Source organism: Euleptes europaea, chromosome 14 (assembly GCF_029931775.1).
Source record: "Euleptes europaea isolate rEulEur1 chromosome 14, rEulEur1.hap1, whole genome shotgun sequence".
Lineage (NCBI taxonomy): Eukaryota > Metazoa > Chordata > Lepidosauria > Squamata > Sphaerodactylidae > Euleptes > Euleptes europaea.
The window spans coordinates 30,037,401-30,169,155 of record NC_079325.1 but is presented as its reverse complement, the minus strand read 5'-3'; the positions used below and the strand labels follow the sequence as shown (position 1 = coordinate 30,169,155).

Here is a 131,755-nt window from a genome sequence, read left to right as displayed (position 1 = left end):
AAAAAGACAATGAAGAATATGTGAGAGAATGGGAGGCATGGATAGCATATTGTGAAAACGAATTAAATATGGGAAATGTTAAAGGCTACGACTTAATCTAATTCAATTGATTAATGTTGAGAAGATGAAGTATTTAATAATTAAAGTATATAAGATGATAATATGTAGCTTATTGAAATGATATAATGAACTATAATGAATTAGAAAGCCAATACAGAGGGGATTATATGGATATTAATTTGATAGAGGAGGGGAGAGGGGAAGACAGAAAAAGTCAATACTGATTAGGCTGATTAGTTTGAAATTATTTTATTTTATGTAACTCTGAAGATGACAATATTGGAATTGTATGTGACTTAATAAGAAAATAAAAAAATTATATATATATTAAAAAAAAGAGCCCGGTTTCTGTCAAAAACACTTTTTTTAGTGTAGCACTTTTTTCAGTGTAGCACTGTTTCTGTTGCCTCAAATACGTCCTGGAAGAGCCCATCACAAGTCCATGCAGTTAATTGCATCTGATGTAATATATGTTGAAAGTAAAGATATTGCATGCATTAATACATAATTTATTTACATAATTTTAATAATACTGATAAAGTGCTTGTCACATCAAACTGCCTTGTACTGAGGCCATTGAGCTAAACGGCGGTATTGTCTATTGTGTCTGGCAGCAGCTCTCGGGACTCAGGTAGAGACCTTTCACACAACCTACCACGTGACCCTGTTAACCGGAGATGCTGGGAATTGAACTAGGGACATTCTAAATGCAAAGAAAGTACACTACCGGTGAGCCATGGTGCTCCAGAGAAGGAAGGCTTTGTGCTGCTTGGCTGAAAACTAGAAGGCACAAACAGGTTGACTTCTTACTGAACGTTTGGGTACCTGCACATTTCCCTTTTATCTACTTGAATAACAGGGCTATTCCTTTCTCAAATGCATGTATATTTCCTGCCAACTTGGGTTCAAGACAAGCATATCAAGTCATTGTGAAACAGCGATTTACTAATATTTTTCTTCATTTTCATTTTTTCATTTTCATTTTTCCCGACATAACAACAGTCACAATAAAATGTATGTAGCACTTCACATACCACTTTGTTAAGACATTTGAAGGTAGAAGTAGGTATCAGGAAACATGGTTTGGATTGGTTTATATTGTTCCTTACAGATCAGACTCAAAGGGTGCTGAAGACAAATTGTCTTCAATTTGTGGGATTTGTCATATTGGGTCTCACAAGCCTCAGTCCTATCCCCCAGGCTATTTAATCTATATGTAAAGCCCTTAGGAGAAACCATCGGTGGTCCTGGAGTAGGATGTCATCAATATGCTGACAATACCCAGTTCTGTATCTCTCTACCAGAATCACCTGGTAACATGCTATCCAAATCACCACTGCATGACTGCTGTTGTTAAGTGGCTAAAAATGAAGAAGAAGAGTTGGTTTTTATATGCCGACTTTCTCTACCACTAAGGAAGACTCAAACTGGCTTACAACCACCTTCCCTTCCCCTCTCCACAACAGACACCCTGTGAGGTAGGTGAGGCTGAAAGAGTGTGACTAGCCCAAGGTCACCCAGCTGGCTTCATGTGTAGGAGTGGGAAACAAATCCAGTTCACCAGATTAGCCTCCACCGCTCATGTGGAGGAGTGGGGAAACAAACCCGGTTCTCCAGATCAGAGTGCACCGCTCTTAACCACTACACCAGACTGGCTCTCGTGAATAAATTGTAACTGAATCCCAAAAAGATTAAGGTAATACTGGTTGAGAAGACTGAGGTCTTCAAGGACAATGGGCTTCCCACTTTTGGTGGGGTCCAGCAGACTCTTGCTGACTTGGGCAAGAGATTTGTATTGGACCTAGTGTCACTGCTAGAGAAACAAGTTTATGCAGCTTGGGTGGGGGGGGATTCTTTCATCCATATTCATTTCGCCCACAAGATGGCTCCCAACCTTCACCTGGTCAATCTGGCCATGTGGATCCATGCCACAGTAACCTCGAGACTAGACTATTGTAATGCAGTCTACATGGGTCTGCCCTTGAAGTCAACTCAGAGGCTCCAATTGGTACAGAATGCCACAGCCCAGATGCTATCAAGAGCTAGATGGAATATGTAAATTACATTCATTCTGCAGTCACTCCTTGGGTTACCTATCAATCATCAGGTTCAATTCAAGTTACTTGTTATCGCCTATAAAGCCCTTCAAGACCTTGGCCTCATATATACACGATTGCCTCTTTTGCTATGTATGCTCTGACGTGAAAGCTTTGTTCTTCTGATCAAAGGCTTCTGAAGCTGCCACCCTGCAAATGAGTGAGAACAATCTCTGTCTGTACACGTGCATTCCCTAATGTGGCACCAACTTGTGGAACAGCCTGCCTGAGGAGGCCAGGAAGGCTCCTACACTTCTGTCATTTAGGGATGCCAGCTTCCAGGTGGGACCTGGGAATCGCCTGGAATTACAGCTCATCTCCAAACTACAGAGATCAGTTCCCCTAGAGAAAATGGATGCTTGGTAGGGTGGACTCTATGGCATTATACCCAACTGATGTCCCTGTCTTCCCCAGGCTCCATCCCCAAATCTCCAGGAGTTTCCCAAGTTGGATCTGGCAACCCTACCCCCCCCCCCGCATCCCTCGCTGGGGGGACCTGGCAACCTTATTGACTGTATAAAACAGGGCTGGAGTATAGCAGAATGGCTCAGAAAGGTGCTTTTATAAAGGGAACAAGATTGTAGTCTATGCCACTAATATGGCATGCATTATGTATTTGTTGAGTACATTGTGCATGTGTTCTAATTCTGTCATTCCAATTCTCCGCATTGATTGGCATCTCATGTCTGATACTTTTTTGCGGTTTCTAATTTTCGTTATCCTAGTCCTAATGCACAGTTCGTTAGATATGCTATCATGCTATTTGCTTGCATTGTTTTATATTATTTTTTAAAATATATTTTATTAACATTTTTCTTGAAAAGAAACCAAACAAAGAAATACACTTACATTCACACAGTTTTAACTCCTTCAGGGAGTATATTTCACATTACATCTTATACATCTTGTGCACCTTATACATTAATTCTATTATTTGCTTAATAAATTCATTTTGCGCTATGTACCTTACATCTTACAGATCTTATACATCTTATACATTATTCCAATATACTACTGTTTACTTAATAAATTCATTTTATGCTATATACTCAATTTTTATAAACTGGTCTTTATATATGTTATCTCTGTTTATTCATTGATTTATATTCTTTAATCCACATTGAGTCTCAATGAGAAAGGCAAGCTATAAATAAAGTAAATAAAATAATCTTTACAACAGCCCTCAATGGTAGGCCAGTTTTTATTATCCATGTATTGTAGTTGGACTGAGACCGACCTAGGGCCACCTACTACGTTCAGAGTAAGAGTTGAACCCAGGTCTTCCTGGGTTTTTGGGCTCAGTCTTTGGGCATGTTAAACTCTTCAGTCCACTGAGCTGTAAAGAACCCTGGAAAGTAGACAAGCTAAGAAGCAGTTGACTTGAGCAGGTACATTCAAAGAGTTCCAGCAGGTTGACAATTGACACTATGGCTCCCATACCCACTCCCACGATTTTGAGTTCTCATATGACAGCCTCCACACAGAAGCCACTGGAACTATTTCTGCATTTGGCACTCATAACATGTGTGAGCTCAGAGGTGTGACCTGCATGGATTGCATGGAGATTTTCTAGGCCAGTGGGCCAAATTCATGGCTTATTGATGAGGTCACTGAGGTTGAAACTGGTTTCTCCGTTAACAGGGTGGACAGGGTGAATATTCAGGACACAGGTTATCTGATAACAACATGTGACAGCAGCATCAGAGTTACAATGGTCTTACTGCTGTGGTGTGCCAACACATTGACTGTGGTTATCTGACAATGCAGTGATAAAAATTACGCTTGTTTCATATGTTCATTGCAGGGCAGGTGCATGAAGCAGAAAATCTCTCCATCTTTCACTCATACATGGGTGCCCACATACACAGAGAGAGAGAATCCCCAGATAATGCAAAGAACAATCCACTAGGATGTTCTCATGTGCAAGTCCCATCAAGAAAAGAGGACTGGCACAATAATGCAGCTATGCCCTTTATACTCCTCCTGTTAATTTCAAGGTGTTTGTGGATTGAATCTCTGCTGTCCTAAATGGCACCCATCTATCAACTAGGGCGTCCCATCTGATCAAATGCCTAATTTATTGTGAACTTGGACTGTCCTTGCTGTGAATCCTATGGGCTTGTGGCATGCTTGGGGGAAGCTAGTATCCATGACAAAAGGAATGGAAACATTTCTTAAGGACTGTAGATGTTACTTCATTAGGTCTTAATTGTGAGGAAATGGCTCTATCCAAGCATCTGTCAGGGCTGAAGAAGTTGACACCCCCCCTCCCCAGCTCAAAGGAAGGGGCAGATGTGTGTGTCCATGTAAAGAAACAGCGCTTGGATATTGGAAGGGACAGGCAGGGAAGCAGACAGACACTGCTGTGAGAAGTTGGTGGAAGTATCTTGGGGCAGCAGGATCTCTCTCTCTCTGATCTGATATGGGTAGTGGATGTGCTGCCTTATAAGAGTGCCTATTTGCTTCCACCTGTGTTCTGCTTGTATATTTGTAAATAAAGCAAATACTGCAAAAACAAACAAACAAAGTATAACTCCCTGGTGCTCTGTCCTCCAACACGAACCAATCCAAGCAAGTGTTTTCCCCTGGGATATCTCACTCCTTAGAGAAGTGGAGAACATGTAACAATGTTTTAAGAGAGAAAACGATGTTTGTGACTCTGTTTTGTTTAAAATGGATACTTTACATGCTGCTCCAATGTTAGCCTTCATTCTCTTTGCAGCTACAGCCACAGTTTTCTAAGGTGGGTTCTCTTTTTCTACTGTTACTTCAAATATGTCTCATAGGATTCCATTGTGATTAAGTGGTTTCATTGAACAGAAGTGGCACTTGCAAAAACCAACAACAATGAAATTATGTTTAACACTCCATTAATGGTGGCTGGAAAGGCAACATCAGTCAGTCTGGCCCAGACTCAGCAGTTTTGGCTTGGATCCAATGATCTATTTAGGCTCAACACAAAGGCTGCTGGCAAAACAGTTATCCAAGAACAATAAGGCATGTAGGTTAGCTAACCAATTAAAAAACACTAGTAATGTTGAAAATTCAGCTTGATGATGCCCAAGCTGCGGCTCAATTTCTGATTAAACAAAACAAAAAAGCAAGCCATGAGCTACAAAAGCTGTGAACAATCAATTCATGTATTCTTCCACTTCCTACATGTAAGGGGATAAAGAAGCTCTTAGAGATACAATTCCTGAAAGTCCATATAAGCCTTAATACAGAGAGCCATCAAAGGTAGCCCCATTCATGTAAATAAAACTGCTTAGAGAATTCGCCCCAATTAATTTGCCCCTTGATAAATTCAGTTTTCATTATTAATGTGGATTTTGCCATCTTTGGTGACTCCTGTAGGACCTTTAGATAAGATGTCTAATAATCACCGGGTGAAAGAATTATCCCTTAGTAAAGACCCCCCAAAAAATCAAGACAGAATATGGGAAGGCAGAGGTAGAGGTTTTTACAAGAAAAGTTCATTTGGAGCAGGACACCTGAGTTCAAATATAAAATGTATGGAATTCTACCATCTGGACTATGCTTATGGCAGATAGCATTTCCTATCTCATGATCAGGTCCAACAGAGAAACGGTTCAGTTAGTTAAACAAGTTAAACATTTAGATTCATGTTTAGGAGAATCAGGCAGAACCACGGGCCAGGACTGACACACGCACACATACACATTTCCAGAGGCTCTTCCTTGGCATTTTTACCTTCAAAAGGATTTCATATAAGTGTTTACAGGCAAAGTTCATCCTTTCCAACTTTATTAAAATTTAATTAAAAGGAGCAGGCAATGGGAACAGGGACCCCAAGCAATAGGAAACCTTGTAATATTGAAAAGGGCTCAGGCACCAGCTTTGGCATGTTCAGAACCCTCCTTTCCTTTTGGAATTGGTGTCTTCTCAAATTACTATGGATACCACCTGTAGCACAGTGCACTAATAGTAATAGTAATAGCCTATGCATCTAAGCAGAGTTTCTAAACCCATTGAAGTCAATGGGCTTAGCAGGGTGCAGCTCTGTTTAGGATTACACTGTACACTGCTGGATGGGACTGACAAGGGTTTAACTTTAGCCCCTATGTGTGGGAATGCTTGTCTTTAGTCTGGAGTCTGAGTCACTGAGCATTTATCATTGCTGGACAAAAAGTCATTGAGCAAACAAACTACCGCACTTATCTCTGATACATTGCCTCTCATAAAACTCAAGATGATCAAATATCCAGCTCTTGAATGGCTTGGAGGATGCCAGCTCTACTAATTAGGGTTGGGCAGTGGAAATCTGTTCATGTCATGAGACGACAAGAGTCACTGGAAAAGACAGTAATGCTAGGAAAAGTGGAGGGCAGCAGGAAAAGAGGAAGACCCAACAAGAAATGGATTGACTCAATAAAGGAAACCACAGCCTTCAATGTGCAAGATCTGAGCAAGGCTGTCAAAGACAGGACATTTTGGAGGACTTTCATTCATAGGGTCGCCATGAGTCGGAAGCAACTTGACGGCACTTAACACACACACAGTGGAATTCTAACAAGGAAATACTGACAGTGCCAACACCAGGGCATAATGGCTTGATTCCTCCTGCCTCACCATGACAGTTTTAGCTCTCTTTTGGTGCAGCTGATTAGATATTTCCAGGTGCCACCTTCTGTGTGCCACCTTCAAGCTGGACCTTCTGACAGCTCCTGGCATTGGTGTTAGTGTTGTCATATAAGTATGCTATTTCACCGTTTGTGAAATACAGCCCTTTGGCCCTGGAAGCAAAATCTGAAATATTGTCGAAGGCTTTCATGGTAAGAGCTCATCGGTTCTTGTACGTTATCCGGGCTGTGTGACCATGGTCTTGGTAAGACCACGTCAGGAAAGAAAATACCAAGACCACGGTCACACAGCCCGGATAACCTACAAGAAGCGAAAATCTGAAATAGTTGACAATTCTGTTTGGGGGGGAGAGGCAGGATGGGTTGCCAAAGGGCTCCGTATTGCTACCATCAGGTCCAGAAGAGGGACCCATAGCACACACCCATAGCAGTAGTTATGTAGCCTGAATCCCAATAATTTGGTTAACACAATGAGAACAGTGAACTCTAGCTCTAGTCCTTAAAGCAGATGTGAATTTTTCAGGCATCCTTCTTTACCTCAAAAATAGACAGAACTCTGTCAGGGAAATAGAGGGCAAATATGCAATAGTGAATCCAAAGCTAAAAAGCCTGGCATGGTTTGCATTCTGGAAAATGCAACGGCAATCCGAAGCACATTTGAAGAGCCTTCTGGGATTACAGAGATAGACAAGGAAAATTAAGTGGAATGGAATATGCAAAATTCAGTCAAGTTGGACTCTTCACACCAGGCCAGGCTTGTAATGTCTCAGGGTTTGGTCCCGAGAGACTCAGGATTTAGGCTTATTCTCAAGGCTAGTAGCCAGTTCAGATCTGAGAGAATGTGTGTTTTATTTTAACACAGCTCCATAAATAGATGTCATTACACAAGTTGCAAGATCCAGATTTAAATAATTGTTGAAGCAGAATGTGGAATATCTTTGTGCATTTTTTCCTTTTTTAGCACAGAGTACCAACCAGCTTTGCCTTTACCCCAATGGCATAAGAGGGTGCTTTAGCTGTAAGGCCATGGCACAAATTTCCATTTGTTCTTCACCAGCTGAAGTGGGCTCATGGGAACTGTCTGCCATGCTGCTCGATTACTGTTTAAATAGTTTTCCAGTATTCTTCGGAACCATTAAAGAATCAAGATGTTCCACCAACATTGGCACTATTTCAGGCATGGGACAGTTAAGTCCTCTGGGGTGCATTCTAGGTAACAATTTCCAAAGCTTTTTGAAATCTTGGACAGTGATAAAAGGCACTATATAAATGCAAGATATTTATAGACCTCTTAGCATTACTCCCCAGGCGAGGTGCCAGATGGACTGTGCTGGTTTTCTTTGTTGGCATAACACAGGCCAACCAAGCAATGCTTTCCAAAAGACTGCTACTCTTGTTGTAATGTGTGTGGCAAAATCCAAGAAAAAGCAATGAAAAGTTACGTCCAGTTTGGAAACCAAGGCTGTAAATACCAAATCACCAGTCTGTTATGAGGAATCTATTTAACTCACTGGTTGTACACTCATTTCTTTTTCCCAGGGAAGCCCGGCAATGAACATTTTGTTCCAAATGGGGTGGAGGCTGATTTTGTGAAGAGAATTCTCAGCATTTTCATTGGACTATAATTCTCAGTACCCTGGAAGCCAGAATAGTTAAACTGCTACAATATCAAGAGGATTCTCTAGTGCAAATGGGACAGAAAACCAGAGCAAAACTAACCTGGATTTCATTGAATTGCTACCGTTTAATGTGTCCACCTCTTGTGCTTCTAACAAGAGCCTGACACACAGCTGAAGCAGGAGAATGAAGCTTTCCCAGTTTATTTCCATGCTAGGAAAATTTTCATCAGCACCTGTACATCTGGAAACTCTCCTCCCCTGGACCCGTTTAAAAAAATGTGTGAAACATGTAATGATTTTTTCACAGGGCCTAATTACGTTGGGAGAAAGTGTATGCAACGTTTTGAATTACACAGATCTCTGCACCAAAGAACATTAATTATCCGCTGAAAGGTTTTGTTCAACGTGAAGGTTTTCAGGACCTAATTCAGTTCTGGATTTAAATGGGGTAGGACCTCCACTCCTTGATATGATGTGGCTGGCATATAGCTGGCAGTTAGGATGACTTTGTGCAAATTAGGATGGTACCTTTAGTGATTTGTGCAGTTTTGCCAGTGCAGTTTGTCATGCAGGGATAAGAAAAGAAACATCTACTAAAATTATCTCCTCTATACAACTGCTACAGGTGCAGGAATTCTGTCTTCCATTACTCTGCCCCCATAATACCTGTTCAATGTGCAATAAATTGTTGCAAATATAAGGTTCTCCTGCTCCTTTTCCACAAAGGAAAAATGTTCTTGGGAAATTGCCCTGCACTCTGAGGGAAAGAGTGCGCACAGGACAATATATAGCAGTATACAATACATATAATAAGATATATTGTGGCATACAAGCCACATAGGTCTACAAACATAGCAGTGTGATGTCCCAGGATGTTTACAAGCGAACATTCTCATGGCTGAAGGTGCGTGTTGAAAATTGTGCTCATGCTGTGAACAAAACTGCCCCTCCTTCTAGTGTTGTTGGTTTATATGTTTTTAATTGAATCATTTTATAATTTTAACTGTATTTTTAATTGTTTAGATGTTTTCAAGTTTTGTATGTTCACTTCCTTGCAGACCCTGATAGGATAGAAAGGTGCCATAAAATGTTTTATATACAAATAAATAAAAAGCAGAAAATAAGGCTGGCTATGGTGGAAACCTCATAGAAAGCTTTGGGACTTGACAAGCTGAGCGCTAAAGGTGGTCTGGGGGAGCCAGGGTTTGAGAGGTAGAAGGGTGAATATTAGGCAGCCATGAGGGGAGGGGCTGTGGCTCAGTGGTAGAGCATCTGCTTGGCATGCAGAAGGTCCCAGGTTCAATCCCCAGTATCTCCAGTTAAAGGGACTAGGCAAGTAGGTGATGTGAAAGACCTCTCTGCCTGAGACCCCGGAGAGCCGCTGCTGGTCTGAGCAGACAATACTGACTTTGATGGACCAAGGGTCTGATTCAGTATAAGGCAGCTTTATGTGTTCATGAGGCAGGGGGTAAAGGAAAAGATCCCAGACAATGGAATGTCATGTGGGCTTTTGGGAAAACCTCACCACACTCACTATTAATGTCCTGTTGGCAGAAAAATATCTATAGTGGTGAGGAGGGCCAAGTTTCAGATAATGATTCCAACTAGGGTTACCGACCTCCAGGTGGCAGCTGGAGATCTCCTGCTATTACAACTGATCTCCAGCCGATAGAGATCAGTTCACCTGGAGAAAATGGCCACTTTGGCAATTGGACTCTATGGCACTGAAGTCCCTCCCTTCCTCAAACCCTGCCCTCCTCAGGCTCCACCCCAAAAACCTCCCATTGGTGGCGAAGAGAGACCTGGCAACCCTAATTCCAACATAACCTGTCACATCTTTGACTGCAGATCTCTAGCAGTTATTTGCTTATTTAAATACGTAGCCAAATACTCATAGTTAATAACAATTAATTTTTAAAAACAAAATCAGCCAAAAGTTGAAACTTCTGCAATCAGTACTTTTATTAACAGTATTGAAAAACACCTTTGATCGACGCTGTGTTCTCAGGTCAGAGGGCTCTTTTTGGAAGTTTCCTTGTCAATGCGGACACTATTAATAGTTTCTACATTGGTTGCTACTGACCAAGCACTTAATGGGGATCGAACCTGTTGTTTTTCTGCTCCTTCCTGCCATTATTGTGTTTACTTAAGAAAACAACCACCCTAAATCTACTGAATAATTAAAGCTAAAGTGGCGGCGGGGGGGGGGGGAGGGAGCAGCAACTGCTTCAGATCAAGGTTATAGAGCTCTTGGAGGTTTGTGCCCGGAGAAGATCCTTTAGGATCTCCAGATGGGTCTAGAAGGCCAGCAGGACAGTGGGGAGTCAGGGGGTGGCTTGGGAGAAGCAACAGTAGGGAAGGCTTCTCACAGCCCCACAAGCTAGGGTTGCCAACTCCAAGTTGGGAAATTCTTGGAGATTTGAGGGTGGAGCCTGGGGAGGGACCTCAGCAGGATATAATGCCATAGAGACCACTGTCCAAAGCATCCATTTTCTCCAGGGGAACAGATTTCTGTTGTTTGGAGTTCAGCTGGACTTCCTCCAGGCCCCACCAAGAGGTTGGCAGACCTGCTGGCACGGCATATGCCATTATTTTAAGCTTGACATGCACACATGCACATGTGCACACACCCCTTGGCAGCTACGTGCCAAGCAGACCACCACCAGGTGAAGCGAAGCCTTCCCTCTCTGTTGGACGCTCATGGGGGAAGAACTCCACCTACCAAATTTATTCTCATCACTCTGCTTTTAAAGACAGGTTGTAATTCACCATCTAGGGTGAGTGGAAAAAATGAAAAAGAGAGCCCAACTCCTGCAGCACTGAAATCCAATTCTTTGCGTGCTTACTCAGAAATTGCAATTAGCTCCCTAGTAAATTTAGAGGCCCAGTGAGTCTTAACATTTTAATAGGTGGAGCTTGTCAGGCAGAGGTAAAAAAAAGCTGCCCCTGCTGTCTACAGACTCCCCACTACGGGTCACCATCCCACCGTTTTATTTATTTATCAAATCTCTATTGTGCTTCTCCACTCAGGCAAGAAGCTCAATGGCTAAAAATAAAACCACACACACAAAAGATAAAATCACAATTGATCACAAAACGAACAGCAAAAACTGAAATGAAATCTCCCTCCCATGCACGGAAATAGGCAGCAACTAGCATGCCTCTGAGCAGGTACAGAGCACATTTCCTCCATAAACCAGAAACGTTGGGGGGCAGTGCACCTCTCCTATCATAAGAACATAAGAAAGGCCATGCTGGATCAGACCCAGGCCCATCAAGTCCAGCAGTCTGTTCACACAGTGGCCAACCAGGTGCCTCTAGCAAGCCCACAAACAAGACAACTGAGCAGCAGCATTCTGCCTGGGTTCCACAGCATCTAAGATAATAGGCATGCTCCTCTGATCCTGGAGAGAATAGGTATGCATCACGACTAGTATCCATTTTGACTAGTAGCCATGGATAGCCCTCTCCTCCATGAACATGTCCACTCCCCTCTTTAAGCCTTCCAAACTGGCAGTCATCCCCACATCCTGGGGCAGGGAGTTTCACAATTTAACTAGGCATTGTGTGAAGAAATACTTCCTTCTATCTATTTGGAATCTCTCACCCTCCAGCTTCAGCAGAAGACCGTGCGTATTAGCATTAGGAGAGAGGGAGGAAAAGCCTCTCCCTGTCCACTGCCTCCATGTGTGTGTGTGTTAAGTGCCGTCAAGTCGCTTCCGACTCATGGCAACCCTGTGAATCAATGTCTTATCTTTGACAGCCTTGCTCAGATCTTGCAAATTGAGGGCCATGGCTTCCTTTATTGAGTCCATCCATCTCTTGTTGGGTCTTCCTCTTTTCCTTCTGCCCTCCACTTTTCCTAGCATGAGTGTCTTTTCCAGTGACTCTTGTCTTTTCATAATGTGACCAAAGTAGGACAGCCTCAGTTTAGTCCTTTTCACTTCTAGGGTCAGTTCAGGCTTGATTTGATCTCGAACCCAATGGTTTGGGTTTTTTTGGCCGTCCACTGCCTCCATACCATGCATCATTTTACAGCCGAGGCGAACCAGGCGGTTGCCTAGGGCACAGACCTCAGAGGGGTGCAGAACTGGCCCGAAGGGCACAGTTTTTAAACAAATTAGTTTCTCGAAAAAAATGCAATTGACAATTTATATATTTTTTATTTTAAGATAAGTACCACAACAAGATGGCCCAGGCTAGCCTGATCTTGTCAGATCTCAGAAGCTAAGCAGAGTCAGCCCTGGTTAGTATTTGGATGGGAGACCACCAAGGAAGGCCAGAGTTGCTGTGCAGAGGAAGGCACTGGCAAACCACCTCTGGTAGTCTCTTGCCATGAAAACCCCAAAAGGGGTCGCCATAAGTCGGTTGCGACTTGACAGCACTGTACACACACCACAGTGCTATGGAACAGAATTAATTATCACATCTTATAAAACGTGTTGTGCTTTTAATTCATTATAACATCTTTTAAAACGTGTTGTGGAGAGCCAGCGTGCTGGAGCGGTTAAGAGCGGCGGACTCTGATCTGGAGAACCAGGTTTGATATTCCACTCCTCCACATGAAGCCAGCAGGGTGACCTTGGGCTAGTCACAGCTCTCTCGGCCCCACCCACCTCACGGGGTGTCTGTTGAGGGGAAGGGAAGGTGGTTGTAAGCTGGTTTGACCCTGCGTTAAGTGGCAGAGAAAGTCGGCACAGAAAAACCAACTCTTCTTCTCCGTCTTGTTCTTTATTTTTTTCTTTTAAAATTTTTATTAATTTTCATAAAAAAAGAAAAAACATGACAAATTATAAATCACATAAACAAATAACTACAAAGTAAAAACAAAAATACAAAAAGAGCACTTATTACAGTTTTACATCTTCTACAGTAATATTATAAAGCAAACAGTGCCCATACCCACCACCCACCTTAAGTGTATATCCTACCACCACTAGACTTCCAGAGAAGTATTCTGCCAGTATTTGAAATTACCTTAAACTATCATTATATAAACTACATCACCATTTATCTATAATTCATTAACTATACCTGTAAAATTCATTTTCGCCAGTTCATCCCAAAATGTGATGGCCTTCTTTATTTTCTTCTACAAGACATGTTTTTCAAAATTGGTTAGCAATGGGGGGGGGGGGGGACGGACACAAGTGGTCCGCCTCGATCATGTCTCCCCTGAACCGCCTCCTGTCCGAGCTCAACAGCCCTGAGCGCTTTCACCGCCCCCAACGGGGCAGCTGCTCCGATCCCCTGGCGCTTTCTTCTTTTTTTCCCCCTTTTCTTTTTTTTAAATAAACGTTTATTAAATTTTCAATAAAAAAAGAAAGAAAGACATAACAAATTATAAATCACACAAACAATTAACTAAAAATGAAAAAACCCCAAAGAGCACATGATTACAGTCTTACATCTTCTATCTTCAGCGAGATAAGGTTAAGACCGAGCGCGCTTTCCAGCCGGGCCCCGGGCTCGAACCTGCGCCTCCGCGGCCGCCTCCGGATTCCAACGCGCCGACGTCACTCGCCCCGGCGCCTCCTTAACAGCGCCCCCGCCCTCGGCCCAAGCAGGGACCTCCTCGGGCCGGCCGGGGAGGGGGGCGTGCCGTATGCAAAAGAGGCGAGCCCGTGACGTGCGCGCCCCTCCCCTCCCTCCCTCCCTCCCTCCCCCCCCCGCGAGCGAGCGAGCGAGCGCCTGCGAGCAAAGTTAGCTTGCGGAGCGGCGGCCCGGGCGAGTCTAACATGGCGCTGAGCTGGAGCGGCCGCCTTTGCGGCGGGGGCGAGGCTGGGCGAGCGCCGCTGCTCCGCTGGGCTCCGCTGCTGCTCCTGGGGAGCCTCCTGGCGCCGGGCGCCGCCGGGCCCCCGCCCCCGCCCTGCAGCGGCCCCTTGATCCTGGGCATGAGGCTGGAGAACGCCAGCCCGGCGCTGCCGGACATCCCCGAGCTCGGCATTATCCGGGTGCTGGAGGGCAGCAGCATCTACCTGCGCCTCTACGGCATGGGCATGCACGCCCGCGTCTCCGAGCTGGTCTCCTTCTCCGAGGTGCTGCCCAACGCCAGCTTCGCCTGGGCCAATGCCACCTGCCCGGAGAAGACCCAGGACCTGGAGGTGGAGCCGGGCGTGCTCGACGTCCGGAACACCTCCGCCGTGGTCTCCGTGAAGGTCCAGAAGCTGCGCAAGGGGGAGCATTCCAAGGTCTACGTGCTGTGCGCCCAGAGCGCTCCCGGGCAGCCCCGGGTGCGCCTGGAGGGCAACGATGCGCTCATCCGAGTGTTCGAGGAGGCGCCGCGGCTGCTGCCTCTCTGGCTCCAGATTTGCCTCATCTGCCTCCTCCTGGCCCTTTCGGGCATGTTCAGTGGCCTCAACCTAGGCCTCATGGCCCTGGACCCCATGGAGCTGCGCATCGTGCAGAACTGCGGCACGGAGACGGAGAAGCGCTATGCCCGCAAGATCGAGCCCATCCGCCGGAAGGGCAACTACTTGCTCTGCTCCCTCCTCCTGGGCAACGTGTTGGTCAACACCACCCTCACCATCCTGCTGGATGACCTCATTGGCTCTGGCCTGGGGGCCGTCATTGCGTCCACCTCGGGCATCGTCATCTTTGGGGAGATTGTCCCGCAGGCCATGTGTTCCCGTCACGGTTTAGCGGTGGGCGCCAACACTATCGTTCTCACCAAGTTCTTCATGCTGTTGACTTTCCCCATCTCCTTTCCTATCAGCAAGATGTTGGACTGGGTGCTGGGCCAGGAGATTGGCACCGTGTACAACCGGGAGAAGCTGGTAGAGATGCTGAAGATAACAGAGCCTTACAACGACCTGGTGAAGGAGGAGCTCAATATGATTCAGGGGGCTTTGGAGCTCAGGACTAAGACGGTAGAGGACGTCATGACCCCACTCCATGACTGTTTCATGATCAACAGTGACGCCATATTGGATTTCAATATGATGTCAGAGATCATGGGGAGTGGCTACACCCGCATCCCTGTCTATGAGGAGGAACGGTCCAACATTGTGGATATACTTTACGTGAAAGATCTGGCTTTTGTAGATCCTGATGACTGTACAACCCTCAAAACAATCACAAAGTTTTACAATCACCCGGTCCATTTTGTCTTCCATGATACCAAACTGGATGCCATGTTGGAAGAATTCAAAAAGGGTAAGGAGATGTGAATTCCCCATTGAATGTTCATCTGTTAGGACCAGGTTGGCATATTCTTTGAACCATTTCATGCATTTGATGGCGGCAAACTTGGGCTTGTCGCTCCTTGTATACCCAGCGGAGAGTTGCATCCAGTTTTAGCTTTCTGATGTGTGTGCTTATATAACATGCGTGTTTACAAACACATTTCTCTCATTCACACAATACAAAGTAACATGTAAAATAGCCATCAGCATAAGCATGCTTGCTTGTTTCTTGGAGTCGATTATGCAACACAGTCCTGTGTAGATTTACGTAGAAGTAAAGCCCATTGTGTTCAATTGGTCTTTACTTAGCAAGCGTGCTTGGGGTTGCAGTCTTATTTAAAGAAAAAATAGCCATGATGTCTGATTTGTACAAACCTTTTGATTTGGCCACCCATGTTGATGTTTATGTCAGCCTGCTATGAATTGGGGACATATCCCTGATTCACACAATCAAGCAATTCATGCTGATAATAAACCAAGGTGGCAAAAAATAATAATAACAAATCCCAAGATTTTCCATGGAGAGTTTCAGGACTGCTTGATGTACAACAGTTTCCTTATAGGAAAAGAAGCTAGCAAGGATGAATAGGATGAAAGTGAGAACTGAAATCCTTCCAGGATGAGATCCTTCCGGTCTTGGTCCAGATTAGCTGGATGAAGGGCCAGGAATGTATCGCTCCAGCATTAGACCATAATAACTGAGATGAGAATCTGGAGCGATGAAGCCTCAGGAACTGCTTTGTGAAAAGGAGAGGCATTTTAAACGCACACAATTTTGGGAGTTTATAAGGAGGGCAGCTACGGGGTTGGCCTTGAGCAGTCCTGCAGAGTGGTGCTAGTGTGACGTCTATGATTTCCCCCTAACACACCCTTACTGTGCTTCAGTTAGGCTGTTGATGCACAGGTTTCTCTGCCACAGAGAGAGTTCCAAGAAATTCTGGAGGACATCCCAAAGAGACTACAAGGGATGATGAAAGAAACTCTGCCAAGTGCCAAAATGCTTTAAAGTTGGTCTACTACTGTCTGTCTCTTACACTGGATTCTGTCTGTCTGTTGTGTACCTGCAGTGTGGCGTTCTGATTCTGAACAGACCCCAGAATCTCCTCCAGGGAAACTTTCGCTTAACGCTACAAGGTGGCAAGGCCGAAATGTCAGGAACTTTGGGGGGTGGTTATTTCCAACAGCAGCTTTAAAAAGAAACACATTGCAAGTGTGTTTTCCACTTTTAACAGCATAGAGCCTTCTTCCTGTATTTGCAGTCTAAACCTTGCTTCATGGGATGCATGCTGGAAAGCAAGCACTAATTTAGGAACAAAAGTGAAACTGCAGTCTGTATTTTGGTGGTTTCTCTCCCCCCCCCCCTTCTTATAACCCACTGGAAGGAAGTGCTGATACTTTTCTGTATCAGGTATGTGAGTGAAAAGCACGCTTAGCCAGGGCTTCAGAACTTATACTAAGCTGCTTTCGTGCAATTAAATAATAGAAAGTTTTAAATCTGTTGCTGTTGCCGTTGTAACATTTCTAATTTGACAATAATGCTTTAGCCAAGGCATGTAAACTCTCTCTCTCCTGGGCGCAGGAAGAATCAATCCTTGTAATTCTCATGATTTGCCAGGTCAGGGTTGGGAAATATCTGGATATTTGGGGGGTGGAGCCTGAGAAGGGTGGGGTTTGGGAAGGGAAGGGTCTTCAGTGGGGTATAATGTTGTACACTCCACCTTCCAAAGCAGGCATTTTATCCAGGTGAATTGATCTCTGTTGCTTGGAGATCAGTTGTAATAGTGGGAGATCTCCAGCCACCACCTGGAGGTTGTCAACCCTACATTGGAATAATGAAAACTGGGAGCTCAAGTTCCCATCCAAAGAGGAGTCTGCCTGCAGTGACTCTGCATGCTTCATCACACTGGCTTAGCTTCCTTGAAGTGGGGGGGGGGTAGATCATTCTGCCTTGTCTGCTTCAGGTATGAGTGGATCATTCAGTCACTCCCATTGCAGACATAAAGCAAAGTTACCTGCCCACAGAGGAGGCTTTGTACCTCTGCATGAGTCACTGCTCTAGATTTTTTTTTCCAGTCAGGAGGAATGTCATGGGCAGTGATACACTGGAAGGGGTCTTATTCTGAAAGCAAAGCTTGTTGAGTATGCAAATGAATTATACCATTAATTTTAATTCAGAAAAAAGTGCCACTGACAGAAGTTAGAGGCTGCTGCCTTTAACTTTCTCATTGGGATATCCAGGTGCTGGGAGAGCTTGCCAGTTTGCTGACCATGATGTTTGTTTTCCTGGGAATATGTTCATCTAAGCTAAAGATTTATTCATGAGAACATTTCACTTAGAGGCCTGATATGACCCTTGGACTTTACACGTATAGGCGATGTCATGGAGGTTCCATCGCATGGTCTATACATGCAGCAAAATGTGGTAGTAGAAACCCAAGGTGGTAGAATAGACTGTACCATGTCAGATTGTAGTGAGATGTTGGCATTTGAATACTCTGCCCCCCCCCCCGCTCAAAACTCCCTCCAAGCTTAAAAAGAGCACCTCAAAGATATAAAGCTCCATACTATCCTGCTACCTGCTGGACTAGGTGTTTATTTGAAAGGAGTCCTTTATGTAGAAGGAGCAGTAACAAAAGGCTCCTTCCACTTGTAATGAGAAAGGTTACAATCCATTGTATTCCCTTAGAAATCTACCCCTTTCTTGGAATCTGGGTCACACATGGCAAAAAACAAACAAAAAGCAAGAAAAAAGTTTGTTTTTATGCCCCACTTTTCTCTACCTTTAAGGAGTCTCAAAGTGGCTTACAATCTCCGTGCCTTCCCCTCCCCACAACAGACACCCTGTGAGGTAGGTGGGGCTGAGAGAGTTCAGAGAGAACTGCGACTAGCCCAAGGTCACCCAGCAGGCTTCATGTGGAGGAGTGGGGAATCAAACCTGGTTCTCCAGGTTAGAGTCCGCCGCTCTTAACCACTACACCATGCTCCCACTTTCTGTTCCTTTGCATCAAAAAAGCCACCGAGCAAGTAGAAGAACTAGCCCAGCAAGAGAAAGGTTCTACCCTTTAGCTTTCTCTTGCTAGGGGATTTTTAACGTAAGGCGATTCTCCACCTGAGGATCTGAAATGATGCAGGCCACTCCACCGCCTTGATATTCTACCACCTCATTCCCACCTCCTCCTCTGTTATGTAGGGCAGTGACTAGAGCAGTGATGGCGAACCTTTTAGAGACCGAGTGCCCAAACTGCAACCAAAACCCACTTATTTATCGCAAAGTGCCAACACAGCAATTTAACCGCAAAGCCCGCGCTGTGGCCCGAGCACTCTGCTCCCCTCCAGCTATGCCATGCTGTGAGCTATGCTCCCCTCCAACCTAGCTCCTCTGCAACCCCACCACGGGAATCACCTTCGCCTCAGACTCAACAGGTTGCTGTCCGCACCGCACCCTCACGCCGCATGTGAGCCGTCCTGCCGCATGTGACGGGGGGGGGAGGAAGCACTCCCCTTGGGCTGCTGGGCAGAGGGGCGGGTGATGTGAGAAATGCCCTCAGGCGTGCGTGGAGAGGAGGAGGGAAGCAGCCCGGCCCCGCGTCCCTCGGGCTTTCTAGTAACGAACTCAGGCGAACTCTGTGCTGGGGCGACGGCGCATGTGTCCACAGAGAGGGCTCTGAGTGCCCGCTCTGGCACGCATGCCACAGGTTCGCCACCACTGGACTAGAGTGTCAGACTAGGATCTGGGAGACCTGAGTTCAAATCCCAAGCTGTAGTGATGCTCCTTGGGTGGCGTAGGGCTTGTCATGCTCTTTCAGCCTTACCTACCTCATGTGTGTGTGTGTAAAGTGCCGTCAAGTCGCAGCCGACTTATGGCGATCCCTTTTGGGGGTTTTCATGGCAAGACACTAACAGAGGTGGTTTGCCAGTGCCTTCCTCTGCACAGCAACCCTGCTATTCCTTGGTGGTCTCCCATCCAAATACTAACCAGGGCTGACCCTGCTTAGCTTCTGAGACCTGACGAGATCAGGCTAGCCTGGGCCATCCAGGTCAGGGTACCTACCTCATAGGGTAGTTATAAAGATAGAAATGGGGGGAGAACCATATAAGTCCCCCTGAGCTCCTTGGGGGAAGGGTAGTGGATAAAAGCGCACTAGATAGATAAAAAGCTACTCTCCTGCTACATGTGTAGAACAGGCATTAGTCAGGGGTGGGCATTATTATATTCTCAGAGGCTGCTGTATCCTCCTGGGACCAGAAGTTCATTCTGCTGCACAGATGTCTCATTCGCAGATGGGGAAGCTCTATAATGAAATCGCTGTGCTTTGTTACTCTAGAGTGCCATCAATCCACTCAGCACATTACAGAGTAACACAAGATGGAGGGAGGGCACCCTCCCCTAAGGAGCCTGGAGTTTAAAATGTTGACACTGGAGGGTATGCGGGGAGAGGAGGGGGCTACAGGGAAGAAAAGGTTGGGCAAATGTATAACTGCAGATTCAGGGTTTGGCATCATTTGGGGAAGAGGACTTAGTGGCTGAAGCCAAATGTTCTGTTATTTATTTACTTCATTTATATCCCGCCTTTCTCCCCAATGAGGGCCCAACATGGCTTACGTTGTTCACCTCTCCTCTGTTTTATCCTTACAACAACCCTGTGAGGTAGATTAGGCTGAGAGAGAGTGACTGGCCCGAGGTCGCCCAGCAAGCTTCCATGACGGGGATTCGAATCTGAGTTTCCCATATCCTAGTCCAACACTTTAACCTCTATACTACACTGGCTCTTTGCCGGAAAGGATTTTGAGGTGGGGATTTGAAGGCCAAGAGGGACAAGCGACTCGCTGAGGGAGAGCAGAGATCTCAGGACCTTGGGTAAAATCAATTTAGGAAGATGTGGTCAGCTTGTGAAGGGCTCCGGTATGTGGGGGGGAGGGCGCTGAGAGTGGGGAGGGTCACAATACTGAGCAAGTGTGATCAGCATAGTTGGGATATTACATACTAAACTCAAAGAGAAAGCTGCTGTGGAATATCTACCTCTCTTAGAAGATTTGAAAACCAATTTATTTTCCTTCTGAGTGAAACCAGGGGCACAGTTCCTACTGTATTTTGCTTGAAACAGCCTTGAAGAGAGGGGGTGGCTTCTGGCTTGTGGACCACCCCTCTGGCCACCCGCGGTGCAGGTTATACTGATGTAGAAAGGCATCTGCTGTAATTCTAGGCTGTCCTGGGGTGGGAAGGGAGGGGTGAGGGAATCTGTGCTAAATTGCCTGTGCTAGCTGCCCTGAGGCGAGGAGAAAGTAATTCGGCTCCATAGACAAATATTTTGGTGCTAAAAAAAAACATCAAATAAGGGAGGCATTTCTTTCAACACTGCTGAAAATATTGGTGGAAACACTTCATCATTTTGGCTCACCTCAAACTACACTATTTCCTCTATTATCTACTTTCTTCTATCTCTTCCCTTGATTAGCATATAGGGTGGCAAGCAGTCAAGGGTCCCATTATGGAGGGGGTGTTTATCCTGAATGTGATGTCATATCCTGGACTGTTTCCATGTTAGGAGTGTGCTATTTATTTATTCATGTATTTATATCTCTCTTTTCTCTCCCCAGTAGGGACCCAAAGTGGCTCACGCTAAAGAAAGAGAAAATATAATTGAAATCAACAAGAGAAAAGGGGAAGGGATGCTTCTGAGTACAGAGCAAGTCTTCCTTTCTCTCCTGGCTGATCTTCCTGCCAGCGGAAGGCTACTATCCAGAGGCTCACAGCTGAAGGACAAGAGCCCTTGGGCTCTTGGTCCAAGGGTACGTGTCTCTGGGAGCCCCCAGGCCCTCGATACCTGTAGAGCAGGAGGAGAGCAACATCACCTAGATATTCTCTACTGCTACCTAGCAAGCTCTTCCCCAGCTCCTCTCCTGCCAAGAGGGGTCTTCTGAAGACATGGTGGGGGAAGGGCAGTCCCAGTTCCCTCCTCTTTACCTTCCTACTGTCTTCACCTTCCCTATTTCCCTCCTTCACTGCAACAGCCTTGTGCCTGGGCCACCTGGCCACTGCCAGTTTTCATGCCCCATTTGGGGTTGCAAGCTCAGATGTTCCCTGAACACTACTGGTTTACTTATTGCAACATCTATTCATAGATCGGAGGAGGTTCACCCTCAAATTAGCCTTTGTTTTCCAAAAGTCAGAAAGGTTTTTTTTGGGGGTGGGGGCAAAACCTAAGGAGTTCCCCTGGGTTCACAGGGCCTGACGTCACTATCATGGCTGGCCCCATTGTGTGGGTTTGGCTATCTGCACTGGGGCCAGCCCATTACTATTATGTATAGCATTAGTAGATCTTGTTTTTGAAACCTCATAAGATTGTAGATGCCCTCAATCTGTGAAAAGGTATAGGAAACTAATCCTCCATGCTTCCTGGAGGTGTCTGTAACCGGTAAGAGGGGTATTGTATTGTTACTGTATTGTGTTGCTTGGTAGGGAAGCCTCTGGTACTGTTTGGCTGGGTTATGGTGGCAGGACGGCATGTTCAGTTGATCAGATGCAGCCTTGAAGCATGTAAAGGAGATAATGCAAGAGAGGAGAACTAATAAACCATATGCAAAGTGCTTTTCCTTCACCAGGGAACAGCCGTAATAACTTCTCTCCCCAGTGTTTGCCGTTGACAGGAATGGATCCTGGGCTAGAGCACAGCTTCCCTGCAGGCCTGAGCGCTGCTCTCCAGCAGCTTTGCGTCTGTCTCTCTCCCTTAGCATCGACCCCTCTGCCTTTCTAGGAGCGTCAGGGTGGAACAACTGGAATCCTTCCTTCAGGGCTAGTTGCTTAGGAATAAATATATTTGCTTTGAGTGGCAGGCTTGCGTGCACATCTGTCTGGGGAGGGCTCCTTGTTACTGCTCTGACTGCCACAGCTCTTGATTTCAGTTGACTTAGAAGGGTGTAACTCTGCTTAGGGTTGCAGTTAGAGGCACAGGTACCGGAGGGCAGGGCCGCTCGCCCTACTTTGGAGAAGAGGAAATGCAGTCTCGTGATGGCCTGCCGCTTTCCCTCAGCTGCTGTGGGGCACAAAGAAAGAAGCTGTATTAATTGTAGTCTCCAGTGTGGATATGGATCATTTGCTCTCCACCAGAGGCCTGAGGAGGGGGGGTGGATTTTTCCACTGTCTTGAGTTACTGGATTGTGCAATCTTGAATTAGGTGAGGCGGACTGGCAGCCGCTCCAAATACATTCCTTTTTTCAGCAGTTAAGATTTTGCTTCCCTCCAATCCACTATAAGGATTCCCAATCAGGATAATCCAAAGGGCTTCTGATAAATGATTCTCTACAGCAGCCCTGTAAGGTACACCAATAAGATTTTCTCCCCCCCCCCCATATTGCAAATCGGGTGCTGAGAGAAGAAGAAAAGTGCGGCCAAAAGAAATCCCACGCTAAAGAAGAAGAGGAGTTGGTTTTATGTGCCAACTTTCTCTACCGCTTAAGGAAGAATCAAACCAGCTTACAATCACCTTCCCTTCCCCTCCCCACAACAGACATCCTGTGAGCTAGGTGGGGCTGAGAGAGCTGTAAGAGAACTGTGATTAGCCCAAGGTCACCCAGCTGGCTTCATGTATAGGAGTGGGGAAACCAACCCAATTCACCAGATTAGTGTCCTCTGCTCATGTGGAGGAGTGGGGAATCAAACCCAGTTTTCCAGATTAGAGTCCACCGCTCCAAACCACCTCTCTTAACCACTACACCACTCTGGCTTATCAAGGCTATCTATTGAGTTTGTAGGCAGGTTCGATCCAGGTCCTGCTCCTAGCTACTGTGCAACACCAGCTCTCAATCCGTTACAGAATTTGGGGCTCCTGTGGCTAGTAATTCCAGTTCTCCTATCGGCGAGCCTCTCCCCACCCAGCCCGGAGGGCACAGGACTGCTTCCGGAGGAAGTGTGATGGGGCAATCTGTTGCCACTGCCACAGTCTGGCATGAGACTTGGTTGCTCACTCTCTTCCTCCTTCCAACACCCTCTTATTGATAGGCCCAGGGCAAGGAGAGTGAAACGGAGCCCTACGTGGGTGTCAGCTGGCAGAGGTTAGGGAAAGGAGCCACTCAAGTCCTGCCTTCCATGTCAGTGCCTTGATTCCAGCAGGCTCCTTGTCCTCCTGGGCGGCCCTATACAGCCAGCCTTTCTGCCTGGTCAGTGTAACCCCTTCTCCTTCCTCCCATTTCCCCAGGGAGTCTGATGTGCGAATGTTCCTCTGGGCATCGATGCCAGCAATGTGCTGGCACCTTGCAGAGGATTCTGGTTGTGCACCTTGCATGTCATGCGACACGAAGCAGATGAATGGCTTGGGTGGGCTCCGTTCTCAGTATGGCATGGCAGCGCTGAAGTGTTGCCCTGGGAAGGGATCACACCCTTGCCACAAACACAGGATCCTTGTCAATGCTGCAGACTGACAGGTCCAAGGAAAGGTTGAAGGAGCTGGGTATGTTTAGCCTGAAGAGGAGAAGACTGAGAAGGGGTTATGATAACCATCTTCAAGTACTGGAAAGGCTGTCATATAGAGGATGGTGCCAAGTTGTTTTCTGTTGCCCCAGAAGGTCGGACCAGAACCAACGGGTTGAAATTAAACCAAAAGAGTTTACGGTGAAACATTAGGAAGAATTTTCTAACAGAGCGGTTCCTCAGTGGAACAGGCTTCCTCAGGAGGTGGTGAGCACTCCTTCCCTGGAGGTTTTTAAGCAGAGGCTAGATGGCCATCTGTCAGCAATGCTGATTCTATGAACTTAGGCAGTTCATGAGAGGGAGGGCATCGTGGCCATTTTCTGGGCCCTGGGGGTGTGTGGGGGAGGTAGTTGTGAATTTCCTGCATTGTGCAGGGGGTTGGACTAGATGACCCTGGTGGTCCCTTCCATGATTCTATGACACGAAGTGTCTCTCAGGTCTAGTCATTGAGGGTCAGGAGCACTGGGTCCAAGGCAATCTGCGTCCAAGGCATGTTGCCCTCTGGATCAGCCCATGCAGTCATTCATTTTGGCAAGCTACATGCACAAAGGGGGTGACACTGTTGAGGTGTGGGCACCAGGGGGGAAACATGCACAAAGGAGTCAATAACACAGCATGGGGCCCTGCAAGCCAGTGGCTCTCAAACTGTGGGTCAGGAGTCAGGACCCAAAAGTGGGTTGCAAGGCCAGGAGGGCGGAGCAGGAACTGGGTAAGCCGGGGAGAGGACACAGTGGGAGGCTTGATGGCAAATTGGGGGTTGCCTGTGCAGGAGGTGTGGCATGACCATGAAATACAGCCAGTTCCCTGGTAATTCTGTACTTTTATAAGTATTACACTTGAGAAATAATGTAAACCTGGTCAGTATTTACTGCTATGAAATTCCTGTTTTACGCTGGCATGAGGGAAAGTAGAGTGGAGCTGGGTCAGCAAGGGGCTCCTTGTGGGTCCCATTTCCAACAGTTTGAGAAACCACTGCTGCAAGGAAAGCCGCTTGTGGTGCGCTGTGGCAAGAATGTTAGATTGGGACCTGGGGAGGGGGGCTGGGTTCGAATTCCTACTGAGCCGTGAGAACTTACAGGTGACACTGGGTTATCTTTAAGCCTGAGACAGACAAATACCTTTTCCCCCCTCCGAGCATTCAAGGAGATTTGAAAGTGATTACACTTCCAGCGTACACTTCTGGTTTTTCCCCCGCTGTCTCCTCAGGTCAAAGAGGTTTTATAGGCTTTGTAAAGAGTGCAAACAAGCCTGTTTGACCAACATGAAATATGAGATGAATGTACACACCACAAGTAACAATGATTCTTTCAAAAAAACCACCTTCCTCTTCTCTGGGAAAAATCTTTTGTTTTCCAGTCTAACCCACCTTAGAGAGTCAGTGTGAGGATTAAATGGGAAATCCTACATAAATTTCCCCGATTTTCTTGGAGATGCACCTGTAATGTCAGTGGGTTGCATGTACAGCTTGTGGGAGTGTTTGAAGCACTTTACATATATTATCACCTTGTAATTTGTACAGGGGCCATTGAAGGTAGGCCAATATTGTTTTCTTTACATTGGGGGCGGGAGAAAAGTGAGAATGGCTTGCTGAAGACCAGGAAAAACTTAAACCCACAGTTTCCTGATCTATAGCTCAGTCTTTTAGCTGCTACTCTGCACCGGCTCTGTCTTGAGAGCCACCATAGTGCAGTGGTTAAGAGTGGTGGACTCTAATCTGGTGAACCGGGATGGTTTCCCCACTCCTACACATAAAGCCAGCTGGGGGACCTTGGGCTAGTCTCAGTTCTCTTTGAACTCTCGCAGTCCCACCTTCCTCACAAGGTGTCTGTTGTGGGGAGAGAAAGGGAAGGAGATTGTAAACTGGTTTGAGACTCTTTAAAAGGTAGAGAAAGTCAGCATGTAAATACCAACTCTTCTTCTTCTCAAGTGTGATGTAAAATCAATGGAGAAACTTTAGCAGATGCTATGGGGCTGCCTCCCACTGTAGACACAATACTTGTCCTCATTCCCCCCCATTATAATTTTGAGAAGTAACCAAAATCTTCATTTAATTTCTGAGTCTTGAAATATTGTAAGCCTGCCTAGAGTCCAGAGTTTGGGAGCAGTGATCTTTCTAGGATATTGGTTCTCCTGCTTCTCTGCCGCTAAAGAAATAGGAAAACCAAAATGCTCAGTGGAGAAGTTTTCCAAAGGAATTAGTGGATAAACCGCAGATTTAGTCAATCCAGCCCCGAGCAGAGATAATCAGCAGTGGCTATTTAAAGAGAAAGACACAACATTCAAAACACTCTTAAAATGACACAGGAGAAGACTCATCGCTGATCTGATGTACTTTCTTTTTTGTTTACAGAAGTGTGAAGAGAGGTTTTACCGTTTTGGTACTGTAGCTCTCCATGGCATGTACCATACTTAAAAACACCCAGTTGCTCAGGCTTGCAAACAGTGACTAGGTTGTTCACCTGCAATGCATAATGGTTGACTCCGGGTAACTAGGCAAAGAAGTTTTGCACAAGTTGGTCCATGTGGGTAGGAAAGGCTTATAACCATTTTTGTGGGCTCCTTATTTTTGTAGGCGTTATCTGCAAGGCAGCAGTTGCTGCTGTGTCCTTTTCTGTCTGAGCAGCAGTACGCTTGGGACTTCATGCAGCTGGAGAATCTGCTCTCCCTTTTCAACCTGAAGGTGTGTTATCTCAAGGGAAAGGTCATATATACCTGCAGAGAAATGGGTAGCTCTGCAAGTTATGTCAGTATCCTGCTCTGCAGAGTATGGGTGGTATTGGGGTATGGGCAGCATCTAGTGGATTGTGGGAGCAGCCTGGCACCATCTGGAGTTTACTAGCTTTGCACAGGACCCCATGTTAGAGCGGTTCCTCAGTGGAACAGACTTCCTCGAGAGGTGGTAAGTGCTCCTTCCCTGGAGGTTTTTAAACAGAGGCTAGATGGCCATCTGTCAGCAATTCTGATTCTATGACCTTGGGCAGTTCATGGGAGGGAGGGCACCTTGGCCATCTTCTGGGCATAGAGTAGTGGGGTGTGTGGGGGGAGGTAGTTTTGAGTTTCCTGCATTGTGCAGGGGGTGGGACTAGATGACCCTGGTGGTCCCTTCCAACTCTATGATTCTATGTTGTCCTGGCTGGACCACTAAAGCACCAAACCGGATGGAGACCCAGCATGGTGCCTCCCTTTCCTGTTGGATCAGCATAGCACAGAGCATGAACTGTGCCATTACACTGGAGAAGGCTCAGGCTCTTTGGTATCTGGATTCTGGGAGGCTTTTCTTTGCCCTGAAAAGCAGCAGTTGTGTTTCTGACTGCCGGGGGCAAAGGGCCTTCCTTGGCTGCCTCACTCTCGATTTGTGGCTCTTGCTAACCTTTTCAAAAGCATGCTGTGACAGGCTGGTTTTGCTTCAGTCAAAGCAGGTGTCCCTTACAGATGAGTTTAACTTCTGCTTTCCTGCTGAGTTGGAAATGTGATACTTTGAAACAGAACTCCCCCAAGGGAGGTTTTTAGGATCCTAACAACACTGGGGAGTGTGTGTGTGTGTGTGTGTGTGTTTTAGGTCTGTGTCACACAAAGACAGATGAGATGATGAACCCCAGGTGGGGGTGGAAGGGTCATATGCTAGACACTTAAGAAATTAGGAAGAGGCTGTTGGGTCATATGATCCCTTCTGCTCTGTCTTTTCCCTGGTTGGTTCCCTGCAGTCGAGCATTGCATCAGCACTGGGGTTGCTAACCAGCTTCAAACCTCTGGTTTCTACCGTTGATTCAGAAGGAAGCCTGGTTAACTGTGATCACTGTTACCTCCATGCTAATGAGACCCAGTATTGTGTAGTGGTTAGAGTGTTCCGAGTAGGATCTGGGAGACCTAGTTGTGAATCCTCGTTAAGCCACAGAAACTTGCTGGGTGACCTTGAGCTCTCAGCCGAATGGACCTCACGACATTGTTATGGAGGTGGGAAGAATTATGTAAGCCTCTCTGTATCCCCGTTCAGGAGAAATGGGAAGTATAAATACCTAGATGAATGAAAATGTAATGCTTAATCATGATTAAGGCTGGCGAGAGGAATTTGAAACCAGAGAAGAAAGTGGCTGGGAAAGGAAGTGCGTGTGATCTTGCTCCCTGGTTTGCACATGGGAGGGGAGGGGCTGTGTCTCAGTGGGAGAGCATCTGCTTGGCATGCAGAAGGTCCCAGGTTCAACCCCTGGCTTCTCCAGTTAAAGCAGTGGTTCCCAACCTTTTTTTGACCAGGGACCACTAGGACTTTTTTGTTCGGTGCAGGGACCCCAAGGTTCAAAATAAAAATTCTGAGAATTTGAAAATAAACTTTAATCATAACTGTTAAACATTAAACTTAGAATAATATTTGAATATATATTTTTATAATAGAGAACTTTTAATTGAAAATATGAATTTATTATGGGTTTATAATTTTGTTTCGCGGACCTTAATTTAGTTATCGCGGACCCCTGGGGGTCCATGGACCCCTGGTTGGGAACCAGTGAGTTAAAGGGACCAGTCAAGTAGGTGATGGGAAAGACCCCTGCCTGAGACCCTGGAGAGCTGCTGCCAGTCTGAGTAGACAGTACTGACTTTGATGGACCACGGGTCTGATTCAGTATAAGGCAGCTTCATGTGTTCAAATTAGAAGGGAGAAAGAGTGAGAGACTGAGAGAAGTAGGGGAAGAGGGGAGGAAGCAAAACGGGGGAGAATTGGGATTGCTGTTTCCATGAGTTTCTTGTGGGTCCCCACTTGTAAATCTTGAAAAGGCAGGGGAAAAACGAACCTCAGAGATGGACCATGGGTCTGATTCAGTATAAGACATGCATTCATGTGTTCATATGGTTAAGAGATTCTCTGCATTACATCTGCATGAATCCAAAGTGATCCCTCTGGACGTGGTTGCCTGAGCCACTGTGGCAGCAGAGTGGAGTCTGCTGAGTTGCCATCACTCAGCCCAGTAAAGGTCATCAAGCGCAAGTTAAGGGAGCACTTGTTGTCTCAGTCTTCTCAAGTGTGTCCAAGTGTCAGTTCTTGTTCTTGTTCGCTTGGCAGAAAATCAGCAGCAACAGCAGCCCATGCAAAAAAAAGAAGTGACTTGGCACTTCCTAGTTTTTTGTAACTTTGCAAAATCGCTGCCCACCCTCTAGGCCACTTGGGCTGATTTGCGCAGGAAAACAGAAAAAAGCCATGCAGTATCTTCCAACCCAAATGACACAGAACAGTGCGTCAGCTTTGGAGTTTTCTGTAACTCTGAGTCAGGCTGGATGTTAAAGGGGAGGGGAGATGATTCAGGCCCTTATTTTAATGTTTCTTGGTTACATTTTGTGCAGAATGCCAGGCAATCTTGCAGTGTGCTTCCCAATACTAAAATACTATTCCAAATAGTGTTTTCTGGAGATAAAGGCCTGTTGTGCTGGAGGGGTGTACTGGGTGGCAGTCTCTTTGTGTACAGAGAGCCAGTGGGGTTACCCGCACTTTGTATTCCCAGCGATGTATTAAGAGTTTGAAAATGTTGTAAAAAACATCACTTTAAAAGGGTTTTTGGATACCATGGCTTATAAATGGTTGGAAGACGTCTTCACAGCTAAAGGGGCCAAACAAAGTGCGAACAGTATTTTTTATAATGTTTTCAAACTCTTAATACATTGCTGGGAATACAAGTGCGGTTACAGCCAGTGTTGTGTAGTGGTTAAGTGCGGTGGACTCTAATCTGGAGAACCGGGTTTGATTCCCCACTCCTCCACCTGAAGCTTGCTGGATGACCTTGGCCCAGTCACAGTTTTCCCATGACTCTCTCAGCCCCACCCACCTCACAAGGTGTCTATTAAGGGGAGAGGAATGGAATGTGACTGTAAGCGGCTTTGAAACTCCTTAAGGTACAGAAAAGCGGGGTATAGAAACCTGCCCAAAAAAAAGGTACACCATGCAGCTTTTGAGGGTGATGTTGGTGGAGGTTTGGACAGCCCTCTGCTGGGTGGTGGGACAGGTTTTGCTTCCACTGTACTTTCTTCCCAAAGAGCAGTGATTTATTTTTCCCAGTCGAGTAACAGGTAGCCATGCACTTGTATGGAGGGAATGGGTACAGATGGAGACATCACAGGGATGTGGGATGAGCCCAGCCCCGAAAGCATCACCTTGCCTTGTGGTAGCACTGCATCTGACAACGTGGGGGGAAAGTGTTTCTTGAATTATGACCATGGGTTAGCAATGGATCAGGAATCCAGACATGTAGATATCCCAGACCTGATTCCAGACTATGGTACTGCTGCTGTTGAAGGACATATAGGGTGGGCACTCATTGCTTCTTCTCTAGATGTCCATCTGTCAGCAATGCTGATTCTATGACCTTAGGCAGACCATGAGAGGGAGGGCACCTTGGCCATCTTCTGGGCATGAAGTATGGGTCACTGGGGGTGTGGGGGGGTGTCAGGCTACTATCTCGGTTTCGTTATTGCCTCTGTCTCTGTGCTGTATTGTCTGCCCCCCAAGGTCGCATGCCTAAGCCTAAGCCTGGGAACTCAGCTCCTGGGAAACTGTATTCCTGCGTGTAATCTCCCGCCTTTCCTGCCTTATAATATCTCCCAGCTAGTGAGCCTTTCATAGCTGTCATTTTATTCGTTTGCACTGTATGCCTAATTGACCAGTAAAAGCCATCTGTTTGGACTCTATATGACTTTGTGGTGTTTTCTGGTTCTGTGGGCCAAGGGCTGACATTATGACAGCTTTCCCTCTTCGGATGAGGAAAATCCTTGGATTTCTCCTGCCTTAAACCTGGAATCTCCCCTCGACTTGTCAAAAAACGGCTCCGGTCTGTGGTGAATGGAGCATCTCCACAGACCTCTCAGGATCTTCCTATCAAACCGAATGCTCCTACCAAAATCAAAGAAGTGGACTCCACCGTCTACGTGGATGCAGTTTTACAACAACTTAACGGAGGTCCACAAATCCCCGTCAAAGCACTAATTGACTCCGGTTGCTGTCGCACTCTCATAAGCGAAGCCACGTTTGCTGCACTCAGAGCCGACTCAGAGGCTTTACCCGCCCCCGTCCAATTTGCTCAAATGGACGGGAGCCAATTCCAGGGGGGTCCAGTTGATCACCGCACCATAGGGGTAGCAATGGGAATTGGTTCCCACTGGGAACAAATAGACTTCACTATAGCCCCTATCCGATTTGAAGTGGTCTTGGGAATTAACTGGATTAAAGGACATAGTCCCAGTATTGATTGGGAAACAAACACTATCTCCTTCGCTAGTCCCACCTGCGACCAGCATCGGCAAAACTTTGCTCTGCGATTTCCGCCCGTTCCAGCATTAACCTCTACTGCCCCAGCACCACCGGCTCTACCCGCTGTATACCGGGACTTTGAAGATGTCTTCGACCTTAGGGAATGTGATGCCTTACCCCCCCACCGGGCCTCAGACTGTGCGATTGAAGTAGTGAAAGACTGCACATTAACCAAAAGTAAGATTTACCCTATGAGTGCTTCCGAGCGCACTGTCCTCCGGGACTTTTTGGACAAAAACCTCGCCAGAGGGTTCATTCGCCCTTCGAATGCCCCAAACTCGGCCCCCGCGTTTTTCGTCCGGAAAAAAGAGGGCGACCTTCGCCTGTGCATTGACTTCAGAAAGCTCAATGCGGTTACCCAGACCAATGCCTATCCTATCCCATTAATATCGGATATTTTGGGACAATTACAGGAAGGCCGTGTGTTCTCTAAATTAGACTTGGTGGAAGCCTACTACCGAGTCCGTATCCGCGAAGGGGATGAGCACCTCACTGCCTTCTCTAGCTGTTTCGGAATGTATGAATTCCTTGTAATGCCATTCGGATTGAAAGGGGCCCCGGGGGTCTTCATGCAACTCATCAATGAAATTCTACATGATCTTCTATATCGTGGGGTGGTGGTCTACTTAGATGACATACTCATTTATTCAAAAACTATGGACGAGCATGTGACTCTGGTCAGAGAAGTTCTACAACGCCTGCGTAACCATCAACTTTTCGCTAAACTAGCTAAGTGTGAATTTCACCAAAGCAAACTCACGTTTTTGGGATACATCATCTCCCACCAAGGTCTTCGCATGGACCCCGCCAAAGTCCAAGCCGTCCTCGATTGGACTCCCCCCACCAACCGTAAGCAAGTACAGCAATTTTTGGGATTTGCAAACTTCTATCGGGGATTCATCCCTAACTTCGCCCAAGTGGCTTTACCCATTACGGACCTGCTGAAAACTAAAGGAAAAGTAAGCTCGGCTGCCTTGCCTTCCGCGAAAATCCTATGGACTGAGCAATGCCAAGCCGCCTTTCTGGCCCTCAAACGCCTCTTCACTTCGGAGCCGGTGCTACGGCACCCAGACCCAAATCAAATGTTCATTGTGCAAGTCGATGCTTCCGATGTAGCCATGGGAGGGGCTCTCCTCCAGCAAGGACCGGACGGTCTTCTTCACCCTTGCGCTTACTTTTCAAAAAAATTTGCGCACTCTCAATTAAACTGGCCCATCTGGGAGAAAGAGGCCTCTGCAGTTCACCACGCACTGACTCTATGGCGGCAATTCTTGGAAGGGTCTAAAGTCCCCTTTGAAGTTTGGACCGACCACAAAAATCTAGCTGCCCTCACGGGGTCCCATAAACTATCGGCGAAACAACAACGGTGGGCGGAATTCTTTGCTCAGTTCCGTTTCACCCTGAAGCACGTCCCTGGGAAACAGAACGTTCTCGCGGATGCCCTCTCCCGTTTACCACAATATCCGGTGAAACTCGAAAGACCCACCAACTCTCTGTTCACCCCTATGCAACGTGGGGCCCTACCTATGCTGGCTGTGCAAACCCGATCCCAGCACACCTTCCCTGACTCGCAAGCTCCGTCAATCCAACCGGCTGCCCAGCCGCCACCGCAACAGACCGGAGTTCCCGCCCCTCCTACCCCTCCGACCGCTCAGCCGCCTGCAGTCTGCGCGCCGCCGCACGTAAGCACTAACCCTATAACTGTTTCTCAGATCTCCAAGACCGACGGGGGGGCTCCCTCCAAAATCCCCATCTCCGAATCCTTTTTAACTGTCCTCCGGGACCAGTGCCTTTTAGAACGTTCCGCTCATACCCTACCCCCTGGTGTTTTGGAACAAGGGGGGTCCTGGTATAAAGACTCAAAGTTATATGTACCCAAAGCTCTCCGGAAGGACGTTTTACATTTAGCTCATGGAGCCAAAACAGCTGGGCACTTTGGGTTTTTGAAGACCCTTCACTTATTGCGCAGACAGTTCTGGTGGGGGGGAATGCGTTCCGACACTGACTCCTTCATCCGCAGCTGTCCCGTTTGTGCCGCTGCGAAACGATCGCAGGGCAAACCCCCGGGATTGCTACAACCTCTTGAAACGCCCAGCAGACCTTGGGAAGTGATTGCTATGGACTTCATGACTGATCTCCCTCTCAGTGGGGGTAAAACTGTGTTGTGGGTTGTTACTGATTTGTTTTCTAAGCAAATACATTTGATTCCATGTGCAGGGATCCCCTCTGCTCAGAAACTGGCCCGCCTCTTCGTAACGCATATATTTCGTTTACATTCGTTTCCGCGTAAAATAATTTGTGACCGCGGAAGTGGTTTCGTTTCTAAGTTTTGGAAAGCTTTCCTCAAGTTGGTGGGGGTGGAACAAGGAATATCTAGTGCATACCATCCTCAAACTGATGGTCAAACTGAACGTGTCAATGCTGTACTCGAATGTTATTTGCGTTGTTATGTTAACTACCACCAGGATAACTGGGTAGAACTGTTACCTTTAGCAGAATATGCCTACAATAATGCCATGCATCAATCCACAGGTTTTAGCCCGTTTTTCGCTGTGTATGGACAAGATTTCAGTCCCATCGTTCCTACAGATGATGTAGAGGGGGAGGGGAACCCCGACATTGCCTCCTGGGCACACGCCCTCCGTACCACTTGGCCCTGGCTCGTTAGCAACCTCGACCGGGCCAAACGTAAATACAAAGCGCAAGCTGACAAACATCGCTCCCCCGGGGGTGATCTGCAAGTGGGTGCTTTGGTTTACCTTTCCACCAAAAACCTCCGGTCCACCCAACCGTGCCATAAACTCAGCGCCAAATTCATTGGCCCTTTCCCCATTACTCGGGTCATAAACCCTGTCACAGTGGAACTGGCTCTCCCCAAATCTTTGAGGCGTGTGCATCCTGTTTTCCACATAAGCCTCCTCAAACCCCATGTTGCGTCTCCACGGTGGCATCCGGACCCACCGCCTGCGCAACCCATCATGGTGGGGGGGGAAGAACACTTCGAAGTCTCCAAGATCCTTGACTCCCGTATTCACCGTGGTACTCTCCAGTATCTCGTTCGTTGGAAACATTTCCCCCCTGCCTATGACGAATGGGTGCGCGCACGGGATGTCTCCGCCCCCGACCTCGTCGACGCCTTTCACATTGCTTACCCGAACAGGCCAGCCCCCTTGCGAACTGGGAGGGGGCCTTGAGGGGAGCAGAATGTCAGGCTACTATCTCGGTTTCGTTATTGCCTCTGTCTCTGTGCTGTATTGTCTGCCCCCCAAGGTCGCATGCCTAAGCCTAAGCCTGGGAACTCAGCTCCTGGGAAACTGTATTCCTGCGTGTAATCTCCCGCCTTTCCTGCCTTATAATATCTCCCAGCTAGTGAGCCTTTCATAGCTGTCATTTTATTCGTTTGCACTGTATGCCTAATTGACCAGTAAAAGCCATCTGTTTGGACTCTATATGACTTTGTGGTGTTTTCTGGTTCTGTGGGCCAAGGGCTGACAGGGGGGAGGTAGTTCAGAATTTCCTGCATTGTGCAGGGGGTTGGACTAGATGACCCTGGTGGTTCCTTCCAACTCTATAATTCTATGATTCTTTTGTGCATCTTCAGTGTGCCACAAGAGCACAGCCCCGCATGTCCATGGAGCTAATTGTGTGACTGCAGACTTTTAAATTCCCAGCATGCCACTGGACGGGGATTACTGAGGATGCTTACAGGCAGTGAAGGTTTTCTGTGGCTGAGATCTGTCTGTCTCCCGCATCCTTCTTTCCATCCTCTCAGTAGGATGTAGAAACTGCTACCACCCAGAGGCAGCCAAGACATTTTGTTCTGAAGGTGCTTCCTTCCTCCTCCCCAGGACAGTGAAAAGATAAATAAATTAATTACTTCTCCATGTGCTGTACTACAATAGCACCCAGCAGTAGGTTGGTCCTGCTGACAGAAACAGATGGCCAATTGCTCCCTTTTCAACATAATAGCTAGGGGGTTTGAAAGAGCACTGCGGGGCAAGGAGATTTCCAAAGGGCAAGGCTCAAAGATCTATTCTTGCATATATTTTCAAGATTAAATAGCAAAACTTAAGTTTATTTTAACAACATTTGTTGTGGCTACTTTTTATGCAAGAATGTTATTAATGCAGATCAGGCATACCTTTTAGAGGTAAAACAGATTTGTGCCTTTGGCACTGATAATCTCGACGTGGGCTAATATGTTTACAGTAGTAGCCAGCCAGTGTCTTTCCACACCAGCAATTGTGTCGAGTATTGCCATATTTAGTAACATCTTGAATGACATTGTTATTACAGAGAGTTAAGGTAACATTGCTGTCAAACCCTTACAATAAGAGTGTTTCCTGTGTTGTCCTCCTGACTTTTTTCACAGTTGGTTTGCAGCAGTACTTTCGGCTGTAGGAATCGCCGCACTAGCCTGTCCAGTGTGGATGGGTAAAGCACTACTGACGCATCTGGAAGGAGGACAGGTTGCGTTGGCTAGTTAATGAGCAGCAAATTCCCAGTTGCACTGCTGTTTTAAAATGCCATGAAGCGCAGACCCTTCCCTCATTACATTAAATACTGACATTGCAAAGTAGAAATGTATCCAGGAAACGTTTAATTAAAAGATCAGTTACAGTACAGAGGAAGGCTCCTAATTTGTTTGTTTGTTTTTTGCTTTCAAAAAATATATAAAAGTTTTTTAAAAAGTGTTGCTGCCACATCAGTGAAGTAGCACTTATAACTGAACAACAATGAACACATGAAGCTGCCTTATACTGAATTAGACCCTTGGCCCATCAAAGTCAGTATTGTCTACTCAGACCGGCAGCGGCTCTCCAGGGTCTCTAGCAGAGGTCTTTCACGTCACCGACATGCCTAGTCCCTTTAACTGGAGATGCCGGGGATATAACCTGGGACCTTCTGCATGCCAAGCAGATGCTCTACCACTGAGCCACAGCAGGGTTGCAAACAAAAAAATCAATTAAAGGGTCATGGGAGCGTGATTTCCATTTTTCCCCATTAAAAGTGCTTGTTTGTAAGTTTTAGTTCCTTTGGTGTGCAAGAGTGAAATAGTGCGACTGGGGTGATCGGCTTAGCATACCACAGAAACACAGAGGACCTGTAAAGGTGTACGAAATTGACTAGAATGTGGTAATTGGCATTCACTGCAGCCTTGAGATTTAAAAACTGGGAATTGTTCCCCTTGTCAAAACAACCACAGACAGAGATGTTCCTGAACAAGAATCACATGTGGTCTGAAACACAGGGCAGGGACATTGCTTGCTAAAAGGGGCAGGGGCACCCCCCTCCAGAAACAGCATCTTTGGGTGCTGATCTGCTGGTGAATGGAACTGTTAAGGTTAAAGACATACAAGTGGGAAATGTTTAAAATATTGGGGTCTTTGGCTAGTTTGGCAAAGGCTGAGTAAAGAGAAGGCGGAAGAGGCCTTTCTTCTCATACTTCCTTCTGACTCCAGTTACAGATGATCCACTTTTGATTTTTATGATTTATGGGTCTTGTTTTCAGTAAGAATAAATAAATAAATGAGAAAGTTGGTTGCTGAGATATTGATTGGGTAAAGGCCAGCCCAAGACCTATTGGAACTGGTTGTAGGAAATTTAGATGGGATTCTTCTCTCCCCCACCCCTGCCTCCATTCACATGGGGCACAACTCACTGGGATGGTCTCTTGCAGGACCCCCCTTGAAATTCACATAAACTGTGCAAGAGCACAACAGCAATTGGTCTTCTGTTCATTTCAAGGGAGTTTGTGCAAGAGAACTTCCCAGGGGCATGCGCTTGTGGATCCTGTCCATCTTTTTATTTGCACTCTTGGTGCCCTTGATGTCACCCAAAATCTGCTAGCTTGCCTCAGCCTCTGGCCAATGACTCGTTCGTACAAACACTGCAGTGTTACGGTAGTCCCTTGAAAACTTAGCGCCTGCTGCCTCCCACTGATTGCAGGAGCCGGTCACTCTATGCCCGGGTTTCAGGTAATCAGCCAGCAGCAGGTTGGGAGGTGTCACCCATAGGTCTTTCCCCACCGATACAGCACTCCCAGCAGTTAAGCAATTAAGCCCTGACTCTTCCAATTCATCTCCATTGATCAGACGCCCTGGCATTTCCTGGTATGTAACTCTAAGTGTTCAGGACCATGGGGCAACATTCCAAAAGCACAAGACGGACCCCCAAATTATAATTTTGTGCAAGCACGGCATTCTTGGTTGCCACATTCCTGAACTTTTAAGCCATGCTGCTGCTGTACAGTCCAAATCTCCTGCGCAGCCGTGAAAGCTATTGAAGCCCCGATCCACATGGAATGACGGCGAATTCATTGGACGTAAATAGTCCACTGTGAAACAGTGCCTGCGGTTCAGGCAGTGGGCGGCAAACACGGAAGGGATGTTGGCCCAGAGGAGTCAGAGTGAGCACAGAGCAAAGGCAGGTCAATAAGGAGTGGTGTCCTGATTGTGTAAACAGAAGTGGCTCAGGAGTGCCCCATCCATGCTCCCTTCTGCCTCTGCAGAGTGAAGCAATGCGCTCAGCCCTCGGGGCAGTTAACTTTTAGTCCTCTTGGAGGTGATTTATCTCCCCCACCACCACCCGACAGTGACCGTCCAAACCGTCTGATGACAGCGCTGGCAAACATTCTTATGTGGGAGAGGGCTGAGAGTGGGAATCACCCAAAACTGTGCATGCCAGGGAGAGAAGAGGGAAATGGGAAAGAATTCCCTGGAGTTTCTGCTTTTTAAATCCTGGGAGTGTTACGATTTTCAGTCAAAATCTAACTGGGAAACCATCTGCTCTTTTATCTCGGTTGCAGTCCTGACTGCAGTAGTTTTCTCAGGATGGGGTGTGTGTGTTGGGTTCGTGTGTTTTCGCATGAGGAGGCTGCCATTTTGATAAGCACATTTTCTGCTTATGGCCCAAATATGTCACCTGTGAAAAGCCTTCCCTTGAGCAGTGTTGTTTGAAAAAGCTTCAGACGGGAACTCTTTGTACAGCTTCCGTTCTGTTCAGTGAAGCCCGCGCAAGGGGAACACTGTCTCTGCTGACTCTGCTGCCCACAATGGCCTCCAAAATCCACTGCCCAAGTCGGCAGCCTTACATGGCCAGTGACAAGCCTGCCTCTGGCTCATAAGAGAAAAGGGCAAGCTTGAATTTTCATCTTCACTGAGAGCCAGTGTGGAGTAGTGGTTAAGAGCGGTTGTTTGGAGCAGTGGACTCTGATCTGGAGAACCGGGTTTGATTCCCCACTCCTTCACATGAGCGGCGGAGGCTAATCTGGTGAACTGGATCTGTTTCCCCCCCCCCACACACTCCTCCTCATGAAGCCAGCTGGGTGACCTTGGGCTAGTCACACTCTCTCAGCCTCACTTACTTCACAAGGTGTCTGTTGTGGGGAGGGGAAGGGAATGTGATTGTAAGCTGGTTTGATTCTCCCTTAAGTGGTAGAGAAAGTCGACATATAAAATCCAACTCTTCTTCTTCATCTTCCCCCAAGGAGTCTGAATCCATTAACTGTCTGCAACTGTTATGTGGTTTTTCTCAGACTTGTGGTGTGTCAAGGAGCCGCTGGCTGGAACCACCTTGTGTGTGTGTAAAGTGCCGTCAAGTCACAACTGACGTAGGGCAACCCAGTAGGGTTTTCAAGGCAAGAGACTAACAAAGGTGGTTTGCCGTTGCCTGCCTCTGCATCGTGACCCTGGTGTTCCTTGGTGTTCTCCCATTTAAGTAACTAGCCAAGACCAACCCTGCTTAACTTCTGAGAAGATCAGGCAAGCCTTGGCCATCCAGGTCAGGGCAGAATCACCTTCTAGAGATGGTCAAATAATGATTATTTTGCATAGCACTTCCTCTTTTACCAGAGAATCCTAGAACTGGAAGGCAGTCCCAAGGCTCTCCATTCCTATCATGTTGCGGTGGAAATAAACTCAGGCAAACCTAGGTCAGGGCGCCACCACTACAAAGGCGTTGTGACACCGGCCGAGCAAATTGTTTCAGCTTATTCAAATCAGACGAAACCATGCAAAATTGAATGATGACATGGGGAAGGGGAGGATGCTGGGGACAATTAGGAGAGGATGCCTCTCTCCTGAGGTGTGGTGTGGATTACTCCACACCTGCTCTCGGGGCTGTGGTAGGGTTTGCTATCGCCCTGCGGCTTACCTGACTCAGTTTGACTGCCAGGCGAGGGGCAGTGCTGGTGGCTTTCTGAAAGAGCTGGACAGAGTCCAGGGAGGAGAAGACAGCCCCTGGAACCTCCATGGAGAAATTGCACACGAGTATCTGCCCGGGGGAGCAGTTCAGTATCCCAGGATAAATTCAGTATCTGCAGACCTTGAACAAAAAGGAAGGGGGTCTCCGGCATGAAGCTGCCAAATTTGAATACATCAGCAAGTTTGATTCTATTGAACTTTGTCCCCATGACAAATCCCAGGAGTGGTTAGCTGACTACAAGAAGTAATTGTCCCTCATAAGGTATGTATTTACACCATTGATCAGGCTTTCCTTGTTCATCATGAGTTAAGAATGGGTCACGCCCCTATGGATTTGCTCTTGCACTCATTTAATTGGATCCTGTATGTGCTATGTGGCGTACCCACCGCAATCTCTTGCCCTGTATAACTTTTCAACCATGTTTTGTTTTTTAAAAAGCGCCACACTTCCTGTTCTTTCTGTCTCCTATAGATATAGCTAGGAATGGAGATAAGTGGATGTATTAAATTTGTCTGTTTGTTTAGGTACTTGTACCCTGCTTTTCTCTCCAAAGCATCTTACGACATTGTTCTCCCCTTCTCCGTTTTATCCTCACAACAACCCTGTGAAGTGGATCAGACTAAGAGAGTGACTGGCCCAAGGTGACCCATGGCAGGGTTGGGATGCTCCAGGATCCCAGCCTGACACTCTAACGGCTACACTGTCGACTTTTTATATATAGGATGTAAAATTATTTTAACGTATGATTTATTTGCCCACTTAGGTGACCAGTTCATGCATGCGCAAAGGAGTTTATGGTCCACAATAAATGTCTCTCAGGTGCCACAAGACACTCTGGTGTGTTTCTGTGTTCAGAGGCAGTGTAGCCCCTGAATACCAGGTGCTGGGGATAGATCACAAAGGCAAGGAGGACCTCATCCCCGGCATCTCCAGAGGCCAGCATTAGAAACAGGAGGCGGGAGTAGAGGGACCCTTTCACTGAACCAGCAGTGCAGATCTTAAGGAACCGTGCAGCCGAGGTTTGCTTGAGGAAGCAATATATATGTAGAAGTCGCACTGATGCAGCAGCGTGTGCGGCCACGTCCACTGGCAGGCTTCCCATTCTGCCGTCTGGGGATCATGTGAATCTCTCCTAGGTTAACTTGCATTTCTTTCTTTGTGTGCCTGTCTTGAACTCCTTTATTGTGCTGGTTTTGGTGTTCTTCAGTAGGAAGATTAACTGCATCAAAGTGTGTTGCAGCCTGAAATATTCTTTTGAAGGGATTAGGTGGTTCCCTATCTTTGTGGAGCTGATTATCCCCATTGGCAGAGTAGCTTGCAACTCTCCCCTGAGTAGGCCGGCAAGAGAAGTGTGAACTCTGCCGCAGGCTGAGCGAGGTCTGTGGTTTGAGCCTGCAGCAGGCCTTTGCTTTGTAATCTTGGAGGTGGTGGGTAGGGATTGATCCTGAGTCCCACCCACCAACCCTGGCTAGAGATTGGAGCTGCAGGAAGGATAGATGGGAAACTCCTTTACATCAGTAGGATAGAGATCAGCCGATACTCCCATAGAAAGGCTTTCATGTATGAGCATCTGTTTGTTTGTTTGTTTAGATATTTAAACTTCAAATTTTCACCCTAGTGAGGAGCCAAAGCAGCATTCCATTTTTATCCTCGCAACAACCCTGTGAGGTAGGCTAGGCTGAGTGTGTGAGAGAGTGTGAGCGTAACTGACCCAAGGTCATCTAATGATTGGGTTGCCAGCTCCAGGGTGGCAAATACCTGGAGATTTTCGGGACGGAGCCTGAGGAGGGCAGGGTTTGGGGAGGGAAGGGACTTCAGTGCCATAGAGTCCAGTTGCCAAAGTGGCCATTTTCTCCAGGTGAACTGATCTCTATTGGCTGGAGATCAGTTGTAATGGCAGGAGATCTCCAGCGTAGTGCCTGGAAGTGGGCAACCCTATCTAATGAGCTTCTGGCAGCATGGGGATTCAAACCTGGCCTTCCAGATCCTAGTTTAACTGCTGCATAGAGCTGCCAACTCTGGCTTGGGGAATTCCTGGTCATTTGGGGGCCATGTTTGAAGAGGGCACAGTTTGGAGAGGGGAGGGAGCTCAGAGGGGATCTGATGCCATAGATCCAACCCTCCATTTCCTGTAGGGGAACTGATCTCTGTAGTCTGGAGTTCAGTTGTAACTAGAGGCCACACTTGGGTGCTAGTAACACTACCACTACACCACAGTGGTTCTGTGAGACTTGCTTCGTCAGTCAGTGGTAGATAAGTAGCAAACATTTTTCTTCCATCCTTCTTTCAAGGAGCTCAGGGAGGTAGACAAAATGACCTGGCAGGCCAGTAGTCTGACTCAGTGTAAGGCAGTTTCGTGTGTGCCTGAAAGGAAAACCTTCAGGTTTTTGGTACTCTTTGGCTCTGCTTCCCAGTACCAGGTGGCAGCTGCACCTGCTGAGGTGTTCCAGGACCTGGATTAGCTGACCCTCCGGCCTCTCCCAACTGCTGTGACTCCCTCTCGAAGCCAGCTTGCCAGCAGCATCTTGGGGCAAAGCAAGCCCCTCAAGTTCCCCTTGAGAGGCAGCATGGTGTAGTGGTTAAGAGCAATGGTTTGGAGAGGTAGACTCTGATCTGGAGAACCGGGTTTGATTCCCCACTCCTCCAGAGGAGCAGCGGAAGCTAATCTGGTGAACTGGATTTGTTTCCTCACTCCTCCACACAAAGCCAGCTGAGTGACCTTGGGCTAGTCTCAGCTCTCTTTGAGCTCTCTCAGCCCCACCTACCTCACAGGTTGTCTGTTGTGGGAAGGGGAAGGGAAGGTGATTGTAAGCTGGTTTGATTCTCCCTTAAGTGGTAGAGAAAGTCGGCACATAAAACCAACTCTTCTTCTTTAGCGTGGGATTTCTTTTGGCCGCACTGGCCACAAGCGCTGTGCGGATGGGGAAGCTGTGGAGTCACCACCGGCCATGGGAGCCTTCTCTCTGGCTGGCTGAGGTCATCATTGCCTATTTATAGAACAGGAGTTTGTGTGATTTAATCCTCCTCAATTATGGCTGTCTGAGAACCCAGTGGCAGGGGGGGAAAGCATGCACAGCGGACTGGTTTGGCAGCGGTCAGGCGCAGCTAGCAAAATAAAACCTACAAAGGATGGTTTTTTGTGTGGAGAGGAGCAATTGTGCTACGACAGCAAGATGCACCTTGACAGCAAGACTCCGGTGTGTCCTTCGGGTTCTGAAGAGCTGTCATTCCTTTTAAATGTGTGGGTTTGTACCTTGACTTACGGCTGTCACAAATGCACAATGTTTTAACCAGTGAAGGTGCTCATAGATCCGAAACTATCAGTGTCGTGAATATTTTGTATGTAAACTATCCAGATTATTATTCCAAAGGTAAACCATGTCATCAGGACACGCAGAGGAAACCAATTTTACAATCTTTCTCAACAATTCAGTGTTGTTGGGTTTTGTTCCAGGTTTGATTCCCAACTCCTCCACATGAGCGGCGAACACTACTCTGGTGAACTGGGTTGGTTTCCCCACTCCTACACATGATGGCCCAGGCTAGCCTGATCTCGTCAGATCTCAGAAGTTAAACAGGGTCAGCCCTGGTTAGTATTTGGATGGGAGACCACCAAGGAATAGCAGGGTTGCTGTGCAGAGGAAGGCACTGGCAAACCGCCTCTGTTAGTCTCCTGCCATGAAAACCCCAAAAAGGGGTTGCCATAAGTCGGCTGCGACTTGACGGCACTTCACACACACACATGAAGCCAGCTGGGTGACCTTGGGCTAGTCACACTCTCTCAGCCCCATCTACCTCACAGGGTGTCTGTTGTGGGGAAGGTGATTGTAAGCCGGTTTGAGTCTCCCTTAAGTGGTAGAGAAAGTCGGCATATAAAAATCAACTCTTCTTCTTCCACACGGCACATACTTAACAAAGTTGCCACAGTGTCGAGCTATCCACCCTGGGTCCCAGCTGTGCTGGAGAAAAGGCAGGCTTTGGAAAGAAAAGAATAAAGACAGCCACATATGGCATTCAGAGAGATAACTGCCTCTGAACATGGAGGTTCCGTTTTGGCTGTCAAAGGTGTAGTAACCACTGATAAGAGTAGTCGTCTATGAATTTGTTTCATTCTCTTTTTTAAAAAAAATAGGTCTATAAGCTACTAGCCATTTTCACATCATTCTGCAAGATTGCAAATCAACTTCATTCATTACCTGTGTCATGAGAAAGAGCAAAATTTATTGTGGCACCATCCTTAATTTTATACAGTTCTTTCTCCATCTACACTTTGAATTAACTGATTGTGATTTTATGCTCTTTGGATCTGCCTCAGGCACCAAATGCCTTGAGCCCGCTCCATTGGAACCGACACCCTAATCTGCTCTTCTGCTGAAGAGGCACAGAGTTGGGTTTCCACCTCTGAACTTATCTTTGGTTCCAGCGCAAAAACATCCACTGTGGTCTCTGCTGTGGTACCCAACATGGTAATTTTATAGCAGCGCCCCTCGTTCTTTCCCAAAGACAAGCTCCTAGGAGTTTTGCCACCCACTGTCTTGTTTACTTGTGGATTTCCTATTCTTATAAACCCATAATCCTGGCTTTACCAAGCAGAGAAGAGAGGTTGGAAAGGAAGCCTGTTTCGGTTTCTTAATTACTTTTTTTCTCTCCTCCGTGGAATCCCTGGGGGGCCCTTCTTGCCTTGCATTGATGTCAACTTGCAAGGATCTGGGGCTGCTACAGTGCAAAGATCAGGCTCAGAGTTCAAGATGTGTGCAGTTTAGACCTGCAACTCATGTCTGCTCTACTTTCTGTTGGAATGCTGCATTCCTCCAATGAGGGATGAGAAGCAGTGTGTGTAAGCAGGTTGGCATAAAATGTCTCTGGATGTTTGATTTCTCCTTTCAGCATTTATTGCACACGGATGGAATGTGATTTTTTTTTTCTTTTTTGGTTTCCCCACAGGGTAAGAGTGCAGATATTCAGAATGCTTTGGGAATTCTGAAAATGTTTAACAGCAGTTGTTAGGTCAATGTGAATTTGTTTTTGCCTTTATCTTGATTCCCCCCCACCCGCACCCCAAGCAATGTGATATAATCCTCTTTTGGGTAATTCTGCATGTCTGCCGCAAGCTAGTTTATGTTATTCCCACAGTTTATGTCTTCCTGGCTTCATATCCACGGTCAAGTTAGCATGAAGTGGTCATGCGCTAAACTACCTGGTTGCACAGATGTACAGGACTGGGTATATGTTGCTATTTCACATGTGCACAGGGAAAAATTCAGAAATGTTATACTGGGTGTAGAATTCAACTTCTGGAGCCTCTCAGATTTCTTATTTTTTCACAAGAGCAGGTCTCTAGTCCTTGTGCTTGTGAAGACATGCTTGAAAGTATAGGAAAAGCCTGCAAAAATCTCAAAGCCAGAGAGGGTTGCTGAATCGGATTTCCAGTGGCTTTGGGGTGGGGCTTCAGATCATTGCCCTTCCCCACAACTAGCAAAACCAGAATAAATTATGCAAAACAGTGAATTGTGCTGAAATTATGCAAATTAGGAGAAATTACATCAATTTGCATAATTTATACAGGTTGCAGAATTTAGCTTGGTGAAAAATTCAAATTTCCTGCTTGTGAAGCTTTCGTATTCTTTTTTAGCTTAGAGTACATGGACAAGACACACCTGTCTGTGGGCAGGAAACTGCTCTTTAATGTGAGTTGATGTCTTTTTGTAATGCGTGGAGCATAATTACCATAATTAAGGTATGCACTGGTGCTTTCTCCAAAAGATTAATCTCATCTACTAACTGTCTTGCTTTAATCGCCAGCACCCTCTCCCCCGCCTTTTTTCTGTAGTCTAGAAAATAACTTTGTGCAATGCAGACTACAGGTTGGGTGGAGAAGGGGAGGTTTTGGCCTCCTGAGAATGCCTATCCTTTTGTGCGACATAATGGCTGATGAGGTGGATATCACAGGGAACAAACAAATACAACTTGTTTTTGTCCCCCCTCCCTCCCTCCACTATTAACTTACTCACCCGAGGGGCTGGTGTGCATTATGGATGAGCCAGCAGTCAGAAGAGCATTGGAATTGATTTAGCCAGTTGCAGCTGCGTCATCTTGATGGAAAATATCATCTGTGTATTGGCAGAAAATGTATTTGAATGGTCAGAGTTGAAATAGGAGTCTGGTACTCCTGCGGAAAGCCAAACTGGTAAACTGAAAAATGTTCAAGAGGTCTTGGGGAGGGGCTGTGGCTCAGTGGTAGAGCCTCTGCTTGGCATGCAGAAGGTCCCAGGTTCAATCCCTGGCATCTCCAGTTCAAGGGACTAGGCAAGGCGATGATGTGAAAGACCTCTACCTGAGACCCTGGAGAGCCGCTGCCGGCCTGAGTAGACAATACTGACTTTGATTGACCAAGGGTCTGATTCAGTATAAGGCAGCTTCATATGTTCATGTCTCTCTTCCAAGAGCTTATGGCAATGTGTTTTGCTCCCCCTCTTAAAATACCTGCAGACGTTGTGCTGGTGTACTTGAAATGTGGAATTGTGCCTTCACTGTGCGATCTTTCACCAGCCCCGCCACCTGTGAAACGTCAGTGGGAGGCAGTTGAAGCTGGGGCTTCCTGCATGCAAAGCAAATTCTGGGTTTTCTCAGTCAACAAAGTCCCAGAGATCTTTCATTCACACAGGCCATGGGTTCATCCAATCCAGCATGATCTACTCTGGCCAGCAACAGCTCTCCAAGGCAGAAGCTTTTTTCAGCATGGCCACCTGACATCTTTTTTTAAAAACTAGAGATGCTAGGGACTAAGCCTGGGACCAAAGTGCTGGGGCTCCCCTGAGCGTCAGCCCCAGCCATTTTAAGGGCACTGAAAACAACAACTACGACTGTGCTTGGTCACATGGGGATAATTCTTGTACTCACCTTTGGTGAGCAGCTTTCAGAAGGTTCTGTGCAAACAAATCAAAGGCTATATCCTGGCAAGTGGAGTCGGACTCTAACTCTGAATGATGACATTGTCTTGTACAATTTCCCTTCTCCCATACGCACACATGTCAGTCCAGGTGATTTCTTAATGAAATTCTCTGGGGACTTGTAAAAAAAAAAAGTATGTTCAATACAGGTATGACCTTTGGTTTACAATGAAATAATTCTTATCTCTCTTTTTTAAACAAGCGGGCGGGGAAGCTGATATATATAGTACACAAATACATATTTTGACAATGGGGTGGGAGAGGGAGGAAGGCTGATTCCACATGGTGATGATTCTCTGCGTACACCTTGTCACCTCTGCAAAGGCTTAAATTCCTTGCATTTGCGGTGGCAACTGAGCATCCGCATGGCAGATTTTCCCGGAGTTTCCTTGCCTTAGCCCCTCATGGTTTCCGCACAACCCTCCACCACCACTAGAAGACTTTTTCAGCCTTAAAAAAAAGCAGCAGCAGAATGTTACAACTATTTCCACACCCTGCTGGCACTTCTGAATTCCCAGCTTTCATCCAAAAAGAAAAGAAAAAAGTAAGCCTCTGCTTTGGGTTGCAGAGATATAAGGGGAAAGGTGCACTACTTATACGTCTGCAGTGGAAAGGGCTAGGTAGGAACTTTAAAAAAGAAATCTGGGAATTCAGTGGAGTTAGCAGAGCATGGAAATAGATTGTATATATTGACTATAGCACTAAATTGTTGTAGTATTATAGCACTTAACCGCCAGTTTTTGAAGAAGGCTGAGGCAAGGGAAATGGTGCCAAGGTGGGCAGGACCTTAAAAAGTGCACCCTTTCACATCTAAATGGCACGTAAATGCACATCTTTCCAGAGGGGCACATTTCTATTAAGGCCTTCCAGCTAAAAGCCCCCAGCAGCTGGAAGGTTGACATAAAAGTATAGGACTAACGTCTGGGTCACTCCACTGCCATCCTGTCTGCCAACCAGGGTTGCTAAATCTGTGTTGGGAAATTCCTGGAGATATGAGGGTGGAGCCTGAGGAGGTTGGAGTTTGGAGAGGGGAGGGACCTTGGAGAGGTATAATGCCATAGAGTCTACCCTCCAAAGCTGCCATTTCCTCCAGGGAAACCGATCTCTGTAGTCTGGGGATCGGTTGTAATTCCAGGAGATTTCCAGGCCTCATCTGGAGGTTGGCAACCCTGCAACCAACTGACAGTCCGCTGCTCCTGCAGTATATGGTAAAGATTTCTTAGTTATGGAAGTGAAAATAAACACAACTGAGAAGTGCACCTCAGCAACTGTCCTGAATTGAAATTGTGATCAACTTTAAATGTAAGCTGCTCCGGGTGCCTGTTTGGCAGAAAATCAGGGTATAAATGCTTCCGAATGAATAAATAAAACACCCAGCCTTTAGGTTGGTCCTGGGGCAGAAATGATACGCTGCTGCTGCACGGAGCCCTGAGCGCATGTGTGAAGTAATTGGCAACTGCCTTCCGGAGGCGAGAGGTCATGTTCTGCTCGGCTGCAAAGGAGGATTTGGTTTTTAATCTCTGGCCTGTGGCTTCCAGCACGGCTGCTATTCCAAGTGCCCTAACAATCGTACGGGCTCTGTCATTGCAGGATGCTGCAGGGCTACAGTCGTAACGGTTGGCAAAAGTAAACTGAATCTCCTGTGGACCCCAAAGTGTTCACCCACAAAGTATTCGCCTGTAGTTTCTCTGCCTGATTTACTGCTCTGACTAGGGTTGCCAACCTCCAGGTAGTAGCTGGAGATCTCCCGCTATTACAGCTGATCACCAGCCGAAAGAGATCAGTTCACCTGGAGAAAATGGCCGCTTTGGCAATTGGACTCTATGGCATTGAAGTCCCGCCCCTCCCCAAACCCTGCCCTCCTCAGGCTCTGCCCCAAAAACCTCCCGTTGGTTGCAAAGAGGGACCTGGCAACCCTAGCTCTGACCTTGCCTCCTGCCAACCACCCTCTGCTGGAGCAGGTATTTTGACCAATTTCTGCATTGGGTATGACCGGAGTATTCATTCACACCTGACACAGAGGCATAGCAAAATGACCCACCCTCAAAGGAGGCTGCCTGTTACATTGCTACATGAGTCTCTGTTCTGGACGTACCTCTTTCCTTTGAGGGCAGGTATTCTTCCTCTTTGACACAGTGAGTAAACCCTCTCTGGTGTAGAAGTTGAAATGTTCCTCCTGTTTTAACTTAGGGGGAAAAACAGCGTGCCTCAGAATCCACCTCTAGATTATTATTAATATGATTATTCTCGATTATGGGGAAAAGAAGGGCGGGCTCTTCTGAGAACACCTGCACAGTTTTCTTGGCTTTGCTGTTATAAAGAACCTTAAAGCTCTTGGATTTAGTGTTCCCCACAGCCAGGCTTCCCTTGGTATCGTTGCTATATAGCCCCAAGCTCCGCAGCTAATCTTTACTTTTCCATGTTTGGCACATGTTGTGTCTGTATCCCACAGTGTAGACAAGTAGACTGCAGCCTGTTGAAAAGTATCTGATTCCAAGGATTCTGTTAATCAGGGATGGATTAGTGTTGTGAATTACAGATGTGGCACTAAAACACTCTTCTGCCGTTCACGGCCCTTGAAAATTCGTTGATAGATTCCTGGCAGAGCTCCGAATACAATGGCTTTTGTTTTTTTAATGATGTGCTGGGCGGAGGGATGTCTTGGCGGAGGGATGTCTTGAACAATCTGATTTCCATTCATTTTCTCATTCTAACCAATGGCAACAGACATCAGAGAATGTAGCTGTACGCAAAGAGGCAGGATATAATTTTTTGGAAACATAAAAACAAAAACAAATCGTTACAGCAATATTTATGAAAAATAATAGTTCTTTCCCCACCACCTTTCTTCCAACTGGGCCCAAGGCAGTGATAATTAATGTATGGCGTACAATCCAGCCAAACCAAAAGTCCCACTGATTTCTGGTGGAAACAGAAACGTGGACTTTATGCTCTTTTCATGTTAATGTGTTTAAATATTGGCTAAATCGTGGTTAATAAATTGGTTAATATTTGCTGGTTAATTAAGCAGTTAGTACTAGGACCCAGAACAGCCAGCGTGGTATAGTGGTTAAGGTGTTGGACTGTGTGTGTGTGTGTAAAGTGCCGTCAAGTCGCAGCCGATTTATGGCGACCCCTTTTTGGGGTTTTCATGGCAAGAGTCTAACAGAGGTGGTTTGCCAGTGCCTTCCTCTGCACAGCAACCCTGGTCTTCCTTGGTGGTCTCCCATCCAAATACTAACCAGGGCTGACCCTGCTTAGCTTCTGAGATCTGACGAGATCAGGCTAGCCTGGGCCATTCAGGTCAGGGCAAGGTGTTGGACTAAGGCATGGGAAACTCAGGTTCAAATCCCCACTTGCGCCATGGAAGCTTGCTGGGTGACCTTGGGCCAGTCACACACACTGAGCCTCAACCCTGGCAAGTATTTGGATGGGAGACCTCCAAGGAATACCACGGGCGTGACATGGAACCAGGCAATGGCAAACCACCTCCAAATGTCTCTTGCCTTGAAAACCGTACAGGGTTACCATAAGTCAGTTGTGACTGGTGGGAGAGCCAGACGGGCATTCCTATTTCCTCACCCTAACCATTGAGCATGCTCCAACTTTTTGGTCTGACTTACCCATCTGAATAACTGCTCAGAGAAGGGATCTACTGTGGATCAGAGGTAGAACACCTGCTTTGCATATGGAATGTCCCAGATTCAGTTCCTAGCATCGACAGCTAAGAAAAACCCTTCTCTACCTGAGACCCTGGATAATCGTTGCTGGTCAGAGTCAAACCAGATGTGTGTGTATCTGTAGGTTTGCTGCATCTTTTCAACGTTAATTATCCAATGTGGGAGCCCAAGCTGGGTTGGAACCACATACATATACTTTTCTCCAATGAGACCAATGAATCCTGCCTGAGGTCGTTTCAGTTTCAGTTTGGGAAAAAGGCATTGGGAGAGAGGTTTAAACCTTCCTACCCTTGTGTTGAGGTCCCAATCTGAATTCCACCCCACGTTTGATGATTAAGTTTGTAAATACACTGGGTAGGGTTGCCAAGTGCCAGGTGGTGGCGGGCAAACCCCCGCCAATCCACCTGGCTACCCGTCGACCAGCTGAGGGTCGGGGGGAACTTCTGGTTGTAAACCGGAAGCGCCGCATTGCAAGGGCTGTTTGCCACGCCCTTGCGATGCGGCACTTCTGGGTTTAAACGCGTTGCAAGGAGCTGTTTACCACTCAAACTGGGAGTGCGATGCAGCACTCCCGGTTGTAAACCGGAAGTGATGCCATTGTGTCGGTGCGGCCACGCACCCACATGATCTTTTCTTTCCTCTGCCCCAAAAACCTTCCGCCGGAAGAGAGGGAGGGCCTGGCATCCCTAACACTGGGTGCTGCAGAAACATACATTTAGTTTGACTTTTGCCTAGTAAACGTCGGGATGTGACGTCACCCCATGGGTCAGGAATAGGGGACCTTTACCTTTTTATATATATGGAGCAAGACTAGCAAGGCTATTTCCGCACAAAGACCCAGGCCTGACCTGGATATATTTATAGCCAGGCCACATTAAACAACATTGGTGGCCTGCTGCTATAGGTGATGGGGCCATGATGAGATATTACCTATTCTTTTCCTGGCTCATCACACCAGACGGGTCACCAAGAGGTCCCTGGTTTGGATTCAGGCTGATTCTAACAACATCTGTCAAATCTATCCAATTAAAAGACCACAACCAGTTCTGCTTGTGCAGGGAGTCCACATAGGTAAATGTTTTCCTGGCAAATGGTGAAACGGCTATGATCCTATGCTCCTGTTTCCCCCGAATCCTACAGCTGCTACCGGAAGGTATGCACTTCCAACCATGTGGATATTTGTAATGCAACAGCACAAACCTTTCGTGATATTTACTGCAGCAGTGAAATAACCAAATTGTTTGTCTCCCTCAGGAAAATCGCATCTGGCCATCGTCCAGAAAGTGAACAACGAAGGCGAGGGCGACCCTTTCTATGAGGTGCTGGGCCTGGTGACCCTGGAGGATGTCATTGAGGAGATAATCAAATCGGAGATCCTGGATGAGTCGGATATGTACAGTTACGTTCATTCAGAATCCTTCTTTCTTAACAAAAAAATCTGTCTAGGAACACCTTGGGGTATTAGCCAGTGGCTTATTTTCCACACATTGCCCTTCAGTCTGCCTGAGGAGCTGCATGGCCCCCGGAAGAAAGCGTATCCTGTCGCCTCATGGAGATGTCATTAGGGCCCAGAGAGCAAAAGGGCACATTTCTCCTTCTTAGCTTGACTTCGGCAAATGACTACTGGAGGCTAATTTTTATCTCTATATATCACTGATTTAATTTTTTTTCCAATGCGTAAAATTTGCCTGATTCCCTAGCTGCAAGAATGGATAGATCTTACAGATCAGTGTCATAACCTTGCAAGTCTGAACCGGGACCTCAAAACGAGGCTTTAATTTAGGAATGGGAAGCAGGACAAAGAGTTTTAACTGGCTTGTAATAATGAGAAAAACAAAACAGAGATACACAGGGTTAAAATTAGTCCAGAAGTCACTTCCTAAAGTCATGGCATGAGGCAGGAATGTATTCTTTTGGGCCTTGCTCCTAATTCCATGAGTGATAAGGATGCTGTCCTTTTCTGGGGGAAATGTGGGAAATTTGCCCCAGTGCAGTAACTTGTTGACTGGAAGTATGCATGATGGTATTTGTCTTTTTGGGAGGGGGAGCCATCCTTCCCAACAATGGTCTCAATGAGAAGCTGGGGAAAAGGGATGTGGAATGTGGACAACCTCTCCACAGGTGCTACTCACGTACTTGGAGGCCTCTTGGTCTCTGCGTTTTATTCACACGATATCCCAATAGCAGATTTAGACTCACAAGTTATGTCCTTAGGTGGTGCTGGACTGTAGGGTCTTGTCCCCCTTAGTGAGATTCCAGGGAGAGCAGAAGGAGGTCCACATATTGTTGGATCCAGCACTATCATCGGTCATCTCTTGGATTTTCCTGTGTGAGAGGCAGGTTTTGTCCCCTCTTAACTGTGTCCCGTATTTCAGCCATGTATTTTGCCCATAGAACTCAGTTGAAGCCATTGGGAGTCACTGTAAGAAGTGGCTGTTCCTTGATATATCTCAGTATATTACCCACTTCCTGACTTTCAGGTACAGTCTGGTTTCAGAATCATTACTAGTATACACTGATTTCATTTCCCCCAAAACTTTGTTCTGTAACCTTGAGGAACAGAAACGTTATAGGAAAGCTGAAAATCTCCAAGAATCCAGATTATGTATCTTGGTGGTGGGCACATGGAAGCATGGAATAAGCATAGCCCCTAACTATAGTTGTACTTTGGAAACCTCATAAATTGTTCTCTATGGAACACTTCTTTTCACATACCCCTTTTCTACTCTGTAGCTGACAACCGCTCCAAGAAGCGAGTGAACAACCAGAAAACCAAGAGGGACTTTTCTGCTTTCAAGGATAATGACGCAGAGTCCAAAGTGAAGATCTCCCCGCAGCTTCTTCTGGCTGCTCACCGGTTTCTTTCTACAGGTAAGAGATGCCTTGACGAATACCAGGGATTTTGGTGCAAGGGAAGATTCCCAAGGACAGCTAGGAAAGCAGAACATCTTGTGGCTGTAGCATTCTAGACTATCTGAAGCTTCCAAGGAGTTTTTTTTAAGGAGGTGTACCATTGAGGGAGGAGGGAAGGCAGCATGGTTTAGCCTGATCTCATCAGATCTCAGAAACGAAGCAGGGTTAGCATTTGGATGGGAGACCACCAAGGAATACCAGGGTTGCTGTGCAGAGGAAGGCACTGGCAAATCACCTCTGTTAGTCTCATGCCTTGAAAACCCCATAAGGGGTCTCTTTAAGTCAGCTGCAACTTGACAGCACTTTACACACACACACACGATTGTGGGCTGGCCAGCTAGCTTCTGCATTGGATATGTGGCACCTATTCCACCTTTTAACTGCCTATTAAATTATCTCTTAGTGGATGGGAAGCATATTTAAAAGTTTCCGAAGTTCTGATAGCCGAGATACACTGCATTAAAGATGCACTTCACTCTAGATTTACTTATAGAGTAGATAAGAGTGAGGCTAAACCATCCTCTGAGGAGCCTGTCTACTGTGATTCTATGTGAGTCTTCCATTTGTCTGGATGCCCTTTCTAACTAAGTTGGAAAGACTCATACAGAGATGTGAGGCAGTCCAGCTAAAGGCAAATACTTTTGTTGCTTTATGCAGCAGGTTGAAGGAATCATCCAGTAATTAGTGGTGCAGAAATGCTGTTGAATTAGTTGAATGGAAGGAGGCAAAGATGGAGCAGTGGATCATACAGAGATGTAGAGGGCAACCTCCTCTGTAAAAGGTAAAGGTAGTCCCCTGTGCAAGCACCGGGTCATTCTTGACCCATGGGGTGACGTCACATCCCGACGTTTACTAGGCAGACTTTGTTTGCGGGGTGGTTTGCCAGTGCCTTCCCCAGTCATCTTCCCTTTACCCCCAGCAAGCTGGGTACTCATTTTACCGACCTCGGAAGGATGGAAAGCTGAGTCAACCTTGAACCGGCTAGCTGAAACCAACTTCCGTCGGGATTGAACTCAGGTCGTGAGCAGAGCTTTTGACTGCAGTTCTGCAGCTTAACCCTCTGCACCACGGGGCTCAAACCTCCTCTGTAAGCAGGCCTTAAATTATTTAGTTTTTAAAGTTCTTGGGACACAGCACGCTTCTTTGGGAATTGATGACTTAAGCTAATGTCCACTGCTGGCTGACAATGTGATCCTAACCAGAACTATGCCCTTCTAAGTCAGTTGAAGTCGGCGGGCTTAGAAGTGTTATCTCTGCTCATGGTTGCACTATTAATGTCTTTTGTATGTAGCATCTGCTCATTGGCATTAGTGTCTCGCATGCAACAGACAGTAACAGCCAAGTCCATCTATGCAATGCACATGCGCACACGTGTACACAGGCTCCTTTTTCCGCCAATGTGGCACCCTCCATTCACCTCCCTTTTCTCTCTTGCCTCAAGACCCATCAAATCTGCCGCCCACAATCTGCCCAAATCAGATTTAAAAGGTTAATATGAAATCCACATTGAAAGGTCATCCTCGTTATTTTATTCAGAAATTACAGGGGATTTGTCTTCTGAGTATGATATCCCTCTATTATCCTGTCTGCTGTGGTTTTAGGATTGAATGGGGGCTGTTGTGTGGGTGGGTTCCCCCCCTCCTTTTTCTGTTTCTCACAGCAAAGCCAACCAATAGTGGCAAAGTAACTGCCACATTTCTGGGGAGGGTTATTGCCTCAGGTTGGGCCCCGGCCGTGCTTTAGACCATGCATGGCATGATGGCTGTTCCTCAGGCTGCTAGGGAAAAGATTCCTGTTTTCTTTTCCAGTTATCTCCTTGCAAAACCAGCTTTGAGGGGAAACCCGGAAGAGCTCCGTTCTGCGAGAAAGAAAGAGAAAGAGACAGAGAGAGAAATATGCAGGTTATAATAGGAGAATTCCAGCACAGAGAGGGAAGGTACAGTGTCTAAAGCCCTGATCAGCAATTAGTGAGAGTATAGCATGAGGGATGGCAAATTGAATTCCCCACCCTCCCAAATTAGCCTACAAGCAATTGTGCTTTTCTGTATTTTTTTTTTGGGGGGGGGTTGTTTTAAAGCTAATAACTGGAGGGAGGAGAGGGTATCCTGTGGGCTAGAATTGACCTAGTGCTTTCCAGTTGCCAAACCAGCGTACCTCCATTAAGTTGCTCCTGTAGTTGTGTTTCAGTGACTTGAGGAGGGTGGCATGAAAAGCAACCTTTGCCCGAGAGTAGCTTCTGACACACTAAACAAGTGAGGGAGAGGAAGGCGCAAATGGACGGCAGTTCCTCTCACGCAACTTGTTTAGAACGGCTCCCGTCTCTCAGAGGCACCAAGTCCCCCTCGGACACATCGCTTGCCGCCTGACCGCTGAGTCCCCTACCACCTTCTTTTTACAGAGGTGAACCAGTTCACCCCAGCCTTCATTTCCGAGAAGATCCTGCTTCGCCTGCTCAAACACCGGGACGTCATCCAGGATCTGAAGTTTGATGAGGAGAACAAGAAGGCACCTCAGCACTTCCTCTTCACCAGAAACAAGGCAGCCGACTACTTCATCCTCATCCTGCAGGTAGCCCCACCCGCTCCTAAACCCTTCTGCCAAGAAGGCCGGTTGTACTCATAAGGAGGAGCATCAACATTCCCACCAGTGGTATCTTATGTATTATGTCTTAAGTGCCTAAAAAAAGAATCCCAGCAAACTGCTGTACAGTCAAGAGCCCGACTTCACAGAGTTATAGTGAAGGTGAGCCAGGTGAAGATTTTAAATCACACTGGTGCCGTTGAAAGAGCTGAATCGCTTCTGGCTACTTAGTGAAGGTACGAGAGCCCTTGCTTATCCTTGTGGCTCATTTCAAAACGAGAGCCAGTGTGGTGTAGTGGTTAAGAGTGTTGAATTAGTGTCTGGGAGACCCAGGTTAGAGTCCCCACTTGTGCCGTGGAAGCTCACTGGGTGACCTGGGGCCAGTCTCACTCTCTCAGACGAACCCACCTCACAGGCTTGTTGTGAGGATGAAAGGGAGGAGAGGAGGAGGATGCACCCCGCTTTGGGTCCCCATTGGGGAGAAAGGCAGGGTGTAAATGGAGTAAATAAATAAATTAAATATTCCAGGTTAGTGTTTTCTCAAACCTTTTCTCAAACCTTTTATAAACCTTTTCTCAAACCTTTTCATGGAAGATTCTAGGGAAGTATCTTGGTGGTGGGCACATGGAAGCAGACTTTGTTTGCGGGGTGGTTTGCCAGTGCCTTCCCCAGTCATCTTCCCTTTACCCCCAGCGAGCTGGGCACTCATTTTACTGACCTCGGAAGGATGGAAGGCTGAGTCAACCTCGAGCCGACTACCTGAAAGAAGGAGTCTTCCATAGAGAACAATTTATGAGGTTTCCAAGGTACAACTATAGTTAGGGGCTATGCTTATTCCATGCTTCCATGTGCCCACCACCAAGATACTTCCCTAGCACATGCTTCTAGGGAAGGCAGCTAGGCATGTGTGTCCCTACTGTCACCCAGTATGAACAGAGTGGGTCCTAAAATGTATCCGATGGTCTCCTGAGTTTACATCTTGCAGGGGAGCATCAATAGTGAAGGGAAGTCTGCTCCGCGAAGCCAACCTTCTCCAGAGCCTAATCGTTCTTTCTCTCTTTCTCTTTTACAGGGTAAAGTGGAAGTGGAGGCCGGCAAGGAGAACATGAAGTTTGAGACGGGTCCCTTCTCCTATTACGGGGTGATGGCCTTGAATCCGGTTGTTACAACAAGTAAGCGGCAGCCCTGTTTCCTTGGGGAGGGACCTGCCTGAGAAAGGAGCCACCGGGCAGGCAGGAGCAGGGAGGGAAGCAGGCAGCCTTCCAAGACCTTTGTTTTCCCTGTGGTGAGCAGCAGTTCCTAAGTCACGGAGGAGTTCTTGCTGGAGTCTCCTAGGGCCGCTGGCAGCCCAGAGGCCGGTCTGACCCACAGAACCTTTTCATCTGTCCCCCTCACTGGTCTTACCCCAAAATAAAAACCTTTGTCTGCCATTCGGTCATACGAAACAGAAAATTGTTTTCAAAGGTGGCTGGGGTGTGCTTTGTCTGCGGCCACACTTCGACATTCACATTCCTCTTTGGGTGTTGTCTGCAGTGCTCTGGCCATGCCTCAGTATTTGTGCTCCATTAACTGTGAAGCCATAATCATGAGACTGTGGCGCTGATTTTATGATGGAGCCCAGCCATATGCTTCCAAAATAAATATGGAAGAATACAGAATTTGCTGTATTCCGGGCCAGAACTGTCCCGTGATGCTTTGCCCCTCTAAGCAACTGTTCCTCATGATCGGAGCAGTAGTACACGAAAGGTACTCTGTGGCGTAGAAGGTGTTGGGGGGTGAGGAGGTACAACTCTTAAGGAGCCATAAAAGTTCCTTGAGCTGGACCGTGCCCATCCACAGGGGTTTTGCCAGAGATCATGAGGCCCATTTGGACTGAGGCAGCCTGTGGGTCGACTCACAAGGATCAGAGGAAATAAAAAGACATCACTGATCGTAGGAAGCTCCCTTATACTAAATCTTTCCTTCTGGTCTAGGGCTGTCTTTCCCAAGGTGTCCCAGAGCCATAGATGGGGCCTTTCTCAGCCCTGCTAATTTTGGCTGGAGATGCTGAAGAGTGAATCCGGAGGGGGGGTGTTGTTTTTTGCATATCTGATGTTCTGCAGCAGGTATGGGGCAGCATCTGTTTTTGTCGGCCATTCTGTTCTCCGTAGGGTTTCCAGCTGCCTGGAGAAAAAATATCCTATCTCTTTATCAGATGCTCAATGGGATGTTATTTGCGAAGTGTTGTTATATACCTCCATGTCATAAAAAGCTTCACCTGCCCATTTGTACAAATTAAGCCTCTCTTAAGGGGACAGGACATTTTTCTGTTGGCAGTGCTGGTCCTCCAGGCAGTAGGCTGAAGACCAGGGGCATCTTTGGTTCAAACTGATCCCCTCAGAAATGGCCAAATTCCAGAAACATCAGCCAGCTTGGTGTATTAGTTAGAGTGTTGGCCAGGGGAGTGCTGGATTCAGATCCTCCCTGAAGCCCAATGAATAATCTTGGGCCAGTGACTTTTTCTTAGCTTTTACCTAGGTTATTATGAGGGGGGGAAATGGAAGAAGGGAGAGATACACAGAGTTCCTTAACTCCTTATTTATTTAGATTTTTTTCCGCTGCCTCTATGGAGACCTGCTCCATGGAGGAATGATGGAATAAAAATGAAAGAGCTGGATGATAAAGTTGGCAGTGAGTACACATGCTCTGGCATTACACATTATTTTCATAATAGGCATTTACATGGTGCATGCACACTATATGAATCCAAAAGAAATTAAATTGTTAACATTAAATTGTGGGATATCTTTGTTTCTTATTATTTGAAACCATTGTTTTTTCCTTTTTAAGGAAAGTTTAGGCAATGTTTTTAAAAAGCGGATTGATTAAAATTTGGAAAGGCCTCCAAGATACATATCTTTTTCATGGGCTGCCAGTTTGGCCCTTCCTGCCATAAATCAGAGACTTTCTGAATTTTCCTGAGGCCCAATCTGCTGGTTTTAGCGCTTATTTCAAGATTACATGCTAGAGTTGTGCCATCTTGTGGCCAGTCTTGGAACCTCAACCTGCATCACAAAACATCAGACAGCTCCTTTAATCTACAGTTTGCGCTAATAATGGCTTTACTGAAAAATCTGTGCATGTTAAAATGGTTAAAAGTTTGGACTAGGAGCTGGCAGACCCAGGTTTAAATCCCTCCTCCCCTATGGAGCTTGCTGGATGACCTTGGGCTGGTCACACTCAGCCTAACCTTCCTCACAGGGTTGTTAGGAAAATAAAATGAAGGAAATAAGAGTCACGTGCAGCACTCTGAGCTCAGTGGAGGAAGGACAAGTGAAAATACTTGAAATCTATAGGTAGAAACATCTCCATGTTTGGTCTTGTGCAGGAGAACTTCCTGGTGGACTGTGGCTTACAGGTCCCTGTCGCTCTGCCATCTTTAATGGCACCCAAAATCTGCAGCCTGAAGCAGTCACCTCACTTTGCCCCATAGAAGCACACAACAGACAAAAGGAAATATAGAATGAACAAAAGGAAGTACTTTTTAACTTAATGAGAGATTAAATTATAGCATTCATGACCAGTGGACGTAGTGTTGGCCATGAACATGGATGGATGGCTTTAAAGGGGGATTAGACAGATTCATGGAGGGATCCATCAGGGGTTACTTGTCATGGTGAATGAAAAGAACCTCCATGTACAGAGGCAGCAAGCCTCTCAGTACCAGTGCTAGGAAACAGCCTTGGGAAGGCCTTGGCCTCTACGCTCTTTTTGTTGGCCCTCCAGGGGAACTGGTTGACCACTACATAAAATAGGTTGCTGGACTAGATGGACCATTGGTCTGATCTGGCACGGCACCTTTTATGCTCTTATGGCAGCTGCACATTGTGAGGGAATCACATGATAAGTGCAGGGAATGTTATAAAATGGGGGACAAACAAGGGCAAGAGAACTAGATATTAAATCTACTGCATGTTAACGTTTTTTTATTAGGAGAGTGATTTGCCACAGCAGCCCAACAGTGGTCGCATGGGTAGCTGATTCCAGTAATTGAAAGCCAGGGCAACTTCCCTGCTCTGCTGCCATCTCACTGTATGACCTTGGGCAAGATGGTTCATTTCCCACATTGTCAGTTTAGCCATATGTAAAGACAGGAGGTGTCGGGATAAAACTATAATTAATGCAAATTTTAGATTAGAGGAACCCCACCATGACTTGTGATGCAGGATGCGGTTTTCAAAATGACCAGTAGAGGGCACAAGTCTAACATCTAGGACTGCATTGAGAAATGACAACAGGTTTGCCTTGGGCGAATTTGGAAACATCCTATGCAGGGCAGGGACGTCCATCCCGAACTGCATCAGAGCAAGTTACATTTGTGTGGGGTACCATCTTCCACATCCAGCTCCAGAATGAGCCAGCAGCTGGCCCGTTGTACGTGCTGTCCTTTAGAAATCAACCATAATGATCTTTGCTACATGTGTGGGACGGTTTCTTTTTTTGTGTGTTACTCCCATTTTGCACCTGCTTCTCATCCAGTCCTTCACTGTGTGTGTATTTGTGTCTAGCCCCATCAGCCAAACTTGATCGCCAGTCTTTACAGCGAGGGTCCTTGCATTCCAGGGTATCAGGTAAACCAACATTTGTGCATGTCATGAGAAGTGCACATCTCTAACTGGATTAACCCCTTGCCTGGCCTTCATGCTACAGCTAGGTTGCTTTCACTCAGTACTGTGGGATGCGTTGCCTTCCCCCAGAGTTACAGAACAAGGGGGAAGAGAAATACTAACCTGGCACCACTCTGTTTCCTGAAACACACAAGGAAATTGTCAGCCCAATGGAATCGGTCGAGAGTTACCCTTGGGCTGGAGAGACATGCGTTCATCTCTCTTTTCAGCCATGAAAGAGTCACTGTCTCATACATTCATCTGCTTTTTAGAGGTGCTGTAGAGGTACAATGGAGAAAACTCCCATGTATTCACCTCCCTGAACACCTCTGAGTAGTCTAGAAGTGTGGTTGATCAATGGTTTATTATAATCCACTTTTCTTACTACTTCTGGCAACCCACCATAAAAAAACCCAACCCATGCAATTGGTGAAGCAGAGTTTGGGGTTTTGCTAAAGAGAAATAGCAAAAAAAAAAAATTGTGGAGGGGGGCGACACTTGCTTATCAGCTGCTGCATCAGCATACATGGAATCGTTTCTTAGGGGGTGGAGTTGCCCCTTGTGAGTTTGCACTGCATGTCAACAGATTCCACAGGTCCTGAGCATTTGAGCCCTCGGTGTTCAGTCAATGTGCAGAGAAGGAAAGCATGCACAAGTGTGCGGGCCCTGCCTCCCCATGATCGCCAGCTTGTCTGCATGTTGCAAATATGTGGAGAAAGTGTCCAAATGTATTCTCCCTGTGAACAGGAGAACGTTGGGAAACCAGTGCCCCCGATCACATGTGGACATATCTTCCGTGCATTCACACCATGCCGATGAGTTGGTGATGAGGGAGCGGAGCCAGCACACATGTCCCTCTCTGTGAGTTGCTTGGCTGCACAGAGGGGTTGCGTGCTCAGGGCTACTTTGTTCTGTATCTTCATGTGTTCTGTTCTGTTGCGATGCTTCTGACAGATGCCTAACGCCAGACTCCAGCAGAAAGCATTTGCCTTCTCATGCTCTCAGCTTTGGCAATGGAATTGATCGGGAAGGGACCATTGTTGTGTAACTTGTCCTGGGGTTGAATGATAATCACAATAAAATAATTAGTTTATTCTACATGGGGGGGTGGGAGGAGCCCCGTGACGCAGAGTGGTAAGCTGCAGTACTGCAGTCCAAGCTCTGCTCACGACCTAAATTCAATCCCGACAGAAGTTGGTTTCAAGTAGCCGGCTCAAGGTTAACTCAGCCTTCCATCCTTCCGAGGTCGGTGAAATGAGTACCCAGCTTGCTGGGGGTAAAGGGAAGATGACTGGGGAAGGCAATGGCAAACCACCCCGTAAACAAAGTCTGCCTAGTAAACGTTGGGATGTGACATCACCCCATGGGTCAGGAATGATCCGGTGCTTGCACAGGGGACCTTTACCTTTTTTACATAGGAGGAAACAAAACTCCCAGATTGATGTATAACTTAAAGATGCAATTGAGAAATAGGTGCTTTGTGGGCCTTTAAGGCCAAAAAGCAGGTTTGAAATCTTTTAAGTGAAGAAACAATTCGGGGCACCAGTGTTTTGCCGATTGGGTGCCAACCTCAAAGGCAGGCATTCCTGACACCTGTGTGGACCCCAGAATTAATGGTTGTAGTTTGGATGGTAGCCAGCTCTGTAGTTTTCTTGCAGGACATAATGTTGTGCGTAATTCTGTTCCACATATGCAAACCTGCTTCTTAGGACTGTGTTCACCGTAAATAATTACACAAAATAGGAAGTGATGACTATGAATTAAAATAATTTTGAAAAACTAAGCATCCCATAGTTAACACCACAAATTCCTACAGAAGTCAAAACTCTGCAGATCAATGCAAGAGCTGGGAGGGGGCTTACACGACCTCTGAAAGGCCAGATTCACAGATTGGGATTACCAATAGATCGGTGTTGCTCCTGGTTGTCTTGGCAATGACTATGGCCAGAATTGCCTTTGACCTACCTAGGCTGATATCCCAACTGCAACCCTTTTTGGAGAAACCTGGCCATACTGACACATGCCCCAATGACTTCCAAGCTGGACTGAATGTGCAGGGCTGCCTTTGGGAAAGGTTCTTGGGAACTTTTGATTCAGCTTCTTTTGCCTCCAGTATAGTTTCCAGTGCCATTTCAAAATGCTGGTTTTGACCTGTAAAGCCATCAATGGTTTGGGACCAGGAAATGCAAATATCACCTTTTCCAACATGTGCCTGCCAGTAGACTGAGTTCAAGTGGAGAGGCTGTGCTCTGTGTTTAGCAGCATGGCAGTTGGCCTTGCGAAGAGAGCTAGCTTGGTGTAGTAGTGCTTAAGAGCAGTTGACTCTAATCTGGAGAACTGTGTTTGATTCCCCTCTCCTCCACATGAGGGGTGGACTCTAATTTGGTGAACCGGGTTGGTTTCCCCACTCCTACACATGAAGCCATCTGGGTGACCTTGGGCTAGTCACAGCTCTCTCTGAACTGTCTCAGCCTTACCTACCTCACAAGGTGTTCGTTGTGGGGAGAGGAAGGGAAGGAGATTGTAAGCTGGTTTGATTCTCTTTAAAAGGTAGAGAAAGTTGGTATATGAAAACCAACTCCTTCTTTGTGGTGGTAGAAGACCCCCCCACAGTATGTACCTCTGGCTGCACCCTCTGTTTATTCTCAGAATGCAAATGGAAGTTATCCTCTTTCCAGTGGGTTTTATCCTTGCTTTTATTCTGCTGGTTGCTCTCAAGGTCTTAATTCTTATTCTTTTGGTGACTGCAATGGTTTTTGCTGTGTGTATATTTTAATGTATTTTAACCTTTTTTTTCAGTAAGATTTAATACTTTTGCTGGAAGATCCATTTTTAAAATAACTTAAATAAGAGTTACATCCTTCTAGTGCCATGGACTTCAATGGAGTTAGAGGGGGAAACCGTGTTTAGGACTGCACTGCAAAATAAGAGCCCTCTTCCCCTCTGTTGTGATTCTGAAGGGCTCCTTTGCTGGGATTGTGCCCTTGTGATATAAATCCAGATGAAACCAGTAGAACTTATTTCTGAATAAACATGCATAGGGTCATGTTTTGGACAATTAAAAAAAATCAGCTGACCCAATTTCCAAATATATCCTCTTACCTTTTATATGCCCCATCACTTGCTAGCCCTCACCTGGATAGCCCAGGCCAACCCCTATCTCATCAGATCTCAAAAGCAAAGTAGGGTCGGTCCTGGTAAGTATTTGGATGGGAGACCACCAAGGAATTCCAGGGTCACTATGCAGAGGCAGGCAAAGGCAAGCCACCTCTGTAAGTCTCTTGCCTTGAAAACCTTACAAGGTCGCCATAAGTCAGCTGTAACTTGACGGCATTTTACACACACATCACTTGCTCAGGCAGTCATCAGTAGCCTTTGCAATTGATCTTGGAAAGGATGTTTTTATGAACGTGAAAGACGATTCTGTAGGCGGGGGGAGAAAAGCAAAGGTAGATGGAAGAAGGGAGGGTAAGAAAAAGGGTGTCCTTCCTGACTCGTTCTTCTCCACGTCTAGTTTCAGAGGTGCGCTCCCCTTCTCACGTGAGTAACCTGAATCGCTCAGCATCGCTGTGCTATCACGAACGCTCCGATTCCATCTCCTCCACCGTCAGCGGTAGCAACAACCAGATCAATGCCAGCCCCAGCTCCCAGTATCTCTCGGACTTCAGCGTTCGAGCCCTCATGGACCTGCAGTATATCAAGGTGAGACATACAAGAATGCCTCTCAGACCCATTTCTCACTGAGGTGGCAAAGCAGCTGTACCACTTTGTTGCTGAGCAGCTTGTTTGACTGAATGCCCCTCCATAGAAAAGGCACTCCTGGCACATGGGACTCTTCTCCCTGTAGTTTTTTGTGTGCAGATCTATATCTGTCTGTCTGTCTGTCTAGATAAAGATATCTCTCTCTATATATATATATACATAGAGAGAGAGAGAGAGATCTTTATATATATCTTTATATAGATAAGAGCCCCGTGGTGCAGAGTGGTAAGCCGCAGTACTGCAGTCCAAGCCCTGCTCACGACCTGAGTTCAATCCCAACAGAAGTCAGTTTCAGGTAGCCGGCTCAAGGTTGACTCCGTCTAACCTACCTCACAGGGTAATTGGGGAAAGGAGAATGATGTAAGTCTCTTTGGTCCCCCACTGGGGGAGTAAAGCGGGGCATAAAAATCTAAACGAATAAATAAATATCTGCATAATTGACTTCAACTGACTGAGAATGGTGTCACTCTCCTTAGAACTATGCCTCATCAACCTATCTCTTATATTTCTATCCAGGCCTTAGAAACGGATACAGAAACAATCTGGAGCTTCTTGGGGCTTGATTCTCCCACTACGCTGTCTCATGCCTCCCAATAAACACTGTCGTGTTTGAAGAGAGAATGGTTGGAAAAATACTGGGCCAACATGGTGGATACGTACTGGGGAAGCTGGGAGGGAAGACAGCCTGAGTATTGTAGTGGTTGTAGCGCAGGGGAGACCCAGGTTCCAAATTCTTTCATGAAGCTCACTAGGTGACCCTCTCTCAACTAAACCCGCTTCACAGGGTGATTTTGAGGTTAAAATGGAGGATTAGGAACTATGTACTTGAACTTCCTGGAAGAAGGACTAGATAGAAATATATTGAAATGGATGTGCTGTGTAAAATATTGCTGTCTGTGAGGCAGATTTTTTTGTTTGTTCTGCTCATACACCTTTGAGCACACTGTAGTTATTATTTGTTATTTTTCTACCCTGCAGATTACACGCCTTCAGTACCAAAACGGCCTCATGGCTTCCCGCTTGGAGAGCTGCCCCCAGTCTCCTGATGGCAGCCCCCCCAAACCGGACACCACCTTGCCCGCAAAGGAAACCCCGACATCCAATGAAGTGATTAGCCTCTTGAACGAGAAGAACTGCCAGCATTTGAAGACAAACCACAACCCCCCGGATGAAGTTGTCTGACCCCGGCCCTTTGGCGATCGGGTTTCGCCCAGCTCGCCCCAGTCCTTCCCTTCCAAAGACAGTAAAGTGGGAGGGGGGGAAACACACCAGTGCCCACGAGAGGATTTTGGTCATGCGACTACAAATGTCAGGTAGCGGATGCAGCCAGGGAGGAAGAAAGGCAGTTTCCCAACCAATCTCAGTGGCTTTTCTCTTGATGGCATACCCTTCTCCACTTTCCGGGCAGGAACAGGCTCGATATGATAAGGAGAGGCCAACTATGAAAGGAAACTGCACAGCTGCCAATGAGAAGAACAACAGGTTCTAGATGCTAAAGGGAATCCTGGCTTCTGGAGCACCAGAACCTGCATAACCCACTTTGATCCATTTCCACCCTGGCTCACGTTTCCACCAGGTGAGGTTTTACCGAGCCGAGGATTTCTAAAGGGAGCTTGCTTGCTGCTGTTTTTTTTTTTTTTTCCCCATGCTGGCTTTTTATTTAAACAGACCAAAACGGAGATAAGGTGATCCCATGGTCAGGCATGCTCAGAAGTCAGCAGTCCGATTCCGGAGTTGGTCCAATTCTGGTTCCCTTTTCCATGGAGCACTCATAGGAGGGGTTGTTCCCAGTCTCTGTTTGAGTAGTGAACAGGTACAGAGGCTGCACAGACAGAACTCGCCAGGAGGAGACAAGAGCCATGACTGCGGGCTACCACGACACAAGCAGACGTCTGCTGACAGGCAGGAATCATCTGCCCATCTCAGGGAGTTCTGATTCTTGTATGTTGTCTGGGATTATGATGTTCTGTTCTTCTTCTTCTTGTTCTCTCTCTTGTGTTTTGTTTTGTTTGTGGGCGTCCCATTGGAGAGACATTGTGCAGAGGTTTGAAGATGGGTGGGAATCCATCCCCCTCATCTGCCTTCACTGAGAGCTCTATTGCTGGGGATTGATATTTCTCGGTACACGCTCAGTTCCAGGCTAGAATCATCTCAAGGAGGCTGGTCTGGACAAGCAGCAGGGAGAGGCAGTCAAATTTTGAGGTGGTTGAATGAACTATTCTATTTGTCCTTGCGTGTTTTGAACACTCTCCCATGTAATAAAAACTCCTGACACACAGAAAACTAGTACAGCGGGGAGTGATCTGGGTTGAAATTTTCCCCCTGATAGGTACTTTTCTACATGCAGGGAGGATTTTTTAAAAGTGTGGGAGCATTAAAAAAAAACGCGCCCACCACAAGCAGTCTGTAAGGGTGCTGCCCATTCTGTCACTGGGATGTCACTGCCTCATTTTGTTGCAGATGTAGAAAACACCAGAATAGGAATCCTCAGACTTTTAATTTCTAAGTACCACATGAGTCTGCTTGACAGCTCTGATGGTAGTCCCACAACTGGGGGTGAGATACAGTTTGGGGTAGCGTTGAGCTCATGAGGTTGCGTACAGCACTGGAAATGTGGGCTGCAGCCTTTCATGTGCTTTTAGGGCAGGTGGGGTGTCCCGTGCAGGCCTTTTAACATTTTTTGGAGATGGCTTTGAACATATAGCCATAATTGTAATAAATTTGTTTGTTTGTTTCATTCCCCGTTAAGCCTGATTTGGATCTAAATTGATCTTGGTTTGCTTGTTTAGCCAAATGGTGACATTCTTCATCAGCATCTGTGAAAACAGAGTGAATTCGCAGAGTCTTCATTTGTGGTGGGAAACGGTGTTGTGTTGTTACTTTGGATGAATTGTTTGTCACATGGTGAAATCAAGACACACCTATAGGAGATACTGATAGTCAAACATCATGTGGTTATATCTCAGCAAAAACGTGGATGAATTCTGCATTCACATCCCTCAACTAGGTCATTGCTGTCTGTAACAGGGAGGTTTGACCATTGTGTAGATTCCTCTGTCTTTAAATGCCAGTAAATGGATTTGTGTTAGTAGGTAGTGGTAAACAGGCCCAAGAATCCCCCCCCAATCTAACATTTGTCCAGAGAGAGAGAATTTTAAGAGCAATTATTGAAGGTTCTGCACACATGGTACAAAGCTTGCTTTGCAAGAGCTGTTTTAAACGTACATACCAGATAGTAAGAACACATGAACACGTGAAGCTCCTTATACTGAATCAGACCCTTGGTCCATAAAAGTCAGTATTGTCTGCTCAGACCAGCAGAAGCTCTCCGGCAGGGTCTCAGGCAGAGGTCTTTCACATCACCTACTTGCCTAGTCCCTTTTAACTGGAGATTGAACCTGGGACCTTCTGCATGCCAAGCTGATGCTCTACCACTAAGCCACGGCCCCTCCCCTAAAGGTTGGCAGGTTGCTTCCCTCATGCCTCCAGTGAACTGTCCAAGGTTGCTGTGTAAGAAGTGTATGTGTGTGTTCACCATCCATCTTACTAAACAAAATTCAGCATCATTTTAAAGCCACATACAGAACTGCTGTGGGCATTGGGAGAGAGGCATGTGGGCATTGTCAGTGGTATTAACCAATAGGCACCTAACATAGCCAGCTTTTCTCAGGTTTAAGCTGAATCATACCAAACACCTGCAGAACTGCTTTATCAGAGCTTATCCCAGTACACAAGAGAGAGGAGAGATTTATGGCACTCTTGGATTGCTTCCATCGCTTTTAAAATATTGTGCCCATCTTCACACTCAGATCAGCTATGCTGATTCACTTCCATTTGTACTCATATGTCTAAGCAAATGTTCTGACTATACAAAGAGATTCCAGGGACAGAAGAAACTCAAAAGAGGAAAAAAGGCTTGTATTGGCATACATAATACGCATACTCAAGGTCACTTGCTGTTCTTCACGGGGGGCATTAATTCTGCTGTGTCTCAGCCTTGGGTATGATTGGATCCTTCATTCATTCTCAATTGCAGAGGCATGCCCTTGAAGGAGGTTGCCCTTTGCATCTCTAGATGTGTTACTATTCAGGGCTGGCCTTCCAGTCAAGAGGCAAACTCAGAACAGTAACTCATGCAATAACGCAGATACGTAGGCAATTCTTTCCTTTTCACATGTGAAAGAATGAAGCATGCCTCCCATTTTAATTCTGAAAAAAATGCCTTGGTTTATTTTAAATTTGGGGGGCTTTGTTCCATATTTTAGCCAAAGCTGGCCACTTGTGTCTTTCAGTTGAGGGCAGCATCAAATTGAAGTCAGCTTTAACATAGTTGACTTGCAGTTTCTGCGGCGTGGGGGAAACCCTGGTAATTGATGTGGCATGATCAGAAGTCACGATGGAGAGAGAAATTCTGTAATGAAGATCTGTTTTCATCATTGCATTTTGCCATGCACCAAACTGGTGGTTTGGAGAGAAATTTTGCACTTAATCCGCAATGTGATGGATCGTGTTTGTCCCTAGCGGAGGGGAGGGTTCTTCTGATTTTATCCACCATGATAATGTTATACTCACTGCTGGGTAAGTTTATTTTCTGCCTGGTTATTGTACATTCATGGAATGGATGTGTCACAACGGAGATGCTTCAATCACTGCAAAATTCCTTATGGAAAGCATTTTTGTGTATAATGTGTAATACAGACATTTTTATGCCTGTGATAGAAAATCCAAGTAGGACCCCCTCTCACCTGGTGGTAGAAATATAATAACTAAATAATTTTGCTGCCCTTAGACGTACCCCAAAATCTATCCCTTGAGGCAAACCACCTTATCCTGCTAAACGGTAGTGTGAGTGCCCGCCCGTATGTCATTATGTGTGGGAATGTTGTAGCGTTTGAAGTAAACCTAAGACTCTAACAGATGAGATCCATCTCAAAATGAAACAGCTTTCTAATTCCTTTTGTAGAACCAAAACTCAGAAGGCTGGGATGTTGAGCATGGGCTGAAGAGTTCTGGGTTCAGACTCTACCTATGCCATCATGTGCTGAATGAATTCTCAGCATGGCTGAGAGCCAACCATTGTACTTTCATCACCCCAGTTCCCCATCCATGCAGTCAGAAGTGGGCGATGCATGGGGTTGCCAAAATTTCATCCATTCTCTTTAGCTGTTCTTTTAACCGTAGCTCGATAAGGTATTCATAAAGTCGATAAGGCATTCATAAGGTTTATCTCCATGTGGCTGGTTTCTACGGATCACACTACTGTTGGAAGGGTAAGGCCAGACTTTCTCTCCTCGTTAGTTGGCAGCTGTAAAGCCAGGACATCTTTCTAGCTGAGCAGGTGTTGGCGAGAGAATGAAACCTACTGGGAGGCCAGATTCTGATGGATCCTGCAGGCCTTCATTTGGTCAGGCGTAACCTGAACTGTCTGCCCAGAATTATATCTGGGATCACTTCCTGCCTAGCACTGTGTCAGCAGCCCAATCTACCCATGCAACAAAGTGAGGTGGATAGAGATGGCAGAGCACACTGAACCAGTTCGGACTGTACAAGCTCCTCGACTTGAAAAAAATGCTGCCCACGAGTAGAAAGCTAGTATGGGGAGAGCAGCCAGGAGAGGATGGGTTTAGAGCTTTCTCTGATGTACTGGTATTTACTTGCAGGGTGTTGTGGTTGTTGTTTTTAATGGGTGGGGAGACATTAAAAATGTGACCACCTTGCCTGCAATCTATGGTATGTTATAGTAGGATTTTACTGCCTCATTCGACTGCATACCTAGACTAGGCAGGCCCCCTCAGAGGTCCAAAGAAGCCCAGGCCACATCCAGCTTTTGAGACCCTTAATAGGGTTGCCATCCTCCAGGTGGGGCCTTTGGGTCTCCCAGAATTATAATTGATCTCCAGACAACAGAGTCTCAGTGCCCCTGGAAAAAAGTGGCTGCTTTGGGAGGTGGGCTTTATGGCATTATGACCCACTGAGGTCCCTCCTTCCCTAGATCCCACCCTCCCCAGGCTTCACCCCAAAATCTCCAGGAATTCCCCAACCCAGAGTTGGCAACCGTAACCCTTATAGTAGGGTTGCCAACCTCCAGGTACTAGCTGGAGATCTCCTGCTATTACAACTGATCTCCAGGTGACAGAGATGAGTTCACCCGGAGAAAATGGCCGCTTTGGCTGTTGGACTCTATGGCACTGAAGTCCCTCCCCTCCCCAAGCCTCCCCTCCTCCTCAGGCTTTGCCCAAAAAACCTCCTGCCACTGGCAAAGAGGGACATGGCAACCAGACCTTATAGCCATAATAAAAATTTAAAACGGGAGGCTCACACAAACAAAATAAGACACTAAAAAAGAGGGAGATGTAGTTTGGATATCTTTTTAAAAATAAATACTTTTCTAGCCTTTTTTTAGGCCCCCTCTGAGCTTGAGGTCCAGACCCAAGCCCCCCACTCCCAGCTCTGAGGCTGAGCCATCAGTATTTTCCTCCTTGTTCTTAAAACCTTCATTTGACTTAACAGAATCGTTTTTTGAAATATCGGGTTTGTGGATGGCAGTACTTGATTCTGGAAATCAAGGGGGAGGGCTTTTCCTTCCATTATTGTGCAACCTTTTTAGAAAACTATGCAGGACACCAAGACCCATGTGCAGTCAGGGGACCGGCTTCCTCTTCCCTGTTCTCCCCCATCCCCAGGCAGAGATACCTTAATTAATCTTTGTGCTCTTTGAACAGCTTTAACTTAATTTGACTGTGCATGTGTTTCACAGCTTTTTGTCTGACTTTTAAATTTCTGTTTTGTGAGGGGGGTTGTTCTTGTTTGGGTTTTATTTCCCCCTTTTGGATTATTATTATTATTCCTAAGGAAAGCACAATGGTTTCTGAACATTTTCCCCTTTGTGGGTGGACATGATGTAATTTATTTTTTTCTGATTAAAAAAAAAAGAACACTAAACTTTTAAGATCCTAGCTCCCATGGGGAAGAGATTCTTTAAACAATAAAATAATTATGAAATAAATATTATCAAATCAAAGCGTGGTGGAAACTGTTGGTGGTTTTTATTTCAAAGCCTTTGAGTTAGCTTGCTTGTTAATTTCAGGGACAAAAAGGCTGAGATCCTGCGCAAACTGACTCGAGAGTTGTACTGAAATCAGTGGGATTTAATGTTTATGGGCACAATACACTAGGGTTGGCAAGTCTTTTAATGCCCATGCAGCTGAGCATTTAACAGCAGCTTACTCTGCAGACATCAGCTCCAGGCCCTGAAAAGATTTACCTGCTGATTTCTGCCACTCAAGCTGCATTTATAGACACAGGAACAGAGTAGAATGTTCTATTTCTTTGCACTTGATCATCCTGTTTTGTCTTCATTTTGCACTGATTGACGTTTAAACGTACTCCATTGGCTCCTGTTTAGCAGGGACCATCCTGTTTTTCCTGTTTTCTGTTCCCAATGCATCAATTGTCTTTATTTTGGCTTTGGAGGAGATTTGTGGTTGTCCTTTTAAAATACTGTTACTCTTAACGGTTCCGTCCCAAACAGAGTTACACCCTTCTAAGCCTGTTGACGTCAATGGATTTACACGCCTCCAACACTGCTTAGGAGTGCACTGTAAATCTTTGGAGGTGGTTTGTCAAGTTGCCACCCTTTCCCTGGGCCTCTGAGAGTGAAGGAGGATGGGTGTCTCTATTTAGTAGGTGCATGTAAATGTATGTATGTGAACTCTAAAGCACTGTGCAGTGACCAGCCTTCCATTTCACACAATGAAGTGGAGAGGTTCATTTGGAATAGCTGACAATATTATAGGAATATTGTGCTCTGTTTAGCACACCTTTAAAGAAGAAAAGGAACGATATGTTTTTAAACTGATGCAGAATTAGTTATTGAAGAATAAACAAATATAGTCAGTAAGTAAATGCAGGAGGGGAAGGCAGCATAGTAGGATCTCATCAGATCTGAGAAGCTAAGCAGGGCCAGTACATAGAAGGGAAACCACCAAGGAAGACACGGCAGAGGAAGGCAATGGCAGACCACCTCTGCTTCTCACTTGCCTTGAAAGCCCCTTGCTGGGGTTGGCATAAGTCAGCTGTGACTTGATGGCACTTGACACACACACAAGCAAATGCTTTCAACATTGGAGAATGTAACTAGGAGGACCCAGCAACGAAAACCATGTCATATATTTTATGAAGACCAACCAAAATAAGGCAATGCAGTGGGCAAGCATTATAGTTCTCCAGAAATTTTCATCAGGCTGGATGTTAAGAAACATAAGAAAAAAGTTATCTCAAGCTGTGATCTTAGGGCTTCTTTGTTAGCGTCCTGTATTGAATGTTAACTTTAATAGTCAAAGGGTGTGGCAGCTAATAGGTTGCACTCTTGGCATGCTGTAAAGAAGAAGCCAAAAAAATTGAAACCATCCAACTGAAAATACAACAACCAATAGTTGATCAAAATAGTTAGGAGGGAAGCGCTCAACCACTGATTCTGGACGTGGTAAGCATTCCTGTTTTGTCTGTGATTCATTTCAGTGTGCAGTTCAAGGGAACTGGAAAAATAGCCCCTTATGATCCAGGGGCCTTCCCCCATGGTTTATTAATATTGAAATATACTCTGTTCCTTACAAGACCATTAGCAGTATATGGATGTCTAGAACTCCCTGCTAGCCTCCCAAGTACCATTGAGAAGGGGATGGATTATAGCCAATGTGCGGTTCTCCTTCCCAACACCCGTGAACCCTGGACAGCTGCATCACCTCCCAAGTGCTGGCTAAGGAACATTTGAGGCTGTTTTATGCTGAATTAGGCTACTGGAACATCTAGCCCTTTGTTGCTTACTATGTCTTGCGGTTGCTATTGAAAGTCTCGAGCAGAGGCATGTCCTCGAGCAGAGGCATGTCCTAGCCTTGCTGCTTGAGAAGATCCTTGTTTTTATTGGAGATGGGAATAAGGTTGCCAACTTCCAGGCACTAGCTGGAGATCTCCTGCTATTACAACTGATCTCCAGTCGATAGAGATCAGTTCACCTGGAGAAAATGGTGCTTTGGCAATTGGAATCTATGGCATTGAAGTCCCTCCCCTTCCCAAACCCCGCCCTCCCCAGGCTCCACCCCAAAAACCTCCCACCAGTGGCAAAGAAGGACCTGGCAACCCTAGATGGGAAAGATTGGACCTGGGACCATCTGTAGATAAAGCATGTGCTCAACCTCCGAGGTATAACCGTGCCCAAATCCAAAAGGTACAACTACCCTACTGAAAGCATCCCCCACCACCGAGCAGTGTTTATGCAGAATTTGAACCCAGGACCTCTCACGTGTAAGAAAGAATCATACCCCTAGATCCACCATTATAACCAAATTTACTTTTCAAAAGCGTGTGTAGTGTTTTCCAGGCTTCTCCCCCTCTTTCTTGCTTTCTCATTTCTTTGTAATGGACAAAAGTGGGAGATGCAACATCCACAAACTGACAATTAAAAACAAACAAACACAAGATACCAAATATATGTATTTGTGAGGGTCCTAGGCTCAATCGCCACAATTTCCAGTTAAAGGAATCTGGTAGTAGGTGATATGAAATACCTTTGCCTGAGACCCTGGAGAGCTGCTGCCAGTCAGGATAGCCAATATGAACCTTGATAGACCAGTGGTCTGGCTCAGAGGCCCAGAGAAAGGGTGGCAACTTGACAAACAACCTCTAAAGATTTACAGTGCAATCCTAAGCAGTGTTGGAAGCGTGTAAATCCATTGAAGCCAATGTTCCTATTTCTGCTCCATTTAGTTCTACCAAGGGACAAAACAGCCCCCACCTCTTCCCTTTCACATTTTATGCTGTTGAAAGAAATTGGAAAATCCCCATGCTTGTTGGTGTACTCCTAAGCACTAACCCTCCCTGACCAGGATAGCCCAGGATACCCCAATCTTGACAGGTTAGCTTTTGGATAGGAGACCATCAAGAAATATGGAGGTCACTACGCAGAGGCAGGCAATGGCAAACCACCCCTGCAAGTCTCTTGCTTTGAAAACTCTACGTGATCACCCTAAGTCAGCTGCGACTTAATGGCAAAAAAACAAACAAAAAACAGCTAACCCATTAGGGCTGGTTCACACATGAAATTTAGTACTTGTTCACACATGAACGGACATCACTTGTGGATCAATACCGTGCAGAGTTACCCCAGCCTAAATCTAGTGATTTCAAGGAGCTTAGACTGGAGTAACTGCATAGGATTGCAGCTCGTGATTGAACACTCAATTGATGGGGATAATGTAACTACGCTGTGTTTATAGGATGTGTTAACAATATCCAATAGGAGAGCGTCCATGGTATATGTATCTTTGCACAATGTACAGTTAAATGCACTCTTTAGGATTGCTAACATCTAGGCATGGCCTGGAGATCTCCCAGAATTGCAGTTCATCTCCAGACTTCCGAGAAGAGTTTCCCTGGAAAAAATATATATATAATCAAAATTTGGACTTCCCCTATATCTCCCTACATCTGTATAACAAAGCTTGCATAGCAAGATGTATAACAAAGCTTGCATAACAAAGCTACCTATCTGTTATTGCCTCTTACTGTTTATATCTTTGTTAAACCCTGTGATTAATAATTTTGGGAAAATAATAAAAATTTTGTATATAAAAAAAGAAAAAATAGCCACTTTGGAGGGTGGACTCAGTGGACGTTACACCAAACAATTGCAGGCTTAGGCTCTCGTTCTACTTTTATTTAGCAGCAAGTCCTATTGAAACCAGTGGGATTTACTTCAGAATAAAAATGCATAAACTCGGGAGGCACCCGGGCAATCCTATGCAAAACTGAATTTGGAGAAATCCCCATTAAAACTCAGCAGGCTTAGTCGCAAGCAACAAGGGAAATAGGATCTAGCTGCACGGAAACGCAGGGGCCAGGGGCTACCCCCCCCCACTCCAATTTGCAAAGTTTGGAAAAGTACTGGATTCTCCGACAGTCAGCCCCTATTCTTAAGGGGGGGGGTTGTGGGGGGTGGGTTGCCGTCAAGTAACGGTTGCTTTATGGCGACCTTGTATGTTTACCCGGGCATAAACTCCGCTGAGCAGCGGGAATTATGCTTTCATTTTTTAAAATATACTTTTTTATTAATTTTAACCACACACAAAAAAGAAAACGTAACAAATTATAAATCCCATAAACAAATAACTAAAAAGAAAAGAAAAAAAAAACGAAAAGAAATACAAAGAAAGCAAAAATTACAACAAGAGCCCTTGAACTACAGTTTTTCATCTTCTACTATAATATTGTAAAATAAACAGTGCCCATATGCCCACTTCTCCGGAAGTCCAGTGGTGATGGGATACACATGTTAAGGTGGGTATATGGAATTCTGCTTTCAGGCATGACAATGGAGGGACGGTGTCCCTTTAAGAGGCAACCCAACCTCCCTCCGCCTTGTTTATAACACGGCGCCACCGAACTTGCACCTTTTCCTTTTCCTGGCCCCGCCCCTGCCCGTGCCCATTGGATAGGGCCCGCCAGCCCCTCGCCCGCATTGGCCGAGGGCTCCGCAGGCACGTTCGGTGGCGCCAGAAGGGGAGTCAGCTGACCTTCCTTTGCCCAGTCCACTCCCCCTAGGAGCTGCCTTTGGCTGCTGCAGCTCTAGCTGCTGCTGGCTCTGGCCATGGTGGGCAATTGCAGCCCGCTGGTGTCGCTGCTAGGCTGGGCTGCTGCGCTGTGGCTGGGCTGGGCAGTCGTGCAAGGGGAGGACTCAGCTGCCAAGGCCCCCCAGCACCCCAGGCCCCCCTTGGAGGCCAGGGCTTCCCACCCCCCTGAGGCCAGGAGCTCCCAGGAGCCTGGTTCCCCCCACCCCAAGGTGCTGGGCTTCTGCCTGGAAGAGGGAGCCTTGGCCAGGGGCAGCCTCATCAGGGCCACCCCAGGGGCCACCTTCCGCCTGCGCCTTTATGGGACTGGCCTCAGGAACCACAGCTGGCCCTGGGTGGCCTTCGTGCCACTGGGGAGCCCCTGTGCCGTCCCCGAGGGGGGTCCTTCCTCCACGCCCTCCCCTGCCGGTGCCCCTGAGTTGCTTTTGCACGACGTCCTGCCCGTTGGGGAATATGCGGTGCTGGTGACAGTGACGGTGGCCTCTGGGGGCGCCCAGGGCCGGTATCACCTTTGCAGCCTGGCAGGGCACCGGTGGGCTCCGGCCGCCCCCGGGGATGCTATCTTGGTGACAGAAGATGAAGGCGGGGGTGGGCGGGTGGCAGCTGTGGCCTTGCCCCCTCCCTTGGCGCCCTGGCTTCTGGGCACCCTTGTGGCCTTACTGCTCGCTTTCTTGGCCTTGCTCCGGGCTTTGCAGCTCAGCACGTTGTGGCTGGATCCGGTGGAGCTGTACGTGTTGCGGGACTGTGGTTCGGAATCCGAGCGAGAGGCTTCCAAAGTGCTGGAGACGGTCAGGCAACGTGGGACGTTCGTCCTTTGCTCTCTGCTGCTGCTCAGCTCTTTGGCCAACGCTGCCTTGGCAGTGCTTTTCTACAGAGCGGTGGGGATGTTGGTGCCTGCTATCCTAGGCGTGGCCGGTTTGGTCTTTCTTTTAGCTGAGGTGCTGCCTTTCACCATCAGTTCGCGGTGGGGACTTCTGCTAGCCCCCCGTGGGCTCTGGCTCACCCAGCTCTTCATGCTTCTCACCTTCCCCATCTCGCTACCGCTGAGCAAGGTGCTGGACCTCGCTCTGCACCATGACACCAGCACATGCCTCCTGCGGGAGAAAATCCTGGACATGGTGCGTAACAGTGACCCCTACAACGAGTTTGTGCGGGAGGAGTTCAGCAAGGGTGCTCTGCGCAACAAGACAGTGGAGGATGTGCTGACGCCGCTGGATGAGTGTTTCATGCTCAATGCCTCTGCTGTGCTGGACTTCAACAACATGTCCATGATCATGCAGAGCGGTTACACCCGCATCCCTGTCTATGAAGATGAGCGAACCAACCTGGTGGACATGCTCTACGTCAAGGACTTGGCCATGGTCGACTCTGACGACTGCACCCCTCTCAGCACCATCATCAAGTTCTACAACCACCCGCTTCACTTTGTCTTCAATGACACTAAGCTGGATGCTGTGCTGGAGGAGTTCAAGCGAGGTAAATTGGACACCCTCAGGGGTAGAGTGTTTGCTTTGTGTGGATATGTTCTCTGTCTTCCACGGAGCCCTGGGGTTCCCTTGGAGGCATGTCTGGGGGTTCCTTAATGAGAAGGTCAGTGTCTTCCACGGAGCCCTGGGGTTCCCTTGGATGCATGTCTGGGGGTTCCTTAATGAGAAGGTCAGTGTCTTCCACGGAGACCTGGGGTTCCCTTGGAGGCATGTCTGGGGGTTCCTTAATGAGAAGGTCAGTGTCTTCCGTGGAGCCCTGGGGTTCCCTTGGATGCATATTTGGGGGTTCCTTAATGAGAAGGTCAGTAATGGAAGGCATGATTTGCTAAAAGAATGTTTATCCACTTCCAGCCTGCTCCAATATGTAGTCACAGGGGAGGATTGGGTGTGTTCTAGGGAGCATCCTTAGTTTACCCAGAACCATGGTGAGGCCCAACGTGTCTGTGTTGTGCCTGCATGGATTGAGTGTGCGTCCCAGGAGATGCAATGATATTGGTCAGGGAGGACTGGTGGTCTGATTCAATTAAAGCCCCAGCTTCATATATCATTATTGGGAATAGGGGAGAGGGGGTCTTGTACTGGCTTCCTTCCTTCCAAAGAATGCTCCAATCTCTCCAGATCTGCCTGCCTTGTACTTCCAAGCTTTCTCTGGTATGCAAATTAGCTTTCATAAAACATCAAAAATACAAAATAATAGAGCCACAAAACATGCCAGCTTGGCAGTAATCAGATTAGAAAACTTGAAATGGTAGTGCCTAAAAGGTATACAGTAACGTTGCCTAAAACCAGTTCCAGAATCAATAAAATGCTACTTAGCAGCATAGCAAGTAAAGCTGGTAAAGTTGACCTAAGACCGTAAGATAAATAATATTACAAGAAAGTACCTTATTTCCTGGCATGACAAACATATCAGATTTAGTGCCAGGTGGGTGGATGTGGGGAAGGCATTTCTGAGAAGATGAGCTGCAACAGAGAAGGCCTGTAGCCATCCAATTCAGATGACAGTGGGACTTGCAGGGCCCTCATAGATAATACCTTAGTGGTCAGATCCCTAAAGGAGCAGGCAGAAATGAATCTGAAACCTATGTAACTCTCAAAACCTGCAAGGTTCGTCCTTTATAACTTTTACTGGTCAGCAGTCTCACTATTGTATTTTGTACCAATCAAAGCTTCTGAACTGTCTCTGAAGGCAGCTTGTGATATAGTGGTTTTTCTTTCCAGATGAGTTCTGGCCTTGGTGCTTAAGCAGACCCCCCCCCTCCAGTTCTCTGTAATGAGCCTTATCAGGATGGCTGTGTTGGTCTTACAGACTGAGCCTGGAGCAAAATGATAAAGTTTATTGGACCAGCTAATAACCGAAGATCATTGCCAGGAGTGTGTTTTCTTCTGATCACGTGTGTGATCACAAGATAAAAGCGTTTTGTAGAGTTCACCATTGGCATTGCTCCTTAAAGAGCGAATCTGGGTTATGTGCATATTGACATGTTGCCACTCTGCCATCAGGCTCCTAAGGCAGTGAACCACATAAATATGTCAACAATCAATTTCATAGCTCAGTAAAGCAAGGGGGGAGGCTCTTCGTGTCTTAGGGAGTAGCTTCTGGTGTTAACATTTAGTAGAAAGCAGTTTCCTTTACAGGAACACATGAGAGAAGCAGGTGAACATTATTGTATATGATCTTTATGTGCGTACACGCTTGCATGCTGGCAAGCTATGGAGGGAAAGATGCATATGAGTTCATCATATGTGACTAACATGCAGTGTTCCTGAAGGCTTTTGTGTGTAAGAACACCAGAACATCTGAAGCGCCCTTCAGAATTTATGTTGCAGTCGAGATTTGTCCATGGGTGAGAGCTGTGGCTAGAAAAGTGTTCCCTTGCCTTTTGTGATCTACTGCTTCAGCCGAATATAGGGCTGATTCCTAGGAACTCAAGTTATGTTTTCCATCCCTTCCTTTAGCTCTATCCCCCACTGTGTCTGTCTTGGGTTCATCCCTTTTCTCCTTCCTTCCCTTTCATTGTCTCCCTACACTGTCAACATGTAGATTATAAGCAACTTGAGCCAGGACCTGGCCACCTTTGCTAATTGCTCTCTGTACAGTACCGAGAAGGTAGAAGATCCTCTGGTGGTGACTTTCAAACTTTATGGTTTGGGGAATGGTTTCTACATCACTTTGTCTGCTGAAGAAGTCCAAAGCATCCTCAGTGGACCGCTTCTGTGTTGCCGAGCATTTCGGGAAGTGCAGCTCCCAAAGTGTTCTGGTTAGGCTTTTTGGGCCTCCCCGTTGCTCCCTGTTGACTGAGTACACCCCAAAACATATTCAGCATTCTTCTTCCAGTGCACATTATGAGGGAGAATTAACAGTGATGTACAGTCTCTTGTTTCTGAGGTAGTTGCCTGGCATGACTAATGTTCTCAGTGAGAAGGCCCTGGGAAGCCACTGAGGAGAACCCTCACTCATTAGCCCATGAAACATTTACTTGCCTGTTCCTACCTGTGTGTGTGTGTAAAGTGCCTTCAAGTCGCAGCCGACTTATGGCGACCCCTTTTTGGGGTTCTCATGGCAAGAGGTGGTTTGCCAGTGCCTTCCTCTGCACAGCAACCCTGGACTTCCTTGGTGGTCTCCCATCCAAATACTAACCAGGGCTGACCCTGCTTAGCTTCTGAGATCTGACGAGATCAGGCTAGCCTGGGCTATCCAGGTCAGGGCTGATCCTATCTGTGCTGGATGTTTATGATACATCAACAGCCTTAAAGATGGGAAAAACAATGAACTGTCTTCCAGTATAGGAACTATTCTCTTTCTGGTCACCTTTAAGCAATCCTTACTTGCCTCAGATGACCAACCAAGTGCCTATTTACATAATAGTGTCTCCTAGAAACTATGTATTGCACAAGCTACTGTGAAGCAATGACTGGAAACCTGTTGTATTCCTCATACTTTTCTGAGGCTAGCAGGGTAAGTGCTCCTGTTTAAAATGCTTGCTTGAGTTATAGCACTGGTTCAAAACCACTCTGTATACATCCTTTCTTTACTTCAACCTGGAGAGCTGGCATGGTGTAATAGTTATAGGATCTGGGAAACCCAGGTTTGCCCCTGTACTGTACCAAGAAATCTCACCTTGTGCCAGTCATTCTCTCTGTTTAACCTACCTCACAGGGTTCTTGTTAGGGTAAAACAGAGGAGAGGATAATGAAGAAGTAAGCCATTTTTGGGTCCCTGTTGGGGAGAAAAGTGGGGTATAAATATATAAATAAGGGTCAATCTGTGTCTGGGCTGCCCTTGTTCACACTGCAGGTGAACTAGTAGCTGAATACTTTTCCATACAAAAAAAAACCCTCCCTGTGTAAAGGAAATTAGTGTATCAAGGAAGGAGTCTAGGTTCTTGGAGGTTTCTACAGAAAATAAACTTTTTAAAAATAGAACATTTATTCATGCAAACCCCACTTTTAGTCTATAGTGGTACAGGTAGACACAGATTGAGAACTAGACGTGCTACAAGGTATGGAAGCAACTCTCCATTAGTAACTCTTATCCTCTGGCATGGAGTGCAGGTGGGATCCATAGTTGATCAAGTTCTGTGTAACAGCTGAATCTGGACGAAAATCTAAAAGAGCTGTAGTAAAAAAAAATTGCAAGGGCATTTTAGGATTAGATGAAACCGGGAAGATCCGTAAAGGGGTTTGGGTTGTGTTTATCGGTAAGTAGCAGCTTTGGGGCCCTACCTTATGAGGGGATTTAACCGTTTCCCTCCCCGTGTTGTTTTCCTGATGCCAGCCCCTGGAGTTGCTACCTGTCCCCTTCAGGGGAGAATTATAAAGATTGCCTATCTGTTGCCATTATGTTTCCCCTAGTGGGGCAAATAGCAGTATTAGGAGGCCACTTGAAGTTGGCAGAATGGTATTGTGGGGCTGAAAGGTTAAAAATAGCCCCTTTGACCCTGCCCCAATCCGAATTTCAGTGGTGGAGACTTGGCTGTTGTTTGCCAACAAAAAAAACTATGGCGATCCGTGTGAAGATTAGCCATTGCGGCCCAATAGTGGGCTTTTTTGTAGATATTATTTGTTTGTCTATGGAAGTTTAAATTATGAAGGTGTGGTAGATAGCTATGTCAAACAAACCAACAAAAGCCCTGTCCTACGCATTGGAGCAATTAACAAATAATGCCTGCACATCTTCAATGTACCTCTGCAGCCTAGTAAATTGCTTTTTTAGAAAGGAAACCCCGAAACTGAACTTGTCCAGCATCCAGATTGTGTGCAGTGCTGTGCACAGTCAGAATGCTGAAACGGTTGTGCGCCTTGATTTTAGAAACTGCTCCCGATTCGGCAAGATTATTTTCTCACCTTGTGACCCCCTCACTCCCCCCCCCCCAAAGCACCATGCTGTACTTCTCCCTTTCTCTGTGGAACCAAACGGGACATAATTGGGCTTTGCGAAAATGTGCATGGCCAGCTTTACAGGAACACTCCCAAAGCCTTCCCAACAATAATAAAGCCAGTGTGTGCTTGGCCAAAGAGAGGAGGTGAGGCCTTTGATTCTGGTCACAAAGAATTGCACAAGCAATTGTTCTCCATAGTGACAAACATTTCTGTTTTTTTAGATCCTTCCCCCCAGAAGCTAGCAAACACTTGAGGGAAGTGACCCTAAGGTTACTATTTAAATTGTTTACCTCCCCCGTTGCCTGTTTCTTCCAGATGTCTGTATTTGCTGAGACATCTCTACTGGCCTGTAAAAAATCCTAGGAGACTTGTCTGGATTTTGGTCCCTTTGGGATAGGGGAAGAGAGAAATTCAAATATGAGCCAAGACCTACTTTGACAGATGCTCTAAAAGTATATCTAAGTGTCCTCAAGACACAAGTTCCGGTTTCTGATCAGGGTTAGAGCTTCTGTAAAATTCTCTTCTGTCAGTTATTGCTACAACAGCCTTGCAAGGTAGGTTAGCATGCTGCCCTAGGTTAGCATGAGGTGACAATTGCCGGAAACGTCTGGTAATTCCCTGGTTAATTATTGTTACTAAATTGTCACCACGCTACTCCTTGCAAAAACGTGCCCAGTTCCTGGATTGGAAGAAAGTGCCCAAATTGAACAAGCACATTCAAAGAAAGCAACTTAATTGCATAGTTTAGTCCCTGTGGAATTTTCTTGTAACCAGGCCCCCCTGCCAACTTTCTTTAGCGTAATAGAGTTGGAGTTCAGGTCAAGGTTGTGCCAAAATGTAGGCAACAGCGCTGCCTTTGGCCAGGTATCTTTCGAAACTTGCAGGATTAAAAAATCATACTGCAAAAGGGGTCCTGCAGACAGCTAGCTGGGCAACCAGTCTTGAAGGATCTACTTTCTTTAGAATTTCTGGAGGCCAGGGATGTCTGTTGAACTTACAAAGAAAAGTGCATGCCTGGAGTCTCTAAACAAGTAAGGCTTGCTAATTTGGGTTTCCCTGGAGAAAACGGCTGATCCGGAGGGTAGGCTCAATGGCATTATAACCTGCTGAGGCCCCTCCCTTCCCAGGCTCCACCACAAATCTCCAGGAATTTCCGAACCGAGAGTGCTAATAAATGATCAGAGACTCTGAAGAAGCAAGGTCATAAGAAGGTAGCTGCGGTCTAGCATGCTGTGACTATATTGTAGCAGCCAGCATGCACTGGTCTGCCTTCTGCCGGCCTGTGTACTGTGGCATCTCCCCATCTTTAGGTCGGCCAAAGTAAAATAAATTCAGCTCATAAGACTGTGCTGGGAGTTGCAGTGCAGTATAGCGACTTTATCAGTGTCTTATCTCAGACAGAGCTTTTTGGCAGCGTCATTGTTTTTAAGAAGCTCCAGGTAACTCCCCACAGTTGCTAGCAAGATAAAGTTGTTCTTTCCAGGTTCAGTTGCAAAACAAGACTCCAATTAAAAAGTTAAAATAACCCAGTCATTACAGTTTCTTTAGAATGATTTAGAATGAATGGCTTAAAAATCGGGTGCTTATCTGGGGCGTGCTTCCTCCTTCCCCTGACCGGAACCGATTATTGTCAACAAAATGGGCTCACCATCAATGCAGAAAAATCAAATATTATGGTCTTTGCCCAAACCTGGAGACATTATAACTGGAAAGTCGGCAACACCACCTTAGAACAGGTCAAGAGTTTCAAATATCCAGGTCTGACCTTTACCTATAATTTAAGCTGGACACAGCACAAAACACGCACAGTGAACCAAGCCAGATGGCCCCTTAATACTACAGATGTAGGCTTGAAAGTCTCCAGTAGTTAGCTCCGTTCTTACTACACTCTTAAGAAGAGCTTTCCCTTTTCCCTAGAAGTCTTTGTTGGGGTTGCAAGGGTAAAGGCTTACGCTGCAAGGTTGTTCACAGTGGGTAGCCGTGTTAGTCTGTTTGCAGTAGTAGAAAAGAGCAAGAGTCCAGTAGCACCTTAAAGACTAACAAAAATATTTTCTGGCAGGGTATGAGCTTTCGTGAGCCACAGCTCACTTCTTCAGATACAAGGTTGGGCAGAGGGGAGGTGGACTTGAGAAGACTGGAAGGCAAATACGAAGGAGACTTTGCAAAAAAAATTTAAAAAAACCTCCCTTCTTGCACCATCTGGTTCAGTTCTTTGCCCGCTCTGTAGGGCAAGGTTTTCAGTCTTTGCGTTATCTGTAGCAGGGCCCCGAACTCCTCCCAGTTACAAGTGCAGGAACTCATACGGCTCTGAGCAGGAGGGTCATAGCTGGAGCAGAGTTGATATCCCCGTGTAATGGGCTCTGCTGGGTTCTGGATTCCCCACCTTAGTCCTGGTTCAGCCAGAGCATCGAGCTGTTCTCCAGGAGATCTGGGGAGATTCTAAAGCAGGCCATTCCCCCTCCCCCAGCATGCATCCCACCCCATCTGCCCATCACCTTCTCGGATGGTCTTATCTGAACATTAGAACCTGTTTTGGTTGAAGAGGCAAACCTGCTCTGTACATGCGCAGAATGCCTGAAACTGGTCCTTCCCCTGGTGATGGTAGCATAAAGTTTCTAGGTCAGTGGTATCGCTTCCAGGGAAACTTGAACTCCAGAGCTTCTCTCTAAATTGATCTCCATCTGCCCTTAGGTGTTCAGTCTCACGTTCCTGATCATTGGTCCCCACTTGCTGGACCAGCAGTCAAAAGCATTATAAAGGACACCACTTTGGAATCCAGGCATCTCTTGTCCTTCTGCTTTTCTTCCCACCACAGCTCTCCTGTCTTGCTGTTCCTCTTTCAGATCATGTGGTCTTCATTCTGTTTTTCTTGTATGTGTGTGTAAGGCTTTATTAGACACTAAATCATCTTATTCTTGAGCATATGGCTGCAGTTTAGTCCCAGCTTCTGAGGTCATAATGCTGGGTCTGAAGCCAGAAATCCCATCTGCTGAGCCAAAGCAGGAGGCGCAGTGGCCATAACCCTTCTCCCGTCGCTCTCCCAGCTTCCTGAAAGTTGTTGCACCTTCCCCACAAATGAGGTTCCTGAGTGGTACCTTTGTCCGTGTCTTTGTGGCCTGTTTAGGGTATGAATAGTATGGGGGGCGGGTATTCACACTTTCTCATGATACTAGAACTTGGGGTTGCTCAGTGAAGCTGATGGGCAGGAGATTAAAGGCCAAGCACATACATGTCTGAATCTATTGCAGCAAAACCCACAGAAAGTCTTGTGCCACCTCAAAGACTCACATGTATTGGGGTGTAAGTCTTTTGTGGGGGCAAGAGTATACTTTGACAGATGTATGAAGTGTTATCCTCAGTTCACAGATGTCCACTGTACATATCCTGTAAGCTGTGAACACAGTCTGTTAGACTTCAAAGGTGCCACAAGGCACATGAAGCTGCCTTATACTGAATCAGACCCTTGGTCCATCAAGGTCAATACTGTCTACCGTATATACTCGCGTATAAGCCGAGTTTTTCAGCCCCAAAAATGGGCTGAAAAAGCCGGCCTCGGCTTATACGCGGGTCAATACGGGGGAGGGAGGGAGGAGGGAGGGGGGAAACTTACCGCCGTCGCCGCCGGGCCCGTGCCGCTTCCTGCCGCCGGGTGCGGCCTGGGGAAGCCTTCCTGCAGCCGCAGGAAGGCTGCCCCGGCCCCCCCGGCCCCCGCCGCCATTTTTCCCGGGCAGGAGGGGCCATGGGCAGCCATCCTGCGGCTGCAGGAAGGCTGCCTCGGCCCTTCCCGCCCCCGCCGCCATTTTTTTCAGGCGGGAGGGGCCTTGGGCAGCCATCCTGCGGCTGCAGGAAGGCTGCCCCGGCCCTTCCCGCCCCCCCCCGCCATTTTTCCCGGGCGGGAGGGGCCTTGGGCAGCCTCCTGCAGCCGCAGGATGGCTGCCCAAGGCCCCCCCGCCCCCGCCGCCATTTTTTTCGGGCGGGAGGGGCCTTGGGCAGCCATCCTGCGGCTGCAGGAAGGCTGCCCCGGCCCTTCCCGCCCCCCCCCCCGCCATTTTTTCAGGCGGGAGGGGCCTTGGGCAGCCATCCTGCGGCTGCAGGAAGGCTGCCCCGGCCCTTCCCGCCCCCCCCCCGCCATTTTTTTCGGGCGGGAGGGGCCTGGGGCAGCCTCCTGCAGCCGCAGGAAGGCTGCTCCGGGTCCCCCTGGGCCTCGCCGCCGCTTCCTCCCGCCGGGAGCGGCCTGGGCAGACTCCTGCAGCCGCAGGAAGGCTGCCCAGGCCCCCCCGGGCCGCGCCGCCGCCGGACCCTCGCCGCTGGAGAGCCCTGTCAGGTAAGCCTGCGGGGGGGGAGGGGTTATAAGCCGACCCTCGGCTTATATGCGGGTGCCTAATTTTTCCCCATTTTTGGGGAGAAATTAGGCACCTCGGCTTATACGCGGGTCGGCTTATACATGGGTATATACGGTACTCAGGCTGGCAGCAGCTCTCCAGGGTCTCAAGCAGATGTCTTTTACATCATTTACTGCCTGGTCCTTTCAACTGCAGATGTCAGGGATTGAACCTGGGACCTTCTGCTCGCCAAGCAGATGCTCTACCACTGAGCCACGGCCCCCTCCCTACACCAGCAAGGCACTTTTTTTGTTTATTTGTTTTGTGTTTGCTCCAGAAGATGAACACAGACGTATGGGAGGGGGGGGGGTTGTATGTCAAAAGGCGATGAATTTTGGTGATCAATTTCAGACTTGCTGCATCCCTCAACCAGGAAGCTGCCTTCCCCTGTTATCACTGCCACGAATGCAGAGGCATTCACACTGGCAACGGGGCATCCACTTGGGAGTTTTGTGCACACTTTCTTCCATCAGTTGCCATTTTCCTTGCATTTTCCCCCTGCCATGCCGTTGGAAGGGGTTTGGGGTGTTTTTTTTTGGGGGGGGATCAGTAATTACTGTTGCATTATAGTGTTATAATGATCTATGATAACTAAAGGCTTGTGCTGCAATACATCTCTTTATATATCAGGTGTCACAACACTATTTGCTGTTTTGACAAAATGCATAATTAACTTATGGTATTCACCACTACAAAAGGTGGTAATCGCCATTAGCTCAGAAGTCTTTTTTGAAAAGGGTCAGATACATACATAGAGTATAAGTCACTCTCAGTGACTGTGATAAGTGAAATGGAACCTCCATTTTCAGAAGTAGTATATCACTGAATAACAGACATGGTGTGAACATTGTGGTATTTTCCATTCAGGTCCAGTTTGTGGGCTTTTTGAAAGCATCTGGATGCCTTTGTTAGAAACTGGATTTGGAACTAGATGCACTTTGGCCCGAGCCCGCAAGGCGATTTGTGTGATCTGTAAAGACAATGGAGAGATTGAGAACCAGCTCAGGTATTTAAATAGCTTCCTTTGTTCTCTCCTCCATTAAGGGACTATGTGAGGAAATGCTCACTTGAACCAGGCTGCTTGTCCGGCTGGGGCCATAGCTACCATCACATTGGCCAAAGCCATGGGTAGGTAATGTTAAACAGAACCAAGCAAAGAGCGTCCATTCCCCAGCCTCCTATCCCTTTCTATTTCAAGCTGCATTTTGCTTGGGTCGAAGAAATGTGTGCCTTTGAAACATACATCTGTATATCACCAGCTTTGTATAATCTTTTAGGGCGCTTACTCCCGGTCTTAGAGAAATAAACGTGGTCTCTAATTAAAGTACCGAATACAAAGGCATTTTTGTCACTTTAATTCAGAATTAAAGAAAAGTCTGAGGTAATTGCAGGGCTTGAAATGCAGGGCTTGAAATCTCTGAAGCCTTTGGCTGTCAGAACTCTGGGCCTTAGTGGATTGAAATGAGCCCTTCCCAATGACCGGCTCAGGTTTTGTAGCGTCTTTATTGAACCGTCCAGTTGTCCAGAATCCTTAACAATCTGTCGGCAAACTTAGAATAGTGCAGAGGTCCCCAACACAATGCCTGTGTGCGCCATGGCGCCCACTAAGACCTTTCCTGGTGCCCGCCAACTGGTTTTAGAAAGTGGGTGGGGCCAGGTGAGGCTTTTGCCCAGCGAGACCTCTGATTGGCCATTGGAGATTGGATCGGCTGTGCAGATGTTTAGAAGCGTAGCTGGGGCAGCCATTTTGTAGCTGGCTCTACCCCCTTCAGCAGCCATTTTGTGGCTGCGCCCACCATGCTGTGTCAGAATTCCAAAGGTGGCCACAGGCTCTAAAAGGTTGGGGACCCCTGGTCCAGTGGAAGAAGGGTCTGTGTGCTTCCTCACTGGGAAGGAGTGCAAATATGTGAAAGGGTGGTTTCAAATAAGGACTGTAATACATATATGGGTAGCAATTCCAAAGGGCCCTGAGGCCTTCTGCGATACAGGCAGTCCCCGCTTTGCCCTGTGTTGTAAATAATACTACTTAGAACATTCTCGGTATTCAAAGTGCTTCATTTACACAGTCTCAGTCATCCTTATAGTTTTGCTGTAGAGGTGGCCAGTATTATTAAAAAAGGTAAGGTAAAGGTGCCCTGACCTGGATGGCCCAGGCTAGCCTGATCTCGTCAGATCTCAGAAGCTAAGCAGGGTCAGCCCTGGTTAGTATTGGGATGGGAGACCACCAAGGAATACCAGGGTTGCTGTGCAGAGGAAGGCACTGGCAAACCACCTCTGTTAGTCTCTTGCCATGGAAACCCCCCTAAAAAGGGGTCGCCATAAGTCGGCTGCGGCTTGAAGGCACTTTACATACATACATACATACATACATAAGGTAAAGGTCCCCTGTGCAAGCACCGGGTCATTCCTGACCCATGGGGTGACGTCACATCCCAATGTTTCCTAGGCAGACTATGTTTTATAGGGTGGTTTGCCAGTGCCTTCCCCAGTCATCTTCCCTTTACCCCCAGCAAGCCGGGTACTCATTTTACCGACCTCGGAAGGATAGAAAGCTGAGTCAACCTCGAGCCGGCTACCTGAAACCGATTTCCAGCGGGATCGAACTCAGGTTGTGAGCAGAGCTTGGATCGCAGCACTGCAGCTTACCACTCTGCACCACGGGGCTCTTCTAGCCAGTATTATTACCCTTGTAATATAGATTTGGGAGGGGGGTGAACCTGACTGACGTGCCCATGGCCACTTACAGAGTAGCAAAGATGCGAGTTGAACCAGCAACCTCCCCACTCCTTCTCTGCACTGCGTTAGAAAAGCACTGTTGTACGTTAGCTGGGCCTTAATGAAGGGCCTGCCCCTCCCGTGAGGTTTCTCTCTCTCTCTCTCTCTGTTTTCCCAGCCCCACTTTTGAAACACTTGGCAGGAGTAGCCGGTGCCACCCTTGACCTCTGCATAGTTGTGGGGATCTGGCTGCCCTGCTGAGGCGCAGGCAGCTGAGCTCACAGGTTTACTGCGCCAACTTTACCGGTTTCCAGGGGTGCCTTTGAGAATAAGCCTCCTAAGAATCTTATGCTTTCATTCCCCCCTTCCTTGATTACCCAGGCATTCCACTGAAGTTGGATTTTCCATGCTTGCAATTAAGAGGCTCTTTCCCTTTCTGCGCCTGACAGTGAGTGAGTGAACAGCTTTCTCCTTTTCATCCCAAGAGGCAAAATAGCCGAACTCCTTAGATAAAGGGCAGTTTCCGTGCTCTTGCTGCCTTTCTCCGGCCAGTGCTACTCAGATTGAGGATCCCATCGTAACTTCAAAGCCAGAAATCTGTTTAAAGAAAGTAAGAATCTGATCCAGGCATATCAGCACATGAACAAAGTGCTGACATGTGACAAGCTGCATGAGAGTGTGAATGGCAAAACATGTATCAGTGCACCTTGGAATGTACCGTATTTTTCCGTGTATAAGACGCCCCCATTTATAAGATGACACCCCTGTGTATAAGATGACCCTGGCCGACCGGCGTCCAGCATTCAAACCAGTCGCCGCCCACCCTGCCCGACAATAGGGGCTGGCCAGGGCGACTGGCCTCTTTCGCCGCTCACTCTCTTCCCCGCCCGACAGCTGACGGGCGGGGAAGAGAGCGAGCAAGAGGCCGGTGGCCCTGGCCGGCCAGCATACAGCATTCAAACCGGTCGCCGCCCACCCCGCCTGACAATAGGGGCTGGACGCCGGCTGGCCAGGGCAACTGACCTCTTTTGCCGCTCACTCTCTTCCCAGCCCGACACCTGACGGGCGGGGAAGAGAGCGAGCAAGAGGGGCCAGCGGCAAGGTCTTCGGCCTGGGATTCCGTGTATAAGATGACCCCCAATTTTGGGCCAATTTTTTAAAGAAAAAACTATAGTCCTATACACAGAAAAATACGGCACTTGCCTTTTAGGGGCAATGAGGCACAGGTAGACAACATTCCTGACTCAGCTGCTCATTGTGGTGCACTTCTGATGAATGCTAGCCGCAGTTTTGAGTTCAGCAGTGACACGTGGAACCTGGCTTATGCATGTTCATCTCCTGGGGCATAGGGGAATGTGAACACTGCCCTTTCACATATAATTCTTTTATCAAGGGATGGAGCTGTGTGTACCATGTGGTCCCAGGGCATGGCCTAAACTTGATGAAGCTGAGCAGTTCTCAGTGCTGAGCTACACATTTTTTGTGGTTCCGGGTTCTGTTTCAGTGTGTGTGTTTTTAACGGAATGCAGTTGCTGGAGCGACAATTTAAAAGGGAAATACTAGTGCAAGCAGAGAGGCTATTTAACCTTTTCCCTTTACCTAGCTTTGCTTCTAAATCCTGCCCCAACCCAACCCACTTTTGGCCCCTGTGATGAAAGCGTACGGTGCTTTTCCTCACCGAGTCAAAGGATCTTGGATCCTATAATTTCAAGCAGGAAAACGAGATAAGGTAAAGGGTAAAATATTCTCTTTCCTCTCCACTGGCATCAATTTCCCCCCTCTAAATCACAGTCCCATTGGTTGCATTCTATTAAAAAATGAACAACATGTTGTTTAAAAGGATCATAGAACTTCTGGCCTGCATCGTGGCAGAACCCTGCATCGTGGGGAACCCTGCATAGTTCGCCTTGAGCTCCTTGAAGGAAAGGTTACAAATAACATAAATATTCTCTCCCCACTCCCAAATAAATAATTATGCTGGTAAATGTTCTGTGGCAGGGGAACGCACACAGAAAAATACAGATTGCAGAATAGTGCAAATAGTGTATGTAATACATATAACACATCTTCCCAGCCCATCAGTAGTTCTGCTGTTGTTATTGGGGAAGGTGCAGGCCAGAGAAGTCCTGCCAACTGGCCTCTTATTCAGGAATCTTGGCTCCTGAGATGCCATCAGGCATTGCCCATCACACACTTCTACCATTACTTTCAAACCACGTGCTAGAAATATGCCCTCTTGCTCTTCTTTTCAGGATGCTGAATTCCATAGCCAAATTCTGTGGTTTTTCTGTGATTACTAGCAGCACTAACATGCCCTTAAGGTGTTGGTGTAGGAGACAGACAGGCATCTGTCTGAGATGCAGAATCTACCCAGAAGTTCTTACGCATGTATGGTACTGCAACCCACGGGAGCTCCTATTTGTCTCAGTGAGGCTTTCAGAGGAGGACATCCTAGGGGATTCTGCCCTGTATTAGATGGTGGGAGAAGGATCATTTGGATTTCCCTTTCCTGACATTGAGATCTCTTGAGCTGACCTGATGGTAGCCCTTGCTGCGACAGCTGTTCTTTGCTGGGTGCTGTCCATCAAACCAGAGGAACCTTTGATGGGAAAGCTGGCGGCTTCGCCCCATTCTCCTCTGTTTGCCTTTAACAAGGCCAAGACGCCTAGTACTGCATTGTTGTCATTTAAGACTGTCGGAAAGAACTGATCGATTTCCCGCTAGCATTGGAGAGGCCGCTTGTCCTGCAGAGTTGCACGTGGCCAGTGCAAGAGCATGGGGCAAATTCCAGGGAGCCAGGTGTGGTCTAAATGCCTTGGAGAGAGAAAACCAGAAGGAAGAGCTGCAAGTCAGGAACTGTTCACAACATTCCCATGAATGGCCCAGCAGGAGACTCCAAGAGGGAGCGAGAACATTCTGTTTGTTTGCGCTGTTCAGCCAAACCAAACTGTCATCAAAAGCCTAATCTGCGTATGAACCCACAGGGGGCTCTCAGAGCACAGCCTATGACCTAAACCAGCTGGTGAACTGACTGCGCCATTAATATGTCACCAGGGCAGTGTTGCCGACTTCGGGAATGTTGCTGGTTACAATCAGGCCCAGAACTCTGTGGCAGAAAACTGTGCATCCTTCCTTGGGGGTGCTGAGTGCCAGATCTCCTTTCCATGCTTTGTATTGAACACATGAACACACGCAGCTGCCTTATACTGAATCGGACCTTTGGTCCATCACAGTCATTTGTGAGAGATCCCCCTCTCTGAGTTTGCTTCTCCAAATCAGTTGCTCAGACGTTGATACAGAAACAATAGATTTATTGAAGCCTTCAGGAGATGAGACAGGCACAGGTAGAAAGTTGCAAGTGAGGGGCTATACGGGTTTACAGAATATATTGACTCCAGGGCACTGGGGCACTGGGGTTCACACTTATTGTTATGGGAAGTTACAAGCTTGGCATAATACAAAACATCAGACGGATCCCAGGAAGTCTGGTGCGGCTATCACACTTCCAAGGCCGCACCGGCCTGAGGGAGTACTGGCAGGAAGAACAGCGGGGGGGAAGATACATGGGCCATCAGGCCTGGCGCCTGAGACCAGAAGGTGTGAACTGCTTTTACGAGTTCACTGATAACACCGCAGGTGATGGAAAGCAGAGACACAAAGACAGAGACCCTCACATTCTGCCCCCCTTAAGGCCCCCCTCCGAGAGGACGAGGCTTATCGGGATAAGCGAGGTGGAATTCTCGGACCAAGCGAGGAGCTGCCATGTGGGGTGCGGCCACCCATTCGTCATGAGCGGAGCCAAGGTTTTTCCAGCGAACAAAGTAAAACAGTTTCCCTTTCTTCCATTTGGAATCTAAAACCTTGGATATTTCCAAATGGGTATCCCCTCCTACTACGGTAGGAATCTCATGAGCGGGAGGGGGGTGGAACTGGGGAGCTGCTACATAAGGTTTGAGGAGGCTTATATGGAAGACTGGATGAACTCCCTTGAGAGTCTTAGGGAGACTCAGTTCCACGGTAACCTCGTTGATTACTCTGGTAATGGGGAAAGGTCCTACATAACGGTCGCTCAGTTTTTTGCAGGGGCGAAGAGAGCGGAGGTTTTTGGTGGACAGATAAACTTGCTCCCCCACCTTGAGTTCCCATCCCGGAGACCGGTGTTTGTCTGCTTGTTCCTTGTACTTGCTTTTTGCCCTTTCCAGATTTTTGAGCAACCATGGCCAGGTGGATTTAACCACCTGAATCCACTCCTGAAGATCAGGGGTAGACTGGAGCTCCGGCGAGACGGGGGCAGAACCGAAAGGGCCAAAATCCGTCCCGTATATAACTTGGAAGGGACTAAAGCCGGTAGAGGAATGAGGCGCATTGTTGTACGCATATTCGGCAAATGGCAGCAGGTCGACCCAGTCGTCCTGGTGGAAATTTACATAGCAACGCAAATAACATTCTACTACCGCATTTACTCGTTCCGTTTGACCATCCGTTTGGGGGTGATAGGCGGAAGAAAGGCCCTGTTCCTCCACTCCCATTAACTTTAGGAAAGCCCGCCAGAATTTGGCAACAAACTGGACCCCCCGGTCGGAGAGGACCTTCCTTGGGATCGAGTGTAGCCTGAGGACGTGCGTGATGAACAGTTTAGCTAAGCCCTGGGCTGAAGGAAGACCTGCACATGGAACGAAATGAACCTGTTTGGAAAAGAGATCTGTGATAACCCAGAGAACCGTTTTCCCCCGACTTGGAGGTAGGTCGGTGATAAAATCCATGGCGATGACTTCCCAGGGACGGGAGGGGTTCTCAAGCGGTTTGAGAAGCCCCGGGGGTTTTCCCATCCGTTTCTTGGCTGTGGCGCAGGTGGGGCAGCTGCGCACATACAACTCTACATCAGATCTCATACCGGGCCACCAGAATTGCCTTCGAACCAGGTGAAGCGTTTTTATGAAACCAAAATGACCCGCTAGCCTGGCCCCATGTACAAGTCCCAATACTTCTTTGCGAAGGGAAGATGGGACATATAGTTTCCCCCCTTGCACCCACCAAGTGTTGGTTCGTTCCAAGCCAGTGGGGAGGAGATGGTGCTCCTCCTCCTGTAAGGAGGCGTCCCGGAGTCGCTGTTGGAATGCTTCCGGGATACCTTTGAGCGTAGGGGGGGTCTCCGGTTGGCGGGCTTGGGATCGGGTGGTGACGGCCAAGCCAGGGACTTCCCCTCGCTGTTCGGGAGTGAACAGGGAGTCGACGGGGCGATCGAAATCGTTGCGATACTGGGGAAGTCGTGACAAAGCATCAGCTAGGGCATTTTCTTTGCCAGGGACATGTTTGAGGGTGAACCGGAATTTTGCAAAAAATTGGGCCCACCGAATTTGTTTGGCATTGAGTTTTCTAGCTCCCTTGAGAGCCTCAAGATTCTTGTGATCTGTGCACACTTCGAACGGCAGCTCGGCCCCCTCTAAGAAGTGTCTCCATATGGTAAGGGCATGTTTGACCGCTGCTGCCTCCTTCTCCCAAATGGCCCAGTTGATTTCGGACTGGGAAAACTTCTTGGAGAAGTAGGCGCATGGCCTCAACCGTCCCCCCTCATCCCTCTGCAATAGGGCCCCGCCCATGGCTACATCCGAGGCATCCACCTGCACCACGAAGGGCTTGGTGCAATCCGGGTGAGCCAAAACGGGTTCGGATGAAAAAAGTAGCTTTAAACGTTCAAAAGCTTGCTGGCACTGGGGAGACCATTGCAGACGGGCTGAGGGGAGTGCGGCGCTAGCCCCCCTGTCCTTGGTACGCAACAGGGCAGTGAGGGGAAGCGCAACTTGGGCAAAGTTGGGAATGAAATTCCGGTAAAAGTTGGCAAACCCCAAAAACTGTTGAAGTTGGCGGCGGGTAGTGGGGGTTTCCCAGTCCCGCACCGCCTGGACCTTGGCGGGGTCCATTTCCAACCCTTGGTGGGAAATCACATACCCCAGAAATGTAATAGAAGGTTGGTGGAATTCACACTTGGACACCTTAGCATACAGTTTGTGCTCCCGCAGCCGCTGGAGCACTTCTCGCACTAGGCGCACATGTTCTTCCATGGTCTCAGAGTAAATAAGAATGTCATCGAGAAATACCACCACCCCCCGAAACAGTAAATCATGCAAAACTTCATTAATTAATTGCATAAAGACACTCGGAGCCCCCGAAAGTCCGAACGGCATGACCAGGTACTCAAACATCCCAAAACAACTGGAAAAGGCCGTTTTGGGTTCGTCTCCTTCTTTGATGCGAATGCGGTGGTAGGCTTCTACCAAGTCCAGTTTGGTGAAGATTCGGCCCTCCTTTAATTGTGCTAGAAGGTCAGGAATAAGAGGGAGGGGGTAAGCATTAGACTGGGTGACTGCGTTCAGTCTGCGAAAGTCAATACACAGTCTTAAATCTCCCGTCTTTTTCTTTACAAAGAAAGCTGGGGCTGAATAAGGAGCCTTGGAGGGGCGTATGAAACCCCTCGCCAGATTGACATCCAGATAGTCTCGCAATACAGTCTTTTCACTAGGGCTCATGGGGTAAACCTTTCCCTTAGACAGTTTGCCTTCCCCTACAATCTCGATGGCACAGTCCGTTTCTCTGTGGGGAGGCAGTTCGTCGCACTCTCTAACATCGAAAACATCAGTAAACTGCGAGTACTCAGAGGGTAATTGAGGAGAGACTGGGGCGGGGGACCCTACCAGTGCGGCGGCTGGAGTTCTGAGTACCCGTTCCTTGTCATGCAACCCACAGGGGTTTTCGGGGAAGGAAAGCACCCGTTTAACCCAATCAATGGAGGGATTGTGTCCTCTTAACCAGTTCATCCCTAACACCACAGGGGTTACAATAGGGGCGATGGTGAAATACAACCGTTCCCAATGTTCCCCCACGGACATAATCACGGCTGCAGTTCTGTGGGTCACAGGGCCCCGTTTAAAGTCACTCCCGTCCATTTGGGAAAAACGGAGGGGTCCCGGAAGCCGCTTGCGCCGGACACCCAACTTCTTGGCAGTTTCCTCATTTATCATGGTGCGGGCACACCCCGAGTCGACCAACGCGGGGACCTCTAACGGGGGACCCCCTTTGGGTAGGGACAGATGAACACGCACAAATACATTGTCCTCTTGGGCGCTTACCATCGGTGGAGCTCCTTGCACAACGATAGGGACGGTCTGCTGCGGAGCCCCCTCTACAGCAGACCGACGGCGTTTTTTGCCGGCTGTTCCCACTCTTCCTCCTCGCTGGAAGAGGGGGACGGGGTGGTGGCTTCCGGGGAGCCGTCCGAATCAAAGACGGTATTTGTAATCCGGGACCCCGATGGGACCGTAGAGTCGGATGCCCCATCCTGGGGGCGCGCGTGGAGAGCGGAGGGTGCGCCGGAGCGCCGGCTCAGTGGTCCACTTCTGCGGCGAGGCTGGCTGTCGGCGGCCGGTTTCGTCGGCTCGGCCTGGGTTTGGCGGGGGGGGGTCGGACGGCCTGAGCGAGAGGGGCATTGCGATGCAAAGTGACCCTTTCCCCCGCAGATCAGGCAGACGCCGGCCTCGAACCGCTTGCGGCGTTCCGCGGCCGAGAGACCCCCGCCACCCCCTTGCCGGAGTTCCCGGCCACGGTCACCTCGGGGCCTGGGGTCTCGCCCAAGCCGTTGCTTGGACAAGTTCAGGAGTTGTTTGCGATTCTCGATGTCAGCAGCATGGCGAACCCAACCTTCCACATCCGGGGGGTTCCCTTGCATGAAGGCCCAATGTTGGAGGTCTGGGTTGAGACCCTCCCTGAAACATTGTACCAAGGTAGCTTCACTCCAGTCCAGAATTCGGCTAGCCAGTGACTGGAACTCACTTGCATACTGCGCCACCGACTTAGTCCCTTGGCGCAGTTGCATCAGGGAGGCTTTAGCCCGCTCACCCAGAGTCGGGTCCTCAAAACGGTTTCGGAGTGCTACCATGAACTCGTCCAGGGTTCGCAGCACCGGCGAGCGGAGTTCATACTGCAACACCATCCAGGCAGCCGCCTCCCCTTGCAGTAAGGAAGCCACGTACTGCACCCGGGACTCCTCCGAAACGAAGGTTCGGCCTTGTTCCCGCATAAAAATGTCTACTTGGACCATAAAAAAGGTCAACTGGTCTCCCGACCCGTCATACGTGACTTTCAGGTCCCGACGGGCCGGGGGGGCAGGGGTTGCGGGCGGAACTACCGGCGCCCCGTCTGGGGGAGCACCGGCTGGAGGTTGCAACTTCAGCGCATCTAGGGTCGTGGCCATCTCACCCATTACGCGTTGCATGATCTCCATCTGCTCCTGCATAGCCCGGCGGTCTTCCTGCCACTGCTTTCGTTCTTCCTCCATGAGGGCCTCTTTGCGGGCCGGGTCCCCTTCGAGTCCCGTGCTGGGGAAGGCCAACCGGCGATCCTTCGCCGCAGTCCGCGAGAGCGACCAGCCCTTGGGAGAGTCCAGCCAATAAGTAAGCCCCCGGGGACGTCCGTCCCGATCTTGGTCGGGGGCGCGACCCTTCGGTTCCTTTGGCTTGGCTCCCTCCTCCTTCGGGTCCGGCTTCTCCGGCTCGTCCGGATCCTTGGGGGCATCGGGGTTAGGGGTGGTGTCCTCGTCGGCTGACATTCTGTCCAAAGCGGTACAGCTGCAGTCCGAGAGGCAAGGACTTGCAACTTAATGTGAGAGATCCCCCTCTCTGAGTTTGCTTCTCCAAATCAGTTGCTCAGACGTTGATACAGAAACAATAGATTTATTGAAGCCTTCAGGAGATGAGACAGGCACAGGTAGAAAGTTGCAAGTGAGGGGCTATACGGGTTTACAGAATATATTGACTCCAGGGCACTGGGGCACTGGGGTTCACACTTATTGTTATGGGAAGTTACAAGCTTGGCATAATACAAAACATCAGACGGATCCCAGGAAGTCTGGTGCGGCTATCACACTTCCAAGGCCGCACCGGCCTGAGGGAGTACTGGCAGGAAGAACAGCGGGGGGGAAGATACATGGGCCATCAGGCCTGGCGCCTGAGACCAGAAGGTGTGAACTGCTTTTACGAGTTCACTGATAACACCGCAGGTGATGGAAAGCAGAGACACAAAGACAGAGACCCTCACATCATTATTGTCTACTCAGACAGGCAGCAGCTCTCCAGGGTCTCAGGCAGAGAGGTCTTTCACATCACCTACTTGCCTGGTCTCTTTAACTGGAGATCCCGGGGATTGAACCTGGGACCTTCTGCATGCCAAGCAGATGCTCTACCACTGAGCCACAGCCCCTCCCAGATGTGGGCCACTGGGAAGGCTAGATGCTAACAACTGGCCAGGCCATGAGTGGCCAGAGGCAGAGGAGATGGGCAGGGGTAGAGGCTGTAGGCAACCAAGGGAGCTGTTGTAAAACCTGGCTGTATATGCCAGCGAACTAGCTAGGAGGCAACAAAGGGCAGAAAGCTGGCCGAGATGTAGTCTGCATTAAGTACGGGGAAGCAGTCTTACTCGTTGCTCACCTTGCAGTTATAAAATGCATGATGGAGTCTCCTGAAACAGGAGGATGCCGGTCCAGGGTGTCTGAATCCCAGCTCAAAATGCCTTCAGCTCCCTCCTCCCAACTTCATAAGAAAGGTGATGCTGGATCAGACCAAGGCCCATCAAGTGCAGCAGTCTGTTCACACAGTGGCCAACCAGGTGCCTCTAGGAAGCCCACAAGCAAGATGAGTGCAGCAGCATTATCCTGCTGTGTTCCAAAGCACCTAATATGATAGGCATGCTCCTCTGATCCTGGAGAGAATAGGTATGCATCATGACTAGTTTCCATTTTTACTACTAGCCATGAATAGCCCTCTCCTCCATGAACATGTCCACTCCCTTCTTAAAGCCTTCCAAGTTGGCAGCCATCACCACATCCTGGGGCAGGGAGTTCCACAATTTAACTATGTGTTTTGTAAGTAAAGAGTAAACTTTAAGAGTAAAGAATCTGTGCCTCGCCTGCCAGGTCCCCAATTTGAGCCCTGTGACCCCTAGCATGCATTACAGTAGGTGTGTGGTTCAGCCTATCTCAAGAATTAGGACAGGTAATGGCATCTTAAGCATAAAAGAGGGCAAATTGATTCTCTGCTCTCAAAGTTCACCTTAATTATTGAGGTAAAGAAAGTGGTACTGATGTGAGTGGGATCGGGGGAAATGTGCTTCTTCCTGTCCACATGGCTTCCAAAGGCACTTTGAGTGCAATATTTCCAAAAAGATAGTTTGAAACCAGGTTTAGAAAAGGCCACCACAAAGCGAGGGGAGATAGCAGCAGAATGAATCAAGGGTGACATCACATTGATGCTTGCAAGAAACAATACTGCGGTAAGGAGAGCAAGATGGACATCTGTGGAAACAGCTGGGGATGGAGAATGATGAAGAAGAGTGGGTCATCGAGTCACAGCTGACTTGTGGCAACTCCATCCACAGAGCGTTCCAGGCAAGAGAAGAGCAGGGGTGGTTTGTCATTGTCTTCCAAAGCATAGCAATCCCAATCTTCATTGGCAGGCTCCCATCCAAGTGCTAACACTGGCTGACCCTGCTCGGCTCCCAAGCCCTGACATCCTTGGATCAAACGAGGCTAATCAGGCTGCTCGAGAATGATGAGGTCTAAAAACTTGTGTGTGTGTTTGTGTTTAAAGAAGTTGAATGTAAAGGTGTATATTTGAAGGTGTGTGGACAGAGAAGTTGCTGAACAAGATTTCCAGTGGCAGGGCATGGGCTTTCAGTGTCCAGCATTTTGCCTCAGTTAGGAAAAGGCTTCTTAGTTTTTAAAAATTGTTTTAAAAAAAGACTGATTTGTGTAAAATAAGTGAAATTATGCAAATTCTAGAGAACCTGTTTCTATGTGTCCCCCTCCCTACTCCCTGGTTCTTTAAGACCTGCTTGTGCGCCCCTGCTCAGAATACTTTCTCAAGTGGATGCAAGTTTAACATGCACCGGAAGCAGGGCCTTCTCAGTCACTGCCGCTATTGTATGGAAACTGCTTCCCATTAAGACTGATCCTGTTCTTTCACTTGTTTCCTTTCGAAGGTGGTTGAAGACATTTTATTCTGCTAGGCACTTGGAAGTGGAATTTAATCTTTTTGAGCCGTATTGTTTTATGCTGCAGATGTTTTCGATTTTGGTTGAATTAGATTTATTTTATTGTTAATGTTTTTGGTGTGTGAACCAATTGAGCAACCTTCCAGCTAAAAAGTAGCACAAGACTGCAAGTAAATATTTTTGGTGAGAAAAGCAGACTAAATAAATGCGTGTTTTAAAAGAATGTTTATTATTTATGCAGGCTGCTAAATTCAGCTTTTGATTTGGTGTAATTCAGGCTGCCTTGGGACAGGATTCAAGCATTTTTATTATTGTTGTCACGTTATTAAAAATAAGCTCAGATAAGACCAAGCAACCCACAGGCATCCAAGCACTGTATAAGCCATGCAATTGAGAAAGAGAAAACAAGTACCTATAAATATTTATTCCAAACTTCCATTATTTATCATTGAGCTAGTTCATAACTACAGCAGCAACTGTCAACATCTCCTGGGTAGATATCATATTTCGAAAGAAAACTAGTTCCAGCTAACTTGCATGCCTGCATTTATATGTCATGGAGAATTGTTTAGTTGAGATCCTTGGCGCAAGAAGGAAGGAGAAAGGGATGGCAGAATACATGCAATCCTGGCAACAGGCTGGGTTTCTGTATATATTTCCTTAACTATGATATTGTGTGTGTGTGTGATCTGAATGTAGCCCTACTTTTCTTCAGTTTTAAAACGCAATACACAGTTGTGAGTTACCTACCAGCAATCTTACCTCCTTGATCCTATCATACATCGAATTCCCACATGTTGCCCCACCATGTAGACAAAATAATCTGCACAGTGGGGTGTGGTAGGGTGAAAAAGCCAAAACTGTGCCCACCCTTGTGTGACCCCCTTCCTCCACCAGGAGGTGAAGCGAGCCAGATTAGGGAATAGGAAAGGGAAAGAAGAGAGCCTTTGGGGGCTGCTAGGGGAGAGAATACAGGGGCTGCAGCCAAGAGGATGGGGAGCAGTGAGAGGGGGGGAAAGGTAAAGGTAGTCCCCTGTGCAAGCACTGGGTCATTCCTGACCCATGGGGTGACATCACATCCCGACGTTTACTGGGCAGACTATGTTTACTGGGTGGTTTGCCAGTGCCTTCCCCAGTCGTCTACACTTTACCCCCAGCAAGCTGGGTCCTCCTTTTTCCAACCTCAGAAGGATAGAAGGCTGAGTCAACCTTGAGCCGGCTACCTGAAACCAACTTATGGCGGAATCGAACTCAGGTCGTGAGCAGAGCTTTTGACTGCAGTACTGCAGCTTAACACTCTGTGCCACGGGGCTCTAGTGAGAGGGAAGGGGGGGAGAGAAAAAAACAGATACCTCTGGGGCTATGAGAAGGAAGAAAAAGCAGACCTGGAGTAGAGTGGAAGAGATCGTGCTGGGCAAATGGCCGGAAGAAAAGAAGACCAGACAAGCAGGGGAATTGGGTGGGTGTACTGTGTATTGGGGGCGGGGGCAAAAGCAGCAAGCAAATTGGTGGCAGGAAGGAAAAGAGGCTCCTGACCAAGATGAGGGGAAATGGAGGCTAGCAGGATGGAGTCAAACGCTTCTCCCTTCCTCACTTGTCCGATCATGTATTTTTTTAAAAACCTGTGATCAGCTGGAGTAACATTATTTTGTGGGTTTTTGTTTTTGTAGTTTTCGGTAATAATGGTTCTGGCTGCATTGAATAAATTCCAGAATGAATAAATGACAATGCTGCCTTACCATCAACTGACAAAATAATTTGCCAGTGTGGAGTTGTGTTTAGAGTGTCAGACTAGGATTTGGGAGACCCAGGTTTGACTCCCTTCTTTGCCATGAGAGTTCGCTGGGGGACCATGGGCTACTCACACCACGCTCGGTCTTACCAACTCTGAGCCTAACCTTGTTCACCGGGCTGTTGGGAGGATAAAATGGACAAGAGGAGAGCGATGTAAGCTGCTTCCGGTTCTCAATGGGGGGGAAAGTAGGGATATAACTAAAGTAAATAAAATAATGAAATGGAAGTTCTCTCCCTATTATGAACACATGAAGCTGCCTTATACTGAACCAGACCCTTGGTCCATCAAAGTCAGTATTGTCTACTCAGACCGGCAGCGGCTCTCCAGGGTCTCAGGCAGGGGTCTTTCACATCACCTACCTGCCTAGTCCCTTTAACTGGAGATGCCAGGGATTGAACCTGGGACCTTCTGCATGCCAAGCAGATGCTCTACCACTAAGCCCCAGCCCCTCATGGAATTCTGCACGAGGTTGGTACAGAATAGCACACACTGGCAACCTATCGTAACCCAGGTTCAGGAGTATCTTTGTTCGAAGATGCTTCACCATCGTTTCTGCCTATATGGAGCAAAGCAAGAACTACAGACTGAGCTATGAATGGTGAGGTCCATGGTTTGAGTTCTGTCATGAGGTCACTAGGTGGTAAGGAGCCAAAACCTTTATTTAGCAACACCCCCCCACACAAACGTGGAGGTTAATAATGCTGATTTACCTTACAGGGATGTAATCTTTACAAGAAAAAGATAGCATATTTGAAGTACTCTAAAGGTCTATATACAGGCTGTTATTTCTCTCTTAGATGGTTGCAGTGCCTATTCTCTGGCTGCACTGTGGTCTACCATGCATTGTTTGTTCCCTTCTTCTCTTTCCTAGGTAAATCACACATGGCCATTGTTCAGAAGGTGAACAACGAAGGTGAAGGAGACCCCTTCTATGAAGTCATGGGCTTGGTGACACTAGAAGATGTGATTGAGGAGATCATAAAATCAGAGATAATGGATGAGTCAGATGACTACAGTAAGTTGTTTCCAGGCAGGTAGGGCCTGTTTGGCTTGGATTTTTCCCCCTCTAATCAAGATAAAGATTCTTTCCTCTACACAGGCTGGGTTGTGGAGTTACCTTCTTATCAAGACTAAACTAACCATGGAAAATACCATGACACCTGACCAGCCTCTCCATTTCACTGTAATTTTCTGCCAGAGTTTGCTGTTTTACATGCAACTAATTAAATAGGCAGACTATGCATTGCACTGCACTTTGAGGATGTTGAGTTAACTCCATAGTATTAAGTCCTGCACTTTAGAGTTTCCATGGCAACTTCTGCTCTCCTGAACAAGCCAAATTATTTTCAATTTAAGTTCTTTAGCAAAGGGAATTGTGCCTGTAGGTAGGCACTCCTTAGTAAACCAGTCCATTGAGTTGTTCATAGCAAGAATCATACCATGCATAGAATCTATGAGTTGGCTAGAGTAACTTTTACAGCTTTCTGGAACAACAGCTAAGAAAAATCAAGAAGGACATGCTCAGGTCTCTTACAAGTTAACTCTTTCCCCTTCGCAGGAGGAAACTACTTGTGGTTTGGTGTGGGGGGGGGAAGGGTAATGGTGCTAATCTTATACAAGTCCCCTTCCCCTCCGGGAATGAGAGAGTTTTAGTCTGCAATTCTGTGCATGCGTACGTGGGAGTAAGGCCAACTGGCCATAACTGGGTGCGCTTCCGAGTATGTATGCACAGGGTAGAACTGTTGCTTCTTGGAGAAGGGAAAGAAAAGAAGAACTGGAGCTTCTCTTCTTGTCTGAGATCCACAGCCTGTACCAGGAGATAACGTGTCATTCCTAGCTGGAGCACTGTGTCCAGGGATGCCAGAATAGCAGCTCCCATAGTCAATGCCCATCCCCCACAGAGAGGCCCGGAGTATGCTAGTATGCCATAAAAAGGGGCATTCCCTGTTGAAGAACCTCCAAAAGAATCCCAGACTCTGCAGTTTCATGCTATATGCTTTAGATTTATCTGAACACCTTCAGGCTCCCTTGCAAATCTTTTTAAATATTTGCAGGTGGAACAGCAATTTTAGTGGCAGTTATTAAAACCTTCGTGGAGGGGTATGTGTGTAAAGGAAAGTTCCCCATCTCACCTCCACCAGTGTTCAGATGACGTGTGGTTATTCCTTCAGAGCACAACAACATTCTTTTCCATGTTCACTTTATACCCAAAGCTGTGTGTTCAGCTGGGTGCTGAAAACTGAAAAAAATTGGATCTTGCATCAAGATATTCCAAGTACTGTAGCTTGTGTAAATCAAACAGATTTGCTAATGTTTGCTGTCTTCCAGAATGTCTTGTAAACTTGGGGAGGAACATCTGTGCTAACCATTAAAGACCCGCCCTGATTTGATAATTTTATTCAGTTAGTGTCTCGGGACTAATCTACCTGCTGTTTGATTTCTTCCATGTTTATTTTAAAGAATGTTCTGGCATGGTAGAAGAGAGGCTTTAATGTTTTCCACTTCTACTGTTTTCTTGCTGGAAAATGTCACCTCTGAGCTGCTTCTCTCTTTACAGGGGAAATCTTCCTGGTACTTATATTTTCCCCCGGGGTGGGGGGAGCATCTCAGAGTTTGCTTTTCCCTGTGAGAAAATGGTTTTGGGTGGAAAGGATTAAAGTTTCCCTCTTCAGCTCTCTACCATCCTTGATAAAGCAGTTCCAGGCAGATTCTCAACCTTGAGGTCCAGAAACTTGCTTTTCTAGATGCTAGCTTTTCTAGATTCAGCTTCCTGGGGAAGCTGAATTTTGGACCCAGTACCTTGGTCTGTAGTTCTTCTACCCTTTGTCCTTATAGGACTTCCCTGTACTCTCTGGCAGCAAAGAAAATAAGGTCTAATACGGTTGCTAAGAGAGCTGAACCTTCAAGTTGATTTTAATGGTTGCTAGGTCCCATTGGCCGATTGGGACACCACCACAATTTTTAGTTATTATTTCTTTGTATGCATTGTTTTAGCACAGTTTTATTATGTATATTTATTATCAATCCAGAATTTTATTAACCTCGTATTTCTTTTTATTATGTATCTGTGGTATCCTTGACATGTTTGTAATGGCCTATGGCTAAATGCAAATAAAACCATTCATTCTACCCTTTGTGTGGCACTTCACAATGAACCCTGCTGTCTTTTACACCACCCTTCTGCTGTCTTTGTTGTCTCTGCTCTTACCAGAGAGCTTGTTTCATCCTCATGAAAACAGCAATGTTGCTGATGGCTGGTTTGGAATTGACTCACCTGTCTCCTCCTTCTTCTTGAATTCCCCCCCTTTCTCTTTGCTGACCCCCTCCTCAGGGGATAACAAAATGAAGAAGAAGCCTCCCCCTCTTGGGACCTTGGTGGATTGCAGGAAAGAAGATTTCTCCTTGTTCAAAGTGTCCGACAGTGAGTACAAGGTGAAAATCTCCCCCCAGCTACTGCTGGCTACACAGCGCTTCTTATCTAGAGGTAAGTCATGGAAGGGGCCCATCCTCCAATGGTTCTCATTCTTCTCAGGTACTCCCCCCCCCTCCCAAGCTAGTAAATCCTGGATAAAAATGGGGGAAAGTCCGTGCTGGGCTTTGCTTATTGGCTATGTCAGATCCACAGCACCTGATGCTGCTTAGCCTTGAACTGCTCCAGAGTAAGGAAGGGATTTGTCCATAGTGGCTCACGGTGATTGTGAGCTCCTGAAACTACCAACTGTCCTCAGGCAGGGGCACCAGGTGGCAACAACATAAGGGACCTGGCCCCTCTCTGCTGATCCTGATACAGGGAAAGAAGCATCCCTATTAAGTTCCTGGTTCAGCCCGGCAGTGCCATGGCACATGCTGAAGGCAAAGGCTGGCACTAAAGGGACAGGTTTTATTGTATTCAGTGGAGGCTTGCTTGTTTCAGCCGTAACAAATCCGTCCAAGATTTAGGGGTTTTTGGAAGTAGGGTCATAGTTTTTATTCAGCACACTCAAACCCATGGAATCGTGTTCTAAAGAGTACGCTTCGCTTCTCTAATTAAAAAAAAAAATTAGTTGAGTTTGTTTATTTAGCTGAGGGCTGGACAAAACCCCAAGGAAAGTGAACCGTGCAGATGGAAACGGAACTGCTAAAACAACATACGAGCCAATTATCCATTGTACAGTCAGCAACATTCTCTTTGAAACATTTTTATCAGCGTTTTGTAGCTGCCAGAGTCATATCTAGCTACCGTATAGAGAATATCTTCACTATTGTTTGCTGGTAGCTATTCTAGTTCCTGCTGGTTTACCCAGTTTGTGTCCTCCTTCAAAACAGGATCAAAAGATCTAAACCTTTTTCCATTGATGGGATATGCAAACAGATAATGGATTAATCGTACACACACACAGGTAATGGATTAATCATACACACACACAAAGCCTCAGATTGCACAGGGCATAAATGGGATGTCCAGGCGCCACCTTAGAAGATAATTGGTCCGAGCTTAATAAAGTGAAAAAACAATTACAAAAGAAACTTGGAAGATCTCTCAGATATTTCTGCTGCCTGTTCCACAGGGCTGTTTCACTTTCAGCCAGTAGAATCAGAGCCTACTGAATACGTAGGTCTTTAGTTCTACAAATAGCAGTCATGTTGCAGGGAGGTTCATACTACTTAATTTGGTTTTGGTCGAAGGGGGCCACTTATGGGCTGACCGGCTTTCATTATTCACCAGCAACAAAAAACAAAAAAAGCCATTTTGGTGCATCTGACTCTCCATAGATGGATGGCAAAACAAATAATGCAGCAAATCCTCAATTTTCCCGCCTCCCTAGATGCAGGCCCACAGATTTTAATGACTATTGCAGTATCTTCCATTCAGCCCTGCAGAGGGCATTAACTGTAATCAGTGGAAGGTAAAATCTTTCCTTGGAGTGTGCTTCTTCAAAGGAACTAGATCATTTCCAAAGCTGTGCTAAAATTTAAACATACAATACCAGGGGGCAGTCCCAGTATGTAGCAATATTCCAGATGTTTGGAAGCGAGCACATCTCCCTTCAGAACTATTTCAGCAGTGTGGGCGGAAGAGACGCTGTCAGAAAGCGAAGAGAGTGTGGTTTTACTTAGAACCTCCAAATACACCATTTTTGTGGCTTATTTTAAGGCCGATAATTTTATGGGGATTTAAAAAGTGTATTGGTTTTAAACTTGTGAACTGCCTCGAGCAGGCATGTTTCTGGACAGGTAGCACATAAATTTTCTGAATCTCTGGAAATGGGTAAGAAAATCTGCTCTGAGCCCTTCTTTGGTAGGGGAAGAACGGGATATAAAACAAATAAACATAAACGACTCTCTCGATGTAGTTTGAAAGGCCACTGTGACGTCAGCAGGCGGTAGACCAGGGGTCGCCAACTTTTTCTTTAAGGAGAGCTACTTCTGAGTAATAAAAATATCCTGAGCTACTTCCCCCCAGGCATGTTACCAAGTCTTTGCTGCCCTAGAAACAACATGGACCGAGGGGAGCACTAGGAATGAAGCTATTGGCTAAGCAGCACCCAGAAAAAAATCCCATTAAATGAAAGCTTTTTAAAAAAAATAATGCCTTGAGCAAATCTTTCAATTATTTATTCCTGAGTCTTCTATGGGATGCATGAGCTGCTCTATTGTGAGCTGCCTACTGGAGACCCCTACAGAGTGAGGTCTCCCCCACTCCTCTTTGCATGTCTGAAAATGCCGTGCTCAGAATGGCAAGCCAGACCAAGCTACAGATTGCCTACTCAGCTCAGCTATAGCTCGAGCAGTCAACTGAGTGACCAGCGGGGCAGCCATAAATCTGCAATTGATATCCTGGTACTGGTTGGAAGGAAAAGATTGTGACCAGGATGTAATCGAGTCGTGGGAAGGAGGTTTCAGATGGACAATCCCTGAGCTTTCTGAATTACAGGAACCAGCAGTTGCTGTACCTGATGCAGCTGCCCTTAGGCGTTTAGAAAGAGAGGCTGGATTTTGGAATATTCCCTCCAAAAGATAGATTCATGAATAAAGAAAAGCATCCTAGGACTCAGGCAATGTGCTTGCATCAACTTGCAAACTGAAAATTGGTTGTTGCATATAGGTTGTTAGCAATATTGATATGTGGGGCCATTTAAAAATAGAAGCCTGGGAAAATGTGTGATAACTCCAGGGTTCAGTGTACAGCATGTAGAGAAATGAGTGATAGAAGGATTGTAAGAGGGGGGAAGCCAGAAGCAGGGAAGATGACAGTTGGAAAATGACAGTTGGAGAGAGGGAGAGCAGGTAATATCAGGTAGGGCAATGGATGGGCACAAAAAGGGGTAACCATTCTGTTGTTGTTTGGTGTAATAGATATATTAAGAGTCCATTAGTCTGTTCAGCTTTCTGTTTTTGTTGATATTATATTAAATGTAGAAATTATCAAAATTACCTTCCACAGTACCTCTTCCAGCTTTTGAAAGATTCTGTGTAAACCCAGAACCTCGACATTTCTTTCCTTTGGGTCTGTCTTCCCGTCATCTGTTTCTGGGTTCCTTCTTCTGAACACGAGGATTCTGTTTAGTTATCGTGCCAATAGCTGCCAACAGGCCTTGCCTCCGTGAATTTTGTTAATTTCTGTTTAAAAGTCCTCTAAACCAGTTGCTATACTTTACTGCAGCTGTTTCTGTGAGGAATGCATAACTGCATGGTAGATGAAGATTTTCTTTCCCTCTTCCATTAATCTACCACAGATCCATTGTGTTTTATAGATATTGGGAACTGCTTTGGAGATTCCAGTCAAAAAGCAGAATAGATATCTGATCAACTGGTCATCAATTCCATGGAGTGACCTTGTGTTATTTTTTTGTGTGCCGTCAAACCACAGCTGCCTTTTTGTGACCCTGTAGGGTTTTCAAGGCAAGAGATGTTTGGAAGTGGTTTGCCATTGCCTGCCTCCGCATCGTGACCGTGGTATTCCTTGGAGGTTGCCCATCCAAATACTAACCAACACCGACCCTGCTTAGGTTCTGAGATCTGATGAGATCTGGTTAGCCTAGGGCTATCCAGGTCAGGGCAACCTTGTGTTATACCAATCATAATTTTGGAAATATTCCATCCAACAAGGCAACTTCCTTTCTAAACCCCAAACTCCAGTCCTGTAGTCATCTTTTTCGGACACAAAGCCTTTCTTGGTTAAGTAGAGTATCCAGCCTCTTTCATTTTTTTAGTCTGAGACCATCTGCAGAGTCATCTTCTTGATGTTGCTGCTTATATTAACTTCCCAGAAGCAGCCTTTTGAGGAGAGGGATGTGTGCGTGTTCAGTTCATCTTGGATGCAAAGTATGAGCCATGAGCTGATGCTGCCTTTTATGTCCCTGCTTGCGCCCACCCACAGAGGTAGACCTCTTCAGTCCAGCCCGAATCTCTGAGAAAGTCCTCTTGCACCTGCTGAAACACCCAAGTGTCAACCAAGAGGTGAAGTTTGATGAAAGCAACCGCCTGGCCCCTGAGCACTACCTGTACCAGCGCAACCAACCAGTCAATTATTTCATCCTTATCCTGCAGGTACCACTTTTCACCGAGCATTTATTTAGCACCAAACTTTGGGTCGTGCTGAGTTAAGCAGGGTGAAGCCTCCACCTCGAATAAGGGTGCTAGGGCAAACTAAGGAGCCAGCTTCACCCCCACTCCAGACCAAAGCTAAATCCAAACTTTCACAGTATAGTTTTCTGTTTGGGGTCTCTGGAGTCAGTGGTCCAAGGTGGAAGATTGGGAGTCTCCAGTGTGTAGCCAGTAGATTACTCAGTTCTGTTAACCATGCAAATGCAGAAGGCTTGACCAGCGTGGCTTCAAATTGCCTGCCAATCATAGAACTGATGCTGACACCCAGTTCCCTTCCGTACCAGGTGATCATTTTCTGACCTGAGTGCAAACTGCCTTCATTTCCCAGTGCAAGAGCCAGAACCCCCAAGACGCGCCTCTGCACTTTGTGTGGAGTGCCTCAGAGAAAAAAAGGAAGCAGAATTGGTTCTTGTAGGTTATCCGGGCTGTGTAACCGTGGTCTTGGAATTTTCTTTCCTGACGTTTCGCCAGCAACTGTGGCAGGCATCTTCAGAGTAGTAACACTGAAGGACAGTGTCTCTCAGTGTCAAGTGTGTAGGAAGAGTAATATATAGTCAGAAAGGGGTTGGGTTTGAGTTGAGTACTGTCCTGCAAAAGTAATGTGCTAATCATTGTCCTGTAAGTATCGAGATAATGTGCTAATGAGGGTATGGTATGTTAATATGAAACCATTGTATCCTGAAGTGATCTGTTAATGTGTGTAATCCAAAACTAATCTGCATGGCTATTGTTGACTGTTGCCTTTGTTAGTCTGGAGGTTTTCAGAACAGGAAGCCAAGCCTTATTCATTCTTAAACTCTTACACAGCCCGGATAACCTACAAGAACCAATGAACTCTGACCGTGAAAGCCTTCGACAATATTAGGAAGCAGAATATTCTTTCTTTCTTCAGACACCCTTCCCAAAGCAAAATATCTGGCTGCATTCCCTGGGCTATGTAATCTGCACCGCACCCTGGTAGACATTGGGGGTCTAATGGGAAAACGGAGCCATTTATTCCTTTTGCATTTTACCAAACATGCACTGAGTGAGCAAACTGTAGTGGGCCACGCAAAACTCAATTAACTCTTCACACACAGAGCTGGGTTTGTAAAGGAAGTTGTGGAGCTTCTTCTAGCCTCAGACGCTTCCATTATGAAGTGTGAGAGCTATTGCATAAGATGCATCTCTCTCTCCTTACCCCCATCTCCCCCACCACCAACAGAGGAAAAGGAGGTAGGGGACAGAGTGTGAGCACACAGGGAGGAGGGATTGTGCTGGCTTTGGTTGTGCTGGGTCTCAGCCCATGGTGTTTGTAGAAGCTTCCTCCCCAAATGAAACTCCCTAACTCAGAGATGGCCACCATGAGCCAAGAGGAAAGGCGGGATATAAATATTGTAATAGGTATAGCTTTGCCGTTCATCCACTGGTCCAAGAGCTGCTACCCCACCCCTTGACAAGTAGCCAGGCTTTAAAGCGAAGTTTCTGAAAAGCCTCCACAATAGTGGGGCTCACATGCTCAGATGGTATGAAGTCATCTGTAAGGGGACAAGGGGGCAATGTACTTCCTCTAAGAGGCAGATTGGTGTGCCTTTCTCTGCATGGGGTGGCATAGCAAGGGCTTGGCTCAATCCCAGGCATTGGCAGCATGATATTAGCATCGCCTCCTGGGCCTGCACTGCCAGCCCCAGCTGGGCCCAAGCCAAATCTCTGTGGCACACCTCATCATCTTGACTTGTACCCAGCCAGCAGCAGTGGCATGGGCCCAGGAGGTGATGTATGTACCTTGCTTGGAGTGGTAAAATAACTTTGAACTAACCCCTGCAGATGAGATTGCACTGTGGATTCTACTTATTGTTTATTATACTTGTATACCACTTTTTGGCTCAGATTGGCTTCCCAAGTGGCTTATCAAATCCATCACCAAGGAGGAGTGTAAGGGATATGTGGGTATGAGAGTGGTTGACTCTTCTGATCCCAGCAGATGGTGGCAGGGTCCGGTTTTACCTTTTTGTCCAGCCAGATGAGACAGAAGGATCTGCAGCTGGCCTCAGGGGCTGGCTGAAGGTAAAGGAGCCAGGCCACAGAAGCAGCTTTTTACAGACTGTGTTTATGCAATATATACAAGGAAGTCTCATTCCTATGCAAGTGGTAGAGCCACAGGGGACCGAGTGATGCTGCTTTGGGATCCTGATCTGACCTATGGGCCACCTGTTTCTCATCTCTTGCCTAACAGGATAGGAGTGTATTGTAAGAAGAGGCCACCTGGATTATCAGAATCAAGGGAGCAATTGAGATTAGAATCTAAGAAGCAACTTGTCAGATCCGATGCTTTTCCTGCTTCCCTGATAGTACTGATCCTGGCTTGCTATTAACATGTTCTCCTTCCCAGGGCAGGGTTGAAGTTGAGATTGGAAAGGAGGGACTGAAGTTTGAAAATGGAGCCTTCACTTATTACGGTGTCTCTGCTCTGACAGCTCCATCCTCAGGTGAGGCACTCTCTCTAGCCTGGCTCTTCTCACCACAGTAGCCGTTTTGAGAAGGGGGAATTTGCTCCAAGGACTTAAAGGGCAACTTAGTGAGAAAAGATGGAGAGACAGCAGTGCTGTCTCCACCTACAGATTTCCTGAGGTTGACAGACCAGCCTTTATAAAGCCCCCAAGTGAAGGGTGAGATTGGAACCAGTGGCCTTCTGGTTCACAGCTCAGCCGCAACGCATCACCAACTCTGAAAGCATGTAAATGATACCAGTTGAGCAAATACACACATATAGTAACTTATCTGTCACTGTTGGAATGTGAAGGGAAAGAAGCCAGCGTGGTGTAGTGGTTAAGAGTAGCAGCCTCTAATCTGGAGAACCAGATTTGATTCCCCCCGCCTCCATATGAAGCCTACTGGTTGACCTTGGGCTGGTCACAGTTCTCTCCGAACTGTCTCAGCCCCACCTACCTCACAGGGTATCTGCTGTGCTGGGGGTGGGGAGGCAATTGTAAGCTGCTTTGAGACTCCTTACGGTAGAGAAAAGTGGGGTATAAAAACCAACTCTTACTATTATTATTATTAGCTGTTTGGGGGAAGGAAGCCACCATGCACTTGGAGTATATTTCCCCCCTGTATGCTAGTTAAATTCAAGATTTGCTAAATTCTGTTAGAAGCTACATTTTTGATCCGCTTGTCCCTGCTCCAGTTTCAACCCTGCTACCTTTTTCTTTAACAGTTCACCAGTCCCCAGTGTCTACCCTCAGAATGAACCGTCGCGATCAGCAGCCGGATGGTGGTGAGAGCAGTAACTACTCCATGTACTGTCCTGACTACACTGTCAGAGCTCTTACCGACCTGCAGTTCATCAAGGTAAGCAATAGCACAGGATCTGGAACGAGCTTCTTTTGGCCAACCAGGCACAAAGCCTCGAAGAATATACTCAGGTTTTGTTATTTTAAAAATCAGTAGCACTACCTTTGGGGTGTGCAATTTGGCTTGTTGGTTGGAGTAATTTGACGCTCATTTGCTACTTTGGAAGAACTTCTGACCTGTTAGGCCAAATGCAGCCCACCAGTCAGCTGCTTGACAGCCCCGGCTTTTTGCAGTCCCAGGCAGGCAGCAGAAAACAGGGTATGATTGGAAGGTCCTTGATGCAGCCACCTTGCTGAAAAGCTCAGAAGAACTGGGTTTGGTCTGTGCCTGGATGGGAAATTCGGGAAGCTGGTGGAAGAAAGACAAGATGTAAAGAAATAAGGAACGAGAGGATTACTGGTTGGCTGCATTCAGCTCAGTGATTTGAGATCACAAATCACCCACTCACTTATTTTACCTGACAGCCTTTCCACAATTAGAAAATCTCTAACATTCCCCAAAAGTGTGGCAGACATGTTCAAGATCTCAGGAGCACATACTTGGGGTGCAAAACCCTTCTGTGGGCCAAAACAGAACCCCTGGAATAGGAATCTCCAGACACCATTCATAAATAAACCCATTGTTGTCTTGAATCACACACTGAGATTCTTTGCTTTTAACTAGGAAATCAGTTTTCAATCAAACCTTTACAATCAAGGAATTTGCGCTATGGGTTTGTCTTCTTCTTCATTACCTACTTGTTCTCCTTTTCATATTTTTGTTCCTGTTCTTTAGCCGTTTTAAATTGTTTCCTGATTTAGATTCTCTGCCTGGTTGTCCTAATTCTTGTTGATTTTTTTTCACACTTGTTACAGTCATCTGTAATTTCTTTGTATAGAAACGCTTTTATATGTTCATCTCTGCAGGTCACTCGGCTGCAATATCTCAATGCCCTCATGGCCTCCCGGATACAAAACTCACCCCAGTCCCCCGATGCCATCGAACTGAAAATTGTCCCCAGCAGCCAGACAAAGCTTCTGAACGACAAGAATGCTGCAGCAGGTACACGCTCGGGTGACAGTGGCTGCCAGAGGCTGGCGTAGCTTTACACTTTGGTGTTCTTCTTGCCACCCAATTTCAGATCTGGGCTGCACCTTTGGATGCAGAGGGCCGAGGTCCTCCTCTGTACTTGCCTGTCTGCTTGTGAACGGCTGAGGCCAGCCTCCATGAAGAGGCTTTCAAGAGAGCTCCAGGCTGGTACACAGGCTGAGGCCTTACTTGATATCCCAAAGGTTCCACGTTTGATTCCCACCACCTCCAGATAAATGAGCTCAGGTACGAAGGCATATCATGGAGAGGAGACAGCTCGGGTTACCATCCTGCCCTGGATGTAAAATCATTTGGCATCTTGTGGTGTAGGATCTGATGCCAGGGAGGAATCCTGTTCTCTCATCTTGAGGGATTTCTCAATGTCAGCCTCTTGTCACTGCTCCATACTAGTAAATGGGTATTTTATTTGTTTGTTCGTTTTTATCAAAAGGAGTTCAGCCTCCCCTTTCTGCAAATGGTTATGAACAAAAGAAGGTTTCTTTAGCCAGGAAGCCTAATCTGGGTCAGAGGATGTGTGACACCAAGGAGAATGTTGCCTGTGCGTTCACAACATTGGCAACAAACATGCTTTGGCAGTGGGCGCTGAAGGTGTGGTACAGTTGTGGTAAAAGGCTGTCCACTCTGAAATCGGGGTGGGGGGAGCATTTGGAGCAAGACCTTCAAAGAAGGTCACTGGCATGATGTGCTCATTTTGGGGTTTCGAGGCAGGGCCTCAGTGTGCGTGGGTGCCCTGAGCTGCCTTGCCAGGCTCTGCAGGGAAGCCAGCCTCAGCTGCTTGCCTGGGGCTGCAGACAGGAAAAACGGAAGGGAGGACACATGAATGCCCCTGCCCCCCATCTCTGAGATAAAAAAAATAAGGCCAAGGGCGATGGTGCAAAATAAAGTAAAAATATACTTTATTACTGAGTTAAAATTCCCAAAAATTCCCGACACATTTCTCCAAGATGCTTCTTCAGGATAATCTGTTAGTGTTGCAGTGATTTCCCAAAAAGAGTACCATCTTGTACACTTTTTGGAAAATCACTGCAACACTAACGTTCCCCTGAAGAAGCTTCTCGGAGAAATGCACGGGGAAGTTTGGGGTTTTTAAACTCAGTAATAAAGTATATTTTTACTTTATTTTGCACCATCGCCCTTGGCCTTATTTTTTATCTTCTCATGACTGGGGCGCCTCTTTTATTTCTCCTTATTCCCCCCACCCCCATCTGTCACCATTTTATCTGAAAAGTTCTGGGGCAAGAGGGAGAAGGATGGTGCTCCCCCTTGGGGGATTTCCAAATGAGCAACTAGAATTCAACCATTCATTGTAGACCAAAGTGGCTGAGATGGTACTGCTCTGGTTTTTACGTCATACTGTAGGGAGCTGTGGGGTTCCTACAAGCCTTACCGGGGTTCCTGAAGAACTCCCATGAGAGGTGGGGAACTTCTCTGAAGGATGGCTTGCTATTGATCTTCCCCTACAGTGTGCAGCTGTGAGAGGGGAGGTGGTGGCTGAAATAGTCTCATTCCCAGCTTGCGCAGGCAGCAGTAAGGCCCAGAAGGCATGGCTGATACTTGGGGCGCTTTCACACGTGCTGAATAATGCACATTCATTCCACTTTCAATGCACTTTAACGATCGGATTTTGCCGTTTCACACGGTAAAATCCAGCTGCAAAGTGCACTGAAAGTGGATTGAAAGTGCATTATTTAGTATGTGTGAAAGCACCCTTGGCATGACCTCAGCGTGTGCCTGAGAAACTGCCCTGGGATAACTATTAGTGGGCAGAACAGCCAGCTGGAAAGCTTTTCCTTGTATTAGATGCTTTGAACACTGACTAGTGGGTCGGGGAGAGTCCTGGAGCCCCAGTTGCTGGCATGTTTCAAGGCATGTATTGGCAACCTGACAGTGTGATGCCAAGCGAGATACACCCTTCTAAGCCCGTGACATCAGTGAATGTAGAAGGGAGTTACCTCTGCTTAGGATTACCCCGTGAATCTCTCACCAAAGCGTCTTGTTTCTGTGTTTTCACTTCTGCTCTTCCTTCACCACTTTTGGCAGCTAAATGCAGGTCTCTCTCCTGTTCCTTCCTTTCTTCCTCCAGCCTTCCCGCTAAACCTCTCTCTCTTTGGCACAATTGAGAACTGCATTTAATACTGGCCTCTCTGCCAGAGTCTGGAGTGGGTTTTTATTTTCAGAATCACAAGGTAAATACCTGGTTCTTCTCTTGTATTTCCCCTCTCCTTAACAGGACTCTTGAGCTGGTCTCCCAGCTGCACGGGAGCCACATAAATGCACGCTGCTTCCTTGAATGATACAACCTCTTGGCCGGAAGCTCTTGGGCTTTTCCCAGGGAATTGGCATCACCTTGGGGAGGAGGCACCAAAGGAGAGGCCCATGCACACGAGGCTAGGATCATGGGAATGTTGTAGCCCCCTGGGATCTGCCCTAAGATCAGTGGGCCCCACACAGTTGGGATGAAATCGGTGGGGCACCTTTTTAGGCAGTCTACACATGTAGCAGCATAAGACGGCAGAGAGAACACTACTTTGGAACTCCTCCCCCCATATTTAAAAAGATCTCCCTGCAAATAGAAAATGAGCCCAGCAGGCAAAGGACTGGGCTAGAACCTTTCTCCCTCATGTGCTAGTTTTGTGTTTGCAGGGAGTTTTAATACAAAAGACCATTCGAAAAGGTGACTCCCACAGCTGGGATGCCATTTGTTTTACTGTCTCGTTTTGTTGCTAGCTGTAGAACAAGTTTGGGGTCAGTTGAGTCATGAGTGGGGCCTTCCCCCTTTTCCTTTCCCACAATATGCTTACCTGGGTTTAATGGCGGTTGGAGGAGATCCCGACTGCAAGGGAATAGGGAATGAGTTAAATTGTACATGCGTGTCTGTTTCCCTTTCCCCTGCAGCCAAGCTCCAGGAAAACAATGTCTCTTCTTCCAGATAGTTTTCATCTTGTCTCATGTGGGTGAATACAAATACCTGCCTCCAACATAGGAAATTGCCGTGGTGTGCGCATGACCACTAGGCAAGCCAGTTGTCTTTCTTCGGCCTCCGCCACCCTGTCTACCTTCCTGGTTCTATGTCTTCAAGGCTGGGCATATGCCAGGATTCTACAAAAGCACAAAATACAGCTCTGGGGACAAAACTCCGCTTCCTACTTAAATTTTGAAAAAGAGTCAAGTTTCTAGCCCCTGTGGCTGTCGAAGCTGTGATGGAAAGTGTGTGGGCAGTGGCCATTGCAAAGGCTCAAAAGCCAGAAAAGGAGTGGAATTAGATTTGTCAGTTTTCAGTAAGTGGAGGCCTGGCTGCTGTGTTCTTCCTTGCCTTTCCTCCCTTGACACTGCAAGGAGTGAATAAATGATGTGAAAACAGTTTGTAACAGTGGAAGAATCAGGTCAGGTATAGAAATCTGCTTTGTTTGCAGAATCCATACAGTGCAAAGGAATTGTTTTAAGTAGCCTTTTTTATTAAAGTTGCAATTAGCAACAGAGACCAGGCTATCTGCTTCTCCAAAACTTGGCATAACATTCTTTCCTTTGCTGTTTTGTAGTCACCCTGAGCACCTCTGAAAGTAGAGAATTCCATATCTAGCACAAAAGTCATCCCTCCCGGGCATCTCGGCCCCCATTTTCACACGTTCCCAGTCCTGTTGAGCTGGCAAAATGAGCGGGCAGCACCTGATGAAATTTCAGAAGCCTGAAGGTAGATTTAGCATGGAGTTTGTCCGGAGCTGCCCAGACCTCTGAGTCTAGCTGAGAAACTAAATTGTGCAAAATAAGGTGATGGGGAATAAGTATGCGTAGCCTTTATGTGACACTTCAGAGAGACCAGAGTGCTTCAGACACATTAATTTAGAAGAAGAAGAAGAGCTGGTTTCTATATGCCGACTTTCTCTGCCATTTAAGGGAGAATCAAACCGGCTTACAATCGCCTTCCCTTCCCCTCCTCACAACAGACACCCTGTGAGGTAGGGGGTGCTGAGAGTGTGTGACTGGCCCAAGGTCACCCAGCTGGCTTCATGTGTAGGAGTGGGGAAACCAATCCAGTTCACCAGATTAGCCTCCACTGCTCATGTGAAGGAGTGAGGAATCAAACCCAGTTCTCCAGGTCAGACTCCACTACACCATGTACACTTAGTGTTTCTGAGGCCATTTATTGACCCAAATTTGCTTCCAGTCACTCAGCTACATGGTGCATTTGCAGCTGAGGGGGAGAGTGGAGCAGAGGGCTGCTTCTTCTTCTTGGCAGGTGCTCTTAGCACCACCCTTGTGCTGGTTTTGCTGTATGTGTTTTCCCTAGTGCAGAATCTGCATTGATTTCCTTTTGTACCGTAAAATGTGTAGTTGTTCCCACCACCCCCACCACCCCGGCCGCACTCAGTCATTTGTTGCCAAGCCAGCAAGGACTGATTGATTTAGGCCCAAGTGGTAACCCACAGTGGATTAGCAGCATCATTCTCCCCTCCTCCGTTTTATCCTCACGGGAGCCCTGTTAGGTAGGCTAGCCTGAGAGTGTGTGTGACTGGCCCAAGGTTACCCAGCGAGCTTCCATGGCAGAATGGGGATGTTGAAGAAGAAAGAGTTGGTTTTTATATGCTGACTTTCTCTACCACTTAAGGGAGACTCAAACCGGCTTACAATCACCTTCCCTTCCCCTCCCCACAACAGACATCCTGTGAGGTGGGGCTGAGAGAGCTCTAACAGAGTTGTGCCTTGCCCAAGGTCACCCAGCTGGCTTCATGATTCTAACCTGGGTCTTGTAGGCCCTAGCCCGACATTCTAACTTGCTAATGGCCTCTCTCTCTCTCTCTCCTCTTGCTCCAGGAAAAAGCAGAAGCAAGCTAAACCTCCTGGATGAGGAGAGCCTGAGCCGGAGCACTGGAGTCTGACCTGCCGGAGGCGACTGTCAGTCTGCAGGGGGGTGCTCTTGGGCGGACCTCCTGGCTGGCACCCACATGTCCAGCGAACACCTTGTTTGGCGCCTGCATCCTAGACTCCGGGGAAACTGGACATCGCTGGCAGCCGAGCAGGCTGCAAGCCCCTTTGGGTTGCTTCTGGTGCTTTGACCCGGCCCTGTGCAGGAGGGCTTTTTTTCTGTCTTTTTTTCTTTAGCAGGACTTCACTGGTGGTTGAGCTCAGCAAGGGTCTCCGCCGGCAGCAGCAAAGAGCCAGCCTGTGCCTATAGACTCAGCTGCTTCTCCAGGAGCCTGTGGGGATGGGGGCTGGCTAAGGGCCCCTAGCAGGAATGCACCCCTGCCAGTATTGATGCCCCTTCCCATGCGACAAATCCTCCTTGGACTCCTTTCCCATAGCCTCATGCACGTCGTCGTCCCCCCCCCCCCCAGTCTGTTGCTCACAATGGCAAGTTGCGCTGGCAGCCCGGAGCAGGGAGGGGCCAGCTGTGGAGCCCCTCCGCTTCCCTCTTGGCTCTGCAGCTGCCGGCTGGGAGGCAGGCAGTGCTGCTGAACTCCCACTGGGCCCTCCTCAGTTGCAGTCGGCGAGGGCCCCACGCCTGCCTTAGGCCAGCTGCAAGAACACGCATTGCGCGGAGCTGGTGTCCAGCTGCTCTGCCAAGTTGGCGTTATCCGTGGCTGGATGTTTCTCTTGGGACCTCCTCCTCCTGGGCCACTGATGTCACCTGCATTGCCGGACGTCTGTGTGCTGGGCCACAAAGGCCCTTCGGCTAGCTATATGCCCCCCATGTCTGCCCATCTTTGCCCTGTGCCAAATATGGCATCACCCCCCCGTTCCCCCCCCCAGCTTTGTCCAAATTGTGCCAAATTCCGTAACCTCTGGAACCAGACTGCAATCCTGAACTTCAGCTTGCCCCCCGGGCCTCCCGCTGCCTCCCCGGGGCTCTAGTCCCCGAGGGCTGCCTGTGCCAACCGGGGAGGGTGTGGTCTTTTCTTTCCTGGGACTGCCCGCCTCCTCTTCCTCTCCTCCTTTCCTTTCTCTGTTTATATCTGAAGCCCTTTAAGACCACCAAGGCTGTAATTGTGCCCTTGGCACCAGTGACAACAGCAAAGGCAGCCTCCCCACCCCGGCTGCAACCGTCTCACCATGGACTTTATCAGATTTGGGGGGTGCAGGGGCCCCCCCTGCAAATCCTCTTCGGCCTTTTCACTAAACTGTTGGGAGGGTGCCGTCCTGATCCAGGCACTGACCCTGTTGTCTCGTCCCTCGCTTGCCAAAGCATGAAGAATTCTGCAGCGTTTTGTGGACGTTTGTCTGAGAAGTCCCACTGGGGAAGTCTTAACCAGGTACTGCATCTCCTGTGGCTGCTCCCGATTCCTTCCTGCCTGTGTGCTTAGAAGAGCAGCCGCCATTTTGTTTCCTTTGAACCATTCTCCACCTCAGCCATTGGGTCCAGGCCCATGAGGCATTCTTAGATGACTTGGTTTGCCGTTGTCCGTAGGTAGGCCTCCACTCCAGCATTGGCAGAGAGACTGGCTTTTTTCCCCCCTAGTTGCTACTAACAGTATTTTTTCCCAGAGTTCCTATTTTTTAAAGGAAATAAGACAGAGGAGCAAGAGAGAGGAGGAGAGCAGGATTCCTCACTCCTCTTTGTCTCTCTCTTTCACGGTGACAGCTGACCTTGCAAAAAGCAATGTATCATTTCAGGTAAATTATTGGGTACCTGCCTCTATGTTGTAGTTTTTTTTCTGTAAAGACTGTACCTTCAAATGGAATAGTCTAACCTTTAAATGTGTCTATTTAAAAGTCATTGGTCTGCAGGGAAGTAAAGGTTCCATTAAAGGTCCCCTGTGCAAGCACCGTCCTGACCCACAGGGTGACATCACATCCTGACGTTTACTAGGCAGACTTTGTTTTACGGGGTGGTTTGCCAGTGCCTTCCCCAATCATCTTCCCTTTACCCCCAGCGAGCTGGGTACTCATTTCACCGACCTTGGAAGGATAAAAGGCTGAGTCAACCTTGAGCCGGCTACCTGAAACCGACTCCCATCGGGATCGAACTCAGGTCGTGAGCAGAGCTTGGACTGCAGTACTGCAGCTTTACCACTCTGCGCCACGGGGCTCCTTAAAGGTTCCATTAACACTATAAAAAAAAAGCTCCCCCCCACTTTGGTGCCCCGGTGAAGCGCTCTTCTGGAAGAGGACTTAAAAACTTCCTGTCCTGCTTTTCAGATTGCATGTGACTCTTAGGAGCAGTGGGGTGTTTTCTCAACAAAGCTGGTGAGTATTAACATGGCACTGTCCATACATGTGGTGTGGGGAGCACAGCTGGGTGCCGGTCAAGGGTCCTCATTCTGCCGAGTCACGCCGTCTTTGGTTGGCAGGATTCAAGCCATTCCTTGGCTGTTTCCACCCGGATGTTTTGCTCTGCTTTGGCTTCCTTCCAGCAGTTCTGTTTTCCAGAGCATCAGCACGACTTCCTCCCGTTTGTCCGGGTTTCCATGTCTTTCCCAAAACCTGGCTTGGTATGATCTTTTTGGAAAGAATTTCAAAGCACCTTTGAGAGCCATGTGGACAGAAGGGTGTGAATTCTGCCCCTTGCTACCATTTTCTTTATTTCAGCCTCTGCAGCTGCCATTTCTACCCCCCCCCCATAGGCTTTTTTCAGTTTTTTGGAAAAATAGGTAATTGAGAGATCACTATAGCACAATAACTGTTATCTATTATTACCATTTATACATTTCCCCTTACAACTCCGCAACAAAAAGGGCTTGAGGCTTTTAAAAAAAATTAAAACTAAATGAATAGGTTCTGGCAAGCTTTACTATTACTGATTTTTTTTAAAAAGCCGTTTGTTGGCTGTGGGGAATAGCAGCCATGGTGGTCTGAGGTAAGGGAAGTGTGTAGAAACCTTCCATGTGGATGCTCCATTGCTGCTGCAGAGCCATTTGTGGTGGCAACAAGAGCTTCATGGAGAATCATGTGTGGAAGCAGTCCTCAAGTAGTGTGTAATTATGCTTTAAGGCCTGGTTTGCACATGCATGCACCCCACTTGATTCATCTGCACTGGATGACGTGCAGCTGGTTCTACGAATGGCTTCTTTGGAAAGCATTGCGTTTGATATGAAAGCCCTCTCTGTGTTTGACATGAAAGTGTGGTGTTTTAGCTGTGATGGCCTAATCCGATGTGCATGTCCACCCCATGAGATCGCAAGGGGTAAGGAAGCCTCCTTTCCTTCTGTCTGGGTGACCGTGTGTATCTAATTTCTCTGCCTGCTCAGCCAACTCCCTTGACTGAGGAAACTGTCTGCACATGAGGTTCCAGGGTGTCAGGCGTCATTTGAACATGTGTGCATCAAATGGCCTTCCCCTTTCTTTAGGCTTAAATGGGGTTGATTCCACAGCATCACAATAGAAAGGTGACCTCAGAAGCAGCATTCTGCTGAGACACAAATATCAACAGCCTTTCAAACCCGTGCCTTCAAAAGAGGCCTTAAAATAATTTTATTATTTGCCGGAGAGGAAACACATCACAAAAGTGCAGTGTTACCAAAAGCTGGCTTTTGAGTCACGGAGGTTTCAGCCGCCCCTGACCACCTCCATTCAGGCCCTCCCCCACCCAACATTGTCCGGCACAGCCCTGTGACTTGGGGTGGGGACAGAGAATGGGACGGAGGGCTGCGTCGTCGTGCAAGGAGTGGGAGCCAGCTGCGTGGCAGTTGACGAGAATGCGTCTTCTGCCGAGCTCCACCCAACGGACTAAGCGAATTGGTCGCTCATCCAGCCTGGCAACGTGTTGCTTGCCCATCACCACTTGAATTGATCAGTAATTTATAAAAAGTAAAGACAAGTACACAGTTTGTGATGCATTTACCATTCAAGGTCGACTTGGAAGAGGTGAGATCTTGCAACCCTTTGCAAAGATCCGTTCAAGTACTAATTTCCTCCAACCTACACCGCAGATTTTCTGCAAAGCAGAGTGGAGGGTTTTTTCATTCATTCTCCAGAGTTCAGTATGACCCACGTACCAGACGGAAAGGCCAGGCAAGTCGTATGGGTTGTCGTCAAGATACTCGGGGCAATGCCTATCCTGGCTCTGGGGCTCTTTCCCTAGGGTTTCCTTGAAAAAGTTAGTAGGTTATGAGGTGTACAAGACATGAAACCGGTTTCATGTGCAAGTCATCAGTGCATTGAGTCAGGGAGCAGCTCTGCATGCTCCAGACACATTGACTCTTTAGGTAGCAAGAAAATGGCAGGGTGGCCAGCCAGTGGCATGCAAACTGTGCGCCAACCAGCGGCAACTGGGCCGGTTTTGCATCGAACAAATATCATCCTATGCAGATAATGCTGGCTGAGGGTATCTTGGCCTGTCCAGCAGTGTCAGGATCCCGCTTTGTCAGCTTTGAAGGAATAAGAGGGTCATGAACGGACACATGACACCACCACAGTGGCTGGGAATGGCAAAGAGGGTGTGGCTGCTGCCATCACAAGGGCTGAGGGCAAAGAGGTAACAGTGTCGTATGGCAGGCTGTCATGCAGGGATTTCTATAAGTGAGGAGTCCTAATAGAAACAGAAACAGGTGGGCCTGCTTCTTCTCATGCCTTGCAGCCGAGGGAAACTGCAACTCCAGAGAGAGATGATCCTTGTTTTAGTGTGCGGAAAGCGGGCTCTGGCCTAACTTCAGCTCAGCTTGCCTCATCCACTTCTTCTCTCCTGCCCTCCCCCTCTGCTAGGCACCGCTTTCAGCCCTCAACCACTGAACCTGGGAGGGCCTTACTGGGAAGCGCCAGCATTTTGTAAAGAGCAGGAGGAGACAAAGCCCAAAGGCTTTGGGATCTGTGCAAGGCCTAAGCAGAGGCCCGGCCCTTCTTCCAGGCTTGTAGGGCTTTCATCCCCATGCAGAATCCTAGAGTCGGAAGCAGGATGCATTGGGGTTAGCCAGGCCTTGATTGATGGGTGCTTGTCCGACCCTCTTTGGAAACCACTAAAGGAGATGCCGTGATCTCCCTCTGCGGTTTCTTTGATGCTGGATCGCTTTGGAAATGCCTAAGGTATACCATGCACCCACCTTCCCTCCTTAAGGACATAACTTTTGCTGCTGTCCCCCTTGGCTTAAGCACACCTGCCTTTACCAAGAGGTGAGAAGGATTCATTGTACTAATGGAAGGGGGTGAACCCCCAGCGGCACCTAGGATTCATGTGTCATCTCTCTCGCACGCCTTAGTTTCCCCCATGGGACCATCTCTTCTCTGTGACGTCCAGGAGCAGCACTGAGAAGGGCACTCTGCCCAGCACTGCTCACCTGGCACCTTCCTAGGTGAAGGAGAGTATCCCTCGAGTCTGTAAGACAAAGAGATGTTTCCAAGGGACTCTCGCCTCCCTTCTATCTCAGCCTTAGGATATAAACAAACTCCCCGGAACCGGAGTCGTGTAGGAGTCCTGCCCACATCGGCTCTCAGGCACCAGCTTGGCACACAGTGGCCAAACCTAGCAGGGTGTGTTGGTCACAGACTGATGGAAGAGCGGGATGCCTGCTTCTAGGGCCAGCATCCCACCCCCGAAGCCCCTCCACACTCATCAGTTCCTGGCGGAGAGATGCTGCCGGTCAGCGCACTCCTGCAGCGTTGCTCGGATGCCCGTCTGCCAGTCCTTCACCAGGTCCACCGGAGTCACGGCCTCCTGCCGTGACAAACACCAAGGGGGGAGATGGTTTTACCTATTGTTTTGGAGGCTAGAAAATATGCAGTTACCCTTTCACGTCATTTATTTTTCTTTGCTTTCTTTGGATTGGAACTGATTTGGGGCAGGTTAGAGAGAATTCTGTCCTTTGGTGTGGCATGGGCCCTTAGCTGGGATGCTCCTCCATGCATGTGGTATAGCCCACAGCTGTCCTTCTTTAGGAATTGGCCTAATTCTCATAGCAGGAGGGGGATAAACCTGTGCCTGGGCTGTAACACTTCAAACTGGAGGTCTCTGTTGGAAAAAAATCCCTTTGTGTAGAAAACTAGTATGTCAGGAGAAAGCTAGTTTTCTGATAGGCTAGTTTTCTATGTGCAAGGGATATAGCTGAGGTAAAAGAAGTATTTGGTCATATGAGCCCCACCTGCAGTCTGAAGTGGTACCTCCCAGAAACATGTTTACCCCCTCACTGGGAATTATAAAGCAGCCCAGTAGGCACCAAGTACATGAACATTCGTTTAGGGCAGATACCACAAAACTTGGAACCTGCCCCGTCATGCATGAGTTCTGTGGACATGCCCACAAAGTATCTGTGCCTCCCCCCACAATCTTGAAAAGGTAGCAAGGAGCCTGGTCCCAGCCCAATCCTCACCTCATTCTGGATGTTGAGGTTGGCGCCATACATCAGCAGCATCTTCACAGCCTTGAAACGTCCCAGCCGGACTGCGTCGTGAATGGGTGTGTCTCCTTCCTGCCAGGGGAGGAGGGTGTGAGTGTGGGCTCTCCAGCAAATTACATCAGTATCCATTGAGTTGGGGCAGGGATGGACCTCGTTGGCTCACCTGTCGGACCTCTCAGCTTACATGTAGTAGGTTCGTAGCTCAATCCTGGACAGCTTTAGTTCAAAAAGAATCTAGGAGGGTGGGCAGAGAGCTGTGCTCAAGACCTTGGGGAGCTCCTGCCCATTGGTGTAGATGGTGCTCAACTAAATTGACCAGTGGCTTGACTCAGGACTAGAATAAAGCTACAGTTCTGTGCACAGTTCAAATTCTGAAGCCTAGATACATTATGTGCATTTTTATGTATTTTATCTTAATTCAGAGCTTAAGGACAAAAAGCCCAGATGAATGGCTGTGGCTCCTCTTGCCCAACATCTTTGTTTCCCACAGCGGCCAACCAGATGCCTCCAGGAAGCCTGCAAGCGAGGCATGGAAGTCACCAGCTGGTATTCAGAGTACCCTGCCTCTGATTGCGAAGGTTCTGTTCTAATGTCATGGCTCACAGCCACTCCATGAATGTGTCCAGTCTCCTTTTAAAGCCATCCTGAGAAAGTGGCCATCGCTACATCTTGAGGCAGGGGGTCCCACAAGTTAATAATGCATTGTGTAAAGAAGCACTGTCTTTTCTTGACCCTAAATACATCATCCATCAGTTCCCCTGGGTGCATTCTACTATTGCAGGAGGAAGAAATTCTTTCTGCCTGCTTCCTCCTTACCATGCCTAATCTTGTAAATGTCTATCATGTTCCCCTTTCAAATGTATTCTGTAGTAAGGCAGGGAGCAGCCTGCCCTTCTGCTTGCCAACGAACCCTACTGCTGCTGCTGTGTAATTTCAAAAGATCTCTCCAAAAGAACAGGCTGTGTGATGAAGCAAAAGCTGACTAGCCCGAGACTTGGGCCTTGCTTGCCCCAGAGGTGGCCCAGTCTGGCTGCGGTTCTTTCCCCAGCTGCTTCTGCAGGATCCTAATGGCCAAAGCCTCGGCATTTTACCTTGTCTTGTGCATTGATGTTTGCCCCGCAGGCAATTAGATGCTCGGCACAGTCACAGTGCCCTGTCCGGACGGCCACGTGCAGTGGGGTGCTCCAGAGCTGTCAGGCAGAAGAGAATCACTTTTAGCAGCATGCTAGAACTTCTTGTGTACACCGCCCTGGGTAGAACTCTTTTATGGGGAAGGTGGACTTGGGCTGACGCTTCTAACCTTGTCCCTTGTGGAGATCTTGGCTCCCCTGTTGATCAGGCACTTGAGGATCTCCAGGTGTCCCCCACGACACGCCCAGAACACTGGCGTCGCATCCAGCTGGTAAAAGCAAAGCAGACTTATACAGGTGAGTTCGAAATCTGTGACAAAGGTGCCAGGCTCCTGGACAAGAGCAGGAGGCACTGCGGGCCTTGCTGTGGAATGGCTAGGTCTCTGCTACTGGCTGCCTCTCCTTGGGTGGGACAAGCATTAAAAAATTTATCCTCCACTTGCCGTCTGCTCTACCACTTCATTCTGATGCATCTATAGACCAGGCCTTATCAGGCTGCCTTAGTCTGGAGCATACCTGCATGAACACATGAAGCTGCCTTATACTGAATCAGACCCTTGGTCCATCAAAGTCAGCATTGTCTACTCAGACCGGCAGCGGCTCTCCAGGGTCTCAGGTAGAGGTGTTTCACATCACAACTTGCCTGGTTCCTTTAACTGGAGATGCCGGGGATTGAACCTGGGACCTTCTGCATGTCAAGCAGAGGCTCTACCCCTGAGCCACAGCACCTTCTCACCACCCAGCCCTTCAGGTGAACTCTTTTGAGAATATATAGTGTGAAGCTATGTGGAAGGCAGGTGCAGAGAGGCCAGGGCAGTGCACCAAGATGTCAGTGGGGCAGAAGGGCCCGCTACAGTACTCTGAGCTGTAAGAATGAATGACGGCCATTAGCTGAGCCTCACCATGTCTCTTGGTTCCAGTTTGGCCCTGGCTTCCAGTAGTTTCTCCACGATCTCTGCATGGCCCCGTAGGCAGGCCTGGTGCAGGGCAGTGCATGCGAACTGCAATATGGACAGACATGAAGGGTATTGGCTTGAGTTGCCTGTACCACACATATTTTACTGTATTTCCATCCCTGCCGAAGTTCCATATGCCCTTCCCAAGGAGGATGCCAGACAGGACCCATCAGATCAAACACAAGGTATCTGCAGCATCCTTTGATAACCATTATCTTAAGGCAGAATGACACATTACCAGCAGGAATGCAGCCTCCCAAACCCATGTTTGCCATGGTAGAAGAAGAAGAGTTGGTTTTTATATGCCAACTTTCCCTACCATTTAAGGAAGAATCAAACCTGCTTACAATCACCTTCCCCTCCCCACAACAGACACCCTGTGAAGGTAGGTGGGGCTGAGAGTGCGACTAACCCAAGGTCACCCAGCTGGTTTCATGTGAAGGAGTGGGGAAACAAACCTGGTTCTCCAGATCAGAGTCCACCATTCCAAACCACTGCTCTTAACCACTACATCATGCTGGCTATCATGAAAGCAGAGGTGTGTGGTGAAGGAGAGAGGTGGTGATTCCTACCCATCCATTCTTCCCCACAGATCTTCCTCTGCAGGTCACCCCCGACAGGTTTATTTCCAGGTTTGTAGCACAGCAGAGGAAATGGGTGGGAGTCTTCCAGAAGGAGTTGGCAGGGAGAATTGGGGGACGGGGGAGGAAGGGTTAGCCAAGTTTGTCTTCTATCGTTCCACCATAAAGATGGCAGGTTGCCCTGGCCTGGATGGTCCAGGGTAGCCCAGTCTCCTCAGATCTCAGATGCTGAGCAGGGTCGGCCCTGGTTAGTACTTAGTGGGGAAACCACTAAGGAAGTCAAGGGTTGCTATGCAACGGCAGGTAATGGCAAACCACCTCTGTCCGTTTCTTGCCTTGAAAACGCTGCTGGGTGGTCATAAGATTTGATAGCAGGCAAGGACATGGAGAAATCATAAGCAGATGTGCTAAGAAGTAAGTTCCGTTCTATTAATGGGGGCTTACTCCCAGGAAAGTGTTAAGATTGCAGCCATAGCAATTGAATAAGTGCAATTGCACTTTGACATATGTCAGTCACCATTACAACTCGCAATCAGGAAGGCTGAAGAGGAGCAAGGGGGATGTTCCTTTCCCCCTTGATAGGGCAAGTCCCAGTGCAACACCGAGAGCTCGTGGATCAGTGCACAGAAATGTTCCACGCAGAGAAGTTGTCCTTGCAATTTTTCTATGTGTCCCTGAATGAGATCACGCAGAATTCTAAGATTCTGTTCGCTGATAGATCAGGGATATGTTATGAGAGGATCGCTTTAAAGGCTCTGTGTCCTGGTTCATCCATGCCAGGTCTTGAGGTGGCAGAGATGTGATGATAAACTAGAATTAGAAGATCATATTTTTGCACTGTTCCCATATGTCAATGAATCCCTGCTGCAGAACAAAAAAAACCAGCAAAGCAAAAGGTGTGTGTGTGTGTGTGTGTGTGTGGCTGAACTTTTATCCCTGTTGTGTGCTCCTGTTTTATTTGCGTGTTTTTTGGAAGGAAGCTAATTCAAAACTGGAATTGCCCTGCTGCCTCTTTCTCCTGCATTCTGTCACCTCTTTCTCCTGCATGTGAGCCCTAGTTTGACTGTGATCTCCATTCTGTTTCAGCTGTTATTTAACAGAGTCAAGGTAATACTTCTTGTGGCCAGCAGGTGGCGATTGGGAACAATGTACACCTAAAGGGGCAGGAGACATAGCGGCCTCTTCGAGAGACTTGGGTGGCATTTTGGAATACAAGCAGTTCCGATCTAGGAAGAGGACAACTAAAAAATCTGGGTGTTAGGTGGTATGTACTAGACCAGTGCTTGGGTGGCTAACCAGAGAGAGTCCTGCATGAGACACTGGGACATAAGTACACTAATCTGGAAACGTGAAGAGCCAAGGGGTGTGTGTGTGTAAATAGTTTAATAGATAAAACAATTCACAGGAAGGGGCTACTGCACAAGCCCCATTTAAATGAACTGGAACTTCACATCTTTCAGTAGGGCTTGCACAGTGGCATTTCCTAGCAGACTGGGCCCCATGCTATTGAATAACAAGAGAAGTGATATTTACACTTTTCTCCATAAATGCAAAAATGTCTCTGGCCAGCCTTGTGTACCAGTTCCTTCCTCTGTCTAGTATTCTCTGCTAAAGATGCTGTATTTCACTTAACCAGATCACTTCACTTCTCTTCAGTTATTTATCTATTTTTGCCATCAACTCATATCCGATTTACGGTGACCACGTAGGGTTTTCGAAGAAGAGACTTCAGAGGTGGTTTGCCATTGCCTGCCTCCATGTCACACCCCTGGTATTCCTTGGAGGTCTCCCATCCAAACACTAGCCAGGGTTGACCCTGCTTTGCTTGAGATCTGAGGAGCTCAGTCCCTTCAATTGCTCCTTCCTTTCAGACAAACACTTGCAGATGGGCTCAATTTACATTCCTTTAGAATGCAGAGATTGGTGCTCCTTAGCAACTCAGTACCTTGTCATGAGCGTTGGGGTCCCCTCCGTCTGCCAGATATTTGTCGATCACGAGAATCCGGTTATCCACGGCTGCTTGTAGAAACTGTTCTGAGTTTACAGGCTCTGTCTAGAGAGAAGGGGTACAGAATGACCTTCATAAGGGTGCCCAGAAAAGCCAGCTTGTGCTCTCTCTCTCTGCCACTGCCTCCACCATTCATCTGGCAGGTGCTACTCACAGGCTGAGGAACAGATACTCACTATGATTTCTGGCTCCTGTTCCTTGGGGCGGACCACCTTCTTCCATTTTTTCTTGTTTTTGCGTAGCTTGATAATAGCCTCCAAGTCCTGCAAGCTGTCTAGCTTCAGTCTGGAGTTATTGAGTGTCTCAAGCTGGCAACAAAATTTTTTTTAAGTTAGGCCTACAGGAAAGCACCACACACACCTTTATTGGCATATAAAAAGGAAGAACATATATTAGAATAAATCCGAGTACAAATAAATAAAATTGGATAATCATCCATTAAGGAAAGCTACACACCATTCACAATATCTAATTGCTAACTATAAGAACCTTGCAACTGATACAATTATTTTTGGGTTTTGTGTGATCATAAGATAGGATGTCCTGATTTCATCAGAAAGCCATTCCCTGTTTACAAACAGTGGGTCAATGAATTGGGATTGGCTACAAGCATAAAAGGAACAATTAAAAAGGACATGCACAAGTGATTCCATTTCACCATTCCCGCAAGGGCAAACTCTATCTGCAAATGGGATTTTATGAAATCTGTATTACAAGGCTACAGGAAAGCAATGTCCTATATGGGCACCTTGGGGCCACGACATTTCAGTGCCAGAAGTGAAAATTCAAAGGACACTTTCCCCTTCATACTTTAAAAAATAAATAATTTTTTTCCCAGTGGGGAGCCAACAACATTGTTCTTCCTCATTTTTTCCTCACAACATCCTGTGAGGTAAGCTATGATGGGACAGCCTGACTGGCCCAAGATGACCCAGGAAACTTCCATGGCAGATTGGGGATTCAAAACTGGTTTGTCCAATATTCCAGCCCAGGGGTCCCCAACCTTTTTGAGCCTGTAGGCACATTTGGAATTCTGACATAGTATGGTGGGCACAGCTACAAAATGGCTGCTGCAGGAGGTGGAGCCAGCCACAAAATGGCTACCATAGCGTACCTTCAGTCACACAGTGAAGATCCATGTGCTGTGTTGGTGGCAACTGCTAAAACAACTTTTTAAAAGACCTGCAATGCCATTCAAATCTCCAATGGCCAATCAGAAGCCTTGCTTGGCAAAGCCCCCCTGGTCCCACCCACTTTCTAAAAATGCTTTGTGGGTCCCTGGAAAGGTATACGTGGGTGCCCACAGGAGCCATGTTGGGGATGACTGTCTGGCCACTGCTCCACAGTTGCCACCCTCAGTGGGGAGTATCTCAAGCCGGCAACAAATTTTAATTTGTTTAAATCATCTTGCGCAGCTCCCATTCATTTCAATGGAGCTTATGCAAGAAACCTTCCTAGTGGGGGGTGTCCCACTCCTGCTTTGCCACTTTAATGGTATGCAGTATCCACCTCTTCAGGTAGCTACCTCACTTTGCCTCATCACTGAATGGCCTGTCTCAGTCTGTGGATCACTATGTCCGATCCCTGGCAAATAACCAGTCATCTAACAGAGGTGTCTTGTGGAGTCGTAGAGTGGGGCTGCACAAAAGGCAGCCCAAGGGCCACCGGGGGACCACTGGGCAAATTAGGGTGGACCAACTACTGGCTGTTGGTTGTGGTGTTGCTTGCAAATGGGGAGCTAAGCTGGACCTTGACCTGATGCGGGGCAGGGCATGCATTTCTTGTGCACTGAATTAAGAGGCATGATAAGGATCACTTTTACTATTAACTATTAACCAATCCCTTGGCGATGTAAGTTTAAAACACAATAGGTTCTAAAGAAAGAAAAACTAGACCGTCCAAGATAGCAAACTGTTGTCCTACAGGGCTGTCCCCTTCCTCCCTGCCCTGCGGCACAACAAGGTGAGCTTTCGCTCAGCTCTCCTCCCAGTGCCACACCCACCCGCTCACCTTTCTTCTCTTCTCCTCTTCTGCTTTCTGCTTCTCCTTGCTGACTGCTTCCCACACGCCGACTGGGCCCGGCTGCCAAGTTTCTGGCACTTTGGCTGCATTTCTGGAGAGGGCCTCAAAACCTCGCCCTTTCCCCTCATGTCGTTCATCACTTACCTGAGAAAGCAAGCAAAATATGAGAGCATTGAGGGTTGATAGGATCAGGGAGCATGTTATGGGAAAGGAAGTCTGGGACTAGGTGCTGGGCTTGCCTTAACGCAGCAGAACAGAAGTACCGAAATTTGGGTGCCTGAGGCATAAAAGAGCATTTTAGACTTCAG

The 131,755-nt window shown here is 47.4% G+C and overlaps 3 protein-coding genes across 4 annotated transcripts in view; 2 read left to right on the top strand and 1 right to left on the bottom strand.

Annotated features, from left to right (window-relative positions):
- The first annotated feature begins 14,114 nt into the window (after nucleotides 1-14,114).
- Nucleotides 14,115-65,345, top strand: CNNM4 (cyclin and CBS domain divalent metal cation transport mediator 4). Its single transcript, XM_056860016.1, has 7 exons — nucleotides 14,115-15,531; nucleotides 51,408-51,551; nucleotides 52,887-53,024; nucleotides 55,465-55,634; nucleotides 56,719-56,818; nucleotides 63,807-63,994; nucleotides 65,033-65,345. The coding sequence occupies exons 1-7, from the start codon at nucleotides 14,115-14,117 to the stop codon at nucleotides 65,234-65,236; spliced, it is 2,361 nt and encodes a 786-aa protein (XP_056715994.1). The 3' UTR covers nucleotides 65,237-65,345.
- Nucleotides 65,346-75,698: 10,353 nt separating this feature from the next.
- Nucleotides 75,699-118,398, top strand: CNNM3 (cyclin and CBS domain divalent metal cation transport mediator 3). 2 transcript variants are annotated; one of them, XR_008933773.1, is made up of 9 exons: nucleotides 75,699-77,154; nucleotides 102,352-102,495; nucleotides 104,812-104,964; nucleotides 108,841-109,010; nucleotides 111,439-111,535; nucleotides 112,264-112,397; nucleotides 113,306-113,441; nucleotides 115,573-115,675; nucleotides 118,302-118,398. XR_008933773.1 is itself a non-coding variant. In XM_056860677.1 (8 exons), exons 1-8 carry the CDS (start codon nucleotides 75,699-75,701, stop codon nucleotides 118,364-118,366), a joined length of 2,355 nt encoding a protein of 784 aa, XP_056716655.1. In that variant the 3' UTR covers nucleotides 118,367-118,391. The 2 variants fall into 2 exon arrangements, 1 of the variants encoding a protein (XP_056716655.1); XM_056860677.1 differs by lacking the exon at nucleotides 115,573-115,675 and having other exon boundaries at nucleotides 118,302-118,391.
- Nucleotides 118,399-123,938: 5,540 nt separating this feature from the next.
- ANKRD23 (ankyrin repeat domain 23) overlaps nucleotides 123,939-131,755 on the bottom strand; it is a 13,704-nt gene continuing 5,887 nt past the window's right edge. Inside the window, exons 2-9 of the mRNA XM_056860586.1 lie at nucleotides 131,436-131,591; nucleotides 129,602-129,733; nucleotides 129,363-129,470; nucleotides 126,783-126,881; nucleotides 126,051-126,149; nucleotides 125,842-125,940; nucleotides 124,724-124,822; nucleotides 123,939-124,071 (exon numbers count right to left, since the gene is read on the bottom strand). Coding sequence (XP_056716564.1) covers nucleotides 123,970-124,071; nucleotides 124,724-124,822; nucleotides 125,842-125,940; nucleotides 126,051-126,149; nucleotides 126,783-126,881; nucleotides 129,363-129,470; nucleotides 129,602-129,733; nucleotides 131,436-131,591 — 894 coding nt within the window. The 3' untranslated portion in view covers nucleotides 123,939-123,969. The remainder of the gene's footprint in view (nucleotides 124,072-124,723; nucleotides 124,823-125,841; nucleotides 125,941-126,050; nucleotides 126,150-126,782; nucleotides 126,882-129,362; nucleotides 129,471-129,601; nucleotides 129,734-131,435; nucleotides 131,592-131,755) is intronic.

Coding starts and splice junctions, on each gene's coding strand:
- CNNM4 (XM_056860016.1), top strand. CDS start 14,115: ATGGCGCTGAGCTGGAGCGGCCGCCTTTGCGGCGGGGGCGAGGCTGGG. Junction 15,532..51,407: donor GTTGGAAGAATTCAAAAAGG/GTAAGGAGATGT, acceptor TGTCTCCCTCAG/GAAAATCGCATCTGGCCATC. Junction 55,635..56,718: donor ACTTCATCCTCATCCTGCAG/GTAGCCCCACCC, acceptor TCTCTTTTACAG/GGTAAAGTGGAAGTGGAGGC.
- CNNM3 (XM_056860677.1), top strand. CDS start 75,699: ATGGTGGGCAATTGCAGCCCGCTGGTGTCGCTGCTAGGCTGGGCTGCT. Junction 111,536..112,263: donor TCTGACAGCTCCATCCTCAG/GTGAGGCACTCT, acceptor TTTCTTTAACAG/TTCACCAGTCCCCAGTGTCT. Junction 112,398..113,305: donor CCGACCTGCAGTTCATCAAG/GTAAGCAATAGC, acceptor TCATCTCTGCAG/GTCACTCGGCTGCAATATCT.